The sequence below is a fragment of the Bos javanicus genome, chromosome 13, assembly GCF_032452875.1.
Source record: "Bos javanicus breed banteng chromosome 13, ARS-OSU_banteng_1.0, whole genome shotgun sequence".
Lineage (NCBI taxonomy): Eukaryota > Metazoa > Chordata > Mammalia > Artiodactyla > Bovidae > Bos > Bos javanicus.
The window spans coordinates 15,814,301-15,958,479 of record NC_083880.1 but is presented as its reverse complement, the minus strand read 5'-3'; the positions used below and the strand labels follow the sequence as shown (position 1 = coordinate 15,958,479).

Here is a 144,179-nt window from a genome sequence, read left to right as displayed (position 1 = left end):
ACTTTGCAATTTTGCTTTTGAACCTCGACTCCCCAGTCTCCTGCCCAGGGTAGATGCCTGCCAAGTGTCTAGTGCCTGCCTGCTGATCCCAGCTGTTTCTTCCTAGAGGCCGCCTGACAACCACTCAGATCTTGGATTCTTTTCTTTAAAAGGCTATCAGTCTCCCTCTTTTTCTCGGGGCCGTGGAAGGGGACGGGACAGCATATCTTGATAAAAGTATCCACGCTAAAGTGTTCACAGTTAAATGCATTCCCTTCCAAGGGCCTTTCGCATCTTAAATCCTGGCTTCTTGTCTCTACTTTCACCCAAAGAAGTGAATCTTTAATGGATATTTATTTTCCAGGAAGAATGGAGTGGACGGGGGGAGCTTTGGCATCTCTTAAGAATTCACTTTGAGGTAAACATTCCTATAAAGTCAGGTCTCTCTTGCTGGCAAACTGTGAGGTGTATGTTGGGAGAAATATAGAGGCTGTTATCAAGCTGATCTTCAGGGTATATGAGCAATTATAGGCTTGGGAGCCAACAGAGAAGTGAGGGAGTTGGAGAGAAAAGTGCGTTTTTAAACAATAATATAGTTAGTTTGTAAGAGAAAGGGTCTTGTCCTAACTGCTAGAGCATTTAATAGGTGCTTCTCTAAAGTAATACATTCCTCGGTGCTTTTTAGATCACTGACTGTAACAGATACATATAAACGTTTAGAGAACTTACCAGGATGGAAATGCAAAATGGCACACACACTGTTGGATGCTGCAGCTTCTTAAAAAGCTAAACGTATTCCTATCATACGTGCCTGCTCAGTTGAGTCTGACTTTTTGTGACCCCACCAGGCTCCTCTGCCCATGGGATTCTCCAGGATGCCGTTTCCTACCCCAGAGGTTCATCCTGACCCAGGGATCGAACCAGCGACTCTTGCTTCTCCTGCATTGACAGTCAGATTCTTTACCACTGAGCCACCATCCAGCAATTACACTTCCTGGTATTTAGCCAAACAATGTCCACAAAACTGCACAGGGATGTCTATAACAGCTTTATTCATAATTGCCAAACTTGGAAGATGTCATTTAGTAGGTGAGTGGATAAATAAACTGGTGCATCAGACAATGAGATAATATTCTGAGCCAAAAAAAAAAAAGTGAATTATCAAGCCATGAAAACACATGGAGGAAACTTAAATGCATATTGGATGGAGGAAGCCAATGTGAAGAGGCTGCATATGCACCGTATGATTCCAAACATATGTTGATGTTCTGGAAAAGGGGAAATGGTGGAGACAGTAAAAACATCAGTGGTTGCAGGTGAGGGGATGGTGGAGGGAGAAGTAAGTGGGCCACAGAGAATTTTAGTGCAGTAAAACTACCCAATGTGATACAACACAAAGGGGACCCTTGGAGTCAATGCAAATTATGGACGTTGGGTGATGAGGACATGTCAACGTAGGGTTATCAGTTGTAGCAAATGTCCCGTCTGGTGGGGATGCTGATAATGAGGAGGCTAGAGCGCATGGGGGAATGCAGAGGGGAGATGGAAAATCTCTGTATCTTCCTTTCAGTTTTGCTGTAAATCTAGAACCGGCCTTTCAAAAAAGAAGTCTTTCTGACTTCCCATTTTGCAGAGTAAGTCAGATGGGCAGGTATTGGATGACTCCACTCACCGCTCTTGCCATCCCATCTTGGAAGAGGTGCCTCATAGATGCCCCCTGGTACCCTGGGGGAGGATCTGAATTTCCCAGATTTACCACCATAAAAATACCTCTCAACCCAGGTAACAGGGACTATCTCAGTCACTCTAGCATAATAAACCAAAGGTGAGGGTTAAGTTTCTGTTATTGTTCAAAGACTGGTTAATTGGTTTGCCTGTTTTAATTATTCTGAAATGGTTCTGCTACCTATAACTAACACTGATACCTTATTTCTTACCTTATTCTGTCCCACCCTGCATTGATTTTAATGAGGAGTATTTAAGCGTATATTCTTGAGCTTATGTTTTTAAGAGTGATTCTTTAGCAGGCATGAATCTTTTGAAACCCACGAGAAATGCCAGGACCAAGGGTGGGTGATGAGACTTACAAAGCTCTGAATGCAGTAGAACAGTGTTTGGGTTCTTGCACACATCGCAGTGTGTGTAGTGTTACTTAACAGTCGCTCGACAGTCAGCAAATGAGGTGCCCAAGGGCCTCTTGCTGCCCGGCTCTGCAGCTGCCTGCCAGATTCCAGCGAAGCTGGAGACCATCTGAGGCTGCTTGGGTGTGGCTGTCGTTCAGGAAGCCGGGGGTCAGTTCTCAGCCAGATGTCCTTCAGGGTCATCTGAGGATGGGGGTAAGGGGGCAGGGGGGGAGTATGAATGAAAAGGTAAATGAACGGAGTAATCACGGAAAACGGTGGTGGAAACGTGAGGGTTCTCAGTACTATTCCTTCTACTGTTGCCTCTGTTTGAAAATTTCTATAATAAAAAGTCTAAAAAGTGAAGCAAGGTCTTAAAAAAACTTCCCAGTATTGATTCCAACCAATGAATATCTACTATTAAATTAATAATATAATCCTACTGTTGACATAATCCAATAATATAATAATATAATCATATTATATTTTAATCCTATTGATATTTATAAATCCTATAGATTAAGCATATTCTTAAGTGTTCACTGCCCATATCCACCAAGTAGAAACATAGTGAATTTAAGGGTAAAAGGGCTCCTTACCTTGAGATACTCAGATATCCCCCCCTATAATATTGTTATCTGCTGGGTTATAAGTAATCACCCATTAATGAGGGTAATTATCTTTTCTTAAAAGTTACTTTAGGATCCTAATCTCTTTGTACATTTAAAATTTATAGCACTTGCTATACTTATTTTCTTTATTAAAAATGTATTTTTTTCTTAACTTATACTACTTTATTACAGAAAATACAGAAAACAAAAATATTAAAAAATAAAAGTCTTCCATTATTCCAGTACCAGGGACTCTTCTACTATTTTTTTCTATGCGTATTTATTTTTAAAAATCAGGATTATACTATACTTAATGCAATCTTTTTTGCACTTAGTGGAGTTTGAATGTCTTTTTACATCACTAAATATTCTCTTTTTTTTTTTTTTTAAAAAGATTTACATCACTAAATATTCTTCTGTGTAATAGATATGCGAAGTTCGTCTGTAAAGACCCTAACCTCTCCCCCCATTTTAGGACTGGAAAAGGTGACCTTAGGGATCACGTGATCAGAGTTCATAACACCTCTTCACTCATTCTATAGCCAGCGTCCCCCTACCCCACATTAAACACATTCACACATACATTCCCTTGATGGGGCCAATCGGATTCTCTTTTCTAGTAATTTGGAACTGGGCTGTGAAAGTCTGGTCATTAAGATGACAATGAAGGTCTTTAAACAGTCCTATGCGTTGGCTGAAACTAGTGAAGTCAAGAGAAAAGCTACCTGCACACAGAAGTTATGCAGAGAGATCTTGAGTAGCGCTAGCGAGCTGGTCTACAAGCAGAAGCAAGGGAGCAGAGTGACTTGTGGAGAGGCAGGAGCAGGAGACCACAGGTGTCTGTGGGTGAAGAGGTGGGTACTGTAGCCTTGACACCTGATTTCCACTTCCTGCTCCTATGTGACCTGGTTAAGTTTGTTTTCTTCACTTTAGTTCAGTTCAGTCACTCAGTCGTGTTCAACTGTTTGTAACCCCATGGACTGCAACATGCCAGGCTTCCCTGTCCATCACCAACTCCTGGAGCTTGCTCAAACTCATGTCCATCAACTCGGTAATGCCATCCAATCATCTCATCCTCTGTCACCCCCTTCTCCTCCTGCCTTCAATCTTTCGCAGCATCAGGGTCTTTTCCAATGACTCAGTTCTTTACATCAGATGGCCAAAGTATTGGAGTTTCAACCTCAGCATCAGTCCTTCCTATGAATATTCAGGACTGATTTCCTTTAGGATTGACAGGTTGGATCTCCTTGCAGTCCAAGGGACTCTCAAGAGTCTTCTCCAACACCACAGTTCAAAAGCATCAATTCTTCGGCACTCAGCCTTCTTCACAGTCCAACTCTCACATCCATACATGACCACTGGAAAAACCATAGCCTTGACTAGACGGACCTTTGTTGGCAAAGTAATGTCTCTGCTTTTGAATATGCTGTCTAGGTTGCTCATAGCTTTTCTTCCAAGGAGTAAGCATCTTTTAATTTCATGGCTGCAAATCACCTGCAGTGATTTTGGAACCCAAGAAAATTAAGTCTCTCGTTGTTTCCCCATCTATTCACCGTGAAGTGATGGGACCAGATGCTATGATCTTTGTTTTTTGAATATTCAGTTTTAAGCCAGCTTTTTCACTCTCCTCTTTCACTTTCACCAAGAGTCTCTTCAGTTCCTCTTCACTTTCTGCCACAAAGGTGGTGTCATCTGCATATTTGAGGTTATTGATATTTCTCCCTTAGATGTTCATTGGTTTATTTTGACCTTTCAATGTTTTACCTTTTTACTTTACTTATTTAAGGGAATTTCAACTGAAAAGCATTGGCTATCTATAGTGTCCTTCTAAGAGCTGAATAATTTTCTCTTGTATAAAAAATATCATAATTCAATTAATTCCTTATTGGTTATAATTTTTTAGTTTCCTTTCCTTAAGTATTCTAAAGAACACTAAAGTAAATATCATTGCAGCCAGATCTTTGCAAATAATTCATTAGGTAAATTATTAGATGAGGAATGATGGGTTAAAGATATGAATATTATCCCTAGTAGCAATATGTATGAAAATTGCTGTTTTTTTCAACTTTACCAATATAAAGTTGACAACTGAAAAAAAGAAACCATTCTGCCAATTAAATTAGTTAAAAATACTGTCTCCCAATATGAATTTATATTTCTTTGATTGTTGTAGTTGCACATACTTCCGTGTATTTATTGCTCAACCACTCTTCTTCCATTGTGAAATACTCTTCCTTGTCTTTAACTCACTTTATTCTATTTATTTATCTTCTTGATTTGTGAGTGTTCTCTCTATTTAAAATTAAGAATATTAAATATATGATTCTTACATACTTTAAGATTACCTTCTCCTCATTCATTACTTGCCTCCTAATCTTATATATAAGATATGTTGCCACATATTAATATATATTAATGTGGTCTGTACAAATTTATATGGTCTATACAATATTTGTGTAGTAATATTTTCCCCTTATGGTTTATTCTTTCAATGTCAGAACTAGAAAGTAGTTCACCTACTTAGGATTCGTATACTTACATACTTTCTTTTTTTTTTTTTTAATTCTAAAAGAATTTTATTTTTTTATTTTTTTTTAATTTTTAAATTTTTTAAACTTTTTATTCCTTTATTTCTCATGTGTTCCCCATCCTGAAGCCTCCATACTTTCATTTTTAAGTGGGCACATTGGAAAAAAAATTATGAAATACATAGCATTTGGAAATCAAATACCTAGGTGACATAAAACGGAGACACAAAGCAATATGAAAGACAAAATCCATTACTAAACTCTTTTCCAACTGTTTAGGCAGACCAAAAGTTACCAATCATAAAAAATTCTTTCCACAGGAAAACAAAGCAGGAGTTTTATCTCAGATTAAATTTATTTTTAAAAATTTACCCCCTGGTTACATTGACCCATATTATTTTAAGCCCTTAAAAATTACTAGGGCTAAAGTAAGACAAGAAAATATTGAGTAACTCAGGTGGCAAAGACTTTTATCTATTCCACTAATACCTGTAGATAAAACTTATTGGAGACAATGATGAGAAAATTCACTCTATCACCCATCCTTCATGTAATAAGAATAATTCTCATTTGAATGTGAAATGTTGTCATCTAGTGGACTCCAGACTTCATCATCGACCTGGCTTCTGTTCAGAAATGTCCCTAGAGAGTCGAATTGTTAGCCACAGAAGTCTGCAGCCCGTAATTCACATGATTATTCTTATCTCTCTTTTTTTTTTGGTTTTGTGCTAGAGAGAGAAGTAAAATGCATCAGAAGTCAGAGGAGCTGTTCAGTAACAAGATATAGGAGAGAGTGCGGAGAGGGGCAGGAGGGGAAGAGAGGAGGCTGAAACCCACTGTCAGCGGTATGTTTCAAACTAGCTTTTGCGAGGTGTTCTGTGTTGGAAATAGAGATTATAACCCCAATTTATAGATGAGGAAACAGAAGCTCAGAGAGGCCTAGCCACTTACTGTGGTCACACAGCCAATGAGTGAAGAAGCTAGGATGTTGGAAATAACAGGAATAAGTGAAAATATCAAAAAGGGTCAAATCTAGCCTCAGGTGGGTGATGGGGTACAACTTTTAAATTGACAGATGGCCTGTGGATCTCACATCAGTCATCATGGGCAGCATCCAGCCCAGCCAAGTTTAAAACTGAGCACTGAATGCTTTCAATTCAAGCATAAAAATACACATCTTAGTAAGAGTGCCTTCAGCTGGTATGTTCATATTCTCCTTACAAAGGTGCTTTCACCAGGTGGGTAACCAGGCCTTTTGCATCAGAGTCAGAAGTGCTGGCTAATTGATTTTATGTAAGAATTCCTACAGATGTGTTGCAATTCCATGCCCTGGTTATTGCATGAGACCCAGGCCCCTATTGAAAACTGAGAGATGTGGCTTCTCAATAATGTGTGCTTTTCAGAAAGGCTGTGCATCCTTCCTGATGTCATAGAGCTGCAGGAAGATGCTCTCTGCAGCCTCAGCTTATTTCTATTTGAAGTGTATGCTTTGCTTTTCTCCCAAATAAAAGCATTTCCAGGTGGACCGAGCACATCTCTTTTGTTATAGACTTCCTCTTGGCAGGACTGGTAGGGTTGATTTATAAATTACCCGCAAGTGTGCAAAACAGATCAAGGTTCACAGATAGGTACCCATGAGCTACACCTTCCGGAAGCTCAGATGCGCCCTTAATTCACAGCTAATGGCTTCTGCAAACACAGTTAGTTCCGGCCACGGGGGCCACTGGAGCCACTTGCTGGATCAAAGCGGCATTAGCTGTCCTCTTCTTGGAAAAGGGGAAACGAGCTCCTTAGTTTTGCAGATGGTTACCAAGGGGAAAATGGGAGGAGGGATAAACTGGAAAACGGATTGACATATACATACTTCTCTATATAACATAGGCTTCCCTGGTAGCTCAGATAGTAAGGAATCTGCCTGCAAGGCAGGAGACCCGGGTTCGATCTCTGGCTTGGGAAGATCCCCTGGAGGAGTGCATGGCAACCCACTCCAGTATTCTTGCCTGGAGAATTCCATGGACAGAGGATCCTGGCGGGCTACAGTCCATGGGGTCACAAAGAGTTGGACACGACTGAGTGACTAACACTTTCTCATATATAAAATAGATAACTAATAAAGACCTGTTGTATAGCACAGGGAACTCTATTCAGTACTCTGTAATGAGCTATATGGGAAAAGAATCTAAAAAGGAGTGGATGTATGCGTATGCATAACTGATTCGCTTTGCTGTACACCTAAAACTAAGACAACATTGTAAATCAACTATTTGTCTGTACAATTTTTTTAAAAAAAAGAAAACAAAACTCAGAAAGATGAAGATGAGTAGATGAGATGGAACTCAGCCACTGCTGACCCCAAATCGGAATTTCAGAGGACACTGCTCTGATATTTTCCTCTCACCATTATATATCCCTTGACAGCACTAAGTTAAGAATGAAGCGACCTTACTGTATAGGCCAGGGAACTATACTCAGTGTCCTGGGGTAGCCATAATGGGAAGGAACATTAAAAAAGTATGTGTGTGTGTGTGTGTGTGTGTGTGTGTACATAACAGAGTCAATTTGCTGTACATTAGAAACTAACACAACACTGTAAACCAGCTATACTTTGCTTTAAGAAAGGAACAATCTGAAATCTGGCTCTTGTTTTATGTATTTTGAAATATAGAGATACGGACACATTCTTTCAGAGTCTCTTATCTGCAAGGAGAATCCATTTCAGTACGTGTCTGTAAACAGGGGCAGTTGTGGGCCAGGATCTGTTAATGGGCAAAGCTGGACCTTTCCATCCAGTCTGTTTGAACTGATAAATCTCCCCTGAGCAGACACCAGAGCCACGAAGCGTCACAACAGGGAGTGAGACACTGTAGGCTCGTCACTCAGAAGTGACGGTGTCTCAGCCCCATGGCAGCAGTGGCTCTGCTCGCTTTGCGTGTCGGTGAGATTTTCATGAATCGTATGGGGCCCCAGGATGTGTTTTACAAGCTCTTTGGCAGGGCCTGCCTTCCTGTTTATCTGCCTCGGTGGGCTCTCCTAGAACACATGATTCCAACCACAAGTGGACGTCTCGTCCATTACAGTGGGGGAAGGAGAGAGGAGGACGAATTGAGAGAGTGGCGTTGACATACTTACACTGCCCTGTGCAGAATAGATGGCCAGTGGGGCGCTGCCGTGCAGCACAGGGAACTCAGCTCGGTGCTCTGATGGCCTAGAGGGGTGGGCTGGCTGGGGCAGGGATGAAGGCTCTGGAAGGCGAGGGGGATGTGTCTATACTTGGAGCTGATTCACTTCATTGTACAGCAGGGACGGACGCTACATTGTAAAGCAATTATCATCTGATTAAAAACTAAAATAACAAACACAAAACCAGACATGACCAGAATATTTTAATTAGGCTGAAAATAAAGAGCACAGCAGCTCTGGAAGGTGTATTTCCCTAGCCCCTTTCCTCTGAAGGCTTCAATGTAGCACAGTGACGGGAAAACTCAAGCCTCACCACCCAAGAAAAGGGGGGATGTGAACCCAACTATTTGGTGGTCAACTCCACCCCTCAAATAAATGAAACCGCAAAGCTGTCCTTCACCAGATGCCCAGGCACTGACAGAGAACTGCACGACCAGAGTTTCATGGCCATCCCCTCGGGGCGTGATTTAAACCAAGAAATCTGTCATTGGGAGGCAAGTGGGGACCCGCTCCAGGGACAGCTCAGAAATGGTGGCGAAGCATTTCTGTCTCCCTCTCAACCCTGTAAAACTAAGTGAAACTGATCTCCGATTGATTATTAAACACTTTCCATTAAATAGCTGGGGGATATTCTGCTCGTTAAATCCATGATTTTCAGCAGAGCTATTTCTGCCAGATTTTATCATTTTGGGGGTGGTGGTGTGCGGGGAGGGAGTGACGGATAATGAGGAGGAAGTAGTGGTGTAGAGTTGGCAAAACTCCAGGGGAAGTTTGAAAAAAACTTCTGTCAGTAACATCACCCGCAAAATGAATGCCATTCTTTTTGATGTTAAGGAACCAGGTGAACAAATACCAGTCAGCACCTTTCCTATGGAATGCAGTTCCTCACTAAGGGGTGCAGAATAGCCTGTGATGGAATTGTTTCCTTCTCAGAAGAGGCAGATATACAGGACAAAATTCCTCATTTACTTTATGTGGATTTTTTGGATTAATGCTAATTAAGGTTAATGTGTTTCTCTTTGTTTTGGTTATCAATTATAATTATTTCTGGCATCATTTGTTTCTGCCTTTTAGAAGATTTTGCCCACATCAGTGCCTATACCATGATATTTAATATAAGGGAGGATCCCTTGGTTTCCTATAGCACAGATGTTGGGGCTCAGTAGTGTGAGTTTAGGTGTCAGCAGGATGCCTTTATTTTCTAGATGTGTTTTCTTTTCCATTCGCATGTTTTTTATTTTTTCCCCCCACGTTACTTAAAATCACATCATCTTTTATCTATCTTGGGATAAAAGATAATTATCTTTTTGTTCAGAATCCACTAAACTAATACAGTTATTCTGCTGTTGCTAAGCAACAGAGCTGGGTTACCTAGAAGAACCTCACGCGGCGCTGTCAGACCTGTTTTCCCTTTTTGACAATTGACCAAGGAGAGAGTGTGCTGGTGGAAAGAAAGAGCTTGTCATCTAGAGGCTTGAGAACCTGAAAAAATTAACTGTCTCAAGTTTTACAAAAAAGAGCTTCAATCTTAGATAAACAAATTACAGTGTATTCATGCCGTGGGATGCGTGTGCATGTACATGCTAAGTCGCTTCAGTCGTGTCTAACTCTTCGTGACCCCACGGACCTTAGCGCACCAGGCTCCTCTGTCCATGGGATTCTCCAGGCAAGAATACTGGAGTGGGTAGCCATGCCCTCCTCCAGGGGATCTTCCTGACCCAGAGATCAAACCCATGTCTCTTACATCTCCTGCATTGGCAGGCGGGTTCTTTACCACTAGCGCCCCCTGGGAATCCCTCCTACTGTGGGACAGTCTTCAGTAATAAAAGGAATGGGCTATTGAGGCATGAAACAGCAACACACATTAAATGCATCAGAAGGAAGCCAGACACAAGAGTACATACTGTGTGTATGTCACTTTGTGTCTATGAAACTCTGGAAGAGACAAACCTAACGTGACAGAAAGTGGGCAGTGGTTACCTGGAGCTTCAGGTAGCAGTTGTCTGAGACGGAGCCCATTAGGTGTGATGGAAATGCCCCGTTATCTTGATCGCACTAGAAGTTGCACAGATACAAATCAAATGAAGTTTAAATGGGTGTATTTTATTGTATGTATGTATTACCTCAACAAAGACACCATAGCTATCAGCATAGTTATTAAGCTTAGATTTAGTTGTGTTATTTTTGGCACTAGGAATATCTTTTTCTATTGAGACTCTTCTACAGGGGAAGGATATTCATGTCACATAAGGAAAGTGCAACTTAATTTAAGAAAGAGTTTTCATTTTTTAAAAACAATCTTTGCTTGAGAAGTATTATAATTAATATTTCTCCCCTGATGCTTTTTCCCTTTCATTTTTATTTTTATTAAAGTTATGCATGTAAATAACTTGAAGAGTCTCCTGCTCCACACAAACAATGACTTTCAACAGTTTCTCTTAGAATTAATTTCGCATTTCCAGAAAAATCATGAAGCAGCAGTGTGAGCATTTTGCTTCTTGGCTTCTCTAAATGCTGGCTTAGAATCTTAGATCTGTACTTCTTTCTACCGAAGAGATACCTTCTACTTCCAGCTTGCAAATTCCCCCTCCATTGCCTCTCCTTCTGTTCTCCTTATCTGTGTGGATTTGTATTTTATGATGATCGTTTGCTTTTTCATAACCTTCTTTGAGTTGCTTGAAGTTTTAGGAGAGACTAGAGATGCATGCTGGAGAAGGCAATGGCACCACACTCTAGTACTCTTGCATGGAAAATCCCATGGACGGAGGAGCCTGGTAGGCTCCAGTCTATGCGGTCGCTAAGAGTCGGGCACAACTGAGCGACTTCACTTTCACTTTTCACTTTCATGCATTGAAGAAGAAAATGGCAACCCACTCCAGTATTCTTGCCTGGAGAATCCCAGGGACAGAGGAGCCTAGTGGGCTGCCGTCTATGGGGTCGCACAGAGTTGGACACGACTGAAGCGACTTAGCAGCAGCAGCAGCAGAGATACATGCATGAAATTCACCTGCCATCTTTAACTAGAAAAAATAATTTTAAAAAAGGATTTTAGTTGTACATTTTGGATCAGTAATAGAACAAAAGGAGTTAGAAACAAGTACGTGTGGAGACAAGCTAGATATGGAAAAACACACAGATAGAAGGAGAAAAAGTTGACCAAGTAAGACATACAACAAAGCAGGACAGGGAGATCAATGAAAAGACAGAGACAAGGGACTCCCCTGGTGGTCCAGTGGTTAAGATTCCGTGCTTCCAATGCAGGAGGTACGGGTTTGATCCCTGGTCAGGGAACTGAAATCCCACATGCTGTGAAGCATGGCCAAAAAATAAAAAAAGAAAGCCACATTTACAAATATGAGATAGCAAGTGGTAGAATATTATTGCTGGTCATGTAATGTCCCAGTTCCATGACGGAGGATATCAGGGATGAAGATGAAGGTCTTTATGTAACTGACTCTAGCTATCAAACAGAGACCACGGTAGGATGATTCCTTGTTACACATAAGGACTGTGGACTTAAGCCTTCCATGTGATTGGCTTTGACCCCTAATAAGGTAACCATTCTTGCTCCCACATGCTTGCCCCCCATAACCAAAGGGAAGAGACCCTGCTGGTTACCAAGAACGTGAAGTTCTAGGTCCAAAAGGCCCACAAGATCCAAGGTGACCCTGCTATCTTTGGGTTTTACTTCCTCTATTATATTTTCACATTCAAAAATGAAATATGGATAAACAGTGCTTAGGAAAAAATTTTTAAAGACAGAAAGAAGGAAAAAAGGAGTCTGATCCACACAGAACTCATAAAAAATTACAAAACAAGTATTTACTGACGCAAAGATTAATAAATGAAAATTGGATTAATAAAGACCTCTTTCATTTTATATTTGAAGTGGAAAAATGTTAAGCACTTAATTGCATTTTCCCCCTTGAGGCAATGCAAGGTGGACCCTGCTGTCTTTGGACTGAAGAATTTATCAGCTATGAGATAGTTTGGTCTAAATATTACTTACAAAAATGAAATCACCCCAAACAATAAAATATCCAATATTGGAGGGACAACTTACAAGATGTTATATTTTTGCACTTTAGATCTTAAACTTCCCAACAAAACAGCAAGATTGATATTTGCATCACCATCTTAGAAATGACAAAACTAAGGCTCAAAGAGGTGAGGTGATTCTCCCAAAGACATTTAAATTTACTTCCCAAGTCAAGTACTTATTTCCTTATATCATGCTGCAAGAGACGTAAGGCACGCTGTTCGGACCTCCTCTTCTGGGAGTGTGTGTTTTTGTTCCTCGAGCTGATTTAAACTCAGCAGGAATGTCTTAATTATTACAAACCAGGGAAGCAAGAAATTGCAGGTTCTAAAGCTTCACCAGCCAGTGAGAAGCATTTCAAACAGGCGAGGGGGCAGCTACTTAGAAAACCACTGAGCTGCTGACACTGTCAGAATTTCCAGGCCTGTGAGTTACAGAGGAAAAGAGCACAAATCTATTGGCAAGCAGCCAATGGTTCTATCTGCCCTCCTAGCGCTAGATTTGCAGGACTCTGTGCCCTTGACTGATGGAAGCCCTGCAGAATACCTTCTATGTATCACTATTTTGGAACTTGAGAGGACTACAGAAAGAGTCAGAGGGTTCTTTCTCAAGCGAAGTTTCCAGATACCACAGAAAACATAAACGCCCAGATGTGGGGATTTCCTATTTAAAAAGTGTAGTGTGTAGCCTAGCTGAGGCTCAGTGGAAGAGACTTGTTTTCACAAGTTTGCTTTGAAATCAGCCTCGCATGAATGGAAACCAAGATGAGAGAGCCTACAGAAGACCTGGTCATTATCCTTCTGTGTTTCTGCAGCAAAGGCTTCAGTCTTCTGCAAACCACGTGAGCAGGCCTTTGACGGAGAGCCCTCACTTTGCAGAAGATGAAAAAAAAATCAGCCGTCCTTTGCCAAGTTATCTGCATTATCAGTGATAAGCCAGAAATGAAGATTTCACAGCTTTATTTCATCACAATTCTAAAAATAAGTCACAGTGAAATGTAAGCTCTGAAAAATACATTATGAGGCCACCCTCTCACAGCCATGTGCTTTTAACCTGGAGACAAGGGAGGGAAACGGAAGGCCAAGATGTCCAGGATCTTGGAGCAGGAAAGGACCCAAAGATGATTGGCCCCCATTTCCTCATTTATTGAGACCTGGGCATAAAGATGCAAGTGACTTTCTGGTGTTAGAACCCAAATTCCAAAATTCTAGTTCTGAGTTCCATCCACTTTGCCAGGTTCTCTCTTTCTTTGTGGGGGGCTTTGTAGCAGAGGGACTCCCTGTGGATCCACAGGACTGGACAACTGACTATGCATCTGCTCAGGGCAAGCCCTCCGCGAATCCCGGGTTTTATCAGGTGGGTGAGGTAGGGACAGGGTGGTGACAAGTCTCAGAGAGACATCCAACACAGAAACGTTTTCTGAAGACCATGACCTTCCACGCAATCTTGCACAAGGTGGTAAATAGAAAAGGCCGTAAAAACAAGTCTTTATTTGTTACAGTAGTGCTTCTGTTTTATGTTTTGGTTTTTTGGGCCACAAAGCATGTGGGATCTAAGCTCCCCAACCATTGAAACAGGACCCCCTGCATTGGAAGGCAAAGTCTTAACCAGTGGACTGCCAGAGAAGTCCAAGAAAGGCCCTTCGGAAGTAGCATTTTGGCTGTAAGGACCTTGATCTGTGGGCACAAGAAAACACTTCCTTGCAGCGTTAGTGTTATTACACACTCCTTTCCGGAGTCTTAGATCTCTAACCCTCACTGTCCCATGCGGAAGGTATGCCTGTGCCTTGGGGTCTGAGTGACTCCCTCTCCACTCAGGTGGATGGCAAAAGGGGCGTTTTGCAAAACAGCCAGCCCTGAGGACCCTCCTCCCGGCTACACCCCTCTCCTCATAGCCTTCACTATGACCCCACCCTGCAGCTGCAACAGTGAGGTGCTTTGGGACCATCTGGGGTCCCCTTACAAGCCCTCCTGTCTGTAGGCACCTCCAGCAACCTTGACGTGTAAATGCAGAGTTCTGGTTTATCTTCCTTGGGAGGCCTGGTACTTTAAACCCAAATTCAGAAAATCGGTCTGTGAGTTTATTCTGAGTCCCAACTCAGACTTGGCTGTTGGCAACCATGTTCCCAAGTTGTAGGAGCTCTTGGTCAGATTTGCTTTAGGATTAGGGTGACAGTTGCGTGACAGCAGGATGGGCAGTGTTGGGGTGCTATTTCGCAAGTTTCCCTTGGTTCAAAGGATAAAGAACCTGTGGATGGTGAGAAAATGCTTGGACTTGCAGGATTCCATCAAAAGAAAGGGTTAAACCAAAAGCCTCCCTTTATCAAGTATTCTGAGTCCATCACTTGGTTTGTGATGTGAATGAAGAAACGGATGCTTGGAAAGTTTACTACAAAAAACCACAGACTCACAATCTCTGGGTCAGTCCATGATTTCCTCTTGAGAGAGGAGAGCTTTCCAGTTCGACCAGGATGAATAGATCTGATTACACTTGTTGTTGCAAGTGTTCACGTCTCTTGTTCTTAGTCCTGTGATTTTCTAGGTCAATAATATGACATCCCAAACTGTGAATAAAAGCCAGCTTTTAAAAAATGGGATTGAATGCCTATGGCTTAATATACCCTATTCTACTGAATTATGGCTATTGAGTTCCATCTGAGAGAATGAGAAAAGTCAGAAGTGATTTTTGTTCTTTGCAGGCTGAATACATGGCAAATTATTGACCAGATCTCAGTCACGACTTTGCAAGATTAACTTGGTCTTAAGGTCTGAAATGGAAGGAAATGGTCCAATGATTAGAAGTTAACTCTGTCCTGTTATTTCTTCGGGGTGGGGGAGAGAAAGCTAGACTCCAGGGCCCCAGTAATGAGGCAAAAGCAAGAGGCTATAAATACTTGGGCTGACAGAGCAGCAGATGGTTGGGTTGGATGGGGATGGTGGGGAGGGAAATGTGCTAAGTAGGATTGGCATATGTTTCCTCAAGTCTTTGACCTGCTTGTTACTCTAAAGACGTTATTAAAGTCTTGAAATATAGATGGAAAGTTGTGACAGCGAAGGAAAGTTGGAAAAGAAAAGGGGGGGAGAAAAGAAAGATTCCCCGAGGCATGAGATGCTCTCTCCCCTAAGTGATTGATTTGTATTATAAGTAATTGTTTTATCCATCTTGAAAGATGTCAAAGCACCACCCCCCAATTTCCCCTCCCCCTCCCCGGGTCATCATCCCAGTGGCACTAGATTGCAAAGCAGAAAATCGAGAGAGCAGTTGGGCTGTAGACCTGCCTGAGGGCTGGTGCACAGCTGGTTTGCGCCCATAGGAATTTCCTGTTGACTATTGCCTTGGGACCCTCCATGGGGTATCGTTAAGCAGCTCTGCCCTGTGGGTGAGAATGGCCCTTTAGTTCTGAGCCCTTTATTCAGTGAAGTAATTCAGTTCCAAAGTGTGATACCAGTTCTGCTCATGTTAGACCAAGACTTGGGTTTCTGTTTGTCTCAAGTCAGTATTTCCTTTGACTGAGACCTTACCCATTGACCTTTTTTGTTTGTTTTTATTTTATATGGAAGCATAGCTGATGAACAATATTGTGTTAGTTTCCATAACAATGTTGTGCTATGACTTATTCTTTTTTAAGAGTTTTTTTGACGTGGACCATTTTTAAAGTCTTACTGAATTTGTTACAATGTTTCTTCTGTTTTATGTTTTGGTGTTCTGGCCATAAAGCATGTGGGATCTTAGCTCTCTGACCAGGGATCAAACCCACCTCCCCTGCTTTGTAAGGCAATGTTTTAACCCCTGGACTGCCAGGGAAGTCCCCTATAATTTATCCTTGGTTCATTACATTGTCAAGTCTCTGAGGGCAGGACCTCCTCTTCCCTGCATGGAGCATCAGGCTTCTTCTGGCTCAGGGCAGAAGATGCTCCTTCATCGTCCAATCACATTGTTTGTAAAAGTCTCACTAGATGACACATTCTCTGATGGCACAAGTCACGTCTTCTCTTGCTGTAAGGCTCCAGGGCAGCTGGCAAGGCTCGCTGTGCTCACATCCCACTAAATGTGGAATCGGATCATCTGTGGGGCATGCGGCATTCCCTGCTCTCCACCAGGGAAGAGAGGATGGAAGATGGGCAGTGCTGGATCCACCTGTACCTGCCCAGTATACCAGGCCCAGGGTGCAGAGGGTCAGACTGTGAAGCCCGTGTCCATCTCTCTGTAAGGCGCAGGTGGAGGAACCCTAACACCTGTACTCATGAGCCCGAGGCTGTGTGGAAATAAGAAGCCCACATCTCCTGAGCAGAGTCTCGGGGCCTGTGGGGCAGGTCAGGGTCCTCGGAGTCCGCAGGGTGCCAAAGACAGGAGTGAGGCAGTATAGGGACCCCGAGGAGTGATGAGATCCCCGTCTTCCTTCTCCAGGCCACTTGCCCCCACCCTGGAGGTTTGGTCCTACCTAGAAGAGCTGAGCTTTGGACCGGCTGCAGGATAAGAGAGCAACAGAGGATGAGACGGTTGGATAGCATCACCAACTCAGTGGACACGAATCTGAGCAAACTCTGGGAGATAATGAAGGACAGGGAAGCCTGGCGTGCTGCAGTCCATGGGGTTGCAGTCGGACGCAACTTAGCAACTGAACAACTGGAGTGTTGCTTTCGATATAAAGTGGGCATCTGAAGCCCTACTAGCAACACCCCAGGCCTCCTGTTGGTAGCCTTTGGGTGCTGAAAATCTGTGTCTTCCTTTCGTGTTTGTTTGTCATAGCCTTAGATTTCGTGGTGGTGTAAGGATCTCAGAGAAGGTCAACCAGTAAAATCTGGCAATAAGAGAAGTTTGAGCTGCAAAATAGAAAATATAAGTACAAAAATATCTTGAAACAAAAATAAAAACATACACTGAAATTTACCATACTGAGTGAATTTAAAGCAATTTTGTGCTAAGTCACTCAGTTGTGTCCGACATTTTATGACCCATTGGGCTGTAGCCCACCAGGCTTCTCTGTCCATGGGGATTCTCAAGGCAAGAATACTGGAGTGGGTGGTCATTTCCTCCTCCAGAGAATCTTCTCTACCCAGGAATCAAACCGTATCTCCTGCGTCTCCTGCATTACAGGCAGATTCTTTACCTGCTGAGCCATCAGGGAAGTCTTGTGTGTATATTTACATATGTATATATATGTGTATGTGTGTATATACCAGGAAATTAACTCTTGCATTTCTTCATGTTTTTCTATTCTGCAGTAATGACATAAATTAGCACAATTATCATAGTATGTTAACATTTAAGTTTTCTCTTATTAGATGCCATTCATTTATTTATGAATTTTTAATAAGTTTGATAGAGAATAGTGAACAAGACTGAGCTGGACTCCATTCTCAAAACCTGCTTAAAGGATGCTGCTAATATAAACACGTATTTGAAATGGTTATCTCTTCAGACACCATGTCCAACAATTAAAAGCAAATGGTTTTCCCTCCTCTCCATTGTTGGCTGGGTGTTCAGCATGTCCCCAGACTGTTCAATACAATGTCTTGTTTCTTACTGCTGATAAATACACCTCTTTTTAAATATCATGTTGTTAGAACCTTAGAGATCTCCACCATCAACAATGTAACTTGTTTTTTTCCCCCACTAGCCAGGGCCCAGATCAATAAAGTAAAAGCATAATGACTTTCCCTGCTTTATTTTAGTAGGTTATCTGATACTATTTGCTTTCTTAGTCTTAGTCAATATTGTTGTCTCCTGGGAGGCAGAGATGCTATCTGTTCACTCCACCCATTTTTCCACCATCCTAATAAGAAGCCAGACAGGACAATGGATACGGAATCGTGCTGGCAATTTTTTAAGTGATTCTCAAGCAAATGAGAGCTCAGCCTACTTTCTGTCCTTTTTGTTTCCTTTGCTAAGACTGTGAGCCATGGTGGCCACGCCTTTCACCTTGAGTCCCTTTAAAGATCAAGGTTCAGGACTCTGTTTTGCAATAGGGCAGCGCGGCCACACAGCTCAGCGGAGGCGCTGTGCACATCACTGACCTCTCAGCAGCTCATTTCAGAGCTCAGGCACGACTGTGCTGCCTTACCCAACAGGAGGGAAGAAAGTCATCTCCTGCCCACAGTCCTGTTTTCTCAGGCTGTAGGGAGTTTAGAACACTGTGGGGGCACCTCTCCTCTCCTTTCTTTTCTTAAAGTGTTTATTTATTTGGCTGTGCTGAGCCTTAGTTGAGGCATGTGAGATCTAGTTCCCTGATCAGGAATCGAACCCAGGCCCCCTGCATTGGGAGCTGGGAATCTTAGCCTCTGGGCCACCAGGAAAGTCCTTCCCTCCTTGTTTCTTTTTTTTTTTAGTTCCTATTTTTTTGTAATTTTATTTTATTTAACTTTACAATATTGTATTGGTTTTGCCATATATCAAAATGAATCTGCCACAGGTATACATGTGTTCCCCATCCTGAACCCTCCTCCCTCCTCCCTCCCCATACCATCCCTCTGGGTCGTCCCAGTGCACCAGCCCCAAGCATCCAGTATCGTGCATCGAACCTGGACTGGCAACTCGTTTCATATATGATATTATACATATTTCAATGCCATTCTCCCAAATCATCCCACCCTCTCCCTCTCCCACAGAGTCCAAAATACTGTTCTATACATTCTTCTCCTCCCTTCTGAGTGCTTTTATGGTTCCTTTCAAATGATTAACACCCTCAAAGACAAGATTTGGAGATGCCTGTTATGATTAAGAAAATGAGATTCTACACGGAATAATTATCTTCAGAGCCTCGGGCTTTTAAGCTTAATTCTGCCTCAAAGGAGCCACATTTGTGGGGCCATTTCTCCTTCCAAACTGAACTTTCATATCAACTGTGACCATGGTACCCAAGAGAACTGGTCAATAATTCCTCATCTAAAACGTGAAAAATTGCTCGCCAAGAAGCATCAGAGTATTTTTGTATACACTCACCTCATGCTGTAACTGTAGTACTTGTCTGGGCTCTCATTTTGTCTATGGGTAAAGTATGTTCAAGCTGGATTTGGAAAAGGGAGAGGAACCAGAGATCAAAATGCCAACATCCACTGGATCATCGAAAAAGCAAAAGAGTTCCAGGAAAACATCTACTTCTGCTTTATTGACTACACCAAAGCCTTTTACTGTGTGGATCACAACAAACTAGGAAATTCTTCAAGAGATGGGAATACCAGACCACCTGACCTGCCTCTTGAGAGACCTGTATGCAGGTCAAGAAGCAACAGTTAGAACTCGATTAGTTCCAAAATGGGAAAGGAGTACGTCAAGGCTGTATATTGTCACCCTGCTTATTTAATTTATATCCAGAGTACATCTTGAGAAACACTGGGCTGGGTGGAGCACAAGCTGGAATCAAGATTGCCAGGAGAAATATCAATAACCTCAGATATACAGATGATACCACCCTTATGGCAGAAAGCAAAGAAGAACTAAAGAGCCTCTTGATGAAAGTGAAAAAGTTGGCTTAAAACTTAACATTCAGAAAACTAAGATCATGGCATCTGGTCCCATCACTTCATGGCAAATAGATGGGGAAACAATGGAAACAGTGAGAGATTTAATTTTGAGGGGCTCCAAAATTCCTGTAGATGGTGACTGTAGCCATGAAATTAAAAGACGCTTGGTCCTAGGAAGAAAAGCTATGACCAACCTAGAAAGCATATTTAAAAGCAGAGACATTACTTTGCCAACAAAGGTCCGTTTAGTCAAAGCTATGGTTTTTCCAGTAGTCAGGTATGGATATGAGAGTTGGACCATAAAGAAAGCTGAGCACCAAAGAATTGATGCTTTTGAACTGTGGTGTTGGAGAAGACTCTTGAGAGTCCCTTGGACTGCAAGGAGATCCAACCTGTCAATCCTAGAGGAAATCAGTCCTGAATATTCATTGGAAGGACTGATGCTGAAGCTGAAATTCCAATACTTTGGCCACCTGATAGGAAGAACTGACTCATTGGAAAAGACCCTGATGCTGGGAAAGATTGAAGGCAGGAGGAGAAGGGGACGACAGAGGATAAGATGGTTGGATGGCATCACCAACTCTATGGACATGAGTTTGAGTAAGCCCCGGAAGTTGGTAATGGGCAGGGAAGCCTACAGTCCATGGGTTCACAAAGAGTTGGACACAACTGAGCTACTGAACTGAGCTGAGGCACAAAGCAATGAAGGGTGTTTTCAACTTTTTATTGAAGTATAGTTTCTTTTCCATTATATAACACGTTATTACAAGCTATTGAGTATAGTCCCCTGTGCTACATAGTAGGACCTTGTTGGTTATCTATTTTAAATATAGTAGTCTGTATCTATTAATCTCAAACTCCTAATTTGTCCCTCCCCCCATCTTTTCCCCTTTGGTAACTGTAAGTTTGTTTTCTATGTCTGTGAGTCTATTTCTGTTTAGTAAGTTATTTGCATCATATTTTCGATTCCACATATATGTCATATCATATGTTGTTCGCCTTTCTGTTTCTGACTTACTTAGTCTGACCATCTCTGGGTGGATCCATGTTGCTGCAAATGGCATTATTTCATTCTTTTTTTATAGCTGAGCAGTATTCCTCTGTACCATCCGTAGGCTCACAAAGAGTCGGAGATGGCTGAAGCTACATTGAGATGGCTGAAGCTACATTGTAATTTGTAACAGGGGAAAATATATAGGCTGAGGAGATTTGTAAGGAAAAAAGTGGGAGTCACCAGTAAACTGTAGCTCTTCAAACTTTATATTTCATGCCTTTCCTACATGGGGAGTGTTACCCCTTTTGTCTCATATAAGGGATGAAGAGGGTCATTTTCTGAAGTTCCATTTTTTTTTTAAGCAATAGTGGTTCCAAATTTTCAAGCTGATTTTTCTAAAACATTGACCATAAAGTGTTAAATTCAAAGCTGCTTGGTTTTGTCTTCAATGTTTATGAGCTACATACTCCATTCATTTGTTCTGCTTCAAACATCAAATTATTTTGTCCACCCAAAGATGAAAGTTTTGCACACAAGTCCTAGAATAAATATATTGCATTAAATGCATTTTGCTTTGCATGAAAACTTACCTCTCTTTATTTGTAATCAACTCCTGATATATTTTAAACAACAGAATGAAATATGAATTCCTTTGCTGTCTTCTTTCTGGATATTTCTAGATGAGCATTTTGTAACCTGGAGAGAACGGACTCCACTTAAGGAGCTTTCCCTTCATATATATATATATATATATATATATATATATATATATAGTATATATAATATATATAGTATAATATTATATATATATTCCCTTCATATATATATAACATATATAGTATATATAATATATATATAGTATAATATAATATATATAGTATAATATAATATATATACTATTATATATAGTATATATAATAGTATAAAATGGTTCTAAATTCTCTGAATAGTGTTAAAAAGACTCCGTGTGTCTGTCTATGAAACTGAAAAAGTGAAAGTGTTAGTCACTCTTTGTGACCTCATGGACTGTATCCCCCAGGCTCTTCTATCTATGGAATTCTCCAGGCGAGAATACCAGAGTGGGCAGTCTTTCCCTTCTCCAGGGGATCTTCCCAACCCAGGAATCGAATCCAGGTCTCCTGCATTGCAGGCAGATTCTTTACTGTCTGAGCCATGTCTGTCTATACTTGTAACTTTTGTTAACCTGTGGGAAAATATCAGAGTTTTCATCTCATTATTAAAAGGAAGCCAGAATTCCAAAAGGATAAGAGTCACTGCGCTAAATATTAATTTAAAAGATTTGACTTGTTGACAATATAAGAGTTTGTTTGTTTTTCCACTTTCTTAGCTGATAGTAGCTAGATGACTTGAATTAAACTAAGGCCTTCATTTGAAATAGTGAGCACCCAGGTTTTTAAAATACTCAAATTTCTGAACTGTCACCTTTGTAGATCAAAACCTCTACCAGTCTGATGTGCGCACTGCTATATTTTAAATGGACAATCACCTACTATATAGCACAGGGGACTCTGCTCAATGTTATGTGGCAGCCTGGATGGGAGGGGAGTTTGGGGGAGAATGGATATGTGTATGTGTATGTATGGCTGAGTCCCTTTGCTGTCCACCTGAAACTATCACATTTTTTGTTATTTGGCTATACCCCAGTATAAAATAAAAAGTTAAAAAAAATTTTTCTACCAGTCTGGGGAGATGGAGACATCAATCTACCTGCTCTCCTACTGAACATCTCTTTGTGACTCCTTCGGTACAGAATTAACATGCTACATTTATTGGTCTTAAGAAAATCCTTTTGTGAAATGAATTTACACATAATCATGAATATCCTGGGGCCTGCAATCTTTTAAAAATTGCTTCTCTTTGGGGAAGGTGATTATAGGTCTCTTTTTTCTCTCTTTATCGAGTAAATAAAAGATGTTATAAACCCTCTTTTTTGCTCTACAGTTAAGCTACCAAATCAGGTGGACCTGGTGCCACTTTACACCACCCTTTCCTACCCTTTTCCTCCTTTTTCCCTTTCTGTTCACCAGTTTTGAATCTTGACTGAGATTAAGTGTATAAAATGTCTCCAGGAAAAATACTGGCAGAAATTGAATAAATACAGAGATTGAGTACATCTGACCTGTAGAAAATAAGGCAAATTATAGTATATGCTGAAAAGTTTCCTTTTGTCTCCCCCATCTGCAAAATGAATCACATTACTATAGCTGCAGTAGTCACTGAATCATACCCAATTAAATGGACTCCAGCTGCGCACGGCAATCTAAAGTAACAAATCCACAGGAAAAAAATCAAGGTCTTCTTGTAGTGGTAGAAACTTCAATCCTGTTTAATTAATGTATTTACTGGTCACCTCCTGAATGACCAATACTGGGGGAACATTTTGGCCAATCCTACAGTTTGGTGGTTCCTCAAAATATCAAAAATAGAACTACCACATGACCCTGCAAACCTATTTCCAGATATAGAGCCAAAAGATTTGAAAGCAATGTCTTCTTTTTCCTGATTCTCTTGCTAATTTTTTTTGATTGAAGTAGAGCTGATGTACAATGTTGTGTTCATTTCTGCTGTACAGCAAAGTAATTCATTTATGAATATATTTTCATTTATGAATTTATAAATTCATTTATGAATATATATTCTTTTTAATATTCTTTTCAATAAGGCTTATCACAGGATATTGAGTATGAAAACACAGTCTTGAACAGATATTTGTACACATTATCCAGGCAATAGATGGAAGCAACCCAGATGTCTGTCAACAGATAAATGGGTGGACAAAACGTGGTTTATCCATAACATGGAATATGATTCAGTCTTAGAAAGGAAAGAAGATCTGATACCTCTTACAACACAGATGAATCTTGAAATAAGTGAAATAAGACAGTGACAAAAACACAAAAACAAATGCTGCATGCTTCCATTCACATGCAGTTCCTAGCGCATCACCAATTCAATGGACATGAACTTGGCAAACTCCAGGAGATAGCGAAGGACAGGGAAGCCTGATCTGCTGCAGTCCATGGGGTCACAAAGAGTCAGACATGATTTGGTGATTGAAAACAACAGCAGCAGAGTCAGCTTCAGAGACTGAAAGTACCATGGTGGTGGCCAGGGGCTGGGGAGGAGGATGAGGAGTTGTGTTTCAACGGGGAAGAGTTTCAGTTTTGCAAGGTGATAGCCTTCTTGAGAAGGATGGTGGTGATGACTGTACAACATGATGAATGTACTTACTGACGCTGAAGTGTACACTCAAAAAAGGTTAAGATGGCAAATTTCCCGTTATGTCCATTTTACCACCATAAAAAACAACTGAAAGGAAAAAAAAAAGGTCTGGCCTAAAATGACTAATGTTGCCTGAAGCCCCACCGAGCAGAAGCACCCCCTTCCCGCCCCCCCGCCCCACCCCCCCGTGCAGTCTCTCGGAGTCTGATTCCTGGACCAAGTAGCTCATCAGATGCCCTGGGAAGCAGTTAATTATTTCCCTTTGATACTGGCTTTTTCATCTTAATACAGCAGTTTTACGGTCTCTGATAATTACTGTGTCTTGATAACTCTTTTTAATCTAATGAGGTGTGGCCAGCTCTGCTTCACAAGGCGATGCGTCATTACCTTCTGTGTCATGCTGTGCCCTCCATCACCACATCGCCAGTCAGGTGCTAACCGGCCACTTGCCATTGGCAGATCACTCTGCACTGGTTCTTAATCGCCTTCCAGGACCACTTACAAACCTGTATTTTATCCCACCCACAAACCAGGTTGAGGGAACCTCTCAGACAAATCCTTTTTCCACTAATCAGACAATAAGATCTTTAGGGGAGTTCCTGGGCTTCCCTGGTGGCTCAGACAGTAAAGAATCTGCCTACAGTGCAGGAGACCCAGGTTCAATCCCTAGGTTGGGAAGATCCCCTGGAGAAGGGATTGGCTACCCACTCCAGTATTCTTGCCTGGAATATCCCATGGACGGAGGAGCCTGGTAGGCTGCAGTCCATGGGGTTTCCAAGAGTCGGACACGACTGAGCGACTTCCCTTTCACTTTTCACTTTCATGCATTGGAGAAGGAAATGGAAACCCACTCCAGTGTTCTTGCCTGGAAAGTTTCATGGACAGAGGAGCCTGGCGGGCTATAGTCCATTGGATCGAAAAGAGTCGGACATGACTGAGTGACTAACACTTTCAACTTTATCATGCTCTGCTCCCAGGAAGTATAATGTTTTATCTCAAAAGCCTCCGAAGGGTATTCCCTGGCAGTCAAGTGGTTAGGATTCTGTGCTCTCACTGCTGAGGGTGGGGAGCTCAGTGCCTGGACTAGGAACTAAGATCCCACTAGCTCTGAGGCGTGGCCAAAAAAAAGAAAAGCCCCTGAAAGTAACAGGGAGAAGTCTTGCTGAGCTGGTGCCGAGTGACTTCAGGCAAACCCTTTAACCTCTCTAATTCCTTATCCCGAACAACATACTGCTGTGGGTTGTCTCCAAAACTACATGAGTTCATTGGTACACATGTTGCCAAGCCACATCAGCCTGGAAGAAAAAAGTAAGATAGCTCCCTTCAGTCTACTTTTGAAATGAGTCAGGGCATAAATTCATAGAGTCGAGGTGCTATCAAAATCTACTTCTTTAGGTTGCCTTTCAGCCCCAGACCAAGCTTCCACTGTTATCACTGTCAAATCATCTGGGGGTGAGAAAGTGGGCCTTGGGGCTCTGTTTATGTATTCTCTTTGGAGCTCATTCTGAGTCTGCTTCTATAAATGAACTTCAGAGGCAACATCTCAGGCAAGACTTTCCATCTTGTCAGGGTTATTTCTGTGATTTGGAAATGAATCTCAGACACACACCTTGAATAGAAGGTCGATTTTCATCCGGGCACGTGGATTTCTCTTATTTTCGGAAAGACACAAAAATCAAGTCATTGGTCACAGGTATTTTCCAAGTTATGGTCTTAGGAATTTGATCAGTTTATAATGTCAATAAAAACATGATGAACTCTACTTCTGTGCTTCCAAGTCTGAAAAGACCACTGCACTGTTACTTTCAAAAATCCTTTCTTAGACCAAAGGAGAGACCACAGGGTCTGTGTCAGGAGCGTGGACCCTTTCTCTGCTCTCCAGCCTCCCACGTCCCCCGTGGTAATGATGGAGAAGGTTAGAATTGGCTGTTTCCTAGTTTTGTAACAAGTGGATTAAAGTCTACTGGAGCTATTCACGTCACCTTACTGAGACAGCGGGCTGTACTGTGAGTCCTCGTCTTTTATGGAGAGAAGTTGTACCTATAAATGATCTGAAGAATATAACTGTACCTCAGAGAAATGAAATGGGAAATCTATTCACAGTGAAAAAAATACAGCCATGAGTGTCATCTTCTGCCACGAGAGAAAATACATCATCCTTTCTTCCTCTTTGTTGGTTGTAGTTCAGTCGCTAAGCCGCGTCTGACTTGTTGCGAACCCATGGACCGCAACACTCCAGGCTTCCCTGTCCTTCACCATCTCCCAGAGCCTGCTCAAATTCATATCCATTGAGTTAGTGATGCCATCCAACCATCTCGTCCTCTGTCACCCCTTTCTTCTCCTGCCTTCAATCTTTCCCAGCTTCAAGGTCTTTTCCAATGAGTCGGCTCTTTGCATCAGGTGGCTAAAGGAGTACAGCTTCAACTTCAGCATCATTCCTTCCAATAAATATTCAGGGTTCATTTATTTTTGGATTGACTGGTTTGATCTCCTTGCAGTCCAAGTAACTCTCAAGAATCTTCTCCAACACCACAGTTCAAAAGTATCAGTTCTTTGGTGCTCAACCTTCTTTATGATCCAACTCGCACATCCATACACGACTGCTGGAAAAGCCGTAGCTTTGACTATATGGACCTTTGTTGGCAAAGTGATGTCTCTGCTTTTTAATACGCTGTCTAGGTTTGTCATAAATTTTCTTCTAAGGAGAAAGCATCTTTTAATTTCATGGCTGCGGTCACCATCAGCAGTGATCTTGGAGCCAAAGAAAACAGTCTGTCGCTACTTCCTCCTCTTATACTACATTTTTCCTTGGAGTCAGGGAGCCTCATGACAGTCATCCACTAGATGGCCCCATCCGTCTGTTTATCCAACAGCCTGCAGCCCTTCCAGGGGTTGAATCCAGTTTTGAGACTAGAAAGCTAGAGGGCAAGATTTCCTTAGAAACACTGTATTCGTTAAAAAGTAAATTAAATAAAGATCACTTTGACTATAAAGTGCCTATGAAGGTCCCAATCTCCTAGCTGCAAGGCTCAGTGTGCTAAGCAACCGATGTGAGGGGATTTTGTAACAAAGCCCAGACAATGCAAATGGACAGAAGGCACCAAGGAGAGGAAAGTGCGTGGGACATGGGACACTCTCTCTCATATTCAATAAATACTGCAGTTGCCTGGAAAGCGCGGCCTAGTGTTTACTTCCCCTGACTGCCCACGAGGCCTGCAGGGTTGGGTTCCCATGCTGGGTGAGAGCAGTGACTCCTCCTGTGAGCCTGTCCTCATCTGGAAGTCATCAAGCCACGTTGAGAAACATTTTATGTCTTGCCTGTGAACGGCGCTCATGTTTCCAGGTCTTTCGCTGGGTTTGAGCTCCGAGGGCACGTTGGCATGTGGAACAGACATTTCCATGCAGGGGTGTTTTGGCAGCTCCAACAGCAGGCTGAGCTGGGCCTTCTGTCCGGTCCCCGCCTTGACCTTGGGTGCCCGGCTCTTGCCTCTCGTCTCTTTTGCTTCCTTCTGTCCCCTTCTCTAATTAGGCTCCGGTTTTTCTGTGACCAAGGACCAGAACAGTCTGCTACTTAATTTCTCTTTTTTTTCTTTTCAAAGTTTCATCTCACAGTTTTTTTTTAAATTTATTTTTAATTGAAGGATAATTGCTTTACAATGTGGGTTTGATTTCTGCCTAAAAGTTTATTATTAAAATAATGATCTGATTATTCCAGATTCACAAAGAACCAGACTTGTCCTTGGCGGGCTGTGATTACCTCTGAGCTCAGGACCACCTCTCCACCTGGAGGTGGGGGCGGGGGTCCCCAAGGTGGGGAGGGGGGCTCCCTGCTACTGGACCACTGGGCTGATGAGATGCGGGGTGACAGCTCTGCCCAGACCACCCCGTGGTGCGTCCACTTGCATTAACATCAACATTACGACCCGTCACCTCTTAGCTTCTCAGGAAGGCTCCTGGGACACGTTTGGGGAAGAATTCGGACAAACAGGCCGCTACCCCCGTCCCGTTCAGACTCACACCGTTAGTCCACTGCCTGGGGCTCCCTTCTCTGCTCCCCGCCTTCCTCCATCCGAGGTGCCTTTATCGTATTTGTTATTTGTTGGGCAGACTTGGTCCAAGCTGTCTAAACGCACTCATCCAGGGTGCTTTCCAAAACTGATTTAATTTTTGAAGTTGAAGGAGGAGGAAGGGTGTGGGGAGGTGGGGGTGAGATTTCTACCCTCTGTGGCATCATTGGAAGAGTTGACAGTGTCCATTTTATTTAACCAAAGAGGTGAAAAAGAGACAGGGAGAGAGAGAGATGATTGATATTAATAGATCAGGGAGGATCCCTGCAGGAGGGCATGGCACCCCACTGCAGTATTCTTGCCTGGAGAATCCCACGGACAGGAGAGCCTGAGGGGCTACAATCCACAGGGTTGCAAAAGAGTAGGAAACAAGTGAGCACACACACACAGCAGATTAGATGGATGGATGGACGGACTATGGACACAGAGATCAGTAGAGAGATGATAGATACGACTGGTGGGTGGATAGATAAGTGGAAGACGGTTGCTGCTGCTAAGCTGCTAATTCGCCTCAGTCGTGTCCAACTCTGTGCGATCCCATAGACGGCAGCCCACCAGGCTCCTCCGTCCCTGGGATTCTCCAGGCAAGAACACTGGAGTGGGTTGCCATCTCCTTCTCCAATGCATGAAAGTGAAAGGTGAAAGTGAAGTCGCTCAGTCGTGTCCGATTCTTAGCGACCCCATGGACTGCAGCCTACCAGGCTCCTCCGTCCATGGGATTTTCCAAGCAAGAGTACTGGAGTCGGGTGCCATTGCCTTCTCCGGGAAGACAGTTCGACAGATTTTATACTTCAGTTTACTTTACCTTATTACAAAGGTAATCCAAAGGAAAGGCACAAGTAATTTTTTAATTGACATCATAGAGAAATCCTATTTGCATATTTTTGGTGAAGTGAGATGTGGATCCTCCTCTGGTTTGGGATGCCCTGGCTGGATACTGCAGGAACATGTCAGAGTTGGGACAGCTGTGAGCTCCGTCCACAGAGAAGGTGGGCAGCGTTGGGGGAGCAGGAGGGCCTTTCTCTGCAGCAACAAAGCCGAGTAAGAATTCAGAAGCACAAGAATAAACACAGCGCTTATCCTGCCTGGAAATGGCTGAGATCTTGGGACACTTCCTCGGGGTGCGGAGCTGGTGTGGTCCTGTGAGCACTGTTCTCTGACCCAAGCATGCTCTGCAGGGTGAACTCTTGGAGGAAGACAGGCTACTTTGATGGGAGGGCATAACTGATAGTGTTTTGGCCCTTCCATCCATAAATTAAAATATTCAACTTGAGGTCACAGTAGAAAATGCTCTTGTCTTCTCTAGAGGTCTTAGATATATAGTCAGTGACTTATGCAACCCTCAAGTCTGCCTAAGTGCCCTGAAGAAGCCACTTTAAAAATGAGAATGATTAATTAAGACCAGGTCCATCTAGTGCTTCTGCTTTTAAAAAAGATTCCACCAAACAACAGCTTTGTTGTTTTATGGACCGCTGTACATACAATGGGCTCGCTTGATTACAATGCCACATGCTTCAAATATTTTTGCTGAAACTGATCAGGCCCCAGGGGGACCCTCAGTGCCCGGGGAGGTTTATGCAAATGCCCCTCGGGGGAGATGTGGAGATGGCTTCAAAGGTTTAGGTCTCGTGATTGATAGCAATAAGAAAAAAGACTTCATACAGTTACAGGGTAGGCTCAGGTCTCTCTTTTTCATATCCTTGTTTACAACTTTTCCCATCTTGGTGAATCTGAAAATGTTGTGGTGGAATTCTGATTTTTCTTCTGCCTTCACTTCTAGTGGAACACTTTAAGGAACCAAAGGATGAAAGACACTCTTGGAGATTCTGGTCTGATCTGATCACTTTTAATGTCTATCTAAAGAACGTGGAAGCTCCCAGTGCCCAGAGAGTTTTCCCTAGTGTTAACTTGTCATCATGCTGCTTTTTTCTCCTGGATATTCCAAACAGGACCCATTTGGGGGTATTTTTTCTCAGTTTATATAATAACCTCCTGCACAAAATATGTTGTTATTCCTTTTACCTACCACACATGAGAGTCAAATGAGATAAACCTAAACATTTACCCAAAAAGCGTAAAATGACTTCAGAAATACATTTGACTTTCTTTAACTTCAGCTTATTTCAAAAACGCCATGGGTTTGGGTATATGGATGTTTTTTGGATTTCTTGTTTATCCAACTGATTAGTCTGAGGATGTTTCTTAAAATCTCCATAATTTCCTCCTTATGAAAAAATCAAGTGGATGACTTACGGTCAGAGTTATTGTGAACATAAATAAAATATTAATGCTGTCACTTAATTCTTTCATTGAAGTAATTGGGGCAAACATTATAATGTATAAAGAACTGTAAATATTTGTATTTCATGTCCATCTCATTCATTTCTAAAATTCACCCACGTGAATAGCGTAGAAGTAAATACATTTGCAAAGTACAGAGAAACAGTACAGAGTAGACTATAATCATACAATAAATGGCAATGCATAAAGAAACCTGTTCCTCTGTTCTGTGAAACATGAAAACAAATAATAGGAGCCTTTTTCATGTACCTCACCAACATCTCCCTGTGACATCTTGTAGAACAAGACCCTAATCTCTGTGCCCATACAGGGTGCTCTAAAATGTGCCATTGTCTTCGCAACCGTAATTAACTGGATTTTGTCTACAAATAAATATGCATAACGCACGTAATCATCACAAATTGCTGCACACCTGAAATGGGCTCTGGTTGGCAATGAGCCATGCTGAGTGACTCTAGGATGGACATTCAGTTTTTCTGAGCCAATCAGGGCACTTTTTCAGCAGGAAAACCTGATGTCATGGTGATGAGCCTCCTTTTCTTCCATCCTCGTTTCTTCTACTGATAGCATTTCATATTCAATGAACACGTCTTTGGGAAAACAGCTCAATTCATTTTTACTGGATAGGCTGCATCGCATTTTGCCTCTGATCTATGACAGTGGGTTGGTCAATTTCTTTGAAAACTGTTGGAGAGACGGTGGTTGTCAGAAATGAGACAGGGTAGCACAGCAGCCCTTGATTGGACTGATCACTGGCTGGTGTCTATCACTGCCCACGAGACCCTGTGCTGGGGCCGGAGCTGAACAGACGTTCTTTAGTCTCTGCCCTTGGCTGACGGATTTCTGAGAAACACAGACAGCTGGATCTCCTGCCGTGTTGGAGATCCAGCTCCCCTCCTTTTCTGTTTGTCCCTAAGCGTATCACTGGCTTGGCCCTCTCTCTTTTTAAGTGCATTCATTCATTCGCTTGTTTCTTTCGACACATCTCTGCCTAGTCTCTACCACATGCAGGCACTGCGCCGGGGCCTGGGAATAGAAAAGAAAGAAAGAAAGTGAAGTCACTCAGTAGTGGCCGACTCTTTGCGACCCCATGGACAGTAGCCTGCACCAGGCTCCTCTGTCCGCAGGATTTTCTAGGCAAGAGCACTGGAGTGGGTTGCCATAGAACAAGCTGCAATGCCCTCTCTGATTCCTGTTGGTGGAGCTCACACCTCATCAGGGAAGAACAATGTCCAGCAAAGAATCATCCACAAGGGCAGAGACCAAGCTTCTGTCGCCTGGAAAGGGTGGTGTTTGTGTTTTTTAGCCAAAGAACTGTGGGAAAAAACAGGATCATTTCAATAAAATGGGATTGCCGTAGCAGAACTGGCCGTGGATATAAAGCCTTGGATTTTTTTTTAGGCCAGTGAAAGGAAAGCTGTGTTTCCCACCTATGGGCCTTTCGTGATGGTCAGCGCCTACAGAGTGGGCTTGAGCACCTCCTGTTTCCTTTCCTTTCCTCTTTGCTTAATTACCCAGTAAATTTTGTCTTAGGGGCCACTGTGGGAATGCAACTCATAGGGGATAGAGTGAAATTAGTGTCCTGGCTAGTGGGATATCAGGATTATTCCTACTGACGTTTGGAGAACACAATGAGAAACAGAAGAAATCCAGCTCAGGAGGGTTTAGTCCCTGCAACAGAGAAAGAGACACTGGGGTCAGCTTGCTCTTTGCTCAGAGCTTCTTTTCTCTCCTACTGTGGGTCTTCACAGTAAGTTCTCTGTGGGATCCCTGAGACTCCAGTGTCCCATTAACAGCAGGAGTTTGGAGAGTTTCCACATTGGACAGGGTTCACTGGCAAAGAACAAAGTATGCTCTGGTGAGTTTAAGCAGAGGATTTATCACTAGGTTACATGACTCCCAGCATCCTCAATGGGACTGAAGAAATTGAAGAAGTTCTAGGCTGAACTGACATTGAAGAAACTCCAGGAACTTCTCTCAAAGTCACAGTGCAGAAATGACCACCGAGGCACTGCAGGGCTGTCATCATCAGAAAGCCACCTGCCATCTCGGCGGGGAGTCCGCAAGTTCAGCTCTGTCCACCACAGCACGAGGCGTGTGTTGCACCCTGCTCTCCCCCTACGTCAGCCTGGTCCTTCTTTGTGATAAGATTTGCACTAAGAGAGACGAATCTACTTTTAATTTTACTCCGTATGACGGGAGCACTTTTTAGACAGCATTTCCAGCTTTATCCCTGACCAGAGCTTGGCTAATTTGTGGTCGTCTCCCTGAGCTCAATGGATACCCACTCAGACTTTGTCACACTGGTTCAACTGGCTGTGAAAGTGGCCTTCTAGAAAGTTATAAAGACTTGGGAAAATGCCACACCACCTCCCCTGCCTTTATGAAAGCTTGTGTACCCTCTCAATCACCGACAGACCCCTGCACAGACTTGCTTCGTGATAAGCTGATGCCCCCGTGTGTGCATGTACCTCTCAGCTACATGCACGCACTGTGGCACCTCTTACACTGAGGAACACAGAGCGGACATGCAACAACTGGTCCTTGGCTAGATTATACATTTATTAGCTCACTCCAAAGTTGGTCTCCATGGGCTACACATGACATGGAAGAAAACCGCAGCCCCATGACCTATTGAAAAATGTGACATCTCGTCTGAGTGCTGGGTTGTTCTTCAAAGAAGGAAAACAAATGTCAAATTTGTCTTCTAGCTTCTCTGATTTTCGTGTTGTCCTGGCTTTGTACTTTGGGGGCTGGGAAGTCTGATGTTTCACGACTGCTTAGAATTAAGCATGAAAAGCGCTAGGCGTGTAATTCTGGGGGTGGTAGAAAGAAGCTGGGAGGGGTCAGAATTAATGGAATCTGGGGGCGGGTTGGGGGGGGGGGGGGCAGCGCTCCTCACTGACTCCCTTTGTGCAGGAGGAGACCAGATGGCGAGAGGGTGGAAGAAATGACTACTTCAAGTTGCTCCCAAAACTGGGAGTGGGTGGGATTCGAGTCACTGTCAGGTCACGTGCACGCTGGTTGGACTTGGGGAAGTCAGTGACGGTGAGCCTCGGCATTCTAAAGAGCCTTCTCCTTAGAAGTTTAAAATTCTTCCAGCAACATCCTCCAGCTCCACCTGAGGCCAAGCCTATGAACTTTCACAAGTAATTTCCAAGGACTTATTGAGGCTTAGTTTTTTCTACCAATGGGAGGCTATGCATCATTCTTAATCTGAAAGCCCAAGGGGAGAGAATTTATGTTTGTTCTCCTCCCATCTCTTTGCTTAATAACCCTGCTCCCAGCTGTCTTCAGTAACATTCTTGGCAGAGGGGCAGGCAAGACCGCCCTCCTTGGGACCCGGAGGGTGTGTCCTGGTTAGAAGTGAGATGTGTCTGTTTCTCCCATGATAGGCACCCTGGAGGCAAGAAGTTGGGGGTGGGGCGCGTCTCGAATGAGTTGTATAGCAATGGAGTGATCACGCTACTTACCCAACAGTGGATCGTCCACAATTCAGCTCTTTCTGGCTTGGAATATCCTGCGCTGCTTTTGTGTCGGTCGGTTCACTGTCCCGATCACTTGTTTAATCAGGACAAGTATTTGTCTAATTCCACAATGTCTCTGTATTGCCTGAAGCACATGCCAGTTTGCAGCAGGGAAATTTGTCCTGGAAGCACATTAGGTTCACAGATGATGCAAGTTTATACCAACTATCTATTCATGGATAGCGTTTTTTTTTTTTTTTTTTTGCGTCCTTAGTTGACAATTATCAGCTATGTGATTGATTAAACAGTGAGAAACTATTTATGCTAGTAGGCTAGACAACCATTTCACTCCCTCTATATTTTTTAAAGCAAATATTGAAGTTCACTTTTGAGGATAACACCTGAGTGCTGAGACAGTTGCTCTCTTGGGAGAGACCCACATGGCGTGTCCTACGACCCCGTGCAAATAGTGTGTGCGTGGGTAGCTGGTGGTGAGCACTCAATAAGACCATATAGAAAGAACAGGATGAAAGTCTGACATAAATTCTCCCCCTTGTGTAAGGATAAAACTGTATATTATATTCAGATGCAGGCTGAACTGAATCAAGTCTTATTTCTTTGTGGCCCATGATTATCTCTGTAGATACGGCCCTTGGGGTTGCAGTTGTTCATCATCCAAAGGCCATGGAGACTTAATTCCTCCCTAAAATAAGATTGATTCTGAATATGGCTGGTCCTCTGCCCTCCTGTCTTAGACACACATCCTGCCGGCCACGGAGGCAGGCGTGGAGGATGCTGTCCATTCCGTTACCATGACACCAGGCAGTGTTTCCATAACACAGTCTTCCTGCTTTCTGGGCAAGCCGATTTGGACGGTTTTCCCTGCATGATGCTAGTCAGGCTGGAGAGGGCTCAAGGGCCCTTGGGGATTGCTATGCTGAGCTTTGTGTGTGAAAGTTTAACTCCGGCTCAAGCCAGGCTTGTACAGAAGCACAGGCTCAAGATCGAAAGGAGACGATCATGGAGAAAGACACGGGGTTGAACGGAAGGTATTGAATGCATTGACTCTCTCCCTTCTTTCCTCTTCTTTGTGGGGAGGGCTGAGTGTCTCAGCTGCAGGGGTTGCATGTCCATGAGATCCAGGCAGCTGCACAGAGCAGGGTGAGTAAACGAAAGATGAGAAGCAGACAGGGAGCTGATGACTAGACGGCAGGCAATGGCTAACTTCCACAGCTCAAGGTCTGAGGCTTTTCTACCAAAGAACAAAAAAGATTTCAGGAACATAATTTGTTCTTTAATTTTATTACTGTTTCTATTCATTTAATTGGAGGATAATTGCTTTACAGTGTTGTGTTAACACCTGCTGTACAGCCACAGGAATCAGCTATATATATACACATATATCCCCTCTGGCTTGAGCCTCCCTCCCACCCACCCTGATCCCACTTCTCTAGGTCATCACAGGGCACCAAGCTGTCCCACTAGCTATCTGTTTTACACAGGGAGGTATAAGGGGACGTAATCCAAACTCAAGTTTAAGGAGAGCTTTCTGTTTCTTGGCAATGGCAAAACACCGCCATCTGAGGCTTGTCTATGTCACTGAAAAGAGGATTCCTCCTGTCGTAATTGGAGCATGGCGAGGCAGCTTGGAATCTGCATGTGGGCTCAGACCTTACTTAAATCACCAGTTTTATCAGAGTAGCAAGTATCCAAGCAACAAAACTCACTAACTGCATTTACTCAGAACCAGAAACAACATTGCCTTGGGCTGAGAGGGGTCTTCCTGCTGGTGACTCAGCAGACCAAGGGGCATCTGTGAAGACAGGTCACCCCGCGGCCACTTCCACCGCTGCTCTCACGGGCTGTGCTTAGTCGCTCAGTCCTGTCCGACTCTTTGTGACCTCATGGACTGCAGGGCGCCAGGCTCCTCTGTCCATGGGATTCTCCAGGCCAGAATACTGAGTGGGTTGCCATGCCCTCCTCCAGGGGATCTTCCCGACCCAGGGATCAAACCCAGGTCTCCCGCATTGCAGGTGGATTCTTTACCAGCTGAGCCACCAGGGACAGGCACCCCCTTCTCAGGCTGTTTTTGAGGAGCCTCCATACTGTTTTTCGTAGAGGCTATACCATATTGCCACACAACTCTGGGAGTTGGTGATGGACAGGGAGGCCTGGCGTGCTGCGATTCATGGGGTCGCAAAGAGTCGGACACGACTGAGCGACTGATCTGATCTGATACCATATTGCGTTCCCACTGTGTGTGAGCGTCCAAATCCTCCACACCCCTGCCAACACTTGCTTTTTGTTGTGGTGGGGGTTGTTGTTTTGATAATAGCCATCCCAATAGGTGTGAGACAGTCTCTCACTGTGGTTCTGTTTAAGATACTTTTTTAATTTGGATCCTTTTCTAAAGTCTTTAATGAATTTGTTGCGATACTGCTTCTGTTTTATGTTTTGGTTTTTTGGCTGTGAGGCGTTTGGGATCTTATAGCTCCCTGACCAGGGAACAAACCCACACCCCCTGCATCGGAAGGCAAAGTCTTAACCACGGGACCGCCAGGAAGTCCCTGGATTTGCAACCATGTATGATGGACATGTTTTTGTCCTTTTGACATGGTGGCTTATTTCTGTGCCTTCACGATATGTTTTGATAACCTGCAAATCCAATTCAGAAGAAATAGATTGTGAACATTCCCATTTTTCACAATAGTTTTTGAGATAAAATTCAATATCTTGATACCAAAGGGCCAAGTCAGTAACTATTATCAGCAGTAAGTATTCTCCTACTTTCCTGAAAGTCTGAGCCCTCTGTCACCCCACTGCTCACTTCAGGGCCTTCAACGCTGAGATCCTACAAATAAAGAGTTTTGCATTTCAGTCGCCATGTCGCCTTTTATTGATTGAGGAAGGTTTATAAAGCTTAAAGGAAATCAGCCCTGAATATTCACTGGAAGGCCTGATGCTGAAGCTGAAGCTCCAATACTTTGACCATCTGATGAGAAGAGCCAGCCCTTTGGAAAAGACCCTGATGCCAGGAAAAGTTGAAGGCAAGAGGAGAAGGGGGCGACAGACAATGAGATGGTTGGATGGCATCACTGATTCAATGGACACGAGTTTGAGCAAGCTCTGGGAGATGGTGAAGGATAGGAAAGCCTGGCGTGCTGCAGTCCATGGGGTTGCAAAGAGTCAGTCTTAACTTAGCAACTGAGCAACAACAAGAATAAAGCTTAGCGGAGTGCTGGTGGTAATTCATAAAGTCCACCCACTCATTGCACTAAAGACTTCATTTGTGCAAAATAAGTCTTTCTTCCTTGGTTTAGCACGATCTCAATTGCTTTTTAAGGATTGTTGGTGAAACTGGAGAGAAAGTTCCAGTGCCAGATTCCATTTCACTTAAGCAAAGAAAATCAGATTAAAATAATGAATGACACTCCAGGAACTGTGAGGCTTCCTGGGGCAGCGAGTGACTGTCCATAGGTTCTTAGCCTGAGACCCCCTCTGTGGCATAAATAGGGATGCATTTCATCTCAGCTAAGCGTCAGGAAATATGCTTTTAATTATCACTTAAGATGTAACCTGTCAGAGGTCTTAGTAGCACTTGTTTTTAATGAGAATTGATTTTCAGATTGCATTACCCCGAAAGCCAAGGATAATGGAAACCCCTGGTTCTTTCCTGAGACCTTTAGTCACCACATGTTCCTCTGTCGATCTCGCCGGCATCGCCAGCCCCTAGACATCTGATCTGCCCACACGGGGCCCGGGCAGAGGGGCCAGCTTGTTAGCCTTAAAGTGATTCTGATGAATGAGATTCTACAAAGCTGAGCCTGGCTCACGAGTCTTGCTGCAAAGTGAGTGAGCCCCAGGGAAAACTAAAGAGGGGTTGAATTTTTCACTGTGGTCCACAGGCTGGCCTCGCTGATGCAAGATGCTGGGCAGAAATCATGTATTGATGGGGAACTTGTTCATCTGAGTGAGGCCCACCTCTGCATAGACCTTCCCACTGGTATCCTAACCTTTTCTGAAATGGCTGAGCAAGCCCTGAAAGGCACACCAGGAGGATGTGCAGAAAGGCAGCAAGAGGAAGGACGAGATACCTGGTTATCTGGTTCCCAAACCTAAGTCATGCCCATACCATCTACCACCGTCCTGTTTTTCTTGCCATAAACTGGTACTGTCTTTACAATGATTTACTTAATGTTTTCCCTTAAGTTGACTCAGAAAACTTTATGGACTTAATTTGCGAAGAACATCAACATTGAAAACAGATTAGTCTTCCGCGTTTGGCAATAGAACTTTTTCAGCTACAAAAGGATATTATTGCCTGCTGTTGGTTTTCCTTGTGATGGTTGCTTGTGATTTCTTTGTTAACATGGATATTTGAGAGGTGTTAATGGCAGCGTAATGTGATCTAGTTCCTTCTCTTTTTCATTGTCAGAATCAAAAAGATTGGAAGAGAATCGGATGGGGAGTAACTTTCTCACCCTTCAACACTGCATTATTGCTTTATGTGTATAAGACCTAAAAGAATGGTGGCATGTGTCTGTCTGTTTGGGAAACGATGGTAGAATGCATTCATGATTATGTGCAGATCAGGTGGGAAGATGATGCGGAGGGAAACTGGAGGAAGGGCGGAAGAAAGGAGACAAAAAAAAAAGCAAAAGCAAGCAGGCTCTGGCTTCTTTCCACTAATGGAGAAACATAGTAATGAAAAGAAAAATGATCAGATTTAACATCAGTCTTACCCACAGTCTCTCTGTGTTCTTTCACTCAATCCATGTGTATTAACCACCTCCCACATACCGTAAGTCACCGTGCCGTGTACTCTGGAGCCATGAGGACAAAACCCGGTGTCATGCGGGATTCAGTTCCACAGAAAACAGGTGTGTGCAGAGCTGTGGCAGCTACTAGGAAGCCACCTGCCTCAGATTCTGGGGACCAGCAACAGCAACGGGGAGAAGGAGGTCCCTGGCATGTCGCCCTGATGGAGTATTCTAACATCGAGGGGAATAGAAAGTAATCCCAGCCAAACCAGAGCATTTGGGAAAATAGAACGCAATGCCATGGCCGCTTAGGCCTCCTGACTTTCTGGGTCAGTGGGAAGGTATTGTTCCTGCTGCACTGTGGTTTGCTGACTGTAGAAGGGGGAATATCGGTGTTGGACACCAGGTGGCACTGGCCATTAAATTTCCAAAGCTCAGAAGCAGTGATGGCTCAGTCATCTGCAGTGACGTGGATGGACTTAGAAACTGTCATACAGAATGAAATAAGTCAAGAAGACAAAAACAAATTCGTATATTAGCGCATAGAGTCGGACACGACCGAGCGACTGAACTGAACTGAATGGAAACTAAAAAAATGGTATAGATGAACCTATTTGCAAAGCAGAAATAGAGATACAGAGAACAAACAAATGGACAACAACAGGGGAGGGGTGGGATGAACTGGGAGACTGGGATGACACATATTGGTTATTGTTCAGTAGCTCAGTCGTGTCCGACTCTTTGCGACCCCATGAACAGCATCACACCAGGCCTCCCTGTCCATCACCAACTCCTGGAGTTCACCCAAACTCACGTCCATTGAGTCGGTGATGCCATCCATCCATCTCATCCTCTGTCATCCCCTTCTCCTCCTGCCTTCAATCTTTTCCAGCATCAGGTTCTTGTCCAATGAGTCAGCTCTTTGCATCAGGTGGCCAAAGTATTGGAGGTTCAGCTTCAGCATCAGTCCTTCCAATGAACACCCAGGACTGATCTCCTTTAGGATGGACTGGTTGGATCTCCTTGCAGTCCAAGGGACTCTCAAGAGTCTTCTCCAACACCACAACTCAAAAGCTCAATTCTTCAGCGTTCAGTCTTTTGACAACATGTGGTCCACTGGAGAAGGGAATGGCAAACCACTTCAGTATTCTTGCCTTGCGAACGCCATGAACAGTATGAAAAGGCAAAAAGGTACGACACTACAGACACTATGTATAAAATAGATAACTAATGAGAACACAGTGTATAACACAGGGAACTCTACTCAACACTTCGTGGTGATCTACATGGGAAGGACACCCAGAAAAGAGGGAATGTATAGGGAATATATGTGCACATATATTAATAGCTAATTCACGTCACTGAACAGCAGGAACTAACACAGTATTGTAAAGCAACTGTACTCCAATTTAAAAAAGAAAAAGTTGAACTTAGGGCTCACCAAAAGTTTTGCTGAACAGCCTGCCCAGTGTGATTCCCGCAGATGTCTCCTGGGTGGGTATTAGTGGCTCCCGTTGGGCTCATCCTGCCCTTCAGGTGACTCTCTCTGAGCCAGGCTTGCTGACCGTGGTGTCTGAGCAGGTGGCCACCAGCCTGGTTCTACTCTTCCTGGGCTGGACCAAGGTAAGAATTCGGGGGACATTCCTGGCAGTTCTGTGGGGGTGCTGTTCACAGGAGTGGCGAGGTCAGGAGCCAGGGTCAGGTTTCGGTCTGGCCAACTCTAGGCTGTTCAAGAACTGATGATAGTTGTCCAACCTGCCTCTCACACCTGAGCCATTTCTCTGGTCCTCCAGGGGAACAGAACCTGGCCCTCTGCTTGCATCTTAAAACAGCTTTGGCCAAACACTTATTGGGCAGAAAATAAACCTCAGCAGAGTCCCCTTGAGGCTGGGAGGATTTTACAGATTCATGACTTAGCTCTGTGATCTCCACTTGAAAAACTGAGAGTTGATTTCAAGCAACTGTCCCCAAAGTGTCCCTCCTCCCTTGGCCATATATAATTGTGTGTATGTGCTCAGTCATGTCCAATTATTTGCGACCCCATGAACTGTAGCCTGTAGCCAGGCTCCTCTGTCCATGGGGATTCTCCAGGCAAGGACACTGGAGTGGGTTGCCATGCCCTCCTCCAGGGGATCTTCCCAACCCAGGAATCAAACCGGAGTCTCCTGCATTCCAGGCTGACTCTTTACCATCTGAGCTACCAGGGAAGCCCATATAATTGTCAACCATATGCTAATAATGATTTTTCCTTCATGTTTCCCAATAGTGAGGAAACACAAGTGGGTCTCCAGTGTTCAGGAGCTGCCCAAACTAAGTTCACAGCTCTGCGGGAAAAGCCAGGTCACCTTGATGCTCATTTCCTGGCTCTTGACCAAGGCTTGCTTAGAGTTCTGACCACTTCCTAAGGTACTCCCCCAGGTGACTCAGTACTAGAGTCCAGTGCAAGAAACGAAGAAGACGAGGGTTTGATCCCTGGGGTGGGAAGATCCCTGGAGGAGGAAATGGCAACCCACTCCAATATTCTTACTTGGGAAACTCCATGGGCAAAGGAGACTGGGGGGCTACAGTCCATGGGGTTGTAGAGTCAGATATGACTGAGCATGTACGCATCCCTCTTAACAAACAGGGTCAAACCTTAACAGTGTAGTCAGCTTGTAGAACTCTTAAAACACTAATTGCCGCACTAGTGGTATCCATCCAAGGTTAAGGAAATCTAGTGGATCCTGTGTCTAAGACCTGCCTAAAGGTTTTCTAGTTTTTGTGGACAAGACAGGAACCCAAGCTTCCTCATTCTTTCCTGAAGACTTTCTTCCCATGGTTAGTTGCCTAGAATGTTGTCTGATTACCTTTTCATTAATGGCATGGATCTAGGAATGTTGACACCAAGTTATAACAACATGCAATAGACTCAATTGTGTCTGCACAGATTTCCAGTGCTGAAGCCCTCACCTCCAGCCTTTGAGGTAAAAAAGGATTTCATGTCATGAGGCTGGAGTCTTGATTTAATTGGATTAACGCCCTAAAAAGGGTGACACCAGAGAGCTCTCTCTCGCTCTCTGTCCTTCATATGAAGACATAGCAAGGAGGTTGCAGTCTGCAAGCCAGAAAGTGGGTGTTCACTAGGGTCCAAATTGGCCAGCACCTAGATCTGGGAGCCCCAGCCTCCAGAACTGTGAGAAATAAGTGCCTGCTGGTTAAGCCCCTTAGTCTACTGTAGTTTGTAATGATGGCCAGAGCTGTCAAAGACACCATACAACAAAATCAGGAAGTCTCAGGGCTGCATATGAGAAATAAGCAGGGGTTTCGTGGAGGCATTACAACTATAAGAACAGGGACTTCCCTGGTGGCTCAGGGGTAAAGAATCCCACTCCAATATTCTTACCTGGGAAATCTCATGGACAGAGGAGCCTGGCAGGCCACAGTCCATGGGGTCTCAAAAGAATTGGACACAACTCAGTGACTAAATCACCAGCACCATAAGAACAAAACCGAGACAGATGTTCAGTGTCGTTGCTTATATGATAGAAAGGGTGAGGTCAGGGCAAGTTCAGCGCAGGTAGCAGGGGTCCTATCCATTCCACTCTTGTCAGTTACAGCGTCAGAGGGGATTGGTTTCAGCCGCCGATTAGCAGACAAAGGGTCAGCTCAGTCCTGTTAACCGCACTCTTGTTTTCTCCGGCTGGCAGGAGTCGCCTTTTGAACAATGTGTGGGGATAAAGTGTCTGCCCTAGAATTCAGGGCAGGAGTGCAGTATTCACTCTCATCCTTGGAGAGGCACCTTCTAACTCTCTGGCATATAGTCCAGGGCATTGCACACTTTTTACTCCCAGCAGAGCAGAAAGATAGAAACATGATGAGATTTCCCACATACCCTGCAAAGCCCAAGAGTCTCATGGCAACCAGGCAGGCTCATGGCATCAGAAGCCAAGTAAACAGGAAAAAAAAGATCACTTAGGAGACAGCTGGCCACTCCCTGTGTGTGTGTTAGTCCCTCAGTCATGTCCAACTCTTTGCGACCCCATGAACTGTAGCCTGCCAGGCTCCTCTGTCCATGGGATTCTCCAGTCAAGAACACTGAAGTGGATTGCCATTCCCTTCTCCAGAGGATCTTCCCGACCTAGGGATTGAACCCTGGTCTCCTGAATCACAGGCAGATTTTTTACCATATGAGCTACAGAGAAGTCCTAACTGTCCTAAGGCCACTTCTTGGGTAAACCCAAGTCTTTCTTGTCTTATTTATAAAAACTAGTGTCAGAACCAGTATTCTAACTTTGTTGTCATTGTTCAGTCACTAAGTCGTGTCTGACATTTTGCAACCCCATGAACTGCAGCATGCCAGGCTCCCATGTCCTTCATCATCTCCCAGAGTTTGCTCAAATTCATGTTTATTGAGTCAGTGATGATATTCTAACCATTTCATCCTCTGTCGTCCCCTTGTCCTCCCGCCCTCAATCTTTCCCAGCATCTGGGTCTTTTCCGATGAGTTGGTGCTTTGCATCAGGTGGCCAAAATATCGGAGCTTCAGCATCATAATTTCAAGGGGGGTTGCTTTGTAGAAAAATCCAGTTTCTTGGCTATCTATTGGATATGTAACTATCTTTTTTGAATATTTAGTATATGCCGCCTACAGCCCCAGATTCTCTCTGTGCATCAGCTCCTTGACTCTTCTCAACCACTGGGAGGCAGTCACTAAAATCTCCATTTTACCCAGGAGGAAACTTTAGAGGATCTTTGTGGATCTTCCTGAGGCCACGTGGTCAGTTACAGCCCAGAGGTCTTTTTGTGTGCACTGATTGCTCTTCTCAATTTGTCACCTCGTCTTTCTTGAGGGTCATAGAGACATTCATAGGAGAGGGACAGGATCCCTCCCACACTTTGTCACAACCAAAAAAATCCAATAATACAGGACTATGGAGACCCAATCCTTTTTCTCAATTTTGGCTAAAGAGCCTGAATCTTACTTCAGATAATACACTTTCCTGTTGTTTACTGGCATGGCTTACCTAAAGTGTCAGAAGAAGTGTTTTATTCCTTCTAGATAAACTCCTGGGAAAAAAATCTCTTTTGAAAGTATTTTCTCCTTAAAGGACCCCAAAAAGATTTTAAAAATCAAAAAGAAATGGATCCTTTGTGGTCTTATTTTCCAAGGTATTCTCTCTTCTTTTCTTTTTTTAACAGTGAATGTGTATTATTTTGCAATCAGATAACAGTTGTGCTTTGTTTGTAATTGAAAATGGAGGACTTCCAGCCCAAAGGCCAATGGGAACACAGAGGGGCAATTTGCACTATGTCCTCTCAAATCTCTCCCCCATCCCATTCCTCCTCTTGGAGAACTTGTATCATGGAATGTTCCTTTCGATGCTCTTCCAGTGAGGAAGTTAATGCAATGTCTCCCAAAGAACAAAGCACTTTTACATGCATTATCTATTGCCAGCTACCCACAAGTGAAGCAAAGTCCTTCTCAACAGTTGGCAACTTTAATAAAAGACTAGAAAGCTGAATATATTTGCATTTATTTTATTTTGTTTATGGGCCATATCATGCAGCATGTAGGATCTTAGTTCCCTGACTAGGAATCTAACTCATGCCCTCTGCACTGGAAGCTCGGAGTCTTAACCACTGGACAACCAGGGATGTCCCTTGCAATAATTTTAGAAGTAATTTTGGAGTGTTCTACTACTTATCTCACAAACCCACCTCAACCTAGTAACTTCCTCCTTCTTTGAAAAAAAAAATGATGTAAAATTGTTGAAGCAATGGTATGAACAGTGGTCCATTTTGATTACTTTGAATTACAATAAATTCTGGTCATTTTAAAAAGGTTTCTGTCTTCAGGGTTTACCTTCTTGCCGTGAGAGAGGCCAGTAAGTGTCCTGGGTGTGTAGATGGGAAAAGGAGGTGATGGACACAGCGCCTGCCTTGCGTCAACACAGTCCATCCTGCGATCAGTCACATGCTCCCTGGAGTGTGTCAACCTGAGCATGTCTTCAGGTAGGAAATTAAATATATGTGTGTATACATTTAATTTATATATATGCTGTATGGCTTATGTATAAACACTTTTGTGACATGAAACATGGGAGCAGATATAAAGGATGCATGTGGTGAATAGCAGGAGGAGAAGAAGAAGAGGTAGAAGAAGGAGGAAGAGGGAAGAAAAAAGGAGGGAAGAGAGAGGAATCAGTTGACCACATCCCATCCTACAGAGAAGCTAGGTATTTCTTTTTATAATTAAAACCAACATATTTTAGGCTCTGTATTCCATTTGTGCTTTTTCTCTTTGCTTCCTTCTTTTCAAGAATCTTTTCGTTGGTACCCAACCCTCTTGTTGGTACCGAAGGCTCCTGTCCTGAGGGACCTGGGCTACCTTTTCACCTGCAGATATTTGCCAGTGATTGGCTGAGCTAAACCCTGAGTCACAGACATCTAGGAGCCTGTGAGCCCCCGGGCCTCACCCCGTCCCCAGCTGGCTGTGCCGCTAACCAGGATCCAGCGCATCCTGGCGCCCGTCTGGGACGTCCCACAGTCGTGGCCTGGCCTTGATGCCCAGCCGGCCTCCCCTCTTTGGAGCCCCACAGGGTTTTGTTCTTCAGGTTGGAAAGTAAACCACTCAAGGCTGGTTTTTTTTTAATTGTGGTAAAGTACAGAGAACGTAACATTTACCATTTGGTTTGTATGTTATTCTTTTAACGTAGTTAGAGTCTCTTAGCCAACATTATTGAAAAGTTTTACATCCATGTCCACAAATGTTTTGTCTACAATTCTCTCATTGGGCAATTTGTCAGGTTTTTCTATCAATGTTGTGCTCACTATTTTTTTTTTAATTGCAGCAAAAACGACGCAGCACTTTGGGTAACGATATTTGGTGAGGGGTCATCAGTTGTAACAAGTGTCCCGCTCTGCTGGGGGCGCTGATTGTGGGGGAGGCGATGGTATAGGGGGCAGCAAGTCTGTGGGGAATCCCCGAACCTTCTCTCCACTTGGCTGTGAACCTAAAATTGCTCTAAGTCTAGCCTATTAAAAAAACACATGACATGAAATTGGCCACCTTAGTCACCTTTAAGTGTGCAGTTCCGCGCCGTTGAATACAGGTCAGTGTTGTGATGCCTATCTCCAGGGCTTTCTGTACACACTAGGACACTCTGGACGCATTAAACAGCAGTCCCCGCCCCTCTTCCCCTTTCCCAGACCCCGGTAATCACCAAGCTACTTTCTCTTCCTATGATTTTATTTTCCATACGTCATATAAGTGGACTCTACAGTATTTGTCTTCTCGTGGCTGTTTTATTTCACTCGGCCTAAGGTCCTCAATGGCAACCCACTCCAGTACTCTTACCTGGAAAATGCCATGGACGGAGGAGCTGGGTAGGCTGCAGTCCATGGGGTTGCTAAGAGTCAGATACGACTGAGCGACTTCCCTTTCACTTTTCACTTTCATGCACTGGAGAAGGAAATGGCAGCCCACTCCAGTGTTCTTGCCTGGAGAGTCCCAGGGACGGGGGAGCCTCGAGGGCTGCCGTCTATGAGTCGCACAGAGTCGGACATGACTGAAGCGACTTAGCAGCAGCAGCAGCAGGGTTCTCAAGGTTCATCCCTGTTGCAGCCAGTATCAGGATGTCCTTTTCAAAGGCTGAATCTTATTCTAGGAAATGGGCGGGCCACTCATCCATTCATCCATCAATGAACACTCTGGTGGCTGCCATCTCTGGTTTATTGTAAATAATGCTTTAGAGTACTAATATCTCTTGAAGTCTCTGTTTTGATCACTTTTTAGCACAAATTTTACTTTTCAGCAAATTTCAATTATATGATACAATGTTATCAACTATAGTCACCATTTTACACATTAGATCCTCAGACTTTATTCATCTTATAGCTGAAAATTTGTACCTTTACCAAACTTTCCCAATTTCCTGCCTCTGGCCCCCAGCTACCTCTGTCCCTGGCAACCACTTTTCTACTTTCTGTTTCTATGAAAACTTTTTTTTCGATTCCACATGTAAATAATACCATGCAGTATTTGTCTTTCTTTGCCTGGCTCATTTCACTTAGCTCTCCAGGTTTGACCATGTTGTTGCAAATACAAGATTTCCTTCTTGTTCAGGGCAGAAGAATAATCCTGTGTGTGTGTGTGTGTGTGTGTGTGTGTGAGTACCACATTTTCTTTATCTACTCACCCCTACAAACCCGGAAGTGGGATTTCTGGATAACTTGGTAGTTCTTCTACATTTGCCCATTTTTAAATGTATAATTCAGTGGTATTAGGTACAGTCACCTCGTTGTGCATGGATACTGAAGATTTGGGGATCAAGCACACAAGTACTGGTTTTACCCAGCAGGGCGGCCGCCCCATCTCCAGGCCTAGAAAAAGAACCCTGGGGTGTTTCTTAGGCGGGCTTGTCACTGGCCTCCCTTCCAGCCTCTGGTCACCCACTGTGGTTCCAGCGCAGCCCTTCTGGACTCCGGCCCTTCTGCTCCCCCTCCAGTGGGGTCCCTCCCGGCCATGCGCTCTCCCCACACCCCCACCAGCCCCGCAGACCCCATTTGTCACTAGACCAGCGCTGAGCAGCCTGACCTGAGCACAGTCAGCCTCTCGCTGCCCCTCTGGAAGTGCAGAAAGCCCCTCCCTGGACCCCCAGCAGCCTGCCTCGCCCATCCCTCCGGCTGTCTGCTCTCCCTGTGATGCTAAAGTTTCCGGGCCAGGCGGGGAGCAGGCGGGGGTGGGGAAAGTGCCCGGGGTTTATCAGGGTTCATCTGACTGTCTCACAGCAGGCGCCGCGCTGCCAGCATCCGTGCGACTTGGGTTTCAACCGTTTGCTCCGCTGGACACCTCGCCGCCCCCTCGTCTCCGCGCATAATAAGCCTCATTCTTTCCACAGCAGCGGCCCCCGGGACCTCCCGCGCGGGGACCCCGGCTCTGCGGGACCTGCTCGCCGCTCTTCTCGCCTTTCTGCAGTCAGTTCAGCGGAAACCCGAGCCGTCGGGCAGGGGAGCCCAGCCTGGCTCCTGCCGGGGGTGAGAACGCCGCCGGGCCTCCCAGACTCTGTGGCCAAGGGCGGGTCGGCGGGTCTCAGCTTCCACCGTGACCCCAGAAGCAAGAAAGAACAGGCTCCCCTCTCTTGACCTTGCAGAGAGGGCTTGGGAACCTTTAGTCTAAATGTGAAAGTCCCACGGAGGAAAGGAGTTGCAGAGCTGGTGGGAAAACACAATTCTAAGTATTTTTCTTTGTTTGTTTTTTTTCTTTGATATTTTTATTTATTCAATTTATTTTTAGCCAGTTATGACATTAGCAAGGAGATCAAACCAGTCCGTCCTAAAGGAAATCAACCCTGAATATTCACTGAAAGGACTGATGCTGAAGCTGAAGCTCCAATAGTTGGGCCACCTGATGTGAAGATCCAACTCATTGGAAAAGGCCCTGATGCTGGGAAGGATTGAAGGCGGGAGGAGAAGGGGGCAACAGAGGATGAGATGGTTGGATGGCATCAGTGAGTCAGTGGACATGAGTTTGAGCAAGCTCTGGGAGGTAGTGAAGGACAGGGAAGCTTGGCGTGCTGCAGTTCATGGGGTGGCAGAGTCGGAGATGACTTAGCGACTGAACAACAACTTAACATTGTAGATAAAAGAGAATACAACAAAAGGGTCTGTAAGTACAATTTGACATTCAAAATCCTTAATATCCATTATTTATCAGTCTCTTCAATGCCCCCCCTCCCCCCCCCCACCCACAGCAGGGGTTTGTCATACTGGCGCATCTTGGCTCAATATTAACTCCGACTAATAAACAGTAACTGCTGTTAACCAGAAAAATGAAAGACTTTTCATAATATAAAAATTGGATTTTGTGATTCAAAACTTATATTGTCTCCTTTGAGCATCAGTAGTTATATTTGATACTTTTTTTTTCTCTAGAATTAAGCACTGCTCCCTCAAAGGGACCGGCAGTTGGGAGCAGACCAGGGTAGGGAGGGTCATTTAAGGACCCGTCCTGGATGAATCAGGGTGAAATCAGAGCACCAGGCACTCAGGCTTGACTGGAGTTTGACACTTGCACGTGACTGCAAGCGGCCTTCTGCTTTGAAGAGCTTTAGTAAAACATTAACCTAGAAGTGAGCTTCTTTTTTTTGGAGAGGGGGAGGGAAACAGATTTCATATTTTAGCTTTCCTATTTGATCACGTGCTCAGAAGTGCCCTTGACTCCAAAGATGTTAAACATGAAGGTGTTGTGATCTGTAGGCTTATTCTGTACAGGCTATTGATCCACTTGGTTTTTAATTGCATGTATGTTAGACAGCTTTCTATGTGAATATACATGACATAATACATCACTTGTTTCATTAATAACAGCTGTAAACTGAGGTATTAATTAATATGCCCTTGGTGGCTGTTTTCTTTTTTTAGGTCTTTTTTTTTTCCCCAATGTGGACCATTTTAAAAGTCTGTATTGAATTTCTTACAGTATTGCTTGTTTTATGTTTTGGTTTTTGGCCTCGAGGCATGTGGGATCTTAGCTTCCCAACCAGGGATTGAACCCGTACCCCCTGCACTGAAAAGCAAAGTCTCAAGCCACTGAAAGTCCTCTGATGGTCCTTTGCTGCTGCTGCTACTGCTAAGTTGCTTCAGTCGTGTCCGACTCTGCGCAACCCCATAGATGGCAGCCCACCAGGCTCCCCCGTCCGTGGGATTCTCCAGGCAAGAACACTGGAGTGGGTTGCCATTTCCTTCTCCAATGCATGAAAGTGAAAAGTGAAAGTGAAGTCGCTCAGTTGCGTCCGACTCTTCGCGACCCCATGGACTGCAGCCTACCAGGCTCCTCCATCCATGATGGTTCTTTAGTAGAATCTAAAGAAAAGATGGCCAGTTCTTAGTATCTATTGTTATTAGTAACAATAGATATTGTTACTAATAATCTATTGTACTATGCATTATCTATTGTTACTAATTATCTATTGTTATTAGTAACAATATATTGTTACTAATTATCTATTGTTTCTTAGTATCTTTATTGTTATTAGAAAGCGGTAACATCCTGTACATGCAACTTCGAATTTCTGTGAATGCTGCTGCTGCTGCTAAGTCGCATTACTCGTGTCCAACTCTGTGCAACCCTATAGACGGCAGCTCACCAGGCTCCCCCGTCCCTGGGATTCTCCAGGCAAGAACACTGGAGTGGGTTGCCATTTCCTTAAATTCATAAAAGTAAAATGAAAGAAAAATCTAGCTGTTGTGACCTGTCAAGAGGCTTTTGGTTCTCTAATGAGTGGCAAGTTGCAGCCACACTTCTCCAGCCTTTCCCCACTCGTCCTCCGGACTCTAGGACGGAGTTGCCCGTAGCAGAAACAGCTATGGGTGACGATGGGCACGGGCAAGCGGATCAGGCAGTGGTGATAGGACCTAAATGCCCTCATGGGTCTCAGGCCGTGTGGTGGGGGTGGGGGGGAGTAACCCAGGCAACGGGCAGAGAGGCAAGAGGGGGCGAGGTGGAAAGAGAAGCCAGCGCTTGCCAGCAGGACCTGCGGAGAGCCTCATCCAATTGTGCATGGCCCACGTGATCCGCCCGATGAAGGATGTGCACGTGAGGTTGGGCAGGGACCTGGGAGACTTCCTTCCCAGGTCTTTGACCTCCGGGCGGGGGGAGTACTCCCAGCAGAGCACCTCCCACAGTCCGCTTCTCCAGCCACAGACTCTGATCTGAGTCTGTGTCGGCTCTTTGGTTTCTTCCTCTCTGCGTGTCAGCCTTGCTTATCGCCTCTGTGGGCATGCCGCTGAGTGTCTGACAGAGAAAAGGGAGGTTCCCGGTGCTTCCACCGCCTCAGCCTGAGTCTCTCTCCACCAGGTGCGGCCAGAGGCTCATTAATCACGTCAAGGGCTGCATTGTCTGCGCCTCTCCCAAGGAAGACGAGTGACATTTAACAGCCACCAGATGTATACACGAGTCCTGTCTCCATTTCTGTCAATTTAAGTGGCTGGGGGGTGGGGTGGGACCCCCTCTCCAGAGGGCTCTCCTCGCCCCAACTCCCCAGATGTGTGTCTATGACCTTCGCACAGAGGGCAATTTGTTTCAGGGAGCTACTTGACTGCGAGATATTTTCTAAGATGTCGTTTCTAAAGAACAGAGAGAAAGATGAACTTGGAGCAACCCTGTATCTCCAGCCCATATAATTCCCAGCCCACTTCAAGCCCAGACCGGCGGCAAAAGCCGTGAAAAGCCCTTTCCATGAAAGGGACACCGGCTTTTAGAGAGAAAAAGCAACCTTGAAACCAGTGCGTTCAGAGACATGTAGAAGAGCCCCCCTTCCCCAGCCTTACTTCTTGCCCTGTGATGCTCAGCCGATACACACAGGTGGGATCCTGCTCCCGTGGTCCAGCGTCCTGGCCGTCTGTGGAAGCTGCTCCTGATTGGTCCAGAGCATCTCAGGATCATGAGAAGAGCAGAGTTCCTGCATCCAGACTAAGCCCAGATATCAGCGCTGTGATGAGGGCTGGTCAGGCCATCTCCCTGAAATTTTAGTTCCTTTACACAATTTATTTCCTTGCCTTTATAATGTTTTTATTATGAATGTTATTGTATAAAATACTCCTAGACGTTTCCCCCTTCTTTCCTCACCTGTTCTGTACAACCCAGATCGAATGCCAGCCCCTCTTCTACCCAGGTGTCTTCTTTTTAAAACCCCTTCCCACCCGCATTTTTTCCCTGAATCTTTTAAGGGCAGACTGCTGCCTGTGTTTGTAACTAATTACATACAAAGTTATCTCTAGGGCAGGCTAGGGAGGGCCCTCTGTCCCCTCCATATGGTTAGCACCCACTTCCATGAGTCCAACGAATGAATAAGTGAATGTACTTGCTTTGAAGCATTTTCTCTTCTGGGAAATTTTCAGGAACAATTTAAAGTGTTATTGTCTTTCAATAATATACACAATTTTATCCTATATTTTCATCACAAGGTCTTAAAGTCTTATTAAATTTTCTAGGCCAGGCCAATGAAGAGAGCAAAAGGATAAATAGTTACTTCCAACTTAGGAGAACGTTTAGTTTATAGAATATTCCTAGAATCCAGCCTTTTCCAAAAGCAAATACACTTTAGGTTGGAGCTGAGCCTTCAGACACACTGCTTCTGCTTTCCCCTGGAAAGTTTGTTTCCTTTATAACATTCCATAACAGGTAGATGGGTTATGTTATCTTCAGGAGGAAGGATCCTAGCGCCTGAGAAGACTCTGGGCAGGAAATGTCCCAGATGGAGCAGTGTGTGTCTACCATACAGACATTTATTCACACCCAAGTTATCTGCAATGCTGTATTTTCTACATCACCCCATACATTTCAAACAAAGTGTATTCATTTCAAAAAATCATACACATTTAGGATGCATTTTGTACTTATACTACAATGAAGTGACTTAATTGATGCATTGATAAACTTAGGACCTGCGATTTTCATCTTTTTATATGTAGACATTCCCAGTGAGCAATCAGGACATGGAGTCTTCTCTTACACAAACACAGCTGTTGTTTTGAAAAAATAATATGGTTAACAGAGAATTTTCAGGAAGAACTCTGTGTCAATAAAAATAAATGTTGAATTGGTCTAGGAAATGTACCAAAGACACACACACACACACACACACGCACACATGAACACACATAGACCTTTCCACCTTTATTTGCAACAATCAAAATTTTAAAATATTGTGCCAGAACTTCTTCCCATCCTTCCAAATCTCAAATCTCTCTAATATATATACAGACACTTTGAATTTGGCTTCCTTGATGGCCCAGTTGGTAAAGAATCTGCCTGCAATGCAGATGTGGGTTCAATCTCTGGGTTGGGAAGCTCCCTTGGAGGAGGAAATGGCAACCCACTCAAGTATTCTTGCCTGGGAAATCCCATGGACGGAGGAGCCTGGTGAGCTACAGTCCATCATGTTGAAAAGAGTCAGATAAGACTTAGTGACTAAACCACCAACCACTTTGAACATGGAAAGTTTGTTTTTACTCCTGAATTTGAGCTGATGCCAGAATAACAGAAGGGAAGTGTTCTCAATTTCCACGTCAGGTCAGATGCTGAGACCAAGAAGTGAGACTGTGAAGGGGGAGTGGGGACTATAAAGGACCAGTATGGGGACTTGCCTTGTGGTCCTGGGGTTAGGACTCTGCACGTCCACTGCAGGGCCACTGCAAAGGGTCTGATTGCTGGTCAGAGAAAGCCACATGGCTTAGCCAAAAAACAGAAAAAAAAATTAAAAAGGACCAGTATGACCTTGGGGAACATCCACAGCTTGGTAGGAGGAAAGACAAGTAGCAAAGGAGACTAGGAAGAAATTCTAATCAGCTAAGAGAAACAATGGGATCTAACATTTTAAAAAAGAGGAAGAGGTCGACATGGTCACATGGTAGAGTCTGGAGATACCCATCACAGGAACTGGACATCAGAAGCAGTAACGTGACGTGTAAGACAAGGTTTAATGAATGTGGTGAAGACAGAAGCTAAATTTGATGACAAGCAACAGACTGCTGCTGCTGCTGCTAAGTCGCTTCAGTCGTGTCCGAATCTGTGCGACCCCAGAGATGGCAGCCCACCAGGCTCCGCCGTCCCTGGGATTCTCCAGGCAAGAACACTGGAGTGGGTTGCCATTTCCTTCTCCGATGCATGAAAGTGAAAAGTGAAAGGGAACTCCAGGAGGTGTAAAAACGAGGGTTCAGGACTTCCCAGTGGTCCAGTGGTTAAGAACTCGTCTTCCAACACAGGGGTACAGGTTGGATCCCTGGTCGGAGGGCTAAGATCCCACACGCCTCGTGGCCAAAAAACCAAAACACAAAACAGAAGTAATATTGTAACAAATCAAAAAAAAATCTTAATAAAAGAGGATTCAAACACTGACCTCTAGCACAAGCTTGACAGTGAAATAAGAGACCAGCAGGAAGCCTCGCGGAGCCCGGCCAATGACAAGCACTGGAGGAGACTTCTGGAAGGGTGCCCAAGAGGGAAGAGCCTCTGGGAGTAAGAGTCTAGAGATTCTAGAAAGACAAGGAGTCACTGAGACAAGTGCGCGGAGGGAGCGAGAAGAATGGAGCCCAGAAGAAGGCGGACCATTACATGGGGAGATGGAGATGTGATGAGACACAGCAATAACGGAGGGAGCGCCCGCTACAGTTTCCTTGGCATAAAAGGGGGCAAATTTCTGTGGAGAACTGTGGAGTGAGGAAGTCTAGAAAGCTGAAGCAGAACACAGGCGCCATGGAGGCCGATGCGCTTCAAGGAAAACAGACTAAGTTTTGCTAAAGGCCAGCAGGAACCAGCTGGTTGAAGGGACCTATGGCAGAACTCTGTGATTTCCCGGTGCATTGATACCTGGGGCCACAAGTGAAGGATGCGGGGCTGGAGACAGACCCAGCCTGGGTGCAGGGAGAGAGGAGTCTGCAGGTTCACCCAGCATCATCCACCATGGGGTCTCAGTAACCCCCGAATCTACAGGGCACCGGTCAAAACTGACTGAAACTGAACGGAGTATGAAGATGACTTCAGGTCATAAGCTGTCCCCAGCTGCTTAACATTACAGAAAAGATATTTCCTGTGGGAGCCTCTGAATATGCACTTCTTCCTTGCAGCTGAATACACTCCATCTTTGGAATGTTTTCCCCACCTCCTTCCTCCCTTCACAACTGGGCCTCTGCAGAGTTCTCTGGCAGGATTTCCAAGCCGTCAGAAGATAAAGATTATGGGATCTGAGCATGTTACCTTGTTCAGTCCCTTCATTAGAGACGAAGCCGGAGCCAAAGCCGGGAGAGGTTGATTTCATGCGCTTGAGATAAGGAGTTGGCTGGTTTTCTGTTTAACACAGCCTCCCAGTGATGTCTCACTCCTTCGGTAGGTCTGCTCTGGTTCTGATTCAGAATCTAACATCTAAGCAAGATCTGGCAGGACCTCAGGAACTGGAGGTAGCAATGCCAGAACCACAATCGACAAATGCCCTGAGCCAGTGTTAGAAGTACTGAGCAAGGTGATGGGCAATTTGGGCAGGCGAATGACCCAAGAAGGCGATAAAAGGGTTGGGATGCCCACACCCCTGGAAGGTAAGGGACTGACGCTTAAGGCACTTCTCTATGAATTTGACTGTTTTATAAAAGGTCAGAGATGGCTGATATACATTGGCTGTTCCATATAGCAGGTTGCCGTTTCCACATGATTCTTCCAGCGTCAAGTCACTTGCTTGATTTACATATATTTCTATGGAATTCAGAAATTCTTACAAACAGTGTGGTTAGAATCAACAAGTTTTATTCTCTCTAGTCATTTCCCCTCAAAACAAATACACCAGGGTGTTGTTTGTTTTTAGATGTTATAATTTTACAAATTTTTTGTGGAAGGAAAATGCTTCTTGAAGGTGAACTAGCTCGTGCCCTACTTGTTATTTCAAACTGAACAGAATAAATATTTAAAGTCACAATTCTAAGTGTTTGCTTAGCTGTGTTATTTTATTTGCTGTTTACTTTAGTTGGATCGTGCATGAATGGTTCCAAGAGTCCTGTGGATTTAGTAATAACATTGTTTGTATACATTCAGGGCAGTTTGAAGGAAAGAAAAGGAATTCGCATCTTAAATGAGTCAGCGTCTCAGTCAGCTCAGGTTGCTCTATCAAGAACACCATAGGGGCTTCCCTAGTGGTTGAAGATCCACCTGCCAATGCAGGTGACACGGTCTGATCCCTGAGCTGGGAAGATCCCACATGCCTCAGAGCAACGAAGCCCATGCACCGCAACTACTGAGCCTGTGCTCTAGAGCTCCCAAGCTGCAGCTACTGAAGCCCACATGCCCCAGACCCTGTGCTCCGCAACAAGAGAAACTACCACGGTGAGAAGCCCGCACACCACAGTGAAGGGAGACCCCGCTTGCCACAACTAGAGAAAGCCTGCTCGCAGCAATGAAGAACATGCACAGCCAAAAATAAACAAATACATCCTAAAAAAAAAAAAAAAGAAAGAATGCCATAGACAATGTGGCTTAGACAACTGACGTTTATTTCTCCCAATTTTGGAGGCTGGGAAATCCAAGATCAAGGTGCCAGCTGACTCGGTGTCTGATGAGAGCCCAGTTCTTGATTTTAGAAGGTGTTCCTTCTAGTGCTCACAGGGTGGAGAACAGAAAAATCATCTCATGTCTCACTAATCCCGTCACAAAGGGCTTCCCTGGTGGCTCTGGTAAAAAATCTGTCTTCAATGCAAGAGACTCAGGTTCGATCCCTGGCCCGGGAAGATCCCCTGGAGAAGGAAATGGCAACCCACTCCAGTACCCTTGGCTGGAGAATCCCATGGACAGAGGAGCCTGGTGGGCTACAGTCCATGGGATCACAAGGGTCGGGCGCAACTGAGCGACTAAACCACCAGCCACCAATCCCATCACAAGGGCCCCGTCCTCACGCCCTCCAGCATCCCCCCTTCCTTCCCCAGCGCCCCACCTCCTAGTGCCATCACCTTGGGGTTTGATTTAGGCTTCAGCATATTAATTTGGAGGGACACAGACTTTCTGCCCATAGCATTCAGCACAGTCAAGATTCAAATGTAAAGAAAACGAAACCTGTCCCTAGTCCACCTGCGGGGACACATGATTCAACTAAGGATCTAATGTTTCATCTGATAGAAACAGAGATGATCTCTCCCATTCCAGAGACCAGCACTAACGCTCCCCAGGGTGATGGAGGTTCAGGAAGGGTTGTCCTCCTGACACATATGCCCTGGATCCTAAACTAGTAAACCAGCGAAAAGGCAAACAGAAGAAAAAGCATCTAATGAGTACAGAACTTCAGTCCGTTTTATTCAGGGAATGTGAAACTACATCTACTACTACTACTAAGTCACTTCAGTCGTGTCCGACTCTGTGCGACCCCAAGGACTGCAGCCTACCAGGCTTCTCCATCCATGAGATTCTCCAGGCAAGAACACTGGAGTGGGTTGCCATTTCCTTCTCCAATGCAAGTGGAAAGTGAAAGTGAAGTCACTCAGTCGTGTTCGACTCTTAGCGACCCCATGGACTGCAGCCTACCAGGCTCCTCCATCCATGGGATTTTTCGGGCAACAGTACTGGAGACCCTTAAAGACAACACATGGAGATGCCTCTCTTTTTCAGATGAGGGTGGGGATTAGGAACCCAGGGGTGGATACTTTCTAGAGAGCCCAGCCTAGCAACAGTTAGGACTCATGGACATTAGTGATGTCGTAACTTGAGGTTTAAACCCTCATTATCACAACAGACTTCTCAAGCTCATTGAACTGCTCATTGAGTATCCCTGACCCCAACTTATTTTTACATGCTCAAGGACAATAAATGATTGTCCAGACAACGATATTGTGTCAAAGCTAATGAATGCATTCTGGAGACTCAGCCTGGTCCTGCTCTAGGTCTTGTATGATGTGGGGGAAACAGCCCACCTGCCTCCATGTCCCCCCCAGAACAGAATCCCTCCTTGCCACTGCATTTACAGTAAGTCCTCTACATACAGACCTGCAAGTTATGAGCTTGTGTGCCTTCAAAGATTCACACGTGCTTCTGTATGCCAGCTGTACTACTGTGCTTTTCAAGGTACTATTCTGTAAGATTAAAAATGTCTCATTTCTTTAAAAATTAGTTTTAAAATTAATTTTATTGGAGTATAGTTGCTTTATTTTTTGTGTTTGTTTTTTATGTATTATTTGCATGAAAAGCATTATAAATCTATTACAGTACAGTCCTATACAGCCGACTATGTAGGTTGGGTACCTGGGCTAACTTTGTTGGACTCACCTGGACTGATGAACAAACTGGACTTACAAATGCCCTCTCAGGATGGAACTCGTTTGTACATAGGGGGCTTAAGTTTATTTGAAAAGATCTTGCTCTTCACGACACACCTGACCAACAGAAAATATGACATTTTTTCAATCAAGTTTAAAAGAAAAAAAAACCTGAAGTATGACTTTGGTGTGGAGTTTGGGGCCCATAAATCTCATAGTCTCTGGCTGAAACAGAAAATGTCCTGGTACATACTTTTTGCAAAAAAAAAAAAAAAAGATATACAATGGAAGAGAAGAAAGAAAAGTGGGATATGTCTAAAGTAAAAATGTTAAAATGAAAGTTTAACCTAATACTTTTACAAAATGGATTTTTTTTCCCCCTGAATAGGAGAGTAAGGGAGGGGCGTCTCATTGTAGTAGCTAGTCCTGTAGGAATAGCTTCTCGTCTTGTCTGCAGCTGAGGCCACGCCTGGAACACAGAGCCTGGAACACAACCCTGGGGCCACAGGGTCGTCTGCCCAGCTGGGGCTGAGGTCTACAGAACAGGAAGGACCCTGCAGAGCCTGCCCAGGCCCCTGCTGGCCCGCCTCCTGCTCCTTCTCTCCCTGTGAAATATGGAATCAGCTGTCGGCAGCCTGGACTGGTGTGCTCACACCGCGGACACGACAATAGGCAGCTGAGTTGAGGCAAAAATAACAGCTGCCTGCTCTGGTCTGGTGGGTTCCCAGAGTGGAGAGGCACGGAGACTCTGAGACACAACCGGCCACCGCCCCCAGCCCCCAGCCCCCGGCTCAGCCCGGCACTACCTTCACCTCCTGCAGTCGCCTGGTCCACAGAAACACGGGCAGGTCAATTTGCTGCTCACATGTTTCCCACGGGAGGGCCAAGATGATAAACAGTTTTCTTAACTCTGATTTCTCTCCAAGTGCTTCCGGCTTCCACATGGCACGGAAGTTCTAGAGTCACTCCCTCCTGGACGGGACCTCCATGAAACCAGCACAAAAGCCTTTATTCTATTCAGTCTGCCATTAAGATATTCCATTTCTCTGACCCAAGTCTTTCCTCCCTCGCTGTTGGCTGGCGGGCCCTCTGTGTCCATGTGCGCTCCAACTGCTGTGAGGGTCAGACTTACAGGATGACCTCTGTGGTCCAGAGAAGACCAAGCAGAGCACAAGCTGGGGGCAAGAAAAGAGATCCCGAGACCACTACCCACCTCCCAGCCCCTTGATGACGCAGCAGGCTTCACAGCTCCCGTGAGGAGGGTGACATCACTGACTTCTGAGATCACCCCCGACCCCTGACTGTAACCTGTCCTGACAGAATCAGATCTGTCCCCAGCCCTCGCTCATACTGACTTCCAGCCTCTGGGTCTGGGATGTGGGCCCCTTAGATCTGTAAGTCCATCGTCCATGCTTCCTGCTGAGAGTTTGATCCCTGTAGGTCGGCTCTGTGCTGATCCAATCCCTCCCCCTCCCAGTTCTGCCGGAGCCTGCCTCATCACCTCCTGGGGACCTCGAGCGAACCAGGCTGGAAGCAGGACCAGGCTGGAAGAGCCAAGTGGAAGATTCATCATGCAGCTGGCCGGCACTCCAGCTCCGAGACGGGCCAGTGAAATACTCCCACGTGGGCCGCGCTGTGTATTATCAGCTTTCCGGAATAAATAGAATTTCACCAGCAAAAGACAAGGGGTTTACAGAGCCTGTTAGAGGAATGTTGGTATCTGGAATGCAGCGTTTCTATTTTGAATTGATTTTTTTTTTAAATGAAAACAAATTTTCAAGGGCAAGACATCACGGCAGAAGAAAATCCTCTGCTAAAGCCAGGTCAAGTGGTTTACAATGATCCGGTCTGCGTGCTGTGTGCAATACCAGGGGGTGGTGAGGCCAGGGAAAGGCTCCCCTGAGGCAGAGGTTGGCCACATGTCTGGAGGACGCAGCCAGGCTAGGAGGAGAGATCCCTAAGCATTAGTATGAGGTGCAGAGAAGAGTGCCCAAACTTGGCCATTTCCACAAAGAAAACAGACCAGACCTTCCTTCATCAGTCACCTTAGGGTCAGCGGTGAGATGGACAAGCCAGCTGGGACAAGATAGAGACTTGCTTTTAGCTGTGACTGGTCCCTTGGTGCCACCATCTTTCACTACTGGAGATGAGGGAGGGGGAGGAGAGGGGGAAAATCCCATCCTCCCTTCAAGGTCCTGACCCCACTCTCATTTCAAGCAGATGGCAGACCTCCCCGCCACTAGGGCTGAGGTCAGGGTGCTGGCTACCAGCCAAGAACCAGACCACGGGGTCCCCTGCCATGCACTCCTGCGTCACGGCTGCTGCTGTCAGAGTCCCCGGGAGAGGCCCGGGCCGAAGGCGGTCTCGGAGTCGAAAGGATGGGCCGCCAGGTAGCCCTTGTATTCCCCGTCGATCAGGCCGGCAGCGTTGTTACGGGCAAACCAGCAGTCCACCTGCTCCTCCCCGTTGTAGATCCTCCTCTGCTTCCAGACCACCGGGACCTGGCGACCTTTCACCTCAAGGACGGCCTCAGACCTCTCTCCTGCCTCGGGAACCGGAGGATGGGCAGGGCTCTTGCTGAGCCCTATGAGTCTGGCCTCCTGGTTCAGGAATTGACCTGAGAGGGCACAAAAGACATCAGGTCTAGGTCAAGCGCAAGCAATGCGGTTGAACAACATCTAATTTCGATTTGGGGGCTGGTGACCGACATATGCCCAGGTGTGACCCAGAGGAAGGAGATTATGACATCATTGTCAAGGTGATGCCTGCGATCCTGGGCTGGACCCCCCCAGAGGCACCTGCACCAGTGTCCAGAGGGGTGTAAGGAGGAGAGACCTGAGGCTCATCTCAGCCTCCACTTCTGGGAGCCAACACAGGAAAGATGCCCCGTCTGCAAACAGATTCCCGGGGGGCGGGGGGCATCCCTGGTGGTCTAGCAGCTAAGACTCCGCACTCCCAATGCAGGGAGGCTGGGTTCGATCCCTGGTCAGGGAACTAGATCCCAAATGCTGCCATTAAGACCTGGTGCAGCTAAATAAATATTTAAATAAACAAAACCAGGGGCTTCCCTGGTGGCTCAGTGGTAAAGAATCCGCCTGCCGATGCAGGAGACATTGGTTTAATCCTGGATCCAGGAAGATCCCACATACCTCGGACCAAGTAAGCCTGTGCTCCACAACTATTGAGCCTGTGCTCTAAAGCCCGGGAGCCGCAACTCCCGTAGCCCACTCTCCCTACAGCCTGTGCTCGGCCACAAGGGAAACCATTGCAATCAGAAGCCTGAGCACTGCAACTAGTGAGTAGCCCCTGCTCACTGTAACTAGAGAAAAGCCCAAGCAGCAACGAAGACCCAACGCAGCCAAAAATAAACATTTAAAAATTATAAAATAAAAACACAGATATCCAGTCTCCTACTGAGGCAGGAGGACGAGATGGGGGTGAACAAATAGAGAAGGAGGGTCCAGTCTTCCCCGCCCTCCTCCCGCCTGGGGACCTCGTCTGTGCGTGCACTTAGTGGGTGTGGGAAGCAGTGTCAGAATTCTCCAGGTTAAGCTAGGACATCACAAAGGCCGAGGGACCCGAGCTCTGCGTCCATGAGAGGAGCTCACACTTGGCAGGCAGGCTGCACTGAGACATCCAGCTCGAGCGCCAGGAAATCCTGCTTTCTAAACCCAGCCCTGGCAGCGGCTCCCTCCTTACTTGTGGGCAAAGGGCCCACATGAAATGGCACGTGGAGGGAGGCCAGGCAGAGCGGGCCCACCGGGTGCTGGGCCGTGGGCTGCCCTGTGTTTGCATGGTCTCCCTGAGAGTAAAGAACCAGAGAAGGATGAAGAGAAGGATGCCGCATTTCTTTGCTCCTTTTCCCTGAAGGTGCGTGAAAATTAGTAAAGTTCATTCCTACTCTAGAAAGTAGTCATGAAGCAAGAAATGCACTTTTCACACTAATTTGAAGAGATACGTGCACCCCAAAGTTCACAGCAGTACTATTTACAACTGCCAAGATAGAGAAGCAGCCTGAGTGTCCATCACCTGATGGATGGATAAAGAAGATGTATATATAATAGAATGGGGTGTATATACAATGGAATGCTACTCAGCCATGAAAAAGAACGAAATTTTGCCATTTGCGGCAACTCTGTCCATGGAATTCTCCAGGTGAGACTACTGGAGTGGGAAGCCACTGCCTTCTCCAGGGGATCTTCCCAATCCAGGGACTGAACCTGGGTCTCCTGCATTGCAGGCAGATTCTTTACTGTCTGAGCCACCAGGCAAGTCACAAAAAAACTGTTAAAAAGAAAAAAAAAAGAGAGAGAGAGAGAAAGAAATAGGCTTTTCATAAGCTACATAAAGACCACATTCCTGGACTTCCCTAGTGCTCCAGCGGTTAAAAATCCTCCTGCCAACGCAGGCGACACGGGTTTGATCCGTGGTCTGGGAAGATCCCACACGCCTCGGTGCAACCAAGTCCATGTGCGACAACTACTGAAGCCCACGTGCCCAGGGCCCGTGCTCCACGGCCAGGGAAGTCACCACAGTGAGAAGCCTGAGCAACGCCGCAACTGGAGAGCAGCGTCCGCTTGCCACTAGAGAAAAGCCCAAAGACCCAGCACAGCCAAAATATAAATTTAAAAAGGAGACCACATTTCTGTGGAATTTCTCAGCCAAGTCAAGGCGTGGACAGCATCAGGTTCACCTTGGGAAACCGAACTGTGACGGGCATGGGAATCAGCCACCTACCTAACAGGCCATGGCAGTTGCTGGAGAGGCCTTGGCCGTTGGCGATGTAGAAGCCCAGGTGGTTGCGCTGGTAAGGGGCTGGCTTTTTGTAGAGGTGGAGGAGGACGACAAAGGCCACGGTGCCCTGGATGCTGACGGTGACACTGGCATTGGCAGACACGGACACCTCCAGCCCCCGGCGCCCCACAACCGCACTCTGGTTGCAGGGGAGGACCAGCCTGTCCCCACCATCCACGATGACCCTGCTGGGTGTGATCTCCAGGTAAGATCTCTCCGGCTTGTTGACGAGGATGGTGATGGTACGGAAGTACGTGCGCTGTTTCTTGTGGCCGTTTGGAGGAGCAGGGGCCCCAATCAACTCTCCGTTCACCGTCACACCTCAAAGGCAGAGGAGAAGAGAGCAGCGGTTAGACAAACTGCCCCCACTGCCACATGAAGGGATCTCGTTAGAATTTCCTTCTCCTGTGTTTCTAGAACCAAGAACTTCTGCTCTCATGCAGGGACCACTCAGTGCGTAGTGAATGAATGAACACATGCATGAAGGTGTAACTGATTTTTGACCAATGTCCTGGGTAGAAGAAGCTGATGTAAAATATACACACTACTATATATAAAACAGATAATCAACAAGGACCTATTGCAGAGCACAGGGACAGGGAACTTTGCTCAATAATCTGTAATGACCTATATGGGAAACAGAAGCCCAAAGTAGGCTAGGCACCAAAGAATTGATGCTTTTGAACTGTGGTGCTGGAGAAGACTCTTGAGAGTCCCTTGGACTGCAAGGAGATCCAACCAGTCAAACAGAAAGCAGATCAACCCTGAATATTCATCGGAAGGACTGCTACTAAAGCTGAAGCTCCAATACTTTGGCCACCTGATGGGAAGAGCTGACTCATTGGAAAAGGCCCTGATGCTGGGAAAGATTGAGGGCAGGAGGAGAAGGGGATGACAGAGGATGAGATGGTTGGATGGCGTTACCAACTCAGTGAATATGAGTTTGAGCAAGCTCTGGGAGATAATGAAGGACAGGCACGACTTAGTGACTGAACAACAAAATATGGGAAAAGCATCTAAAAGAGAAAAAGAGTGGATATATGTATATGTAGAACTGATTCATGTTGCTGTACACTTGAAACTAAAACAGCATTGTAAATCAACTATACTCTGATAAAAATTAAAAAGTTAAAAAATAGAAAATAAAAGGGGGTTGACATGTTTGTCCGCTTTTGTTCCAAAAACTCTCATGTGGCCCTGACACAGTATTTCTGATCCACTAGTTTCCACTACTCCTGATTTGAAGACCCCGGGACACCATGAGCAGTGGGGTAAAATGCAAAGATTCGGTTCAGTTCAGTCACTCAGTCGTGTCCGACTCTTTGCGACTGCATGGACTGCAGCACGCCAGGCCTCCCTGTCCATCACCAACTCCCAGAGTTTACTCAAACTCATGTTCATTGAGTCAGTGATGCCATCCAACCATCTCATCCTCTGTCATCCCCTTCTCCTCCTGCCCTCAATCTTTCCCAGCATCAGGGTCTTTTCCAATGAGTCGGCTCTTCCCATCAGGTGGCCAAAGTATTGGAGTTTCAGCTTCAGCATCAGTCCTTCCAATGAACATTCAGGACTCAATTCCTTTAGGATGGACTGGTTTTATCTCCTTGCCGTCCAAGGGACTCTCAAGAGTCTTCTCCAACACCACAGTTCAAAAGCATGAATTCTTTGGTGCTCAGCTTTCTTTATAGTCCAATTCTCGCATCCATACATGGCTACTGGAAAAACCATAGCTTTGACTAGACAGACCTTTGTTGGCAAAATAACGTCTCTGCTTTTTAATATACTGTCTTGGTTGGTCGTAGCTTTTCTTCCAAGGAGCAAGCGTCTTTTAATTTCATGGCCACAGTCACCAGCTGTGGTGATTTGGGAGCCCCCAAACAAAGTTTGTCACTGTTTCCACTGTTTCCCCATGTATTTGCCATGAAGTGATGGGACCAGATGCCATGACACCATGAGGAGTGGGGTAAAATGCAAATATTAGGATTTATTTATTTCTAGTCCACAAACGCAAGATCTTCTACTTTCTAGGCAGAACTCACCAGAGTCCGCGTGATCAGAGACCAGCCTCAGGATGTGCCCGGGTTCTCCATCGATGTTGAAACAGACGGTGAGGTTGCTCAAGGGGAAATCCACGACAAAGTGGGGGTCTCCATCCGCTGCCAGGCCAGGGCAAGAACGGGAGAGAAAAAGAAAGAAGAGACATTTATTGGGCACCTTCCCTGTGTAAGCACTCTTTTCGTATTTTCTCTTGTGTTGTTGACTTACTCCGTGTCAACACAAGGAAGATGCCTGGGAGATGAAGCGATGCAGTGGTTACACAGGTAGCTTGTGGAAAGTAAATATTTGAATGCAGGTCCCCTAAATTCAAATCCAACGCTCCTGTGATGACACTGCAGTCAACTGAGCTGCAGGGGTAAGCGGGGCCTCAGCCTACACCCCCACGACGACTGAGTCCACATTCTTCAATTCCCTCTGTGGCTGCTCCTAACCTCTTCTGTCACGCTTAGGCCAGCCTAGTTAAGTGATGTGGATAAGAACTTCCTGTCCTGTCTCTGGAGAGCCACGGCCCTAGAGACGTTCCCAGCGCCAGTCGGACACAGCCCTTGCGTGAGTGGCAATGACTGAGCCCAGTTTAGAGCTGGAGACAAGTGAAGGACACAGTCAGCAGGAGGCCAGTCAGCAGTGACCATGGCAACTCCTCCTCTGGGTCCCACTGACTTTACTGCTCTCAAAATTCTGTCCGCAGATAAGACCACAAAGCTTGGCTGGCCCCTGCTCCTCGCCTGTTCCCCTCATTTTCACCTCTGCTAAAGACAGACGGTCTTGCCTCTCACTGTACAAACTATTTCCCAAGAGTCTACATCAGTTCTCTTTTCCCACAAGAGTGGAGGGTTGGTTTCTCTCTCTACACCAAACACAACACGTTTCCAAATTCCCCTCTACTTCACGTGTATACGCGTATGCATGTACAGGACTGAGTTTCCTGTATACGTATATATTCCACCATTCGTATATGGTGAGGGGTGGTGGACCAGGATTTCAGTGTTTTCAAGCTATGAGCCAGTTAAGGGTCTTGGAGGAGCTGCTGAGAAACCCCTTCTGTTCCCAGCCTGACTCAGAGGGGCCTCTGAAAGAATCTGGTTGATCTCACTGTAAACTGCCTTAAGCATCGAGTGAAGGACAATGTAATAAAGACATACAAGGTACTGGTCTTCTGTAGATGAGACGATGACAACCAGTGGAGATAAAAGTGCATACTTTTGGTGCTCTGTGGGCACACATATAACTACGTGACGGTTCTCTGAGAGTGTCTTGTGCTCACACCACATCATTTATACTCAAATCTTCCAAATTCCTTTACAAGGGAAGATGTTGCTTGCTCCAAAAGAAGAGAGGAGAGGTCTGGAAGTCATTACTCTGCTCAGTATCCAAGAGGAAAGTTTTCTTGCATTCCATAACGCGTGTGTGCTCAAAGGAATGACACCCTACCCACCGGGGACGATGTGTTTCCTCTACCCAGAGCTAATCTCCAGATTCCCTGGCTCTGTGAACCCGCATGCCCAGTACATCAGCAGCAAGGCAATAAGGAAGGCTTACAAAGGCAGATGTGTACATTTGAAGAATAAAACCCAGCCAGTGGGTCATTATTCCATCCAGATTTTTATTATAATCCCAGAAAGCTGGCCAAGGGAAATTTTATGGTATCGTTATCTGCTCTTCCCTTCTAAAGCCAAGGATTATGAAAATAATAGAATAATAATGTTTAAAAAGTGTGCACTGTGGCAGATAACTGTAACACCAGAAGCTGGAAGCGAGCATACTTCAGATCTCTAAAAACAAATGTCTTTTCAACTCAGTCATGATGAACGCGTGCCTCTGTCCAATCCATCCTTCTACCAGGGCTCCTGCTAGGGTCCTAAGGACTGTGTTATCTGTGGAGTTTAGGTGATGGTGTAATGACAATCGGGATTTTGAGAACTGCCCCAAGGCTGCAGACTTGACCTATAAATATAGGTCCTCACATCTTGTTCTATGAGCTGATCTAACTGGCTTCAGGGAATTCCTGGTCATCTTAGTCCTAAATATCTCAACTCTCAATCACACACAAGCTTATTCTTTCCTTTACCTGATGTTTTGGAGATTTTAATCCTTGGGTTGTATGGTTTCTTGACAGCAGGTCCTAGAGAGGAGAAAGAAGAGACCCACCATTGTTATTTATTAAAGAGGAGGAAGTGAGAGGTATAGAGAGTTGAGATGAGTCAAATACAGCTTTCAGATACATTTGTGACCATTTAAAAACATTGGTTTTACAGGAGGAGCTTGGCCTCCCAACACAGAGGGAAGGTGTAACATAAGGAGGGGAAACTATTTTATTTCTTTATAAATTAAATAATATTCTTCTTGCCTGTGATTTCTGTGCATATGATAGGAAAAAATGCAGAAAATATTCTATAGTTATGGGGGAAGGGGAAAGTAGAATTGTTTAATGAGGACAGAGTTTTAGATTTGCAAGATGAAAAAGTTCTGGAGATCTGTCTCACAATGATGTGAATATACTGGACACTACTGAGCTGTACACTTAAAAATGGTTACAATGTAGAGGCCAGAATGGGGGGTGCCAAGAGGGAGGGGGTCGGGGGAGGGATGGTGGGAGGTTGGGGTCAGCAAATGTAAGCTTTTACAAATAAAATGGAAAAGCAACAAGGCTCTACCGAATAGCACAGAGAACTATATTCAATATCCTATAATAAACCATCACGGAAAAGACTAAAAATAAAGAATGTATATGTGCGACTGAACTGGATTGAACTATGTGTAACCGAATCACTTTGCTGTTCAGCAGAAAGCAACCCCACATTGTAAATCAAATACACTTCAATTTAAAAAAAGAATGGAAAAATGGTTATGATGGTAACTTTTATTTAACTTTTTTTTTTTTTATAAAATAGCACTTTACAACAACCAAAAGGATACAAAAATGTAAAAGAAAAAGATATCATGGCAATCCAGGTCTAGAGCCGTGAGTGTAAACACAATTCACAAAGCAGCAGCAAAAATAAACATTAAAAAATAACCCCAAAGTAAATTACTTTCTGTCAACAAAATAAAATTAATATCTTGTTTCAAGCTGTCTGTATTAACAAGATTATGCTCCTCTGATGCTTGTGTTTCATTGATCTTTGCACCCAGAAAATGAAGATCACAGTATCTGAATGTTTCTAAGTGCTCCCTTCTCTAACTGACCCCTCATAAGCAGGACATGGGCAGAATCAGGTCAACCACACGGGAGAAATGACATCTCAGTCTGGATGCCTGCTTTGGGAGCCTTAAACTGTCACGGACACTCAAAAAAAAATCTTTAAATTAAAAAATCATCAGAGCTTTAAACAAAAGGAGGAAATTGTCTGAGTACTAACTGATGCTTCAGGAAAATTTTACATCTAACGAGCCTTTTGCTCAATCAGTTGGTTATTCCTCATCTGTGTTCTTGGCTCTCTGAGTCCTGTGTCGTTTATGAGTTTGCTATCTCCCGAAGCTGCAGAAATTTGAGTTACTAACATCAAATCAAGATGTTACTCAAACCCATTTTCCCTGGATGTGGCACAGATCTTGAGGCATGAACTCACAGCACCATGCAACTTACTTATTCATCCTTTTCACCAGAATGAATATTGTCCTAGGTTTGCCAAGACAAGCTCCACTCTTTCTAAAAACGCAATGTAGCATTTTTCACCTCTACATCAGGCTCTGCACTTTTCAATAAATTTCTAGTTCTGCACTCCTCATGGGAGAGGGTATCTAACATGTGTAGAACACTCATTCTGTACTTAAGATGCTGCACATTAATCCTTGCAACAGCCCTTCAGGAAAGACACCACTATCTACATTTTACAGGTGAGAGAACAGAAGCTCAGAGAGGTTCAGAAGCCTGCCCCAGGCCACAACTGGCGAGGAGGAGCCATGAGCTGAAATGGTCTGGATCCTAAGGTTGTGCTCTCTCCACGACGCCCAGGTGATTCTCAGAGTTTAGAATCTGAGGATCGCGCGAGGCTGGGTTCACATCAGTTCCCTCACCTCAGGACATGTGAACCTGGCAGGAAGCTAATAAAAACGTCACATATGAAAAGAGTGCTGTTTTCCACAAGCAGATATTACTGAAATATAACCCTTTGCTTTGGTTGAATTACTTTTCCTGCCGTTTTCCCATTCTTTTTTTTTTTTTTTTGGCTGTACCTCGAGGCATGTTGGAATCTTAGTTTCCTGATCAGGGATTGAACCTGTGCTCTTTGCATGGAAAGCGGATTTTTAATCACTGGAGCACCAGGGAAGTCCCTCTCGTTCTTGTTTCTACTAATTTCCCCTGAAAAATGGCACTGGGACAGATAATAAAAAATTTCTGTTTCAACTCTGGATTCTCTTATACAGAAGAACTTAATTTCTCCTGTATAATTTAAATAATATCTATAATAAAATAAAATTTCATTTATTTCATTGTAAACAAAATCATTAAAATTTTAAAAATACAATTTTAATAAAAACATGAGAAGTAACATTCATAAAATATACAAGACACGGGCTATGATAAACCTAGACAATGTATTAAAAAGCAGACTTCACTTTGTTGAAAAAGGTCTGTATAGTCAAAGCTATTGTTTTTCCAGTAGTCATGTATAGGTGAGAGAGTTGGACCATAAAGAAGGCTGAGTGCCAAAGAATTGATGCCTTCAAATTGTGGTGTTGCAGAAGACTCTTGAGAGTCCCCTGGACAGCAAAGAGATCAAACCAGTCAATCCTAAAGGAAATCAACCCTGAACATTCATTGGAAGGACTGATGCTGAAGCTCCAATATTTTGGCCACCTGATAAGAAGAGCTGACTCATTGGAAAAGACCCTGATGCTGGGAAAGATTGAGGGCAGGAGGAGAAGGGGTGGCAGAGGATGAGATGGTTGGCTGGCATCACCGGCTCAATGAACATGAGTTTGAGCAAACTCTGGGAGATAGTGAAGGACAGGGAAGCCTGGCATGCTGCAGTCTATGGGCTCACAAAGAGCTGGGCACAACTGAGTGACTAAACAATAAAATACAATATATAGTAAAATTTCATTTTATTTTACCTATAAAATTTTATCATATAACTTATTTTTATCTATATAAAATCAAGCATATGCATCAAATTACATAACTGAAGTATTTAAAAATATAGAAAGGTGGGCTTCCCTGGTGGTCCCCTGGATAAAAATTAGACTTGAAATGCAGGGGAAACCGCTTTGAGCCCTGATTGGGAAGGATCCCCCAGGCCGTGGAGCAACTAAGTTCATGTGCTAAACTCCTGAGCCTGTGCTCCAGAGCCCAGGAGCCACAACCACTGAGCCCATGTGTGGCAAGTACTGAAGGCTGTGTGCCCTACAGCCTGTGCTCCCCAAGAGAAACCACTGCAAACAAGCCTGCACGCTGCAGCTGGAGAGGAGCCCCCACTCTCCCCAACTAGAGAAAACCCACGTGCAGCAATGGTTTTCTGGGAAAACCCAGAAGAAGTTGTGGTGGGAAGACCCACCACAGCCCAAAAAATAAAATAAATAAAATCTTTTAAAAATATATAGAAAGGCACTTAAAAATGAATATTTGTTTACTTGTCTGTTCCTTCCTGTAGGCACTCAATATTGATGATTTATCGATAGACTGACTTTACCTTCTTGAATTCTATAGTGATCCACGGTTTATAACAACACACACACAAGCTAATCCACTGTTGGCTAGGAGCTGCAGGAATAGAACATTGTTTATAAAAATTACGACACAAGAAAATAAAAGAGATGACCTTGGCCTGAAAAAGCAGCCAGAAAGGGCCATGCGGGTCCCCACACTGAGCCCCACATGCGCTCACCTGGCTGCAGGTGTGTGCCCCGCAGGCTCTGCATCACCGTTTCGGGTCCAGTGGCCATGGACGTGCTGGACATGCCGTAAGCGGCCTCTGGGGCCTCTGTCCGCGGTGCTGACTTTAGTGTCATGGATGTGAAAGGGATGAGGAAGTGGTGGTTCACGGCCAGAGCCTGGGCCTCCTGCCTCAGCCGCTCCCTTTCTGGCTCCTCAATGCTCTGCAGCCAGGCACTCAGCAGCTCCTTCAGGGTCAGGTAGCTCCAGAGACGTTCCAGGTGGTTGGGCTCCTCCTGGCCGCGCCCCCTGGGCCTGGGGCTCTGCGGGACGTCGATCCCCACCTTCCGGGGCTCCACGGGCACGTCCTTCTTGAGCACCACAAACTTCTTACTGTTGCTGGCCGTGACCTCCACGTGCAGCCGGTCCATTGCCCTGTCCACCAGCTTCCCTGCGATTACGATCTCTGAGCCGTTGAAATAGTTGGGGAACAGTGTCCTGGTGGCATGCTCCACCAAGCTGGGAGGATAATCCACGCGGATGTCGGAGAGGAGTGGGGTCCTGATCTCATCGTAGAACCTGGAGAGGAGGAACGGAGGGGGAGAATCAGGGACTGCCCAGGCGGCAAGCAGGACAGGGCTTAGAGGAAACCATGGGCTGTTGGGGAGGCAGTTCTGATCTTAGAAGCAGCCAAGTCCAACATTCCACCCAGAACATTTCAGACAGGAGGCCATGCAGCAGAGGCTTGAATACCACTGGTGATGGGGAACTCACTACTCCACAAGCTCCCTCGTCTCTTGTCCACTGCTCTGAGGAGGACCAGGGAGCTTCTGGCAGTAAATCACAATTTTCCTTTCTGCAAGTTCCACCCACTGGTCTCAGTTTGCTTCTGGAGTAACACAGTGTGAATGAGGGTAATCCACCTTCAGTATTTAGATGCTGGAAGACACTGACCTTCAGACGGGTATAGACACTGCTGCATATTCCGTGAATATGCATACTCCTTACCTAGCCTAATCCATCTTAACATGTCTTCACAGAATATAATTTTAAGAATCCCTAACAGTCCTGCCAATACGTCACATGGTTTTTCTCATTAAATTCTATCATCCGGCCAGAATCCTCCTGTCACAGGAGAGAAGGCTGAGGCACAGAGGGTCTTAAGGCCTGAAGTCATGAGGCAGGGCCAGAATGTGAACCCAGATCAGCCTGATTTTAAGACGCATAGATCAGATTCGGGGTCCAGCCTCACGTCCAGGCCTCCTGCTGAGCCTGCCCTCCCCACCCCAAGGACACAGGCAGACTTGGGGTCCAGCCTCATGTCCAGGCCTCCCACTGAGCCTACCCCTGCCCTCCCCTCGCCCTGAGGACACAGGCAGACCACGGACCCGATGAGCTGGGCGCGGGCGTCGTGGTCTTCGTGGACTCGCCGCGTGAGCCCGCAGTTCTCCAGGGACAGCTTCTCCAGCAGCTTGAAGTCCACGTCGGCCCCGATGCCCACGGTGAAGATGCAGACCCGGCCCCGGGTGGCCTCCCGGGTGTTGTTGAGGATCTTGAGGGTGTGGGTCTCCCCGACGGTGGGCTTCCCGTCCGTCAGGAAGACCACGAGGGACACGCTTCGGTCCTCGATGTCGTTGTGGGCCACGTAGTCGTTGAGCAGCTGGATGCCCCTCTGCAGGGCCCCGTTGATGTCCGTGCCTGCGGGACACAGAACACGATGCTGGAGGCTCGCTGCCTCCCTCACCTGGACACATCTTCACACCCCTCCCATGCACCTGCAGGGCTGACAGGTGGGGAGAGCAGCCCCCTGCACTGACTCCAGGCCACACAGGCAGCCTAGAAACTCCGCAGATGCACAGGAAAGGTGCAGAGTTATATAACCTCGTCCTGAAGGTGTCTGATGGGCGTCCCAGGTGGCTCAGTGGGTAAAGAATCCGCCTGCACACTCTTTATAATAGCCGGGACACGGAAGCAACCTAGACGTCCATCAGCAGACAAATGGATAAGAAAGCTGTGGTACATATACACCATGGAATATTACTCAGCCATTAAAAAGAATGCATTTGAATCAGTTCTAATGAGGTGGATGAAACTGGAGCCTATTATACAGAGTGAAGTAAGTCAGAAAGAAAAATACCAAGACAGTATATTAACGCATATATATGGAATTTAGAAAGATGGTAACGATGACCCTATACATGAAACAGCAAAAGAGACACAGATGTAAAGAACAGACTTTTGGACTCTGTGGGAGAAAGCGAGGGTGGGATGATTTGAGAGAGTGGCACTGAAACATGTATATTATAATATGTGAAACAGATCGCCAGTCCAGGTTCGATGCATGAGACAGGGTGCTCAGGGCCGGTGCACTGAGATTACCCTGACGGGTGGGACGGGGAGGGAGGTGGGAGGGGGGTTCAGGATGGGGAACACATGTACACCCATGGCTGATTCATGTCGGTGTATGGCAAAACCACTACAATGTTGTAGAGTAATTAGCCTCCAATTAAAATTAAAAAAAAAAAAAAAAAAGAATCTGCCTGCAATGCAGGAGACATGGGTTTGATCCCTGATTCAGGAAGATCCCCTAAAGGAGGAAATGGCAACCCACTCCAGTATTCTTGCCTGGAGAACTCCATGGAAAGAGGAGCCTGGTGGGCTACAGTCCACGGGGTCACAGAGCAGGACAAAGACTGAGTGACTGAGCACACATGAGGGTCTCTGATGGTGCCTCAGCTTAGGGGTCTCCATTCCCTTAGCATGGCCGACCTGCACCTCTTTCAGAGAATTGCTTTGCAAAGGCAGGAGGGTGTTGGGTGCAGGGACTTGGAGAAAGAATACACCCCAAAGGGAAGCAGGGAGCACCGAGAGTGGAGGTGGGAATGTGGAGACCTTCGTGGGGATGTCACGTATGGCCTGGGGCTGGAGGACGAGGATTAGAGAACTCACTCATTTTTTTCTTATTGCTGGCATCGCCTTTCTGGCTTCCTGCCTCTTCAGGGTGTCCCCTGTCCACAAGGACCCCACCAAGCGAAGGCTGTCCAGTTTATGCCTCCCACCACCGCTGCCATTTCTAATTCAGACATGCTTGTCACTAGCAGCTCTGATTAAAGTCAGGGGACACTGCCTGCAGCGGGTGCTGGACAGGTTTTTTGCTTGGGGTAAGGTGAGATGGATGGCATGTGGAAGTTAAATCTCCCAGCCAACACGAAGCTTCTAGATCCTAAGAGTTTCGTTCAACTCTGTTGCAGCTGCTCTATTATTACCAAGAAAAGTCGAGAGTTCTGATAGCAGACATGAACACCCATTTCCTTTTTCTGACCCCAGGGGTTAGTTTTTTAAGTGGTCTTCTTGACAGACCAAATATTTCACTCATTTTCAGTACACAGTTAATGATTTTTAGTAAATGTATAAAGCTGTGTACCCATTACCACCATCCTGCCACCTGACTGGCGTGCTTTTTAATCTCCCTGCAAAATCTACCGTATTTGATTGAACCAGAAAATTTCCCCCATTGCTTCACATCCTCCAGAATTTCTGGCTAAAAATATAGATGTCTGTGACTGTGCAAACGCATCACTAATTCGTTCTAAGATGCACACATGGTCCACACATAAGGGAAACTTACAGCTGAGACAGCACACAGCACTTCTCTGGGTTCGGCCGCTTGCCTCTCTGGATGCCTCACCTAGCTTCATTGCCTCTGAAGGTGTGCACGTGGACCAGAAGGCAGGTGTTTATTTCCTCTTTGATCCAGAACTTAAGCGATGATGCCAAATCTCTCAAAGCCAGGGACAGCCCCAGGCAAAGGATGTGCTTAGCTTTTCTCACGCCAGGCACAGCAGGGCTTGGCATCGAATCTCTGTTAAGCTGAGGCATCTCCTGCACACTTAACAGCGGGGGTGGGCAGCAGGGGCTGGGCCTTCCCCGGCGGTCCAGAGGCTAAGACTCCAGCTCCCGAGGCAGGAGGCCCGCTTTAATCTCTGGTTGGTGAACTAGATCCCACGCCAACACCGAGAGTTGGCATACCACAACTAAACGATGCCTCGTGATGCAAGTAAGTCCTGGTGCAGCCAAATAAAAACAAAAAGTGAAAAAACAACGGGAGAGTTCCCATGGAGCCGCCCCAAGCATCCCACTGAGAGCTCCCCCAGGGATATTAAAGGGCCACATGCACCAGCAAGAGGGACTATCTGGGTAAAAGTGGCCATGTGTGTGTGTGCTTAGTCGCTCAGTCGTGTCCAGCTCTTTGCAAAACCTGCCGGACTGTCCATGGGGATTCTCCAGGCAGGAATGCTGGAGTGGGCTGCCATGCCCTCCTCGGGGGGGGGATCTTCCCAACCCAGGGATCGAACTCAGGTCTCCCACATTGCAGGCGGATCCTTTACCAGCTGAGCTACCAGGGAAGCCCCGAAATGGCCATATCTGACAGCTAGAGAAGACCTCCTGTGTGAGGCCACTGTTCTAAGTACTTTAAATATTTTAACTCATCCTAAAAAAAAAAGTCCATTATCCTCATTATACAGATGAAGAAAAGGAGGTAGAGAGAGATTAAATGCCTCATAGCTGGTGGGGCTGGATTTAAATCCAGGCAGTCTGGCTTCAGAATCCATGCTCATCTCCTGATGAGGAGAGGACACTAATTTTCTGTTCATCTGCAGAGGGTTGGGTCAATGAAATGCTGAGACAAAAAAAAAAAAAAAAAAAAAGGAAACCAGTGTGGTTTCTAAGGTTTAGATTCCAAAAGGGCATAATACGCATTACCTGTTTTCTAAAGCTTTATCCTGCTCTCCCCAGCACACACATAGCATTCTAATAGTAAGCAGCATCTTTAAAATAAACTCCTTTTAATGCATATTCTTTAAGTGGGTACTGTATGTCAGGAGCTATGCCAAGTTGTCGCTCAGTCGCTAAGTCGTGTCCAGCTCCTTGCAATCCCAGGGACTGCAGCACGCCAGGCTTCCCTGTCCTTCACCATGTCCTGGAGTTTGCTCAGACTCATGTCCTTTGAGTCAGTGATGCCATCCACCATATGATCCTGTCATCCCCTTCTCCTCCCGCCTTCAATCTTTCCCAGCATCAGGGTCTTTTCCATCGAGTTGGCTCCAGGAACTACAGGCTAAACAAAGATTAAGGGAAGTCTCTTTCCTCAGAGACTTCCCAACTTCCTTCCAAGGATCATCACTAAAATATTAACTCTAAACTTTCATTTCTCGCTTCAACCAGTAAAACAATTCCTAGATCACACTGTTGTGGAAACTGGTAGGAAATCCCATTGTATCCATAAATCAAAATTCCATTCACACAAGATCAAGTTCCAAACAAAGTTCATTTGGGAAACCAGAGCTTTGCCTTGGAGGGAAAATAACCAACATGAGTGATGAGAAACTCAGACGGAAGAGGATGGACAGAACTGGGTGTTTTCTGTCTCCAGATCTCGAAAGCAGATCACCTGAATCCCCCAGGAGACGGTGTCTCTATGGGCCTCTAGGAAGGATGGTAAAGGTCCAGTCAACATGCCAATACTGAGCTTCGGCCAGGCGCCCACTGTCCTCAGGACGAGTTGACAGTGGGAGTAAGATCTGGGCCCAGGGTTGACGGCACTGATAGCCAGCACAGGTGGTAACACGCTGTCCTGAGTCTCAGATCATCTCAGAGCTCTTTCTGGCCTTTCCCCTCACCTGCGCCCTTACCTTGGCACCACCCCCAGGCGAGGGTGCAAAGGCTCCACTGCCTTTCCACCTAGAGCATCTCCCAGGCCACCCGTAGTCCAGGAGGACCGACAGCTCAGGGGGGCGGCTCCATCTGCTGCCTTAAGGTTCTCACACTCAAGCACACAAAACACTGAATCAGCCACTTGGCTTTCACTCCTGGCCCCGAAAATCGGTTTACAAAAAGAGCTGCATTGTTTGGGATCCGTGAGATAAACCAGGAAAGGCTCCAAAACCTATCAGGTATTTCCCCTGTAACTTATTTGACCATCTTAGTTCGGTGCCCAGAAAAGGAGAAGCAAGCTCCTGGGGAAAGTGCTCACCTGTTATCTCCTTTCCTGTGATCAGCGTCAACTTTCAAATCCCTGTATCGTGTCTCAGCAAACAGGCAAAGCAGGACGTACTTACCTCCGCTTGGCGACATGTGGTGGATGTAGACTTTGCCATCTCTGATGCTATTGGGAGTAACTGACACCAAATGGTCCTTCCACACTTTGATCCGGTTGGAAAACCCAACGATATTGAAATGGTCCTGGGGTCGCAGGTCATGCAGAATTGTGAAAAGGGCATCCTTGGTCTAGGCAAACACAAAAGCAAGGCCAGTCATGTCCCATTGCATGAGTCTACACATCCCCTGGCTTGGAAACTGCACGCTGGGGACAATCCCAGGGTTATAATGGAGTGCCTGCTCTGTAAAGGGACTTGGATAAATGTCAAGGAACTTTATCACCTCAGTTCAGTTCAGTTCAGTCCTCAGTCATGTCCGACTCTTTGCGACCCCATGAATCGCAGCACACCAGGCCTCCCTGTCCATCACCAACTCCCGGAGTTCACTCAGACTCACGTCCATCGAGTCAGTGATGCCATCCAGCCATCTCATCCTCTGTCCCCTTCTCCTCCTGCCCCCAATCCCTCCCAGCATCAGAGTCTTTTCCAATGAGTCAACTCTTCGCATGAGGTGGCCAAAGTACTGGAGTTTCAGCTTTAGCATCATTCCTTCCAAAGAAATCCCAGGGCTGATGTCCTTCAGAATGGACTGGTTGGATCTCCTTGCAGTCCAGTGGCTCAGTGGGAAAGAATTTGCCTGCAGTGCAGGAGATTTGAGTTTGATCCCTGGATTGGGAAGATCTCCTGGAGGAAGAAATGGCAACCCACTCCAGTATTCTTGCCTCGAGAATCCCATGGACAGAGGAGCCTGGCGTGCTACGATTCATTGGGTCACAAATGAGTCGGCCAAGACTGAGCAACTAAACAACAACGTGTTTTACAACTTTATATAAAACACGAATGTTTTTCATATACGAAATGTCCTATCTGCTCTGATCCACATACATCAAGCCTTAAGCCTCTGGAACTTCACGACTGCTGTTCTCGAGACCTGGGGTGTTCTTCCCTGCTGCCTTATGCCCCTGTTTCATCTGACAAGTCCTTAGTCATTCTTCAAAACCCAGCTAATGCGCTATATTCTGTTTTGAAACATTTTCTGGCTCCTCTAAAGAGAGTGGACCTTCTGCCCTCTAGGCTAGCAGTGCCCTCAACGTACTTATAGAGTAAGTGCGTCCCCGTCTCGACTGTAGTCCACTCCATGTCTCTTTCCCTTCCTCCAGTGAAGGCAGGTTCCATCTATTATTTTTTTTTGGTTGTGCTGGGTCTTCGTTGAGGCACTCGGGCTTTCTACAGTTGAGGAGCAAGGACCTGGTTGCCCTGAAGCACGTGGGATCCCAGTTTCCTGAACAGGGATTGAACATGTGCCCCCTGCATTGGCAGGTGGACTCTTACCCACTGGACCACCAGGGACGTCCCTCCATCTATTTTCTTATCACCCAGGGCAGAGAACTCCTGACACACCCTAGAGAGAAGTTCAGAAGATGAAAGAACACAAGGACGATTCGTGAATGACAGAGGAAGGGTGCGAATCAGAACTACCACTGGATTTTAAGAGAGAACGAAGCACCGTGGGCTGCAGTGACGTGAGAAGGCGTTTCAGAGAACAGAGGGGATCTGAGGAAGAGGCCGGAAGGACCTGGGTAACTTGAAATACAAGGGAGGACATCCTGGAAAGAAGCCAAGAAGGTCATATGTTACCACGTGTAACATAGATCGCCAGTGGGAATTTGTTGTATCCAACACAGGGAACCCAAAGCCGGTCCCCTGGGACAATCAAGAGGGGTGGGATGGGGTGGGAGGTGGGCTCTAGAGGGAGGGGACATGCCTCTGGCCTATCCATGTGGATGCACAGCAGAAACCATCACAATATTGCAATCACCCTCCGATCAAAAACAAAATACAATTTAAATAAATATTTAAAAAACATTACACTGCACACCTTAAACCTACAGTGCTGTATATCAACTGTACCTCAGTACAACTCGGGGGAAAGCAAGTGACAAAAAAAAAAGACACAACAGCCCCCTTCTCTGAGATCCTCCTTCACGTGGCACACACACACTTTTCTGGCACTCATGACACGGCAGTGTCGTCATTTCTTCCAGCCCTTGCCCTTGCGAGGACCTCTGCATCTGCCGTTCCCTTGACGGATGCTCTGTCCCACAGTAGGCGTGCCTGCTGCCCCCTCCTCGTCCTTCCGTCCTGGGTTCACTCGCTCCTCTGTCCTTTCAAGCCGGCACCCCGACCCCTGCCTTCCCAGCGTCGATAGAGAGAATGTGATGACATATTTGTGCATTCACTGGACGGTCCAACTCAGCCCCACGTCTCTGAAAAAGCTCTGCAGGAGCTTTTTCTGTTCTGTCACTCTTGGGTCATACCCAGCTAAGCCTGCCCGCGTGGCAGATTCTTGAAACAGGCTTGCAGATAAAAGTGAGTGCTGGGAAGACTGTCCATCTGTGACACCAGACTCCTCAAAACAGCTGCCCCCTTGTTTCCTCCCTGCCCTCCCAACACAACAGTTGGCACATTGTGGGCTGTCAGTAAATAGCTGCTGAATGAGTAATTGAGAGAAAAAGAGGGAGAGAGAGAGGGAGAATTCTACTGAGTGAATACAAAGGGAGGAGGGGAGACACAGCCCCCACCCCTGAGAAGCTAAGACGGAACACTGAGAAGGGTGATGTGCAGGAAACACAGCTGAAGGACGGACAGCATTAAAGCAAGAATGAATAGATCAGATCGCGACAATAAACAGATGTGGGTGGAGGGCCCTGAGCGCGTCGCTGACGGAACTCCAGGAAGCTGGCCCCACCTTGACCCCTCACCCTTCCAGCCGCTCAGAGCCAGCACGACCCCAGTGTGAGCAAAGATGGGCTCAGCATCGTTCCCCATCTGAGAGGCTGGACCTCTGGGAAGCCTGAAGGTCCACAGCTGGGTGGTGACAGACAGGACCCGCAAGCCGAGGCAGTCCCTGGGACGGTACAGTTGGGGGCCCGCTGCTAAGGCAGCCACTAGGATATGTTCCCGCTGCTGGGGCTCAGAGCTGGCAGGGCCCCCCAGGGTGCAGGCTGGGGCCTGGGGAATCTCCTCAGAAGGCTGCTGTTTGTTTAGTGGCTGGCATCCCTAGGGATCCTTAAATAGCGAGCTCAAGCCCTCAAGAGGGGCTGGCCTGGCTTCTTGGCTGCTGTTTTCCCGCATCGTAAAGGATTCTCTGCTTTAGGAGCAGTCCTTAAGTCTCTCCACCCTCCTCCCCTGAGCTCAGCAATGAAGGGCTTCTGATGACCTTGTAAGGGCACAGCTCTGACTTGTCCTCAGGAACACTGGGGCAGGCAGACCTGCTGGCTCCCGGGAGTTCCACTTTCAGTTGCCTCGGGACCTTTGCACTGGTCTCTGCGTCCTTATTCCAAGGGGCGGGGGCAGACACTGCCTGGAGCCACCACCACTCATTAACCCTTCCTGAGCTCCGACCGGCAAGGTCTGGGGTGCTCTGCGTTCTGCAGAAGGCTGAACAGGCAGGAGGAAGGTGGTTGTCCAGATAGAAGAGGGAATGTGAGGTGGCTTCAGCTGGTGTTTCTGCACCCTGTGTTTATATGCTGAAGACAGACAGAAACCTGGGCAGGCTTTTCCCAAGAGTATACCCTAGAGACCAAGGTAAGCATATTCTAGAAAGATCAGAAAGGAAAGGAAAGGAAAGTGAAGTTGCTCAGTCGTGTCCAACTCTTTGCGACCCCATAGACTGTAGCCTATCAGGCTCCTACGTCCATGGGATTTTCCAGGCAAGAATGCTGGAGTGGATTGCCATTTCCTTCTCCAGGGGATCTTCCCGATCCAGAAATCGAACCCGGGTCTCCTGCATTGCAGGCAGACGCTTTACCATCTGAGCCACCAGGGAAGCCTCAAGAATGATCAGTGGAAGCCCAGAAAGATAAGAATGGACGGTGCAAGCTGGTTCAAAGGCCTGAGCTACCCTGGAGGTACTGACTGGTCATATCCACTCCTTGGTGACCCCAAAGGGCACTCGGCAAACACCAGCCTCTACACGTCACCAGAAGGGCTCCTTACGATGTTCCAAGTTGTGTCTGAACTGAAGGGAGATACGAAAGGCACACAAATACAATGGAGAGAGGAAAAGGAAATACTTCTCATTATTCAGACAGTAAAGAAGCACCCTGGCCTGCACGAAGCATTCAGACAAGATTCCCTTTAATCTGAGCCTCGTAGAAACAAAGAGAATTGGGATGACTGGCTCCTTGAAACAGCTCGCTAGTGAGGAATCCTTCTGCTTGTAGGTATGTCCCTCGGGTTGAAAGGAGGGGGGAAAGTATTTCCTCTGAAAACAATGTCTTAGAAGTTAATTCCAGCTCTGCCTCTGGTTTATTATTAAGTAAGCCTTTTCATCTCTGTCCACTTAAGTTCTTTTAGGAGCAAGGAGAATGTAAATAAATAAAAAGGAGCTCTCGGTTTCAGATTCTCTGTTCATCCAACTTGGCTGGCGATGGTCCCTCTTGGTCTAGTGGGTCTTCAGGAAAAGGAACTGTGCAACCTTCCCTGGTGGTGTCTGTCAGGAAAGGGGCAGGGCTGGGCCCCGGGATGTGCAGCCCCTTTTACACGCTTACTGTCTCCCTGTTAGGGCTGCTCCCAGGGCGGGAAGTTTCTGGGAACTGCTCTGTCTGGCGGGCTCAGAGCCCCTGTATTAAGCCAGCCTAGAGACAAGATGGACCTTCCTTTCCCTTCCCTACAAAACTGAGCCCGAGCAGCTGCAGGCTCTTGGCTCAGCCCTCGAGGGGGTGAGTGTTCCAGCTACACACGTTTTGAATCACTCACTCTGAGACGTTCCCCAAGGAGAGAAGACCATTAGGGTGACCCATCAGTGGAGTCCATGGAAAACCCAGCTGCCCACCCACTCCATCGGGGTACCCGCTGACTCTCCTCAAATCTTTCTGTGTCCATGCCGAACCGCCCACACCAGGAACCAAATCTGACACAAAAGGTTTTTGTACCCCAGTCCCTGGGTGGTTACGAGCCCATGACATCATAGAGGAAATCCAAGGTCAAGGGTCTTAGACACCAGATATGCCAAGCTTTCAGCAGAACGGCCCTGTTGTGCTCCGAAGCAGTCCTCTCGCTCACCCCATTCTAAAATGTTTGCTGAGGAGCTGACATTTTCCCTTTCCACACATTCCTTCTGGATGAACCCAAGAGAAAATCCTCTGTGAGTCTTCTCATCAAAAGCAAAAGAAAGCTAAGAACTTCTAAAAGTCTGGCTCGAGCCACGACAGAGAATTGTGCTCAACAGAGAAGTACCCTAGAACCCCCTAAGTTTCTGAGAGGTAATACCGGGAAGGGGAATACACCCATCGGCAACTGGACACAAGTGGGCCTTCTCCCTTCGCAGGTGGGTGGAGATAAGGGACCCAGGTGGGGACCAGAAAGAGATGTGTGACTGTCCTCCTGTGCAGTGCAGTCCCTCTTGTGGCCAGCAGGGGGAGCGCTCCATCCCCAGGACTGGCAATGGAGTCCCGCTACTGGAAGGACAGACAAGAGTCAGTGATCCCATCAAAGTTTGCAATGTCAGGCCCTCCCTGCAACCTCAAACTACCTGTCTAAGCCGTCACTGAGAAGGATGGAGATGTCCAGCACCTCGGCGTCTCTCTGCACCCTCCACAGACATCCACCCACGTCACCCTGCAGCCACCGTCACGGCTAAAACCAGGGCAGCCATGCTGAGCCAGCCAGTTGCTGCGGGGCCCTGGGCACCGATGACGCTTCAGTGGGAGTATTCCAAGACTGGCATTTCAAGGGCACAAGCATGGATTCCATAAAAGGCAGCATAACCGTACTTGGACATGCTACAGGCCTTTCAATGGTTTGAAGTTTTTTGAAATCATATCCAGACTGACCCACCAAGTAATTTTTTTTAAATCCCATCTTTACCAGCAAGGCAATAAATTGAGTGAGAAAGACCATTTCTCCATAATATATTCGTGTCCATATCATTATGTGTTCCAGAAAAATCTAGCAACAGATTGGTTTCAGAGAAGAACCTCAAACATTAAAAAACATCACCCTAGTGATGACAAAGTAAGCACAGTCCAAGAGGTTATAAGGACTCATAAAGGAAAACACTGATTACACAAAGCCTGGTGCCCTGCTGTCGCCTGTGTCATGACTCCCAAAGTGAAACACATTATATAATTTACATTAAAAATAAAAAGTGAAACCTGTAATACAAGAAACATAAAACGTCAAAAGGTGTCTATGACCAATACAAGGAACTGGTTGAAAAAAAACAAAAACTATTTTTCTGCTGGCCAAAGTATTCTTTTTAGAGAAAGAGCAGAAATTCAGAAGCTTTCTTTGCATCATTGGAAAATTGGGGCTAGAAGTCATCAGATCTTCCAATATTTTAAAACAGTTTGCATGCACCCTTATGGAAGAAAGCGAAGAAGAACTAAAGAGCCTCTTGATGAAAGTGAGAGAGGAGAGTGAAAAAGCTGACTTAAAACTCAACATTCAAAAAACTAAGATCGTGGTATCCCGTCCCATCACTTCCTGGCAAATTGGGGAAACAATGGAAACCATAACAGATTTTATTTTGGGGGGCTCCCAAATCACTGTAGATTGTGACTGCAGCCATGAAATTAAAAGACACTTGCTTCATGAAAGAAAAGTTATGACCAACCTAGACAGCATATTAAAAAGCAGAGACATTACTTTGCCAACAAAGGTCCATCTAGTCAAAGCTATGGTTTTTCCAGTAGTCATTTATGGATGTGAGAGTTGGACTATAAAGAAAGCTGAGTGCCAAAGAATTGATGCTTTTGAACTGTGGTGTTGAAGACTCTTGAGAGTCCCTTGGACTGCAAGGAGATCAAACCAGTCCATCCTAAAGGAAATCTGTCCTGAATATTCATTGGAAGGACTGATGCTGAAGCTGAAACTTCAATACTTTGGCTACCTGATGCGACAAACTGACTCCTTAGAGAAGACCCTAATGCTGGGAAAGATTGATGATGGGAGGAGAAGGGGAAGACAGAGGATGAGATGATTGGATTGCTGGATGTCCACCGACTCTATGGACATGAGTTTGAACAGGCTCTGGGAGTTGGTGATGGACAGGGAAGCCTGGCATGCAAAGAGTCAGACACAACTGAGCGACTGTGAAATGAACTGGGCATGTGTGTGTGTGCTAAGTTGCTTCAGTTGTGTCCAACTGTTTGTGATCCCATGGACTGTAACCTACCAGGCTCCTCTGTCCATGGGATTCTTCAGGCGAGAACACTGGAGTGTGTTGCCATTTCCTTCTCCAATGCAAGAAAGTGAAGTCGCTCAGTAGTGTCTGACTCTTAGTGACCCCATGGACTGCTGCCTACCAGGCTCCTCTGTCCATGGGATTTTCCAGGCAAGAGTACTGGAGTGGGGTGCCATTGCCTTCTCCGTTAGGACTGGTTCTAAAAGAGAATAATTTCTAACTAAATTCTGGCTAAATAAAAAAGTCTGAATATATTTAGATGTTACATTATCTTTTGCAATATAAACATAACTATACTTTATTAGTCTGTGTTTGGATTAATGTTATTCTAACTTGAGAAGCAAAGTCTCTCTCATATGAAGGCTCTGGTTATTGTTACAATCCATCACCAAATGTTTTGACTTTGCTCTGACAAATGTACCAAGTATTTACCTAATAATGTCATGGTACATGTTTGTAAAAAGTTCTTTGCCAACAATATTTCTTTGATTCTTTATCATGTATTAAGGACATCGATTTCTCTTGCTTGATGTAGAAATAACTCAAGACTTGAAAGAGATGATATTTTCTACTTCTCTTCACATGGGAGGTTTGCAGTTATCAGGATCTGCTCACAAGGCTGATGCCAAATCTCTTATTCTGGGAAAGAACTTAGTCTCACCACCTGCATCCAGGTGGTCATGGGCTACAGATAGTCATCCCCAGGTGCGGCTTCCTGCTCAAACAGTCAGTGGACAAGAGGATGCTGATCAAGACAAGGTTCCCCCAGGCCACGGACCCTTGCAGCTGGCGTGCTTCGCCCGCGTGCTCACACGCTGCTGCCTGACAGCATGGAGCTTGGTCCCCAGTGCTGTCCAGGGTCTGAAATCTACATCGCCTAACTGCATGCCTGGATTCTGGAGCCCTGCCCGTTTCAGTCTACAGATTTTTGGGGTATCTGACTCTCTTACCGCCCCTCGCCCCATTCAACTTTCCCTTATATGTGAGTTCTCGTGACTCCTGTGTTCCTGGCAGAGATCCACCTAGGCTACTCATTGCAAACCCCCAGGGATGTGCCTTGACGAACATAAAGGACAAGACACAAAGATTTGGGGAGGCTCTGAACGAGCCACGGTCAGAGTGAAACAATGGAATGGTTACGGAAGAACAACACACGGCACTTCAGCATGGGAGGATCATACATACAGGGAAAGAGAGGGGCTTCCTTGGCGGTCTGGAGGCTAGGGGTCCACCTCTAACCTGCTTATTATAAAAATATTAAAAATATATTCTCCTGCTTTCACTGCAGGAGACACAGGTTCGTTCCCTACTAAGATCCCGCATGCTGAAGGGTGGCCAAAACAAGAATGTTCTCGGTCTCCGTTCTTGCCCCATCCATTGAATTAATTTCGGAAAGACTCACTTACTCTCCCCTCCCCTAGGAAGCCCTGGTTGCCCCTGCTCCACCCTGAGAAATCTGACCAGCACCCCGGTTACTCTGTGACCGGATCCTACATTCACATCTATCCCAGGGAGCACCTTGCATACAGTTTTCTCCATGACTTTTTCTTTTTCTCTGGACTGCTTGGGAAAAAAGGCTCTGTCTTGTTCATCTTTGCATCCCCCCGCCTTGTACCTCTCCCACAGTACATAATCAACGTGATGTTCAACTTTGGAGAATTGAAGTCTGGAGTCAAAGCCAGGATGCCAGCCTGGGGGAGCGTGAGGTCCTAAGCAAGAGAGCGAGGTGGCTGTTACGTCAGGCCCAGGCAGCTCTTAGGAACTGCACCCTCTTTGCAGCTTCCAGCAGCCACCAGATGCAATCCAACAATAACAACACTCGCAGGCACTCTGATAACCACTTCCACATTTCTCATCTCATTCAATCCTCTTTGACCGACAGAGGTTATCTCATTTTGACTTGTAGCATATACTTCTAGCCCTTTACAGAGAAAGTTGGCTGATGGCAATGCCCACTGGAGAAACTTACGGGCAAGGTCAGGACACCAGGAAGGGCAAGTAAGGCTCTTGGTTATGGGATGACCATGCTTCCTGATGCCGTCTGCCAGGCCTGCACTCTGAACAGACAATGCAAGAGAACTCAAAGCTCTGTATTGTTCCTTTTTCCCTCCCACAATAACCACACAGTACCTTCATTTAGAGATCCTCAAAACTCATTTTTATTTTTAACTGCGCTGGGTTCGCTGCTGTGCATGGGCTTTCTCTAGTTGCAGGCAGAGGGGGCTACTCTCTACTTGAGATGCACAGGCTTCTCACTGCTATGGCTTCTCTTGTTGCAGAGCACAGGCTCTAGAGGTTGGCTCAATAGTTGTGGCTCATGGGCTTAGTTGCTCCACAAATGTGGGTTCTTCCCCAACCAGGGATTGAACCCATGTCCCCTGCATTGGCAGGCAGATTCTTTACCACTGAGCCACCAGGGAAGTGCCCCTCAAAAGTTTTTAAACATGACCTCATTTGGCTCAATCTTCACTGTTTCAACATTTTTAAAAAATGTGCTTAGTTGCTCAGTCTTGTCCAACTCTTTGTGATCCATGGACTGTAGCCTACCAGGCTCCTTTATCCATGGGGATTCTCCAAGTCAGAATACTGGAGTGGATAGCTGTTCCCTTCTCCAGGGGATCTTCCCAACCCAGGGATCGAACCCAGGTCTCCCGCATTGCAGGCAGATTCTTTACCAGCTGAGCCACAAGGGAAGCCCAAGAATATTGGAGTGGATAGCTGTTCCCTTCTCCAGGAGATCTTCCCAACCCAGGAATCGAACCAGGGTCTCCTACATTGCAGGTGGATTCTTTACCAGCTACCAGGGAAGCCCTTTTTAAAAATGGGTACCTCCAATTTTTTTTAACATTTTCTTTATGATTTTGTTGAAGAGCAAATTTTTTTTTGGAAACAAGAAGTCCAAGTTTTCATGAGTGGCCCAGGGTAAAAATATTTTGCCCTTTATCCATCATTTATTTTCTCATTTTTCTGAGTTTGAGCCAAAAGACACCAGATTTCCCCGCTGCCTTCTGTCCATGGCCCCAAGGCCCAGACTTCTGTTTTGCAATATATTTCTAAGTCACATGCTTGCTAGAGGTACTGTTTGGACAAGGGCAGCTCAGGGGATGAGAATAAATAGTATTTATAAACTGAAACAGTATTTCTAGCCAGCACCAATTAGCCGTCACTATAGCCAGGAGTCCACCAGCCACGGCCTGGGGGCCAAATCCAGGCTGCTCTCTGTTTTTAATAAGTGTTGTTTTATGGGAACAGGACACACCCATGTCTTTGCACGTTGCAGCAGCTGCCTTTGTGCTACAACAGCAGGGTTGAGTCATCACGACAGGCTGCAAAGCTTAACATTCACTGACCTGTCATTTTTTAGAAAATGTTTGCTGACCCCTGTCCTGGAAAACTGGAAAGAGGGAAGCTGGACACTGTGTTAGGAACTGAAGCTATGCTTTCAGAGGCAGGAGGATCCAAACCTTATATTGTCCATTTTTCATCTGCAAGACAGCCACACAGTGCCTGCTCCTGAGACTCTACAAGTTTCTTAGCCGAGATCTCCTCTGGCGCGTGTGCTTGCCTCCCTCCTTTGTGCCGCCCCGCCTGCATTTGTGCAGGGAGTTCTCTCTTCCAACCGTGTCACCGGCGGTGCGCAGCATTCAAGAGATCTCCTCACTTGGCATAAGAACAGGTACTATAGGGACTTCCCTGGTGGTCCAGTGGCTACGACTCTGTGCTCCCAATGCAGGGGGCTCGAGTTTGATCCCTGGTCAGGGAACTAGGCCCCACATGCCTCAACTAAGAGTTCACATACTGCAACTAAAGATCCCATGTGCCACAACTAAGATTCAGCACAGCCAAATCAACAAATAAAAGCAACAGGTTCTATAAATAAAATAATCAATAAGGACAGGGAACTACACTCAGTATTTTGTAATAACCTTAAAGGCAAAAGAATCTGAGGAAAAATAAATATATATGTGTATATGTGTATTTGTGCATGCACGTGTGCTCAGTAGCTCAGTCATGTCCAACTCTTTGCAACCCCATGGGTTGTAGTTCACCAGGCTCCTCTGTCCATGGGATTCTCCAGGCAAGAATACTGGAGTGGGTTGCCATTCCCTTCTCCAGTGTATGTGAGGGTGTAACTGAATTACTTTGCTGTACACCTGAAACTAACACAACATTGCAAATGAACTATAATTTATAAAAAGAAGAAAGGAAGAGAACAGGTAAAGCTTAAAAGCTTGAGAGCTGGTCTGAGGTTATATCTGATGATGCAGTGAAGAATGTTTGGTGAAGAGCTTCAGAGTGGGGTGGACTAAGCTCGACTCCAAACTTTTCTACTTGAAACTTGATGTATTTTGGTGCACTATTATCACTGCAGATAGTGACTGCAGCCATGAAATTAAAAGACACTTACTTCTTGGAAGGAAAGTTATGACCAACCTAGACAGCATATTCAAAAGCAGAGACATTACTTTGCCAACAAAGGTCCGTCTAGTCAGGGCTATGGCTTTTCCTGTGGTCATGTATGGATGTGAGAGTTGGACTGTGAAGAAGACTGAGTGCCGAAGAATTGATGCTTTTGAACTGTGGTGTTGGAGAAGACTCTTGAGAGTCCCTTGGACTGCACGGAGATCCAACCAGTCCATTCTGAAGGAGATCAGCCCTGGGATTTCTTTGGAGGGAATGATGCTGAAGCTGAAACTCCAGTACTTTGGCCACCTCATGTGAAGAGTTGACTCATTGGAAAAGACTCTGATGCTGGGAGGGATTGGGGGCAGGAGGAGAAGGGGAAGGCAGAGGATGAGATGGCTGGATGGCATCACTGACTCGATGGATGTGAGTCTGAGTGAACTCTGGGAGTTTGTGATGGACAGGGAGGCTTGGAGTGCTGCAATTCATGGGGTCGCAAAGAGTCGGACACGACTGAGTGACTGAACTGAACTGATTATCACCTTCCTGCCCCTCATCATCTCATCTATGAAGCAGGGATAACCATGACTATTCCGCTGGCTGGCAGCTGAAATGAACAGATTTGTATGCAAAATCCTTAGAGTGCTGGGTATGTGCTGGTCACTCAGGGGCTAAAGCTGCTGTGCCTTTAAAAAGTTACAGTTCATAATTTATGGGCTCGTGGGTTTTTCGGCAAAAATCATTACCAGGTACAGTGCTAGGAGCTGGAAATGTGTACTTTAATGATCAAAACCAAGATGGTTCCCAAATTCATGGAGCTCATGGACTACTTGCCTGTAAGGTTACACATAAAATGTTCAAACAGCACTTGGAAGCCCAATTTTGCACAAAGAAGAAGAAAGTGAGGTTTTGGAGGGTGAAGTAAGCCCATGAAGGAAGTGCAAATGAAATTCAGATGCTGGTTCTCCAATCCACTAGCTCACATTTGCCCTCATTTTACTTTGAGAATTACAGATAAGAAACACTGTGCTTGTCCTGGGAGTTTGGGGTTGGTAGATGCAGACTATTACATTGAGAAGGGATAAACAACACGGTCCTACTGTGTAGCACAGGGAGCTATCATCAATATCCTGTGATAAACCATGATGGAAAAGAGTATAAGAAACATCTACATGTGTATAACTGAGTTGCTTTGCGGTAGAGCAGAGATCGGCACAACATTGTAAACCAACTATGCTTCAATAAAAAAAGAACCCCTATGCTTGTTCTTTACCCTCAAAACTGTTGACTACATTAAGCAGAAAAAGGATGACAAGCTTCCAAAGCCACACTGGAGTCGAGGATTGGCACAGAATGGCACCGATTACGGGAATAAACCTGGGAACAGGTCCGCAGAAAGTTGCATCGTGAAAGACATCTGGAAACTGATATATTAGCCACTGCTTGGTCACCAAGGCGGGTCCCTTAGCCAACGGCAAATGTGAGGGCAAAAGTGATAGAAATTATACTGAACATCCCAAGTGCTCTGTTCCGTCCGCCTCTTTGCAACCCTGTGGACTGTAGCCTACCAGGCTCCTCTGTCCATGGGATTTCCCAGGCAAGAATACTGGAGTGGGTTGTCATTTCCTACCCCAGGGGATCTTCCCAATCCAGCGATTGAAGCTGCATCTCTTGTGTCTCCTGTATTACAGGTGGATTCTTTACCTGCTGAGCCATTGGGGAAATTATATAGATTAGGGTAAAGAAAGGAAAGAATGTATAGACCTTGTCAATGGAAACTGTATTTAATAGACATCTATTAGCTGTAAGAAATTTCAGTAACCTCAGATATGCAGATGATACCCCCCTCCTCAATGGCAGAAAACAAAGAAGAAATAAAGTGCCTCTTGATGAATGTGAAAGAGGAGAGTGAAAAAGTTAGCTTAAAACTCAACATTCAAAAAACTAAGGTCATGGCATCCGGTTCCATCACTTCATGGCAAATAGATGGGGAAAAAAAGGAAACAGTGACAGATTTTATTTTCTTGGGCTGATGGTGACTGAAGCCATGAAATTAAAAGGCACTTGTTCCTTGGAAGAAAACCTATGACAAACCTGGGCAGCGTATTAAAAAGCAGAGACATCACTTAAAGGTCCATCTAGTCAAAGCTATGGTTTTCCAGTACTCATGTATGGATGTGAGAGTTGGACCATAAAGAAGGCTGAGCGCCAAAAAATTGATGCTTTCAAATTGTAGCACTGGGGAAGACTCTTGAGAGTCCCTTGGACTCAAAATCAAACCAGTCAATCCTAAAGGAAATCAACCCTGAATATTCATTGGAAGGACTGATTCTGAAGGTGAAGTTTCAATACTTTGGTCACCTGATGCAAAGAACTGAGTCACTGGAAAAGACCCTGATGCTGGGAAAGATTGAAGGCGGGAGGAGAAGGGGATGACAGGATGACACGGTTGGATGGCATCACCCACTCGATGGACATGAGTTTGAGCAAGCTCTGGGAGTGGGTGATGGACAGGGAGGCCCGGTGTGCTGCAGCCCATGGGGTCACAGAGAGTCAGAAGTGACTGAGAGACTGAACAACGAGCCTTCAAACTCCCAAGCACACGTATGTTTGCTTGTGTCAGTGTCTTTAGCAGGCAACTAGAAAGAATCAAAAAAGATTTACCCTGCTCACCGTTTTTTTGTTTCTCTTCAGACCTCCTGTCTCACTAAGTTTTACAAACTCAAGCTGGGAGGCAGAAACCCTGCCTGACTCAGCAGAAGAGCACGTGGAGAGAACATGGAGCTGACCCCGGCATCAACGGCTGCAGTGTATGCTGAAGCTGCCCCCAGGCTTCTAGGCTCACACTCCTACCAGGATCAGGACAGAACCGGAATATGCCAAATGCACACAGCTTTGGTTGCTCCAGGTTACTGATAGACCCTTGAGTAAGAACACATTTTCAGGGGACTTCCCAGATAGTCCAGTGGTAAAGAATCTGCCTTCCATTGTAGGGGACGCTGGTTCAATCCCTGTTCGGGGAACTAAGATCCCACATGCCATGGGGCAACTAACCAAGACCTGATGCAACCAAATAAATTTTTTTTAAAATTGAAAAAAAAAAAAAGAACACATTTTCAACTCAAATGATCCTTACAATTCCTTACAGATCAATTGTTCAAGTACTTACTCAGTAGCAACTATGTGCCTGAGATTGTGATAATTACAGTGAAACATCTCAGGCCCATCAAAGATGAAGGGAGCCAAGAACATTTGGATAAGAATGCAAGAAAGACGCTTCATGGTCTTCACAGCATTCAAGGGACCCATTCCAAATGTCTGGTGTTGCCAAGCCTGTAGACACATCACGAAAGCCCTTTGCTTGGGGCAAATTTTCCTCTTCCAGGGAATGTGATACTGTGTACAGACTCCACTCAGAGCCAGCTAAGCTGCTCACTCAGGGCTGTGGCCTTAGAGAAGCTGAGAGCTGCTCAAAGACTCAATGGTTTTCAAAACCACTTAAGGTAGCCACAGGCTTTAGAAATTTCCTGGAGGCTTCTGACATGTGTTTGCTGGTCTAGGGTGGTTCTCCCTGGAAAGAGGCCATGCTGTGCTTTAAAAGCCAGCAAGAGTGCAGGCCAGATGCTCAGTGCCTCGCAAGGAATGGAGTTTCCTACCCCAGAATGAAGCCCCACTGCAGTGTTCTTGCCTGGAAAATGCCATGGACAGAGGAGCCTGGTAGGCTACAGTCCCCTGGGTCGCAGAGTCAGACACAACTTAGTGACGAAACAACGACGAATCCAAGAACGAAGTGGGAGGGGAGGATAACAAACAGGGTGACATCTATCCTTGCTCTGCTCTTGGCAAGGAAATCCCTCCTCCTGAGATGCAGCCTCTGCCATGGAGTCTTGAAACATCAAGGCATTGACCTTGTAGGCACCTGCACGCCGTTGACTGCCCACGAGGATATTGCTTCATCACTGTGTTACTCGCTCTGAGACTCCACAGTATCTTGGTTTGATTCATGGCCTTCAGGGTCAGACCTGGCTTGAAAGCCTGGACCTGCCATGTACCAGCTGTGTTATCTGCCCCTGCAAAGCCCCAGTCTCTCCATCAGTAAAATGGGGATGACAACCAAATTATTATAAAGATAAAACATCCCTTAATTCAACAATCCATGTAATACCCTTAGTGAAATGCCTCAGCATACTGAAGATGCTCTAGGGACTTCCCTGGTGGTTCAGTGGAGAAGCATCTGCCTGCCAGTGCAGGGGACACAGCTGTGGTCCCTGCTCTGGGAAGACAGAACATGCTGCAGAGCAACGAAGACCACGGGCCACAACTGCTGAGCCTGTGCTCTGTAACAAGAGAGAAGCTGCTGCAATGAGAAGCCCACACACCACAACAAAGAGCAGCCTCCATCACCGCATCTAGAAAAAACCCGAGCGTAGCAACGAAGACCCAGCACAGGCAAAAAAAAAAAAAAATAGGAGACGAAGAAGTTGGCAGGCTGACTACAAGAATGCAATGCTGAAGAATGACGAAAATCTGGCTTAGAGAGTATCCTCCACTAATGCCAGTTAGAAATTATACTTATCTATCCTTCAAAAAAAAAAAAAAAAAAAGGGCTAAAGCAAATCCTTGCATCAGATTTTGGAATGTAGTTTTCACTATATTGCTGCTGCTAAGTCACTTCAGTCGTGCCTGACTCTATGCAGCCCCATAGATGGCAGCCCACCAGGCTCCTCCATCCCTGGGATTCTCCGGGCAAGAACACTGGAGTGGGGTGCCACTGCCTTCTTCATTCCCTATATTGGGGTGGGGCAAAATCAGACATCATGGAAAAAAGATCAGTATGTTATAGTGGGAATTCCATGGTGGTCCAGTGGTTAAGACTCTGGGCTTCCAATTCAGGGGACCCAGGTTCAATCTGCGTCTGGAGAACTAAGATCTGAACAACCATGCAGCACATTGAAACAAAGTACATATATATACATATATGACACGTTAAAAAATGTGTAAACTAAATATTTACATATAAATGGCCGAAGTAACTACAAACTGATAACTGAGAGAAAATATTTGCAAGGGTTTATGAACTAAGATCAAGTTCAATTCTATGTAGAGGGGCACTTAAAGGGGAAAACAGGGGGGACAGAGGGTCTGTAGGAGGTACGAGATGCTGTTTTACTCATCAGACCACATATTTATTGTTAATTGATAAAAACGGATAATGAATTGAGAAAGAAAATCTAAGAGGCCTAATTTTTTGTTGACCATTGAGGTATTTGTTGGTATGGCAACCTGCAGTGCTTTCTGTTTTCCACTCTGTAAGTTGGAAATATAAATGCAAATTTATGACATTTCTGATATCAGAGTAAGACAAGGCATAGCCTTTTCCTGTGGTTTGTGAAAAAAAATGTAAATGGCTGCATTCAGGTGGTAACTTAATTTTTCAGCATAGACTACATGTCCCCTTAATGTCCCCCATCCCTAGAATGTTAAGATTCTTCCTAAGTACTGTGAGAATATGAGTCCTGAATTGTGCTGTGCTGTACTTAGTCACTCAGTCATGTCTAGCTCTTTGTGACCCCATGGACTGTAGCCCGCCAGGCTCCTCTGTCCATGGGGATTCTCCAGGTAAGAATACTGGAGTGGGTTGTCATGCCCTCCTCGAGGGGATCTTCCCAACCCAGGGATCGAACCCAGGTCTTCCACATTGCAGGTGGATTCTTTTACTGTCTGAGCCATCAGGAAAGCCCAAGAATACTGGAGTGGGTATACCGCCTATCCCTTCTCCAAGGGATCTTCCCGACCCAGGAATCAAACCAGGGTGTCCCGCACTGCAGGAGGATTCTTTACCAGCTAAGCTACCAGGGAGTCCTGAATTATTGAGATACAGGTCTTTGGTTCTAATCATAGGCCAAGGGGCTGCCAATGACTTTATTTTGTTATTTTCAATGGACACCATCACTGAACAGAATTATTCCATCCACAATGGTGCTATTCAGTGGCCTCCTCATTGTATTCTTATCTCACTCGCATTATCCCCCAGTTCCCTTTATTTCAAGGTGTTTCTGCAGCCCTCTGCTCTCCTAAAACCCCCATGCTGAAATGACAGTTCATGTCAGTGGCTTCCCTGAACCTGTTCAGGAATGTTCCCCACAGGCAGGGACAGATGAATGGTAAAGCAGACACTTCGCGTCAGTTGAATCCTGTTCACCGAGAACATCGCTGTCCTGGACGAACATGAAAGAGGAAAAAGAAGCCTGGACTCACCTGGCGGAGTTTGGTTCCCACCATGGAGGCACTGCTGTCAAGCACAAACACTACGTTCTTAGGTAAAGGCGGAAGGTCTTTGGGGGCAAAATAGTGCACAAAATAGCCGTCTAGAACCTGGTGGAGGGAAGAGAAAGCAAAACGGATAGTGCCCAGGTTAGGTAGCAAAACAAACCAAAATGGAGATTCCACGGAACGTCTAAAAGTCAAAGACAGCATGAAACAGAGTCTCGGGCCAGACGCCAGAGCAAAAGCATCCATGGTCCTGATTCCTCCAACTACTTGCTAATTTAATTTGGATAAGGGTAAAACCATTCCTTAAAAATATATCGATTACACTGACTCAACTTAAATCATTCATCTCTTCTCGACCCTTGTCACTCAAGAATCCTGCCTCCTGCATGATCTGTTTTTTTCCTAAGCATCTTTCATGTTCCGACATAAAGACTGCCTACATGCTGGATGCACGTTAATACATTTTGATAATCCTACCCTGTCTCTGGACAAATATGACTTACAGGAAATTGAGTCATGGGCCAGTTTCTCTAAATTAAAAAGACAGACTAAGTTCTAATTTCATCTAAAGCACCTCAGGGAAAATTAGGTTATAGGTTTCATTTGCCTCTAGATTACTGAAGCAGGAAATAGACATCCCCAGCCTCTAGCAAGGGAACATCCCTGGTGGACTCGGAGACACATTTGGTGTTAAAACAGATTTCCTAAGAGTCGGTAGTTCTCACTCTCTCAGGTGAGTACTGAAATCCCTCATTCTGGGTCTAACTAAAAGTGTCATGGAACTAATGAGAAACAGCAACAACAAACCCATTACCTGGATGTCCCCAATGCTCTGTTCCCTATTGACATCATATCTAACGATGAAATCTCCCAAAATGCCATTCTGGGCGATCTTGGCTTGCTGGACCACACTAGGCTTAAAAACAACTTTGGCAAAAGTTTCATTTTGGTTGATAACAGTAGAAGGAGGTGGCCCAGAATCATCTGTAGGCAAGATAGAAACATAATCAATAACTGAACCTATAACTTTTTCTGAAAAGAAACAAGATCTATTTTGCATGGACACAGAAAGTTAGCCTTTATTTCAGGTCTGCATTTCAGATGAACTCCCAAAACTTTGTACTGATAATATATCTCAATGCATGAGATATGTTAGCTTGCATTTCATCTCTATGTCTTCTTCTAAATCCTTTCTTACAAGAATTTTAAAAACACACAAAAGGAGAGAAAATAGTAAAGTGAACTCTCATGGAACCATCATCTGACCCAATAATTATCAACATTTCACCAGTTTTATTTTATCTGTTTTTATGGATCCTCTCACCATTTGTTTTTAATCCTTTGGATGTGCCACATGGCATGTGGGATCTTAGTTCCCTGACCAGGGATGGAACCTGCGCCCCCTGTATTGGCAACACAGAGTCTTAAGTCAGTGGACTACCAGGGAAATCTCCCTCTCACCATTTTTTTGCTAGAATTTTAAAACAAATATGAGGCATCATACTTCAGCCATAAATGCTTCTTTGTGCGTGAGTGCATTTGTGAAGCACAAAAATACTTCAGCCGTGTCTGACTCTTTGTGACCCAATGGACTATAGCCCACCAGGCTCCTCTGTCCATGGGATTCTCCAGGCAAGAATACTGGAGCGGGTTGCCATTTCCTCCTCCAGGGGGTCTTCCTGACCCAGCGACTGAACCCACATCTCTTAAGTCTCCTGCATTGGCAGATGGGTTCTTTACCACGAGGGCCACCTGGGAAGCCCCAAATACTTCTTTATGTATCTCTACAAGAACTTTTTTCAGCGTAACCACAAAACTGGTATCAAATGTAACAAAGTTAATGCTTTGTGCTTTAATATCATCAGATACTCAGCTTGTATTTAAAGTTTCCTGATTCTCTGGAAAATGTCCTAGAATGGCAGCTTTGTTTGACTCAGGATCATAAGAAAGTCCCTACATCACATTTGACTGATATTTCTGAAATCTCTCTTAATCCACAAATGTCCTCTCTCTACCCTTTTACTAGTGCTACACACACATCTTGTAAAACGCCGGTTCTGTCTTCCGTGGAGCTTCTCACGTTCTGTACGTCATGACGGTTTTTCTGTCCTGTCTTTTGGTCCCCTGCTCTCCTGGTCCCCAACTCTGGCTTGAACGTAGTGTCACAGGGAGCAGAAAACGTGCCAATGCCCAGGCCAAGAGCTCATTTAACTGTTCTGGGACACAGTCCGGGTGTTGGGTCTTTCCAATTCCCCCCGTGATCTAATGCTCAGTCAAGCTTGAGGCTCACAGCTCAGTCCCCTGCATCTCCTTGTGTTCGGAGGGTAGAGCTGGAGGCTGGTTAGATTCAGGTTCAGTGCTGTGGACAAGAACACTCCTGGTGACGCTGAGTCCTTACTTCTTTACCACATCAGGTAGTACGCAATATTGAGTTGTCCGCTTTTAGTTTCAGTAAGAGCGCTGGACGGTTCTGATCGCCCATGATGAAATTCCTCCTCAGTCTTTCCCTTAACAGATTTATCAGTCACCAATGATGTTTGTTCAGTGTTTCATCAGAGTCGCAAAACGGCGGTTTCTGATTCTCTCATTCCTTCCATACGCAATTCTTCCATAAGGGGTGCTTTTCCTCCATCAATCATTTGGCGCTCATCACGTGCTGCTTGTCCAGAAGGTTTATGACTCTTTTAAAAAAACACTGCCCAAAGCCTTCCCCAGCACGAAACTTAGGATGTAAATTAAAATTCCAGAAAGAGGAAGAGATAAATGATTTTTTTCTGTGATTTAAGAAAAATGAGTGAGATGATATACTAAGTAAAGAACAATCTCGTTTTCCTCCTAACTTTCATTTCTTTCAGTAAGACACACTATGGAGAATTATTTCACAGACTACCCACCTTTGTAAATCCAATCAAAACTGTGTCTATATGTTGAGCAACTAGCTTTTTGAGATTTGCATGCATTATGAAGAATAGGAAAATGAGGAATTCCTAAACATCAGTATGTGGAGACTTTTAATCCAGATACTGAATCAAAGGCTGGCTTGAAATTGCTGCAAAGCATCAGATTCTCTTTTTAAGTCTATTCAAGTTGATACCATGGAGTAAGCTGACCAACAATTTTCCATCCTTAATTAGCAAAACAAAAAAGGAAATGAGGCATCATTTGCCCATGGTAATTTGTGTCTAAGAATAAACTTCCTTCTGCTAAGGACTTATTAGACAAAAGTCAAAGGAACTTTAAACATTTCCTTCACCAAAAGAGACAATTAATTTTAAGACACCATTTAGGTGTAACCTTACCAGGAACCACAAGGCAGAACTGATTCTTCTATTTTTAATACTTACCAAGGGCAGGAATTTCAGGACTGACCAGAGAGGTAGTAAACAGGGAAGTCTGTTCTTGCAGAAAGTCAGTTGTAGGTAAGAGAATACTTCCCACAGAACTGCTCATGAGAAAAAGGTGCTGGGAAACTCTCCAGGGGACCATGAAGAGTACCAGCCTGTGTTCTCTGGAGTCGTCTCTCACGGATGATTACTGGTCAGGCACCAAGAGTGAGAGGTATGAAAATACCCTAGCTAAGCACTTGAGATCACAGGAGGGTCACACGGACCTGCACTTGATACCGGGTCCACCTGTTCTCTATGAGATTTGGGGCAGGTTACTGAGCCCTAGTTATCTCATCTGTACAATGGATTTGTGGTCTACCAAACTCACTCTTGACATGGTGGTGATGTGATGTACTTAGCACCATTCTGATTCATGGGGAGCAGTCATGCTTGCTAACATTATCATCAACCAGAAACAGGTACAAAATCGAAGTGACAGTGAATAGACGTGAACAGACATGAAATAATACATCGTGTCACACTTGGGACACTCTATGCAAGGAAGAGGAAAGGACAACTGCTACTGGCAACACGGTTGAATCAGAGTCATTTTGAGTGAAAACATAAGATACAGAAGAAAGTATTCACTATTCCCACTTACACGAAGCTCAGGAGCAGGCAAAACTCACAGCGGTCGAAAGAGCATACTGGGGCCTCTCTCCACGGGTGGGAGCCTTGCCAACCCCTCCCTCAGGGACCGTCGCAGCCAGCCAGCCCCTGCTTCTTGGTGACCCAAAGGCCATGATCAAGAATGCTGACATGTCAGAGGAGATGCGACAGGACTCTGAGGACTTGCTACTCAGGCACTGGAGACATATAATATGCAGAAGGGCATCGCGGCCCGTATCAAGAAGGAGTGTGGCAAGAAGCACACCCCCACCTGGCACTGCATCGTGGGGAGGAACGAGTTATGTGACACGTGACACCGAACACTTCACTTCTACCCGGGCCAAGTGGCCGTTCTGTTCAAATCTGGTTAAAAGCATGGACTGTACCACACACCCAGTGGTCCATCCAAAAACCGGGACTGCAGCCTCAACTCCAAATTCCAGAGACTGAAGTCTTCAGCCCTGCCTAAGGGAACCCCTCCATCTCTGACCCTTTATTGTGTTCTGTACCGGGCATTCTCTGTACTAGTGTGCTGGGATTATAAAGCAATGGGCAGAACAGCTTACATCTATTTCATGCCTGTCTGCCCCATGGTTTTTCTTTTCAAAATCCATTCCTTGAAAGAAATAAATCTGTTGGAGGAAAAAAAAAAAAAGGAAGTGCATACTGGTTCCTTTGGGGAGGGTAAACACTGACTGGGAAAGAGGATAAGGGGACCTTGTGGGGTGCTGAAAATACTCTACATGTTGACTTCAAAGTAACTGCTAGGTGTGTGTGTGTATATATATGTGTGTATATATATATATATGTGTGTGTGTGTGTGTGTGTGTGTGTATATGTAAAACTTCCTTAAGCTACACACATAAGGTTTATACACTTTATTCTATGCATACCCCAATTTTTTAAAAAAAATTTAAACTTGCTGAAAGTTGCATAGCACAAGAGACTGAATAGTAACTCCCAGGATGGAACATAGTATTATTTGTCAAGTGGACCTCTGCCTTAGGGTGAATCTTTTTGTGTGGCCGTTTATACACTCAGGGTAATACTTGGTGGCATTACACAGTGTACTAGCTGGCAGAACGAGGACCAGGGAAACATTTCCTTGTGCAGCGTCCCTAAGTGTGCATGCTCAGTTGTGTCCGACTTTGTGACCCCATGGACTGTAGCCACCAGGCTCCTCAGTCCATGGAATTTTCCAGGCAACTCACTGGAGTGAGTTGCCATTTTCTTCTCTGGGGAATTGGACTGAGTCCAACTCCAGTGAGTTGCTATTTTTTTCTCCGGGGAATCTTTCTGACGCAGGGATCTGAACCCAGGTCTCCTGCACTGCAGGCAGTCTGCTGCTTGGCAGGCAGATTCTTTACCAACTGAGCCACCAGGGAAGCCCTCCGCATCCCTCAGCTCTAAGAAAGATGTCCTGTTGGCAGAGGCAGTTTCACAACTCGTCTCTCTAGCAGTGCTCCAGCAAACCCTAGATGAGTTCATCATCTGCCAGGTGATACAGACCAGCTCTACTGTGGTTTTGGACCAGCAGCTATCACCTGGGAACTTGCTAGAAACACAAGTTCTTGGGCTCGTCCCAGAAACCCTGCAGGTGGGACCCAGGGATCCGTATTTTCACAAGGCTTCCCAGGTGATTCTGGCTCCTGCACAGACAGTGGTGGTATGCCTTTGTGAGCAGGCGGCACTAGATTCCTCTAACCTTCAAAGTTGACACAAATGAGATTTTATTCTCTTTACACTGTGAAGGGGAACAAACCAATCAATTGTAAAGGAAATCAACCCTGAATGTTCACTGGAAGGACTGATGCTGAAGCTGAAGCTCCAATACTTTGGCCACCTGATGCAAAGAACCAACTCATTAGAAAAGATCCTGATGCTAGAAACACTGAAGGCAGAAGAAGGGGGCGATAAAGGATGAGATAGTTAGATGGTATCATTGACTCGATGCACGTGAGTTTGAGCAAGCTCCAGGAGACGGTGAAGGACAGGGAAGCCTGGCACGCACAGTCCATGGGGTGGCAAAGAGTCGGACACGACTGAGTGACTGAACAACAACACTGTCAGGATGTACCTACCATTTCATGTTCCAAGTCTTTCTTGTTGAAATGGTCTTTACAATTACCCTGAATTAATACCATTCATAGTTGAATGAAAGCACCAAGGATTAAAAAGTATAATTTCTCTCTTCATAATCAATTTGACTAGCCTCTTTGATATAAGCCATGAGAAAGGATAGTGTATTATTATTTTAGTTTCCTACTGACCTCTGATGTTTGCTAGTGCGTGATGAAAATTCATGAGATTCCTATAAATGGGCTTCTTTTATGTGCTCAAAGAGTGGGTTGATCCCCAACCGGGTTATTCACCAAGAAGCCCAGTTCCTGAGGTTGACCTCCACCCACTAAGTATCAGACAGTCAATGTGACCCAAAGAATTTTCCACTACCTATCAAAAAAAATATAAAGGCCCACTGGGAAAAATTCCAGGGAAGTATTTGTAGAACATAAAATCCTCTTTTTATTAGACAGAGAAAAAAATCAATGAGGCTGCCCTAATGACTGACCAAGATCGAAAAGCAGAATAATACTATTTAGCTTTTCTTCCGCGTGAACAGGGGTCCTGCTGCCTGCCACAAAATCGGAAGCACAATGAGCTAATTTATTAGCAGGGCCCTCAGCAATCATGGGATGTGTCCTAAACATAATGAAGAGTGCAAGGGAACAGGTTGGGAGCAGACCAAGAGAATGAGAACCCGACCCACTTTTCTCATGAGAACCCACATATCCTGGCTTGCCCTTCTTCACACCCACTTGGTCAGGGCTAGCAGTGAACTTCGTGATTACTTTGAATTGGAGGAAGCTGTCTTCTCATGCCATCTCCCTGTTTTCAGCCAAGCAAGAGTGGTCTCCTGCAAGGTGACCTTCACGGGCACAGGACTGCCTCTAGGGCAGCCCCTGAAGATGCACTGACTGGTCTGTCTCCACCCACTCTGCCTTGCTTCTCAGGTCATCAGCATCCCCACAAGGCCTTCTTCCTGTCTGAAGTCCCATATTTTTTAACTGGAAAATATTTTTTAGAACCCATACAATAAACTGGAAAATGTTTTTTAGAACCCATACAATATCAAGGGAAGTGGGCTCCAGGGTTTGATAGACTCAAAAGACTGACTTATCATCTCTGAGCCTTAGTTCCACGCCTTTCAAATCCACATCGTAGAATCATGGTCAGAATTAAATGACATCACATCTAAAAGGAACTAAGGATGGTGCTGTTGCTAAGTCGTGTCAGACTCTTTGCAACCCCCTGGACTGTAGCCTGCCAGGGGGTTTCTGTCCATGGGGTTTCCCAGGCAAGAATACTGGAGCGAGTTGCCATTCCCTTCTCCACGGGATCTTCCTGACTCAAAGATCGAACCCGTGGCTCCTGCATTGCAGGTGAATTCTTTACTGTCTGAGCCACCAAGGAAGTCCCACCAGACACACAATGAATGCTCAATACATACTAGCCCCCAGCCTCTTTCCCTCAAGAAGCACTTTGTTATTCTGTCTAGGATGAAAGGCAACTCACGAGAAAAAAAAGACATTTTGGTAACATATAGTTTACATTTTCCAATAGCAGGTTTCTCTATACCACTGAAAACTTAGTAAAAAAAAATTCATTATTGGGAGGAAAAAAAGGCACATCATGTGGAACATTCATAACAGGGAATTCAACAATGTCTGGCTTCGTTGGTAAAGAATCTGCCTGCAATGTAGGAGACCCTGGGTTCGATTCCTAGGTTGGAAAGATCCCCTGGAGAAGGGATAGGCTACCCACTTCAGTATTCTTGGGCTTCCCTTGTGGCTCAGCTGGTAAAGAATCTGCCTGCAATGTGGGAGACCTGGGTTTGACCCCTGGGTTGGAAAGATCCCCTGGAGAAGGGAAAGGCTGCCCACTCCAGTATTCTGGCCTGGAAAATTCCATGGACACATACACGACTGAGCGACTTTCACTTTCACTTCACATATAGGGAATAACCTTTATAAAGGTTGTGGAAGTAGTGGTTTCTCAAGAGTTCCCTGAAATTACATACAGAATTTGGCATGAAACGGTACATGTATACCTTTTTCGGGACAGATGTCTGTAGCTTTCACCAGATTCTCCAAGGAGCCCTCTTAAGGTACAGAACCACACATACAAGTGGTATGAAATATTCCTGTTCTTGGGACTTCCCTGGCGGCCCAGTGACGAAGACTCCCAACGCATGGGGCCTGGGGTTCGAGTCCTGGTCGGGGAACTGGATCCCACATGCCACAGCCAAGAGTCTGAGAGCTGCAGCTAAAGATTCCATGCGACACGACTAAGACCCAGCACAGCCACATAAACAAATAATTTTTAAAAACTCCTATTTTCCCCACCGATTCTATCTTGTACTGATAAGACATTGTTTATTTTGCATAAAGGGTGAAAAGAACAGGATGTTATTTACAGACAAACATTCCCCTCCTAGACGACCACATGGGAGGAAAGGAAAGCCAGTTGCTATGCACAGTGTCTAAAGGTGTACAGCAAAGAACCACAGTCAAGGGCATCAGTTGAACGCTACTCCCCTTTCGGTCAACTGATGGGGGATTTCCTGGCCTCTGTTTCCTGTGGGCCTTGGGTTCGCCCACTGTCAGGGAAAAGCAGCCAACACCCGGGGATTTTACAAAAGCATTTCCAAACACCTCATTTCCCCTTGGAAAAGAGGTCAAACTGCCTGTGTTTGTTTATGTCACCTGCTCACCTGGGCTCCAGTGGGGAGATTTCTTCAACAGAGGGAATGAAGAATTGGGCAACTACCCTCCTTCATCGAAAAAAGACAAATTCAGGCCAATCGGCAGAGTGTTAACGGAAAAGGTGATGGGGATATAATTACGCCATGGTGACTAAGGTTAATAATACAGTAGTGCTCTTGCCTGGAAAATCCCAGGGACGGGGGAGCCTGATGGGCTGCCGTCTCTGGGGTCGCACAGAGTCGGACACGACTGAAGCGACTTAGCAGCAGCAGCAGCAGCAAGGGAGCCAATCTTAAAAGTTCTCATCTCACACATACACACAAATTCTGTAACTGTGAGGGATGTCACCTAGGTTTACTGTGATCGTCATTTTGCATCATATACACATATCAAATCAGACATAGAAAACAAATTTATAGTTACCAAAGAGGAACGGGGAGAGGGATAAATCAGGCTTTTGAGATTAACATATATACTATAAAATGGGGTGTCTCCGACGGCTCAACAGTAAAGAATTTGCTTGTAATGCAGGAGATGCGAGTTTGATCCCTGGTTCAGGAAGCTTCCCCTGGAGGAGGAAATAGCAACCTACTCCAGTATTCTTGCCTGGAAAATCCCACAGACAGAGGAGCCTGGCGGGTACAGTCCACAGGGTTGCAAAAGAGTTAAATGTGACTTAATGACTAAATAGCAACAATATATATAAAATAATAATCAAAAAGGATCTCTGCTTAATATTCGGTAATAAACTATATGGAAAAGAATCTGGAAAAGAAGGTTCCGTGCATGCTAAGTCACTTCAGTTATGTCCGACTCTTTGTGACCCCATGGACCGTAGCCTGCCAGGCTCCTCTGTCCACAGCAAGGATACTGGAGTGGGTTGCCATGTCCTCCTCCAGGGGATCTTCCCGACTTGGGGATCAGACCCATATCTCCTATGGTTCCTGCATGACAGGTGGATTCTTTACCAGTGAGCCACTGGGGAAGTCCCTGAAAAAGAACAGATATGTGTATACGTAAACTGAATCACTTCGTCGTACACCTGAAACTAATGCAGCGTTGCAAATCAAATGCATGTCAATGAAAGAAAAACACTTTTGTGAATTTTTAAAAACTGCCCACTCTAAGTTCTTCAAGGGCCATGACAAGGGCCGTGGACATCGTAGCACAGAGCAGGAACACGGTGAGGACTCACTGTGAGCTCTTGGAACGTTTAACGTGGACACGGCTCAACAGGTCAGCACATACTCGGGCAGGTGGACGGAGGGGCCCTTCAAGAGGACCATCTTGAAAGTGTTTTGATGGGTGTGGCAGTGCTCTAGTCAAATCATGGCACATGCTTCCACCTCTGGTTTCAGTCACACCTGTGGCAGACAGTGCCATTTGCCCGGACAACATCCCACCTCGTATAGCAAACTAACACAGCAGGGAAAAGGAAGAAGCAGAGTGAGGCATCCTGAAGAAGAGGAGGATGCTTACAAGTATTAAGTGAAAGAGAAGGTCACCCTCCCGGGTGGCTCCGAGCCATCCTGTTCACAGCTGACCCCCACCCAGCTACAGCCGACGACCAGACGAGATAGCGTGGGTCCTCCTATTAGCATTAAAAACAAAACAAAACAGACCCGACTTGGAGCCAAATGATTCATACATCAGTGATTTCTGCACCGAACAATGTTGGAAACCCTCACGTAACAGCCAGATTGCTTCCTGGCAAAGGTACAGAGGCCAAGCGGGGCCATACCCTTCCAGCTGCAGCCTGGAGACTGGATCCCGGGGAGGGACACACGGCAGCAGGGAACCGGAGCTGGGGGTGAACCGTTAGTCACAATGCAGGCTTTAATAGCGCAGGGTGGCCAGCTTTAGCAAAGAAAAAGAATGCCCTATCACATCTGAATTTCAGATACACCACCAGTGACTTTCTAGGATAAGCATGTCTCAGATACTGCATGGGACACGTTGTTTACTTGGAGTTTCAAATTTAAACCCAGCATCCCCTCTTTTATCTGGCAATTCTGGAAACAAGTCTTCTGGAACCAAACTCTGCCTCCGAATCCCTCCTTCACAACAGAATAAGAGCCATACCCAAGATCTGGAGAACTTAACCAACTTAAACCAGGCAGGGGGTGACAGAGGATGAGGTGGTTGGATGGCATCACTGACTCAAGGAACATGAGTCTGAGCAATCTCCAAGAGGTAGTAAAGGACAGAGAAGCTTGGCATGCTATATACAGTCAGTCCATGGGGTCGCAAAGAGTCGGACACAACTTAGCAACTGAGCAACAACAAACCAGGAAGGTGTTGAAACCCCAATGGCATCTTCATTGCTGACAGTTATTTATTCTTAAATTCTCTTAACAAATACTTACTGAGCACCCATTCCATGGCAGGCACCATGCTAGTTGCCTTCATTACAATCCCGAGAGCCATTACAGCAAACGGCAGGGTCAGAGGTTACCAGACCAAGCAAAGGAAAAGAAAAATATGATTTTTAAACAGATTCAACCAACTCCTCACTGGTGTCTACGGATACACAAGACACTGTAGATACACACAAGTCTAGCTGGCAGTCAAAGGTGACTTGAGCTTGCAGGACTCAAGACTGGTCATTAATTTATCCTCAAAGACCCCCGCAGAGTCAACAATCTCATCTTCCAACATCAAAGGTAATGAAACTGTATTTCTAGTGCTTCTCTTCTTTCTAATGAAGTTTTCTTGGTTCTTAGGATTATTTTATGGGAACCTGACCTAGGAGTGATACAATTAAAAAGCACGCTGTAGGCTGAGTTCCGGGCAGGTAAAGGGTAATGAGCACACATTCCTTGCAGAGCACTTGGTGGGGGCGCGGGCGGGGTGGGTGGGGGTGGCGCGGGTATGGGTTCTAAAAACCTAAAGCATAATTTTTTTTTTCCAGAAAAGATACAAGTTAACTTACATACAAACCAGAAATACACCCACAGACATGGAAAACAAATTTAGGGTTACCAAAGGGGGGAAGGTGGGGTAAGGGAAGAAATAAATTAGGAGTTTGGGATTAACATATACTACTATATATGGGCTTCCCTGGTGGCTCAGACAGTAAAAAATTTGCCAGCAATACAGGAGACCCCAGTTTGATCCCTGGGCCAGGGAGATCTCCTGGAGAAGGGAATGGCAACCCATTCCAGTGTTATCTCCTGGAGAATTCAATGGACAGAGAAGCCTGGCTAGCTAAAGTCCATGGGGTCGCAAAGAGTCAGACACGAGTGAGCGGCTAAGCACAGACAGTACATACAGGGAAAGGATCTGAAGAAATAGATACACATGTACATATAACTGAATCGCTTTGTTGTACACCTGAAAGTGACACGACACTGTAAATTAACTATACTTCAACTTTTAAAATGGTTAAAGATAAATGAATAAAATAATTCATCTAAAAAAAGCTGCTTCTATGGGTCAGGATCCTAATAGAGTTCATGTCCATACATTCTGCCGGGAGGTCCAAAGTAAGGCTCCTAACATTTACCAACTGTCAAAACCACCTGGGGTGCTTTGAAAAATGCAGCTGTCTGAAAAGAGAGACAGAAAGTGGATTAGTGTTTGCCTGGGGCTGAGGCTGGAACAGGGAGTGACTGCAAAGACGCACAAACAGCTTTTCGGGGTGATAGGAATGTTCTAAACTTGGATTGGGCTGATGGTTGCGCAACTTTGCAAGTGTACAAAAATTACTGAGTTAGAAGACTTAAAATGAGTAAATTTTATGCTATGCAAACTTAGCCTCAATAAAACTGCTTTTTTAAAAAAAGCAAAGAACAGGACTTCCCTGGTGGTCCAGTGGTTAAGAATTTGCCTGCCAATGCAGGAAACAAAGGTTCAATCCCTGGTTTGGGAAGATCCCACATGCCCTGGAACGACTAAGCCGGTGAGCCGCAGCTACTGAAGCCCGCATGCCTAAAGCCCGTGCTCCACAGCAGGAGAAGCCACAGCAACGAGAAACCCGGACACCCCCACTAGGGAGCACACCCCATCCACCGCAACTAGAGACAGCCAGATGCAGCAATGAAGATCTAGCAAAGCCAAAAGTAAATAAATAAAAATTTTAAAAAGAAATGAGCAAAGAATATAAAGGATAAACTATGCAAGTCACAGAGCCATATCTGTTTAATGGTAGGAAAAATTTTGAGCATTATTCTTGAGCATTACAAATAAATAAATTAAAAGCACTCATAAAATTTTCAGTTTCTCATGGAATAGACTCAGAATATCACACCTCAAAATACAGTTATCGAGGCCTTAACCTGGGTAAATTCTAATTCAAGTGTTTGAATGAGGACTCAGTCATGTGGTTTTTTTTTTTAACCTCTCCAGATGACTCTAGGGTATAGCCAGGTTTGAGCATCACTGATATAAAGCCAAAGGAGATGAAAAAGGCCCTTAGGTACCTTATTTCTAATATTGTTTATCTCATTTTATTTTACTCCGAGCCATCAGGGATCTGATCATAAAAGAAAATTTTATGGCCCCAACCAGTTTTTTGTTTTGCTTTTTTTTTTTTTTTTTTTGAATCATGGAAAGGGCAATAGGTGCCACAGGACCACAAGAAGTTTGAGATTTTAACCTAGAGAGTGAAGTAACCAGCTTTAAACCAATCACATAGATGGAATATTTATCCAGGTTATGACTTAAGATCGTCAGACATCCAGGGATGCTCCAGAAAAGAATGAATTTCAAATACTCTTGTTCCATTGAGCCCCCAAATCATCAAGTTACTGAGGGAGAAGGAAGCAGGGTGAAGGAAGAGAGAGGGAGTGTGGTCTTGCACTGAACACCAATTTGTAACCTGTTAGAGTTTGAACCACACACACAAGTTAACTGTTTTAATAATCCAGAAAGTAGAATGCTTTGACTTGCAAATTACGTCTCACAGCATTGGCTTTCACATTGAGACAAAGTTCATTCATTTATGGTTCAATAGCCATGGGCTGAACACATCAGACAAGGAAACTGAGGCAAAAGTAGGTTCCACAGCTTTTAGGCTTTCTCTTCTTTTTATGGACCTAGGGGGAGACATGGAATCTGAACTCACACCCTAAGTATTTTACAAAAGCTCCCAGGGAGGGCTGTCCTAGAAGTCTGGTGTGCACAAGCCGAGTCTAGTAGCTAGCACACAGTCATTCTTATCTAGAACTGCTTCCCTAACAATATCAGAGGGTCCAGTGGATAGAGATTTGCTCAGAGAACATCCAGAAGTCTGACCTCAGCGGCCCGCACTGGCTCCAGTCCACATTCACACGCTCGCAGCCCACGTCCGGGTCTCAGTTCTATTCTAGCTGCATCTCTGCCCGGGTGCTTTTGGAACACATGCAACAACATCCAGGCACAATCACAGCATCCTGTGCCTCTGGCTCCTTCCTGCAGCGGCTGTTTTGCAGGAACAGCAGCAGCTGAGCTCTGGACCGGACTGAAGAGCAAAAAGGGCCCCAGTCCACCGCACCTGGCCCAGGGAACGGCCCGTGAGATCTCTCGCTCTGCAAGGCCAGATATCTGGTCTGGTGCAAAGAGCCAGGAAAACAATTTTCTTAAAAATAAACAAATTCCCAGGAGATCAATGGTCTGGAAACATTCCTCAGAGATTCCCACAGGCCCTGCTGATAAGCAGTGAGCAACTTTACAAACAACCATCAGGATTCAGACCTAGCCCTTACAGGATGACCCACACACCACCACACAGACACATCTTGGAAGAGTCATGGTGGTTCTGAACCCGGCAGGGCACACAGGCACTTCATTTCTAGAGCAGGATAACCATCCTTCCCATGTGGGATAATTTCCTGATAAATTATGATTAGGAAAAAATGAAATTTTAAAACATTCTTTGTTATTAGTTTAGGTGTGTATTTTTTTCGTTTCTTTTTTCCCTTTTCTTCTCTACTTTGCAGACACCTAATCAGCTCTCTACTCTTTAAAAGGCATAGTGTTTGATACCGTACGGAGGGGCTTTCCTGGTGGTTTACTGGCTAAGACTCCATGCTCCCAACATAGGCGGTCTAGGTCCATCCCTGGTCAGGGAACTAAGATCCCACATGCCACAATTAAGACTGGATGAAGCTAAATAAATAAATGATAATTTTTTTAAAAAAAACTAATACAAGATGACAAAGGTTAATCTGACAAAGTCTTGTTTCAAAATCATTTATGATCTAATAGGAGAGATAAGATTTGGAGAGGAAAAACTAAATAGAAGGTAATTGTAATAATGATGATGATTAAGATTTTACTTGGCATGAAAGCTTCTCAATGACCCTGAGAGACGGTTATAATCCCTATTTACAGATGTGTAAGCTGATCTCACAGGGCCCAAGTCATTTTTTTCAAGGATATTAACTCTTAACTGATCACAAATCCATTAATCCTACCTATGGTGACCTCAATGATCTAAGAATGATGTCTTTTATCTCATATCATTTCTGAATGTCAGGTCTCTTGACAATATCTTTAACTTTTGATGAGATCTGGACGGACTGCAAACTCAGTGCTTGGAGTTAACTTCTAACAAAGACCTGCATCCATGCTCCAGTCTTTGAGAGCAAACTACCTCTCTCATCCAGAGTCGTTCACTGAACTGCGTGCTGGGGGCACAACTAGGTTCCATACCGTTTACTCTTCCCACTAACAGCTCCAGGTCTTCACTATTTTCCCCTCAAGTAAGATTAACAACATTCTCTTATTCCTCATGTCAAGGCATTTCTCTTGTCTCCTTACAAACTCATCCCTAAATATTCTCGTACGAGAAGGCTTCTTGGGCGACTCTGCACCCTCCTTGCAGTCACAGGGGTTGAATTCAGGTTCTGCATTTTCTGCGATCTCTTATCACTCAGCCTTTCCCTGACCTCAGGGTCACAGGTACCCAAAGCCTTGTCATTTTAACCCTGGTGCAATTTTGGGGGCACATCTGTATCGTTATCCAACTTGACGTTAGACCTTACAGATATATTTAGGATAAGGCCGAATGCAAGTGAATATTAAATATAAACTATTAGTTGATGTTAATATAGCAATTAAATTAGATTGAATTTTTCATGATCATCTCAGCAAAGAGTGCTACTTAAAAAATTAAAATATAAGGGGACTTCCTTGGTGGTGCAGTGGTTAAGAACCCGCCTGCCAACCCAGAGGACGTGGGTTCAACGCCTGGACCCGGAATGAAGATTCTACATTCTCTGGGGCAACTAAACCTCAAGGAGCAACTACTGAAGTCCGCTCGCCCTAGAGTTTACCATCTACAAGAGAAATCCAAGTACCACAACTACATAGAGCCCACACGAAGCAATGAAGACCTAGCACAGTCCAAAATTAATCAATTAGTTAACTTTAAAAAAATTAAAATCTGAGAAAAACTCAAATTAAGTGATCCTGCTGATGAACACAAATGTCTGGGTCTAAATCAAATTTCCAGTACATATCTTTCTCTAATTTTAGAAAGAATATAGCACATTAGTTAGATGTTTCTGTTAATGTTATATGTTTGTTTTGATAACACGGTATTTAAAAATAAGGTAAAATAAAACACTATTAGAAAATGACCCCATCATCCCTCACCCATAAATGATTATTTTATATGACTTCCTAGTCTTTGGTGAGCATCTCAGTTACGATATTTAACATTAAAGCGTACATACAAATGTGTCTCTTTTTTCTTTATCATATGACGAATTGTTTTTACAACCCCAATTTACTAATCACATCCATGTACTTGAATATTTAGGATGAAGGAGTGCTTTTGCTACTACAAACATTATCAAACACGTCCGTATATATAATCATCCCAACATTTTAGATGCCTCACCAAGGGTGGAGTCCCAGAAGCGACACAAGAGTGAGAGATGATGAGAACATTGTAAAGTCTCCTGATAGAGCACGGCTTTAACAAAAGGCATTGCTGGGACTTTACTGGTGATCCAATGGTAAAGTGTCTGCCTGGTCAGGGAACTAAGACCCCACATGCCTCGGGACAACTAGAGTCTGTGCCACAGCAAAAGATCCCCCGAACTGTAATCCAGACCCGATGCAGCCAAATAAATAAATTTTCTCTAAAAATGCACAGGGCACTGTCTTTGCTTGGCTGTTGTCCTTCAGATCCTCGCTTCACCTTGGGCCTGGACGGCAGGGGCGCCATCGGCTTTAACACTGGGACACCTGAACACACCTGCCGGCACCTCTCACCTGGCCCCCGGCCGCTGCCCCTCTGCCGGCTGTTCTGCAGCCCCAGCACCTCCAGCTCCGCGATGCCTGGCCTCTCCAGCACGGTCACCTCCACCGTCAGCCGCCCCACCAGCTGCTGGGGTCGCACGCTGACCACGTGCTCGTACTTCCCCAGCCGTCTCTGCAGGAGCTCCTCGTAACTCAGGAGGAAGGCAGCCTTGTCCTTGCTGGGAAGCACCGCAGAAGCTCTGAATGTCTCCGTCCCCTTCTCCCTGGAAGGAAGAGAAAAGGCGATGGGGGATCGGAGAAAGCCAGGCACCCTAAAGTCCAAGATGGTCCCAGCCAAGCGCTCTCAGTGAGAACCCTCAGCATTCCCTACCAACAAGCCACCAGCCACTGCAGCCATCCCCACGATGCACCCTGAAGGGCTTCAGGATGGAGGGAAATAGGAGCCTGACCTATAGTTAGTTATAGGTTATAGTTAGAGGTAGCTAAGGTGCATACCTAAGGACTCATTTCAAAGAGCCCAGACTCCTGCACCTTCCCATACACATAAAAGTACTAAAACCATTCACCTGAGAGATCTGGATTTTTTTCTGATTAGTAGGCATGTTCTGATATTCAACTACATTTATTTTTTCAGTAGAACCTCCTCCATATCCTAGTCCTCCCTTACTTCTCTGGAACAGTCCCTCAGAGCTACCTGAGAGATGGTCTCCAGGGCTATGGTCCTCAAAAATGCCCCCAAGAAAACATAATCCTCGACTTCCAGGTTGCGCGTAACTTTTTCAGTCGATATTAGAAAGAAAAACTAGAATTTAGCTTTGGGAAGAGAAGCAAATGTCTGCACTAAAGGAACGTTATACGGGTTCGAGGAATCCTGAAGAGCAGAGAGTTCAAAGACCACGGAAACCTTCTACTTCTTTCTCCCTGACGCAGACCCGAGGGGGCAAAGGGGAAGACGACTGACACAGGTGACCCCAAGGAAAAACACACAGGGCCCTCCCCGGTGGTCCAGTGGTTAATACTCCGCACTGCCAACGCAGGGCTGCCAGTTTGATCCCTGGTCCGGGAACTGAGATCCCACATACCAGATGAGGCGTGGCCAAAATAAATTAATGAATAAAGTAACATTTTTTTAAAAAAGGAAAGCAGATACATGCTGTGATCCAACTGAACAGAACTGTGGCATGATTCTGAACAATTTGTGAAGTGTAAAAAAAATTAATAATAATCCTCATAAAGCCCACACTATTTTCTCTAGATCCTGTGATCATTTTTCTTCAAAAGGAACAGATACTTTTTTCAACTGGGCTAGCAGAGAAGGAAACAAATCTCAGTATACTAGGTGGCTCTGCAGTTAATGTTATTTACAGTCATTCAAAGTGAATTGACTTATTGGTCTTCAATGCTTGGATTCAGTTTATAGACAAAGAATTCAAATACCATGACAGATCAGAATTTAAATGTTGATAATTCTGACAAAGCAAAAGTAAATGATTAAGTAGGAAAAGAAAAGGGTGACATGCAGGAGAGAGAATACTACCATTGAAGATATCAGGGCTCATCTAGGATGGTATAACTCTGCTTATACTGAAGAAGAAAAAGAAATAATGCAAAAATTTGGAATGCAGAGAGGAAGTGGGAGTATTATAATTCTGCTGAATCCTCTTTCTTCACAGCAGAGAATCAATAATCAATATCTGATTTTTATCAAGAAATTTTTTAAAAAGCAAGACTATAGTCAAAGTTATGGTTTTTCCAATAGTCATGTACAGATGTGAGAGTTGGACCATAAAGAAGGCTGAGTGCTGAAGAATTGATGCTTTCAAATTGTGGTGATGGGGAAGAGTCTTGAGAGTCCCTCAGAGAGTAGGGAGATCAAAACAGACAATACTAAAGGAAATACTCATTGAAAAGACTTTTATGCTGAAGATAAAGCTCTAATACTTTGGTCACCTGGTGAGAAGAGCTGACTCACTGGAAAAGACCCTGATGCTGGCAAAGATTGAGGGCAAGAGGAGAAGGGGGCAGCAGAGGATGAGATGGTTGAATGGCACCACCGACTCAATGAACATGAGTCTGAGCAAAGTCTGGGAGATAGTGAAGGACAGGGAAGCTTGGTGTGCTGAAGTTCATGGGGTCGCAAAGAGTTGGACATGACTTAAGTGACTGAACAAGAACAACAATCATAATATTTAGAATAAGGGAGGTAACTACCATAAAACTACAGAAATATCAGAAGTGGATCTTTCTAGGGCATGAGAACTGGGGGATGGGGGTGAGTGGGTTTTTGATCATAAACCCTCAGCTACTATATTGTTAACCAGTTATATTATATATTCTTAATATGGTAAAAATAAAAAGATAAATCCTTGAAACAGGGTGAAAACAAGATGAGAAGTCAAAGAGGTAGAAAACTTGACACTTGGCTGTAGTGGACTTTTAATTCTTGAATTCAATGGTACTTACCCATTATCTTCTATGGTTTTATTCCTCTTCTCTTTTACCTTATCACCATTTCTCTTTTCTCTCTCTGTAATTTCTCCCTGATACACCTTGTCTCCAATAAGCCTGAAACACAAGAGACAGCTGTGTTGACTTAAGAGAACGAACTTATGGATGTCGGGGGGAAGGATGGGAGGAGGAATAGTTGAGTTTGGAGGGGACATGTACATGCTGCTGTATTTAAACTGGAGAACCAACAAGGACCTAGTGTATAGCACAGCGGACTCTGCTCAATGTTATGTCGCAGCCTGGAAGGGAGGAGAGTTTGGGGGAGAATGGATACTTGTATATGTATGGCTGAGTCCCTTCACTGTTCTCCTGAAACTATCACAGCATTGTTTATCCGCTATACCGCAATACAAAGTAAAATCTTTAATTGAAAAGAAAAAAAGAGAGACAGCTGTGCTGCCAGCTTGCCAAGACAAACTCAAGCATGGAGCTCATAACCATGACAACCCTAGAAAATATTTTTGTTTGCCTCCTGGATATGCACTGAGAATGCATTCCAGACTAGGGCACTACCCTTGCATCACTCATTTCGTTCTAGGGCAAATTTCAACAGGTCCATGTGTTAAGAGCCAACCCATGGTGTCTCTGATTCTCCAGGAGGGACACAGAAGACCTGCTCAAACAAACTTCCAAGAAGATGCACCAACTAGAATCCTGCCCAGACCTAAAATTAAACCCACACACCTATTTTGCATCTCTTTACCTCTTAGTTCAGGTGAAGAGAAGAAATACATGGTATCTAGTTATCAAAGGTTTATCATGCTGGCTGGTCCTTCAGATGTCAGCTTCAAAACTGACTCCTCTGAGCCACCTCTCCAACTCCCCGACCTAAAAGAGCCCCCTCAATCCTACCTGTCATCTCTATAGCACTCACTACTGTCTGAAGGCAATCTCATTATTCATCTGTTTGCTTATTTGTTTCTCCCCAGAGGAATTTCTAGAGCAGAACAACACTCATCTTTTTCAAAGAAGTAGACCAATCACCCAAGTGTGCCTGGCCCGGGGTGGGGAGACATTTGTTGGAGAGAAAGAAAGAGGAAATGAAGGGGACGAAAGAAGAGATAATAAAAAGGAGGCAGGGGGAAATGGGGATGGAAAGAAGAAGGCAGAGTGGAGGGAATCAACCTTCTTTCCCATGGACAGTCCTTTGGGTTGAGAATTTATATATTCTCAGGGTCAAAGGCTGTGGTCCTCACAGCATCTCAGGCTCCCCCTGACCACTCTACAGAGAAATCTTCATTCCAGGGTTCACCTACGCAGTGAAGTTAGTGATGAAAGCTGCAGCTGGAATCTGCATCTGAAACGTGACTTCCTGGTCCTCAGAGCCTCTGTTGAGCATCCTACAGGCAACTGTGGTGAAGGCATAACGGGAGATGATGGTAGACTTCACTGAAAACTCCGTCATCAAGGGTTTCGTTTTCTGTTGGAATCAAAACACACAGTATGCTGTGCACTTGAAAGAATCACAACACTGTAAATCAGCTATACTTCAATTTTTAAAAAACACAGTATTTTCCACACACATAGCCCACAAAAGCATGATTCAACCATTTGGGGGTAGGGATGGTCTTTTTTTTCTGTAAGAGAAAATCATCTTCAATTTGGGAGTCCTTGAACTTGTGATTGATTTCTTTCTTTGTCTTGTCCTGAGTTCCTGTGATTTCCCCCTTCACTTGTAAGAAAACCACAGCTGAACAAGCACACGACAGAGAAACAACCTGCTTAGCCCAGCTTTAAGAAATGAACCCAGTAGGACGGATAAATTAGAGACTGGGATTAACATATACATGAAAATGAAAGTGAAAGTTGCTCAGCCATGTCCGACTCTGCGAACCCATGAACTATACAGTCCATGGAACTCTCCAGGCCAGCATACCAAAGTGGGCAGCCTTTCCCTTCTCCAGGGGGACCTTCCCAACCCAGGGATTGGATCCAGGTCTCCCGCATTGCAGGCGGATTCTTTACCAGCTGAGCCACCAGGGAAACCCAACATATACACACTACTATGTATAAAATAGGGATTCCCAGGTGGCACTAGTGGTAAGGAACCTGCCGGCCGACGCAGGAGACCTGGGTTCGATCCTGGGGTCGGGAAGATTTTCTCGGAGGAGGGCATGCAACCCACTCCAGTATTTTTGCCTAGAGAATCCCATGGACAGAGGAGCCTGAAGGGCTACAGTCCATGGGGTCACAAAGAGTCAGACACGACTGAGTGCCTTAGCACACACACACATGTGTAAAACAGATAATCAACAAGGACCTACCGTAGAGTACAGGGAACTCTACTCAATACTCTCTAATAATCTATATGGGAAAAGAATCTGAGAAAGAATGGATATATGCATGTATGTAACTGAATCACTTTGCTGTATACCTGTAACTAACACAACATGGTAAATCTACTTCAAAAAACGCTTTTTTAACTGTAAAAAAAAAAAAAAAAAAACAGACACATGCAAGTTTTCCAATTTAACAGAGTTAACTTTGCTTAAAGAATTTAATACATTATTGGGATTTTATAAATATGTGAAGCACATAACACTTTTATAAATTTTTAGATCACATTTCTAGGATCACTGAATTGATCACAAGATCACAGCATGCCTAAAGAAATTCTCATACTTCCAAATTAATTTCAATATCCACTTAGAGAAATGATACTGTGGGGTTTTTCCGTTCAGATGACAATCCCACTATTATACAATGAAATCAACACTGAGCTCAAGAAAGTATTTGGGGAATTGGAACCCCCAAAAAGGAAAGTGTATGCTAATTACATTTATCCCTAAAGCTTCTGATAAAGGGCAGTGGCTAGAAAGTGCAAATTTAAAGGCTGGTTAAAATTATTCACTGATCTCTGTGCATCCATAATACGTGTATATGCTTCTATCTCTTTGTATTATAATTTCAGCAAAGTGTCTTCATCACAAGCATTGAGCCAAGCCAGAGTAGGGGCGGGGTTGAAGGCAGAGTTTTGGAGACTATTCATCCGGTGGCTGAACTTAAAGTAGAAAAAAAAAATTAACCGCATTTGAAAGATTTTCACCTAAAAAGAAAAGAAGTTCTCTCATTTGGTCTGAGAAGGAATTATTTCAAAACAATGGTTCTCAAGATATGGTCCACAGATCAGCAACAACAGTATTACCCAGAAACTTTTGTTAAAAATGCAGAAACTTTAACACATATATGTGGAATCTATAAAAATGGTACTGATGACCTATCTGCAGGGCAGGAATGGAGACGCAGACACAGAGAAGGGACTTGTGGACACAGTGGGTAAAGGGGAAGGTGGGATGAACTGAGAGATTAGCATTGACCTATATACTGTACTGGGCTTCCCTGGTGGCTCAGCTGTAAAGAATCTGCCTGCCAATGCAGGAGACCCAGGAGAAGCAAGTTTGATCCCTGGGTTGGGAAGATCCCTTGGAGGAGGAAATGGCAGTCAACTCCAGTATTCTTGCCTGGAGAATCCCCATGGACAGAAGAGCCCAGTGGGCTACAGTCCACAGGGTCCCAAAGAGTCGGACACGACTGAAGCGACTTAGCCTGCACATTTACACTACCACGCGTGAAACAGACAGCTAGTGGGAGCTGCTGAATAGCACACGATGCTCAGCTTGGTGCTCTGTGATGAGAAGAGGGGTGGGCCGGGAGGGTCGGAGGGAGTCTCAAGAGGGAGGGGATATATGTATACATACAGCTGATTCACGTTCTTGTACAGCAGAAACTAACACTGTAAAGCAATTATCCTCTGATTAAAATATAAAAAATTTTAGAAGAAGAAATGTAGTTTCTCGGACTCCACCCCAAACTCACAGAGCAAGAATCTCAGGGGCCAGGCCAGCAATCTATGTTTTAACATGCCCTCTAAGGGACTCTGATGTTTGAGAAACACTTTTTAAAATTAATATTGCTAGATGACACTTCATGTATTTCTGCTATAGTTTTATAATATCTCTAAATTGAGAGGGCTTCCCAGGTGGCTCGGTAGTAAAGAAACTGCCTGTCAAGAATGAGACACGGGTTCAACCACTGGGTCGAGAAGATCCCCTGGAGAAGGAAATGGCAACCCACTCCAGTAGTCTTGCCTGGGAAATCCCGTGGACGGAGGAGCCTGGTGGGCTATAGTCCATGGGGTTGCAAAGAGTTGGACACGACCTAGCAACTAAACAACAATATAAATTGAGAGGGCTTGAATAAATCACCAAAATTACATCTTCTTTTGAGATCCAAGAATATAAAGCAAAGCCAAAAGTAAGGAATAAAGCTTTGGATTTTAAGAAATTATTCCTGAAATCAGGAATAACTGATGACAAAATATTCTTTATGTACATCTGGTCTCTTTAGGACAAAATCTGCTGCATGACGCCACGGTGTCTGGAGAGAAATTAATACAACAGTAAAAACTGCACACCCTCTTCGTCTCTTTAGATGTTTGAGTTTACAACCCTGCTTTAGTTGGGAGTTGCCCTTGAGCTGCATTTAGATATTGGGTTAATTATTCCAAACTCTACGCTCTGTCTCATCATGACACATTTTACTGGTTTTGTTTTGGGAACTAGACTTCTGCATATTAGAAACACCCCTGAAATGAAGAAGTTATAGTGTAAGCTGCAAAGACAAATATGAAGAAAAAAAGAAGAAACTCAAGTCCAATCCCATCGCTTAACCAACGTAAGATCAGGATAGGGTACTTGCCTCCAGTCACACAGGGGGAGCTAAGAAATCCAGAGTAAAAAGAAATGAGCTATCAAGCCATAAAAAGACACAGAAGAACCATAAATGCACATTCCTAAATGAGAGAAGTCCATATGAAAAGGCTACGTACTGTATGACTCCAACCCTATAACGTTCTGGAGACGGCAAAAGTACAACTATCGCAGGGAGGGGCAGTCTGTGAACACTCGAGCCCAGGATTTCTAGGGCAGTGAAGATACTCAGTTTTGTTGTTGTTGTTCAGTTGCTACGTCATGTCCCAACTCTTTGTGACCCCGTGGATTAGAGCCCACCAGTCTCCTCTGTCCTTGGAACTCTCCAGGCAAGAATACTGGAATGGGGAGCCACTCCCTTCTCCAGGGAATCTTCCCAAGCCAGGGATCGAACCCTGGTCTCCTTCATTGCAGGTGGATTCTTTACCATCTGAGCCACCAGGGAATCTCAAATTCATGTCCATTGAGTCAGTGATGCTATATAACCATCTCATTCTCTACGGCCCCCTTCTCCTCTGATATGATAATGATGGATGCATGCTAAGTCGTTTAAGTTGTGTCCGACTCTGTTCGACCCTATGGACTGTAGACCACCAGTCTCCTCTGTCCATGGGATACTCCAGGCAAGAATACCAGAGAAGGTTGCCGTGCCCTCCTCCAGGGGATCTTCCCAACCCAGGGATCGAACCTACATCTCCCTCGTCTCCTGCATTGGCAGGTGGGTTCTTTACCACTAGGGCCACTTGGGAAGCTCCAATAATGATGGATATATGTCATTGAACACTTGCTCAATCCCATAGAATGTACACCACCAAGAGTGAACCCTGAGGTAAACTATAAACTTTGAGTGATTATGATGGGCCAATACAGGTTCATCTTGGTTAAAAATGTCCCATTCTAGAGAATGATGTTGACGATAGCAGAGGTGATGCCTGTGTCAGGGTAGGAGTATATAGGAAATCTGCACTTTTCTCTCAACTTTGGTTTAAACCTGAAACTGCTCTAAAAAATAAAGTCAAAGTCTTAACGATACTTAAACAAACCCCAGTGTAAGAATCGGGAGTCCCTAACTTCCAATCCTGCCTCTTCTGTTAAAGGATTGCAGAAGCTGGCCGCTCAAGGCTTTCACAGCGGTCACTGTTAGACAGCCAGTAAAATACAAAACTGCCAAAACATCGTAAATACAACGCTGATTTAAAAGTTACCTGTGAACCTCAGAGTTATCATCTCATCAGATCATGAGCACTCCAGACAGGGCAGGGACCTGAATGCCTTCTGCACTGGTGTCATCTTCTGACATTCCCCCCCACCCATTTTTTTCTTATCAATTTATCACTTCTTTACACAAAAGTTGAGTACTAGCATAGAAAAAAACCTTGTTAAGTTTACGTCTTTGATAAGCAGAGGACAGTTCTAGCATTCCGAACAAAGCTGAGCTTCTTTTGTAGAGGGTCTCTGCCCTGTACTGTTTCTGATGTAATGAAAGATCGGCTACACTCGGTACCCTTGAGACTTATCTTTGATGTCACACTGATTTGTTCTCATTTATGAGATAATGATCAGTTAGAATTTCACTGCGACTAAAATGTGACAAAGCACAGTTCATGGCTCATGGCCCCAAGAGATGAGCTGAAAAAAGTTTCAAGAAACTATTTTAGTGTTTCTGCGCCTGCCTTGTTACTGGTTTCCCACAGGAGGCTGTGTTATTGACACGAATACCCCTTGTCTGGCCGTGATGGCACTGTCTGCTGAAAATCCATTAACATCAATTATGCACTCCTGTATCCCATCCCCGAAAGCTTTCCCTGCCCCTCTTGGACTGCAAACACGTGGAAAAGAGGGCTCGTGACCTTTTTCTTTTTTTTTTTTTTCATGCACAGCTCTCAGCATGGAGTCAAAATCAAAACCAATTACAAAACTGAATTTTCTGAATCTCGAACAATTAAAGAAAAATATATATCCCCCCAACAGGAAATGGTAAGAAGTAGTATTTAGTTAAGTGCAACTCTACATTCTAGGATGGATCGGGAAGAAATATTAACATGCAATCTGTTCTCTCAAGGCGCGGGGGGAAGAAAGCGCAAAAAAATAGGAAGAAACACAGGAAGATACAAGGAGGCATATGTATTTATTTATTGGCTAGAAGACTTTCCACAGTCCAGAAGGAAGAGAAAAACGGTGAAGACCGTAGGAGTAAGAAAAAGCTTTTTAAAGAGATATAGAATTTGTATGGAGTGAAAGAGAACAAAAAGAAATTCTAGAAATGTAAAAGACGTAGAAACAAGAATAAAGCAGAGCCCATTCCTGGCATAAGAATAGAGCAGTTTAGTTAGAGAGGAGGGCGTGTGGGGTGAAGAATATTGGCCAGGTACATAAAATTGTGAGGGGGTGAACCACCCCAAAGACAAGCACAGAACCTGGAATGGCAGAGGTTTACAAAAATGTGTCGTAGAAGAAAGGATATAAAACAGTGGCCTCAACCTCTGCCAAAGCACAGTGCTTAAAAATCCAACATGCTTTCCATATTTGTATTCGACTCAGTATTTTGTTTAGGGATGTGGGCAGAAACCAAGCCTTCCTGTGACATAATTATTTCTTCATTATTTTTTCCTACAAAAGCTAAACAGATGGAAAAGTGTTTTGAGGCAGGGAGGGTCTTAATTAGTCAGGGATCAGAGGTTTCCGTGTGACTCATGTGAGCCGTTTAAGATCAAGCCACACAGAAGACATCCCAAATCACCCACGATGCCATTGAAAAGGTGACCGGGAGTGTCTGCCACGGGCAGTGCCAGAAGCCAGGCCGCTTCCCAAGAGGATAATCCTCCTGCTGTTTTATTCTGGGCTAACAATTCTTCCTCAACCACTAGAATAAATCATCTCAGAGGTGGAAGAGAACCTCAGAAACCACCTCATCCGCTCCCCTCACTTGATGGAGCTTGGCAGTTGGCTGGTTCCAAGTCCAGAGAGGAAACTGAAGTTGCTCAGCCGTTTTTGACTCTTTTCGACCCTGTGGACTGTAGCCTGCCAGGCTCCTCTGTCCATGGAATTCTCCAGGCAAGAATACTGGAGTGGGTTGCCATTTCCTTCTCCAGGGGATCTTCCCAGCCCAGGGATTGAATCTGGGTCTCCCGCATTACAGGCAGACTCTTTACCATCTGAGCCACCAGGGAATCCCCAAGTCCAGAGATCTTAACTATTAATAAACCTCAATGCTGCTGCTTCTTTTTTTTTAATGCTTCTTCTTATCTAGAAAAAGTTCATGCTGCTATTACATGAAGCAGAAGACCTCCCGACACAGCACCTCCCTGAGGACTGTATTTACCACCTTGGGGAAATAATTTCCCCTCTGTAGACAGAGGATGTCATCAGCTCTGAATTGCCTATTTGCAGTAATACATTCTATGGCGTGATATTTCATTTTATTTAGAGATGAAACACAACAGGCAATTATCACCTTTGTTCAGAAAAAAAAAAAATTCTATAATCTCTTAAGATAAACCATGATGGAACTCCTTTGGCGGTCTGGTGGTTAAGACTCGGACCTTCCGGTGCAGGGGACGAGGTTTCAGTCCCTGATCGGGGACTAAGATTCTGCATGCCCACGTGAGTCGTTTAAAAACATAAACGACTCACTCATGTTTTTGTGGCCAAAAAATAAAAAAAAAAAATTTTAAAGATGAACCAAGATGGCCAGTGTTGGGAGTAGGGAGACAGATACATACATTACTAGCTCTCAGCGAAGTAAAAGTGCCAGAACCATGCTACCTGCTCAATTGACTGTATTTTCTTCTTTTCTATATCCCTTTTTTTTAACACCAAGAAAAATAGTAATGTTTTAATACTTAGAAATACTACAGAAAAATTAAATTACTGAAAACTGGGATTGTAGTCAGCACACAAATATTAGTATATAGGTCACTTTTATAGATTATAAAGTGCTTGTTACTACATTTTATTAGCTGTGTATACTGACATAGTTGCTGTTGTTGTTTAGCCACTAAGTTGTGTTTGACTCTTTGTGACCCCGTGGACTATAGCCCACTAGGCTCCTCTGTCCATGGGATTCTCCAGGCAAGAATACTGGAGTGGGTTGCCATCTCCTTCTCCAAGGGAGCTTGTTGGCCCAGGGATCAAATCCACATCGCCTGCATTGCAGGCAGATTCTTACCACTTGGCCATCAGGGAAGCCCTATATTGACATTACCTTCTAAAGAAAAAAAGTGAATGTTTAGGCTGAGTGTAATTTTAAAGATTAATAAGACAAGGACTTCCCTGGTGGTCCAGTGGTTAAGAATTCGCCTTTCAACGCAGGGGATGTGGGTTCAATCCCTGGTCAGGGAACTAAGATCCCACATGCCTAGGGGCAACTGAGCCTGTGCACTGCAATGAAAAATCCCAGGTGCCAACACAGCCAAATAAATAAATATTTTTTAAAAAACTTAATACAATAGAAGAGGTAGGGGTTTCTGCTGAGTATGTTATGAGTTATGCTGGTGGCAGTAGGGGTGGGGTGGGTCTGTTATATGTCCTTTCCATTTGTCTTCTGGGGTAGCAGTAGGGATTGTGTGCCTGATTCACAGGACATCAATTTTACGTTGTTATAGTATTTTCTATATTCCTAATGCTCCGGCATTTGGGGATTTGATCTTGGAGAGGTTACTCCGCCCCTCCCAGGGTCAGCTGATTCCTGGAGATAGCAAACGTTGCCCTGTGAGCACAGCTTCAAGATACAACCAATCAGTAACAGCACCACCCCCATCCCAGCCACCTACTTTGCCAAGCCCTTGCACACCAGCCGATATTCCTCCTGCGCCAAATCACCCCATGGCCAGATGCTGTAGCCCAGAGATTGCCAAAATTATTTCAGCTACCCAGTCCTACAGTCCATGGGGTCACAAAGAGTTGGACACAATGAGTGACTAAACCAGCACCCAGTCCTACGGTTACTCGGCACCCCTAACCTGACTCATCAATTCCTTCCTGCAAAAACCCCAATAAAGGCTCCTGGCCATGCTCTCCCCTCTGACCCTGCTGCCCCGAGAGACCTGGTGCTTCTCCACGTGGCCCTGCATGCCACTCGTCCCTGGGGACCTGTGAATGTAAACCTCCTCCTTCCTGATGGTCATTTCTGTATCTGCGTGTCTCACCACATCCGCTCAAAACAAATCTTTGCTGCAAATTTTAGAATCTCTGCTACAAAGGGGATGCCAAGACATGAATCTGCCATTGGGAGGTTAAAGTATGACAGCGAATTATTCTAGGAAAACCAGGCCAGTAGTTGCGAAGCACCAAGGAGACTCCAACAAAAAGATACTCCTGCTTTTCAAAAGGTAAACACTGTTGGTATCTGTGATAGCAGAGCGCTTCCTTAAAAGGGTATCTAATTAATTCAGAATAAAATCAAAGCATGTCCCAGGGTGGGGGGGGTGGGGGGGCGGGTCCATGAGCTGGCAGTGATAGGACATTCCCAGCTGTTGCCACCACATCCTCTTCATTAATCAGAGTAGAGAACGTTCAGATTAGTGTGGCACAGCTAGAACGTGAAATACAAGGGAACTTTGGGTAAACTAAGGCTACAGAGCCAGGCAGGAGCCAGATCACGGAGCGGGGGTTGGGTGGGGGGTGGGCTTAGACGTCTTTATAGTTAATCCTACACATGATACAAAGTCACTGATTTTTTTGCTTTCATTTTAGTCACTAAGTCATGTCCAACTGTTTTGCGACCCTATGGCCTATAGCCTGCCAGGTTCCTCTGTCCGTGGAATTTTCCAGGCAGGAATACTGGAGTGGGTTGCCATTTCCTCTTCCAGGGGATGTTCCTGACCCAGGGGATCAAACCCAAGTTCCCTGCATTGGCAGGCGGCTTCTTTACCCCTGAGCCGCCAGGGAAGCCACAAAGCCACTGAAGACGTTTGTAAAAGAGAGTGATGCACCAGACCCATGCTGGAAAGATCATTCTGGTACTGTCTGGATGGGTAAATGAAGTCAACATTAACAAACTTATATGATACTTGTTAAAGAGAGGCTTTCAACATTCCTAGATTTCTAGAGAAAAATCTGAGAGATTATATGAAAGTCAAAGGGTCAAGAAAATCTTTGTAACTACGAATGAAAATAAGAAAAGATAAACTTATTACTCAGGAACTTAAAGCCTTTATAACAACAAATATTTCATAAACAAAGTTAATAGACAAATGACAGATTTAGGGAAGAACTCTTCCAATTCAGAATACAGAGTATCCAAACACACGGAGATCGCCCACATACTGACAAGTGCGTGCGTGCATGCCAAGTCATTTCAGTCATGTCCGACTCTGCGACTCTATAGACTGTAGCCTGCTAGGCTCCTTCCTCTGTCCACAGGATTTCTCAGGCAAGAATATTGGAATGGGTTGCCATGCCCTCCTCCAGGGAATCTTCCCGACCCGGGATCAAACCTATTTCTCTTTGTCTCCTGCCTTGGCAGATGGGTTCTTTACCCCTAACGCCACTTGGGAAGCCCATACTGACAATCAGGACATAAAAATCACAAAAGAGGGCTTCTCTGGTGGGTTAGCCATAAAGAATCTGCCTACCAATGCAGGATACACGGGTTCTACTCCTGGGCATGAAGATCCCTTGGAGAAGGAAATGGCAACCCATTCCAGTATTCTTACCTAGGAAATCCCATGGGCAGAGGAGCCTGGTGGGCTACAGTGCAGGCAGTTGCAAAGAATCGGATGTGACTTAGGGACTAAGCAATAAGAAAAATTTGAAAAGAAATCACAGTAGAAAAATGGCTGCAGGACCTGAAAAACAATTCATGGAAGAACGACTCTGTATGGAGAAAAATCCAAACTCATACGTCAGGGGAGTACACGCTGAAGGACTGATATCACTTTGTATTTCAGAGACTGACAAATCAAAGAGAGTAATTCTATTGTTGCTGGCGGAAATGTGCATGTTCATCATTGCTGATAGAAATGGAATTAAGACAGAAAGTACTAGGAGTATTCAAAAACTAGTCTGACTACATCTACCAAATTTTTTAAAATGTATGTACATTTTGATCCAGCAACCCTCCTATTGAAAATCTTGGCCACAGAATTAAAAGCATCTACTTACGACAAAAAGCAAAAAGGTTCTTGCAGCAGCATTTACAGAGGCCAAAAAAATTGAAACCATACTGAAAGCTCGAGAGTAGAATGCTTGATAAGCTATGGTGTGCCAACAACATGGTATATTTTTCATCATTAGAAGAAGGGACAGATCTAGGCCAGCTGAGGCAGTGCTGAGTGAGAATAAGAAGAAACAAATGCATTCAGGTGAGAAGGCAGTTGGGTGTATTAGTGATGAGCACAAACTCAGAAGCCAGGCTGTTGGGACTCAAAACTCATGTTCGATCACCTCTTATGGAAAGTGTAATCCTGGATAAGTGAGTCTGTTTTCTTGTCTGTAAAATGTGTCTGTATTTGGCTGAGCTAGGACATAAGAGATACTCAGGACAACACCTGGCCTGTGGTCAGCATGCAGGGAACAGCAGCTGTATTTACACGGTCTGATAGCAAATATGAAAAATCTCAAAATATATACAAGGGTCCCCATCTTCCTCTGCTGTTTTTTTTTTCTCAGTGGTACTTATCTTCTCCATTCCTAACACATTTAACCATTTATTTATAGACTTTGCCTATCTCTGCCCTCTTTAGAATTCAAGCTCTATGAAAGATAGTGTCTTTTGCCTGTTTGTCCATTGCTGGATTCCCAATGCCTTGAACAGTGCTGGGCAGACAGTGAGGACTCAACAAAATCCTTGAATGAATGAATATGTGCATCTATGTCTTTCTTGGAGCAAGGGCTCCTCCCTGTTTTATGAATTTTTACTGAAGAATTGATGCTTTTGAACTGTGGTGTTGGAGAAGACTCTTGAGACTCCCTTGGACTGCAAGGAGATCTGACCAGTCAATCCTAAAGGAAATCAGTCCTGAATATTCATTGGAAGAACTGATGCTGAAGCTCTAATACTTTGGCCACCTGATGTAAAGACCTGACTCATTTGAAAAGATCCTGATGCTAGGAAAGATTGAAGGCAGGAGGAGAAGGGGACGACAGAGGATGAGATGGTTGGATGGCATCACCAACTTGATGGACATGAGTTTGAGCAAGTTCCGGGAGTTGGTGATGGACAGGGAAGCCTGGCGTGCTGTAGTCCATGGGGTTGCAGAGTCAGACGTGACTGAGCGACTGAGCTGAACGGAAGTATGGTTGATTCACAATGATGTGCTAGTTTCTGCTGTTATATACATACATATATCCACTCTTTTTTAGATGCTATTCCCATATAGGTCATTATAGAGTATTGAGTTCCCTGTGCTGTAAGGCAGCAGTCTCCAACCTTTTTGGCACCAGGAACCCGTTTCATGGCAGACAATTCTTCCATGGACCAGGAGGCTGAGGGATGGTTTCAGGATGATTCAAGTGCATTATATTTATTGTGCACTTTATTTCTATTATTATTGTATTGGCTCCACCTCAGATCATCAGACATTAGATCCTAGAGGTTGGCGACCCCCTCAGTATTCAGCACCCTTCTTGTGGTCAAACCAACCAGGTACCAGGTGTGTAGGTGTCGCCTGGCCCCCCATTTATGTTCACATATTGAAGGAGTCTTTGGGCCTAGAAAAGAAAACAACAGTCTCAAAGGCCCTTGCTGAATCATCTAACTTTGGAGAAAACAAAACCGAACTTTAGGTTCCGCCCTGAGGCTCCAAGCCAGTTGTATCTATCAGGGACTTATCACCCTCTGTCCAGAAACCTTCCACCTCCTACACCTGCCCAGAAGACTTATCACCCCTGCCCAACTACAAATGCCATCTCAACTAAAGAATACCCAAAACATCCCGCCTGACTAATGTTTTCCTTATCGCTTCCCCAAACCTCCCTATAAATATGGAGCCTCCCTGATCTCTCTGGGCGCTCAGCCTGGTTGTTAGGCTGACTGTTGCCCCTCCTTGCCTGAATAAAGGTAACCTACTTGCGTTGAGGTTGTCTCTCCTTCTTTTCTGCCTCAGCCCGAACTATACCTTACACATATGTCTGCCTATGATTATGTGAACATGCAGAGAAACAGAAAAAGACTGAGGGTAATAAATTTGGGGAGGCAGGATTGGGAGGATGGGGGTGGGCAGGGAAAAGGAAGCCATGCAGAAAATGATGAGAATACAAAGTCCCAGTCCAAATAAAGGTGGGAATGATTTTGACATTGATCATGAGCAATTCAGCAGGAATTCAGACACCAGCCAGGAGCAGGGAGTAAACAGCTTGGGCTTATGGCTTATCCCTGAGGGTGTGCAGAGGATTCCGTATCCTCAGAGCCTGAAGACGTGTCCCCACACTTGGATACATCACTGTACACACCGTGGGAAGGAAGGACTGAGGTCATTTCAAATAAACACTTAGAATCCTGAACGTCTTCCCAAGTTCCATCTGGGAGCCTGCATCATACACTGAGAGCCTGGCCCAACCTCCATCACACAAAGCTTCAGTCTACAAATGGGAGTACTCTGCTTTCACTGTTTATTTCCTAACACCATCTTTATTTCTTGTGTAAGAACATTATTAAAAAAAAGGAAAGGTTCACTTAGCTGTTAGCTTTTTTCTAAGAAGGTCTTTGAAAATTTCATGCTTTGTCCTTATACTTTTACCGGAATAATCAGGTCTCTTTTCAGAAAAACATCCACTTAAAGAAAAAGTTTATCAAAGAAAGGTTTATAAAAGCTACACTGGGGACTTCGTGGTGGTCAACTGGATAAGACTCCATGCTTCCAATGCAAGGGGTGAGGGTTCAATCCCTGGTCAGAGAACTAGGATCCCCCATGTTATGGAGCAAAAAAAAAAAAAAAAATGACAATATCATCATAATAAAGATTTTTTAAAAAGCTATGCTGTTTCACATTCAATTTCTTCTACATGCAACTGTAAGGTTTGGAGTAGCTGCGAGCATAGCTGTTACCTGGTTCCAAATCCACAGACTCGTGAGGGGTACAGACTTTTAAGAGAATTTATGTGAATATACATACCAGCCTTTGCAACAGCCTGACTTGTCTTGGGATCCTGAGTCCAACCTAGAAGGAAGAAAGAGATGTGAAATACAATTGTGAGGTCATTCTCATGTGAGTTAGTTAAACGAAGAGGGTTAAGGCCCATGAAGGCACACGAAGGATTATCTACCACCTGAGAAGCAGTTTTGACTTTGAACCAGGAAGCACCCAGAACAAGATTAGAATTCATGCTTCTCAGACCTGGCTGGCTGCTTAACCCACAATATCACACCACCTTCTCATCTGAGGGTTCTTACATCTGTTAGGGGAGCAGATGAAATGATCAGAACAGAGTTCACTAGAATATCTGTATTCAGGGACTTCCCTGGCCATCCGGTGGGCAAGACTTCACCTTCCAATGCAGGGAGCTGGGGTTCAATCCCGGGTCGGGGAGCTGGGTTCCATATGCCTTGCAGCCAAAAAAGCAAAATATAAATCAGAAACAATACTGTAACAAATTCAACAAAGGCCTGAAAAATGGTCCACATCAAAAGAAAAATCTTAAAAAAAAAAAAAAGTATTTGTATTTGGTTTCCATTTATTTTTGGCTTGAAAATCAACTCTTTGCTGTTGTGTCTGTTACAATGAGTAAACATGTCCGCTTGCCTCTGATGGGTTCATTCATTCCGCTCAAAACCCCAGGAAGTTCTGCAGGCAAAACTGAACTTGCCTTGAACTTTCTTACTGTGTTTTTTCTGGATGATTTGCTATACTTTCCCACAGGCAGAGGAGGGGCATGGGGAGGTGATAGCATCCTTAGTTTTAAAATTCATCTAATAATTAACCAGCCCCTCCGGACTCATGTAGAAGTCCTAGCTGGTTGCCAACCATTTCTCAAGATAAATCACTGTTTAAAGAACAGAAGTGTGGACTCCACTGCTGTGAGTAATAAGTCGGCGTTCCTGGAGGGCAGTATGACAATGTCGATCCAAACCTTGGAAAATATGCTTAGACTTTACACAAACCTTTTTAAACAGCTTCGTAAGGTATAACTTACAAACAATAAAAGTCGCTCTTTTAACGTGCACAATTCAATTTTTTAAAATATATTCACAGAGCTGGGCAAACGATCACCACAATCAATTTCGAACATTTTTATCCCCAAAGAAACCCTGCTTTACCTGTCATTTCCCAACCCCAGCCTTTCCCTGGTTCTAGGCACCGGTTAATCTACTTTGTCTCTATGTATTTAGTCATCCTGGGCATTTCGTATAAATGGAATCATACAATATGTGGTCATTTTTTATCGGCCCTTTCCACTTAGCATAATCTTGTAGATTTATTAGCACTTCATTCTTTTTTACGTCTGAATAATAGTCTATTGTGTGCATACATCACATTGTGTTTATCCACTTCCCAGTTGTCCGACTCTATGGTTATTTCCACCTTTTGGCTATTATTTATACTGTGGAACTTGCGTGGATATTCACATAGATGTCTGTGTTTTTATTTCCTTTATAAGTGGAATTCCTGGGTCATATCGTAAATTTAACTTTTGGGAAATAGATACACCAGTTTGCAAAGTAGCTAGCTGTAATATTTTATATTCCCACCAGTATGCAGGTCTTTTAATTTAGAAATCCTACTTTCAGAAAAGTTATCAATTGGGAGGGAGGGGAATATCAATACCAAAAAAAATGAAAGCATGAAAAGACTTCTTTGCAACTTTTAAAACAATTGTTGATCCTTGGAAAGAGCCTAACATATCCTTTAAAAGTGGTTTGGTTAAATGTATTATGATATAGTGATTAATCAGAATACAGCTATTACAAATAATGGTATGAACCTATATTTATTGACATCAAATGTTAGTTTTACCTGACTTCTGAGCTGTTCACTAAATATTTCTCTAGCTATCTGCTGGAAGGATTGCACTTCCTGGCCCTTGATGGGAAGACAGAGCCACATGACTGGTTCTGGCCAATAACTTATGAATGTAAGTGGCCTCTGTCACTTCTCCACCAAGGACTCGATGGAAGGTATGAGATTCTCCAGAACTGCCTTTTCTCACCTGCACAGTAAGTAGTAACATTTGAGAGGTTGCTGCTCCATCAAGCCTAAGGTCACACTTGCTCCACTGACACCCCAAGATGGACGTCATACAAGCAAGAAACAAACGTTTGTCTAATTTATGGTTGCCAGGGAGAAGGATGGAGATAAGGGATGGTTAGAGCCTTTGGGGTAGATATGTACACACTGCTGTATTTAAAATGGAGAACCAACAAGGACCTACTGTATAGCACAGGGGACTCTGCTCAATGTCATGTGGCAGCCTGGATGGGAGGGGGGTCTTGGGGAGGATGGATACCTGTATATGCGTGGCTGCGTCCCTTTGCTGTCCACCTGAAACTACTACAACATTGTTCATCGGCCATGCTGCTGCTGCTAAGTCGCTTCAGTCGTGTCTGACTCTGTGCGACCCCAGAGACGGCAGCCCACCAGGCTCCCCCGTCCCTGGGATTCTCCAGGCAAGAACACTGGAGTGGGTTGCCATTTCCTTCTCCAATGCATGAAAGTGAAAAGTCAAAGTGAAGTCACTCAGTCATGTCTGACTCTTCGAGATCCCATGGACTGCAGCCTACCAGGCTCCTCCGTCCATGGGATTTTCCAAGCAAGAGTACTGGAGTGGGGTGCCATTGCCTTCTCCGTAATCGGCTATACTCCAATACAAAACAAAAAGTTTTTAAAAAAAGAAATAAATGTTTGTCATTTACATCATTGCAGTTTGGGGGTTCTTACCCCAGTTCAGCCTGGCCTGGCCTCACTGATACAGTCAGACACACTTTGAATGATTAAATCAGGTAACAAAATGCTGTCATTAACGATCTCATTTTTTAAGTATAAGTGTCTGTATGTGTAGAATGCATCCAAATTTTAATGGCAATTACCTCTGGATGTCTGAATTTTTTTTCTTTAAACCCTTCTGTAGTACCTTAGTTTTGTATCACTTGCAAATAGAAAAAACAATAAAGCTATTTCCATTCTGTAAACTAAAAAACTGGTTTAATCATGATCCTCTTCTGATCCCTTCTGAAAATAGATATGTGCTACTGTAAATTACAATTGTAAGCCATCGTAGAGTCTCCTATGCTACAGAACGTGGAATAGGAAGAATTAGTAAACGATTTCAGTTGACATATGCTCTGACGCCAAATGAGAACCAGTCACTAGGAGGCCGCTGGCTTCTATTTCTAAAATGAGGTGGAATGATATGAATGGTCCAAAGGAAACCAGAATCAGTGTCCTGGGCAAGGTCTCCACCAGTTCTGCAGGTTCGTCTCAGGCCTCTCCCTTCCAAAAATTGTGGAATCGGCTGGGGACCACTTAAAATAACTAACCATGGTCAGAAGGGAAGCCTGGCCCTGCTCAGGTATTATGTTCTCTGGTTGATCTAAAGTATTCTCTTTGAAGTCTCCTCCTTTGAAGAATAGGTTTTCCAAGAAAATAAACAAGTATTCAGGAGAACAAGAGAAGTTGGTTTTTCATTTTTGAGGTGGCTATCTGATAGCTCAGGGGATCACCATGGCAACACTTGAGTCCAGATTTAGACACGGACCAAACCAGAATCAAAACTTCCTGGTACACAGAGACTCCTGGTGCCAGCTAGGATTAGAAGTGGAAATGACACTCATGTCATCTTCATTGTTTTTAGTTAGGAATTCCTGACCCCTTTTATTGTTTGAGAGCTTTCCTGTTCCCCTATAAGAACCTGGAAGTGGGGTTTAAGGACAGGTAACCGAATCCAGCTTAAAGTCAAGGAGTGTTCTGAATAATAAATAACCTCAGAGCATGGGCCCCAAATCACAGACTTATGAGATGGCTCAGATAAGACTTTCTACTTCTTTCAGGCTGAGCTTACTTCTCCAGCACCAGAACAGATGTCCAGACCACAGTATTTAATAACAAGTATCAGCCACAATCTTTGCCATGAAGGACCGACCATACTACCTAACTTCAAAGAAAATACACTCAGGGAAACTTACCAGATAAGGTAATTTTTATAAGTTACAAAGAAAATGGGGAAAAAAAGAAGAGTTCACTACACTCTCAAGTGACCACAAGAGGCTCTATGATGGAGAGATGGCTTGAAGTTGGTGTGTAGGATGTTGGTTGGAGTGGAATAAAGGGGGAAGACAAATTTAAAGAGAATCAGGTTCAACATGAGAACCATGCTGAGAAATCATTCATTATCTGCCTCTTCAACTCACATGGACCAAGCAGCATTTACTACCAGAACGTGCATGGGTGGCTGAAGACTGCCTTTGCACCAAGAATGTAGCAATAACCCCATCAGAGCTGGGGGGCTGGAATCCCCATCTATCCCACCATCAGACAGTCCAACCACAGGTGAAAAACAACTTAATGTTCATCATCTGGATAAAAGAGATGGTATTTTCCCCCCAGGATCAATCACAGGGTTGGATCAGGATCAGGAAGGAAGAGAAAGCATTCCAGAAAGTCCACAGATGGGGAAGAGCGTGGGAAGGGAGGAGAGGAGTGAGGGGTATTTGAAATACGAACAATACACACATTCCCTTTAGGGATGGGTGCTTTCATGACCTGGGTCCACTGAACAAGAGACAGAAAGGCCAGATTCAAGCCCTCATTCCTTCCGAGCTCTGCCACCAGCTCTGTCGCTCTAGGTTCCATCACAGAGCCAGGAGTGGCTGCATTGAGGCCAGTCTCAGCCACGCACCATCAAATGGCTGAAGACATGAGCTCCTAGCGGGCTGTGTGCCAGGAATTTATCTACCATTGGCCTGCATCTCCCGAGGACATTCTGAAGCCAAGACCAGGAACCTCAGCTGCCTCAGAGACCTGGCCAGGACCTGACACTGATCCCAGGGTAACAGGCTGGACAGCACGGGAGACACTACCCATCACCTGGGCTCAGGACAGATAGTCTTCAAAGAGCCCCATTCCGGGAATTCTCTATCACCGGCACAAAAGTTTTCTTTGGGAGAAATGGGGCTGCATGTTGTTCAGCTACGTGCCACGCGCCATGTGCGCTGCCCATAACCTCAGCAATGGAAGAAGAAACTTCATCTGGGGTTGGGTCGGGGGTTGGGTGGGCTGAAATTTCAAACAATTTCCAGGCATCCGGGATAACAATAACAAAACCCAAACCAACCAGCCTTAGGTGAATCACCCTGTTGCTTTCAATCTGTGAGAAACAAGGGACGTGGACCTGGCTTGTGGGAAGATAATGAAGAGGTCGGGGACTCTCCCAGCAGGAAAAAAAAAAAAAAGCTCAGGTCTCCATCCAATGGCTCCATCTTCCTAAACCGATCATCTGTTCCTTAGATACTGAAAGCTTCCAGGGGACTTCCCCGGTGGTCCAGGGGTTAAGACCTCCAATGCAGGAGGTGTGGGTTCAATCCCTGGTTGGGGAGCTGAGATCCCACGTGCCTCATTGCCAAAAAACCAAAACATAAAACAGAAGCAATATGGTAATAAAGTCAATAAAAACTTAAAAAGAGAAAGCTTGCAGGACTTCCAGCTGGACCTCTGACAGCATGTGGGCAGGGCTCCTTTACATTAGAGCACCCAGGACTTTGGGAGAGTGTGTGTTAGGAACACAAGGTCACACAGGACTCATTGCTCAGCTTTTAGGACTCCCCGCTCTTCTCCCCAGTCCCACCCCCAGAGAAACCAGACACGGCTAGTTCAGAAGTGAGCCAATCTCTGGAATCTCTCCCACAATATCCTTCTTCCCCATCCAGCCTTACAACTGCACTGAAACAATCACAGCCATGCACATAAAGGAGATATGATTGAGTGGTCTGGGGCTCACAAGATCTTGCCTTGACTTTATTTTTCAAAGAATTAAAAAAAAATTGTCTTGATTTTCTGTGTTTTTTCAAATGCAAAGCGGTAGATTACAAAAGTTAAAAGTGCAGAAATGCTCAGTTCAGGGACTTACAAACAGATCACCACAATGAATGTGTTACCCGAAGCAGAGGCTCAACACTATCTGTGTGCCAGGAGATAAAAGTTAAAGTCGTCCTTAAACAGACCACATCGAGTTGTAAATATGAAAGTGCTGCAGTCTTTGGAGGAGTCACTGAGAGCCGAGCTTGGCATTCAGGGCACTTGGGTTCTAATTCAGGCTCTGAAATATCCCCTTGGGCGCGTCACTCCCCCTGGGGGGATTTCCAAGGTTCTCCTGGAGAGGAAGCTTGCTGAGGCTTTCCTTGCAGTGGTAAAGATTCAACCAGGCTGTTCATAAATAATAAAAATGGCTCATGAAACCTGAGTGTTACTATATATATAAGTGCTTTACCTGACAGAGTGGGTTGATTATTTTTTATTTAGTAGTTTATTATTACTTAGAAGCTGATGAAAGGTAAGCGTCAGGATCCCTCACTTGCACAGTCCCTTAACAATGATGATACTGGGCTTCCTTAGTGGCTCAGTGGAGAAGGCAATGGCACCCCACTCCAGTACTCTTGCCTGGAAAATCCCATGGATGGAGGAGCCTGGTAGGCTGCAGTCCATGGGGTCGTGAAAAGTCAGACACGACTGAGCGACTTCACTTTGACTTCTCACTTTCATGCATTGGAGAAGGCAATGGCAACCCACTCCAGTGTTCTTGCCTGGAGAATCCCAGGGACGGGGGAGCCTGGTGGCCTGCTGTCTATGGAGTCACACAGAGTTGGACACGACTGATGCGACTTAGCAGCAGCGGCAGCAGTGGCTCATTAGCAAAGAATCTGCCTGCCAGTGCAGGAGACACGGGTTTGATCCCTGGTCTAGGAAAATCCCACGTGCCACAGGGCAACTAAGCCAGTTCGCTACTACTACTGAGCCTGTTCTCTGGAGCCCATGCTCTGCAGCAAGAGAAGCCACTGCAGTGAGAAGCCCTCACACCAAACTAGAGAAAAGCCTGAGCAGCAATGAAGACCCATAAATAAATAAATTACAAAAAAAAAAAGTCTGAGAAAAAACGATTCTAAAATTATGTTGCTTGTCAGAATGTGTCATTTGTTGTGATTTATCATTCTAAACAACTGTTCAAGGTCACTCAAAGCCGGTACACTGGGACAACCCTGAGGGACGGGATGGGGAGGGAGGTGGGAGGGGCATTCAGGATGGGGGACAGATGTACACCCATGGCTGCTTCATGTCAGTGGATGGCAAAACCACTACAATATTGTAAAGTAATTAGCCTCCAATTAAAATTAATTAATTAATTAAAAAATAAATAACTGTTCATTTTAGCACAGAATTTTGTCGAGAAGGCTTTGCCAATTATGTAAACTTGATTCCTCTCTCAAAAATTTAGATCCACCCCTGCCTATGAGGTAGGAACCATTAACAATGCTATCTTGCAGATGATGAAACAGACCCAGAGATGTTAAGTTACTTGCCCAAGTACACACAGCCAGTAGGCAGTGGGATCCAGATTTGAACCCAAGCAGCCTGGTTCCACTTGGAATGTTGTTAACTATATACTTTATTACTTCTTATAATTTTTACATAGAGCTCCTAGAAAACTCTCCGTAACACTCAATACCTGGTAGCTACTATTACTCTGTAAATTAAAAACTGTTTTTGCAATAATGGGAATGCAGCCCCATCCTTATTTAAATAAAGCATATCAATTTGAAAGAAGATGGATTTTATACAAGACATTTGCTTTTTTAAAAAAATGTAGCTAATTTTATTTTTAAAAATTATTTATGGTTGCGCTGGGTCTTCATTGCCGCACAAGCTTTTTTCTCTAGTTTCAGCAAGCAGGGGCGACTCTAGTTGCGGTACGCAGGCTTCTCATTGTGTTGGCTTCTCTGGTGGTAGAGCATGGGCTCTAGGGAGTGTGGGCTTCACTAGTTCCAGAACATGGGCTCAGTGGTTGTAACTTTCAGGCTGTAGAGCACACGCTCAACAGTTGTGGCCCAAAGCATGTGGGATCTTCCCGGATCAGGGGTGGAACCCTCATCTCCTGCACTGGCAGGTGGATTCTTTACCACTGAGTCACCAGGGAAGACCAAGACTTGCTTTTTAATATTAATTTCCTGAAAGATGCTCTCAAAGCTGTATCAGTCTCAATGTGGTCCATGCATTGCCCGCATCAGGACCATCGGGGTCCCATCCAAACCTAGTGGATGGACACTGATGGGAGTAAGGCTCAGGAATCTGAATCTTAAAGAGCCCCTGAGTGTCCTTCTGCAAGATGAAGTTTGAAAACCACTGCAGATAATGGGTTTATTACACTATGGGTAATACTGTTTATAGATGAGGCATGGGGGAAGAAGCATCTTGAATCTAGCATACATTAGTAATATTTTCAGTTAAAGATAAGTAATAGGAATTACAATACAGGCTAACAGGCAAATTCAGGTACATTAAAATTCACAAGTTCACTGACATCTAAAAATTGTTTGTGCTCAGTTGCTCAGTCATGTCTGACTCTGCGATCCCATGGACTGTAGCTCAACAGGCTCCTCTGTCCATGGGACTCTTCAGGCAAGAATACTGGAGTGGGTTGCCATTCCTACCATTTCTTACTCCAGGGGATCTTCCCAATTCAGGGATCGAACCCGAGTCTCCTGCATCTCCTACTTTGGCAGGCAGATTCTTTACCATCGAGCCACCTGAAAAGCTCTGACAGCTGTTCACCAAATACCACATGTGTAATTAAAATATGACAAATGCACCTGTCTATATGAAACACCAACAGAGTCAGGGATATAGAGAATAGACTGATGGTTGCCAAGGAGGAGGGGGTGGGAGAGGGTTGGATTGGGAGTTTGGGGTTAGCAGATGCGAACTATTAGCTATAGAATGTATACACAACGGGTCTTACTGCATAGCACAGGGATTGTATTCAATACCCCGTAACAAACCATAATGGAAAAGAATATGGAAGAAGAATATGGGATTTCCTTGGCAGTCCAGAGGTTAAGACTGTGTTGCCAATGCAGGCGGTGTGGGTTCGATCCCCTGGTTGTGGAGCTAGGATCCTTGTGGTGTGGCCAAAAGATTAAAAAAAAAAAAAAAAAGTAAAATACAAATAAGTCACAGTACAGTGACCCAATCAAATTAAAGAATGTACATATATATAACTGAATCACTTTGCTATACAGCAGAAACTAATACAACTACAACTGTATTGTAATTCAACTACAATTCAATAAAAACAAATTTTAAAAAATGGTTCACATATAATTTTGAAGGCCATAATGATTGAGACCACAGCATTAACTGCATTGCCAGGCACTGTTCAAAGCATATTAATTACTCTTCAAAATCCTTTAATTAAGTAATCTAGTCACCCCCATCCTCGAGATGGGTAAATAGAGGCTCGATGTGAATTAGGGCTTCCCAGGTGGCGTTAGTGATAAAGAAACTGCCTGACAATGCAGGAGACACAGGTTCGATCCCTGGTTTGGAGAGCATGGCAACTCACTCCACTATGCAAACCTGAAGAAGCCCATGGACTGAGAAGCCTGGTGGTTTACGAACCATAGGGTCGCAGAGTCAGACATGACCGAAGTGACTTAGCACTCACACAGATGTGAACTAACGCTCCAGTAAGCACAGAGACAGGGTTCGAACCCAGAAGTCTGGTTCTGGAGGCTGTGCTCTCAAGTCCTACATCTTATACACATAATTTTTTTTTTTAAGAGGATAGGGATAAGAAGGTAAAATCACAAATTTTCACAAAAACTTTTATATTCAGAGTTTTCTCCTGATTTAGTCATTTTCCAGAAGAATAAACGGTGCCTTGGGCTGACGACAGCATGAAATCACTAACATGGGCCAAACCAATGTTCTTATAAGCAGGAAAGTTCAGTGTTAAGCCTACTTGGACTTGTAGATGTCAGAGCTTTAATCCCTCCTCTTAGCTCATAAACAGAATCTTTGTTTCAGTGCTTCCCACATCTTCTCCCTCTGCCCCGTAAAAAGTTTTCGGATCTTTACCCTAGATTCCTTCCCTCAGCACTTCAGCTGCCCAAGCCTAACAGCGGGCTCCAACATCAAGTGCTGACCATCCCCAGCACTTTTGATGTATTACCTACCCAACCCTCATAACTCTGTTCTTTCCCACTTTGTACAAAATTGGAGACTGAAGCACTCAGGACTATGCTCAGCATTACAGAGCTGAAAAGCGCCTGAATCAGGAATTGAGCCCCGGTAGCCGGCATCAAGTCCCTGTCCTTAACCAAAACATCTGCCATTTCATATACCACAGTACACGAGGTCCTTTACACAAACTAGCAGCTGGATCCTGTAGTATGCTCAGGAGGAGGTGTGTGCCCTGCTGTAAGGGACAGGAAAAGAAGGCATAGAGAGGCACAGAGGAGCTTGTCCAGGCCACACAGCTGTAAAGGGCAAAGGAGAGACCAGCCTTGCTCTCTGTATGCCAAGCTTGCACATTCCTCCTCCACCACACAGCCTCCTGGAATTTTTATGGGTTATTCCTCATGGCAGTCCTACAAGAGAAGAATCGTTCCATTTTGTAGATAAGCACATCCTTAAGGCAGAGTTGACGTGAAAGTAACCATGGGATGTTTAGGCAGATTCTGTTTTCCAGATCTGCCTTCAAACCAAGGCGCTGGGAAAGGGGTCTTATCTCTTCTTCTCATCCTGCAAAAGCATGCTTTCAGCTAAACAATTTAAATACATGTGTGCAAACAGCACCAGAAGATGCAGAAATGCACCGTCTACGTTTATCAGGACAGAGCCCTTTCTCCCTATAAGGTCTATGCATTGATATTTGTGGGAACCTGTTCTATATTCTTTCAAGAGCCTTCCTATCCATCAGACATTGTATTGAGAGTTCATATTCGCAGGTTTCATTCACTTGTGAGGTTAAGCCATTTAAAAAATCCTGGCAGATACACAGAGTATTAACCAGGGGAACTGAGACCCTTTGGTTCTTCGTCCTCCGCCCATCATTTGGCCATCTTTAAGCTACTAAAGCAATAAGATATGAAAACTGTGTTCTCCCGGTTTTCAGATGAGAAAAGTGGAAGCTTCCACGAGTTTAGAACATTTCCTAGACGTGCTCTCTCTCTGGAACAACTGGAAACCAACAGCAACCTGCCAACACTCTACCCCACAGGCGCATCTGAAAGAACCTTGCAGTTAACTTAGGGTTCTGGTTCAGAAATGAACAAAACCAGCAGAAACCCGCGCAGGTAACAGGAGCCGAAGAGGTTTGGTTCCGCAGGACTTTAAAGTGCAGACACAATTCTGCAAGAAACTTCGTCATCCAGACTCTCTCCTCGAGGGAACAGTAGATGGGGAAGCTCCCAAGCTTCCCCAGGGACGGAGAGAAGAAGAGGGGACGATGTGCCAGGACATGGGGGTGATCCCACCCTCCCTCGCGTCCAGTAGCCTGTCCCGCAGCCACGCGCCCGAAGGCGGCGGTGGGAAGAGACTGAAGCCGGCGCCCGGGGCCCACCCGGGGCCCCCTAGAACTCCACTTACTTGATCCGATGTGTCCTCCCAGGTCCTCGCCTCTTCCAGCAACCCGGCGCAGAGCGGCAGCGCAAAGCACAGCCCGAGCAGCGGGAGCATGGTGAGGCTGGGCGGCTGCACCAAGACGCTGCGGGACGCGCGGTTACAGCGCGGGACTCAGGGCTGCGCTCCGAACTGCAGACGCGCGCGGCCCCGCCTCGCGCCCCGCCCCGCCCCCTGAGCCCTCCGGCCACGCCCCCGAGCCCTCCGGCCACGCCCCCACGCCTATTCGGGTCCCGCCCCTGCTCCTTCCGGCCCCGCCCCCTGAACCCTCCGGCCGCCCCTTAGCCCCTTCTGCTCCGCCCCCACGCCTATTCGGTCCCGCCCCTTCTGGCCCCGCCCCTTAGCCCCTCCGGCCCCTGCGCCCCTGCGCCCCTCCTGCCCTGCCCCCGGCGCCCTGTCGCGGCTCCTCACCCCTCGCGGGTTCAGACTCTTCACTCCCGCGAGGCCAGCGCTGGGTCCGCTGCATCCACGCCGGGTGCCCCCAGCCCAGAGCGCACGGTTCGCCCCCCATCGCTCTTCGCCTTCCCACCAGTACCTTCAGTAACCCCACTCCTGCCCCGCCCCTCCCTCGCCTTCTCCAACCAGCTCTGCGGGCACCTGCCACCACCTGCATGCCCCTCTCCCGCTCCTTCGTGAACTCGCGCCATTCTTGTCGCAGGAGGACACGGTAAGGGCCAACCTGACCCTCCATGTACAGTCCGCCCCCTTCACCTGCTATACAGACCTCGCTCCCGCACCGCATGTATACCGCCCGCCCACTTCCAATACATACCACCTCCCACCTGCTACATGCACCACCACCATTCCCACACCTGCCACCTGAAAGCATCAGGAGACCTTCTTCTGGGAAAATAGTGCGTTCCCCTTGACATCCAGCACTGATGCTTACAAGCCCAGTTGAGGGAATGCTAAGTGGTCTAACGCAGAAAGTACCAGCAATGTGGTCCCCTTTTATATGGCTCTGGCATAAGGGAACAGAAAGGAGGAAGTTAGAGTTGGCACCACGTCGTAGTACTTCTGATTTTTTTGGTTATTAATCATAAAAATGAATGTCACTGTTATCATAGTTACAGACTATTGGTCATGTTTCTGTCCTGTCATAGGAAGAATTTTTAATAATCTGCCAACCATTCACCCACTGGCCTTTTAGAGTCTGGGATCCATCTTTGTACCTGGCAGATACACAGTGATCTGGATCTGCTTGTTTCCAAAAGGCAATTACCTCAAAGACACTTAAAAATTTTTTTTTGTTGTGATACTGCTGCTGCTAAGTCGCTTCAGTTGTGTCCGACTCTGTGCGACCCCATAGACGGCAACCCACCAGGCTTCCCTGTCCCTGGGATTCTCCAGGCAAGAACACTGGAGTGGGTTGCCATTTCCTTCTCCAATGCATGAAAGTGAAAAGTGAAAGTGAAGTCGCCCAGTCGTGTCCGAGTCTTAGCGACATCATGGACTGTAGCCTACCAGGCTCCTCCGTCCATGGGATTTTCCAGGCAATAGTACTGGAGTGGGGTGCCGTTGCCTTCTCCTTGTCATGATAAAAATCACATAAAATAAAAAGTACTATTTTAACTGTTTACCCTATTTACCTGTACAGTTGAGTGACACTAAGTACGTTCACATTATCATGCAACTTTTACCATCATGCATCTTCTGAATTTTTCACCTTAAGACATTTTTTATGTCTCTGTAAAAATTCCTTCTAAATCAATACACTGAGTAATAAGTTGGCATCCATCTCAGTGGCCAAAAACAGGGAAATGGTCAACTCAAAAGACAGAACATCCATCCTGTGGAATATTACACAGCTGTTAAATAACAATCATTAAGTGCATGGAAACAGGAAAAACGTTTACAGCGTAATTTAAAGGAAAAATCAGATCATATAACCATATCAAAAGTATGAGTTTAATTAGGTAAAAATACATAAGAGTGGTCATTAGAACTAGGGAAGAATGAAAACAGTGGGTGTGTTAGCTTATGGCAGTATCTCTTTTTAAAATATTTTGTTTTCTCTTGTTGAAATGTTGATTTTTGTTAAACAAAGACATTAAGGGGCTGGGGGAGTGTTGTTTTGGTGAAATAAATGGAAAGAAAATCATTGTCATTAGCAATTAAACATGTAATAGCCTGTACGCGGGCTAATTAAAAAAACATGCCTCCACCATGGAGTGACAGTAGCTGGTCCAAGAAGGCTTCCACAACAAAAGCACCGGTAAGGGAGAGCTTTGAAGTAATCAGAGGGTTTTTATTCTTAGTTCTTTACTAGCCGTGAATTACAGATGCATCCTGGGCACACTTAGAAACGTCACAGCATGCCAAGTATGTGCAGTCCCCTCCTCATTTGAAAACTAAGGGGGAGAAAAATAATAGAAGAAAATAAAAAAGAGGAGAGCCCCAAATCTTCTGGAATTTTGCCCCCACCACCTCCTTGCCTCCAAAAGGAAATGCCTGCTTAAAAACTGAAAGTTGAATTTGGACAAAACTGGTTTATTTGAAAGTAAACATTAACAGCTACTGTTATTTCAATCTGTCAATCCTCCAGCAACACTGGGGACCTCGTCTTGGTCTTTCTCTTCTCCCCTCTCCTACTCAACTCTTGTTTTGTTTGACCTTATATCTGCCCTTTGTCCCATTGTGTCCCAACTGGTTTCTGCAGAGGTCAAGTCATCCAGGGAAATGAGTTTTCTTTTCTCCATCTGCTAGGACTCTGCAATTCTACTCTAGGTGGTGGTGCTGGTTCATTGTTACATTTGTTTTATGGCACCTTTGACCTAAGGGATCAGAACTTCCTTGAGGGCCCCAAGTTTTCTTCCACAAATTGTAACATTGTGCTCAATGCATGCCTAGCCTTTAAGGACCATTTGATGAATGGAATTAGGGGACAAGAGGCCTGGTGGGGCAGGGAGCTAGCTGTGCCGAAGGAAGACTGCTGGGCTGTAGTCTAAACTTGGTCCCTTTCTAGCTACGCAACTTGAGAGTTTCTGAACTTCCCAGTATTTACAGAACTTCCTAAGCTTCTGAGTGACATCAGAGCATCTGTGTGACCAGGAGGAGATGGTCTTTAAAGCTAGGGAGGTGTCATACAAATAAAACCCAGTGAAGGTTTCCAAAACTCTGCGTAAGCATAGGTGATTATTTCTATTAGCCTTATCAGTCAGGATGAATAAATTAATGATCCCCCTTCAAAGGAGCCGAGGTATCCCCACACATATGTCCTTTGATGCCAGGCGTTACTGGTTTTACTGTGTGAAACCACCGAGCTCAAAGAACCTCAAAGCTGGAAAAGACCTAAAACCCAGTCCCGATTTTTCCAGTGAGACCTGTAAGGGGTTTGCAGGGCCCATTCTCTAGTTAGACACAGAGCTCCAGTCAGGACCCATGTGTTCACAGACAGGGTCTGGATGCAGGGCTCAGCAACAAGGGTGTCTTAGTACAAGAGTGAAGAAGATCTGCTGGTCAGGGAGGCCCCTGTGCCAGCTCTTGCCAGGAAGTGGCTCCGTGTGTGACTAAAGGATGGGGCAAGGGATCCAGGATTTTAGAATCAGGCTCATTGGAGTTAGGAGCTTTTCCCTGGTCCCCCACGTGAGACCACCAGTGGATGGGCCTGGCCAGCGTAGCCAGGGCAGAGAGACTGAAGAGGGAAGGCAGGCTCTGCCGTTGGTTTCTTTTCTTCTCCCTCGAATTTACCCTTGGTCGCCTTCTGGTCCCTCTATCTAGCTGCTCTGATTTTCAAGCTCCTCCTCTGCGCCTCCCCCCGCCCCCCTGAGGCCCCTTTACCCAAGCTTCTTTCTGAACATCTGCAAGGCCGTTGTTCTATTCTAGGCCAGCTCTTCCCACTTCCTCCGACTCACCTTTTTATCTGCTTATATGACATTGTGTTTCTCCTGAACCCTTGACAGCTTTGCGTACTCATGATAGTTTCTTTTTTTTAGTGACTTTTTTTTCTTTTTAATCAAAAAGATAGGAGGAGAAAATGGATTCCTCTGGCTTTGCCTCCACGGTTTCTCAGGGGCCCTTGGTACCTTGGGGGTCATGTCGTTGTTGCTCAGTTGCTAAGTCATGTCTGATTCTTTGCAACCCCATGGACTGCAGCCCGCCAGGCTTCTCTGTCCTCCCCTATCTCCCAGAGTTGGTCAAAGCCAATTTTCACCTAGTTTACAGATGGTGACTCTTACCCAGAGAGATTTATGAGAGAGGAAGCAGAGAATACAGTTTTCCTATTTCTTTTGATTGATGATTTGCTAAATATGTCAACACT

The 144,179-nt window shown here is 45.2% G+C and overlaps 1 protein-coding gene and 1 long non-coding RNA gene across 4 annotated transcripts; one reads left to right on the top strand and one right to left on the bottom strand.

Moving 5' to 3' along the window:
- The first annotated feature begins 34,954 nt into the window (after window positions 1–34,954).
- Window positions 34,955–55,197, top strand: LOC133258973 (uncharacterized). Of its 3 annotated transcripts, none has more exons than XR_009740218.1 (4): window positions 34,968–35,041; window positions 38,428–39,943; window positions 44,588–44,743; window positions 44,839–55,197. It is a non-coding gene; the product is annotated as an uncharacterized LOC133258973 (long non-coding RNA). The 3 variants fall into 3 exon arrangements; XR_009740217.1 differs by having other exon boundaries at window positions 38,428–40,375; XR_009740216.1 differs by lacking the exon at window positions 38,428–39,943 and having other exon boundaries at window positions 34,955–35,041.
- A 550-nt stretch (window positions 55,198–55,747) lies between these two features.
- ITIH5 (inter-alpha-trypsin inhibitor heavy chain 5) lies at window positions 55,748–140,082 on the bottom strand. The gene is made up of 14 exons (XM_061435752.1): window positions 139,886–140,082; window positions 128,429–128,473; window positions 114,921–115,084; window positions 113,620–113,721; window positions 111,169–111,419; window positions 95,023–95,192; window positions 94,194–94,310; window positions 76,304–76,472; window positions 71,573–71,882; window positions 70,198–70,763; window positions 66,438–66,491; window positions 64,351–64,467; window positions 62,255–62,632; window positions 55,748–60,134 (listed from the first exon to the last, which is right to left on the bottom strand). Exons 1-14 carry the CDS (start codon window positions 139,973–139,975, stop codon window positions 59,845–59,847), a joined length of 2,823 nt encoding a protein of 940 aa, XP_061291736.1. The 5' UTR covers window positions 139,976–140,082; the 3' UTR covers window positions 55,748–59,844.
- Window positions 140,083–144,179: the final 4,097 nt, after the last annotated feature.

Coding starts and splice junctions, on each gene's coding strand:
- ITIH5 (XM_061435752.1), bottom strand. CDS start 139,975: ATGCTCCCGCTGCTCGGGCTGTGCTTTGCGCTGCCGCTCTGCGCCGGG. Junction 95,193..111,168: donor GGGCAGCGGCCGGGGGCCAG/GTGAGAGGTGCC, acceptor TCTTGCCTACAG/ATGATTCTGGGCCACCTCCT. Junction 70,764..71,572: donor GCCCGCGCCCAGCTCATCGG/GTCCGTGGTCTG, acceptor CCTCCTCTCCAG/GTTCTACGATGAGATCAGGA.